This window comes from the organism of the source record quoted next, unplaced genomic scaffold (genome assembly GCF_019419815.1).
Source record: "Pyrus x bretschneideri cultivar Hongxiangsu unplaced genomic scaffold, Pyrus_bretschneideri_v1 Contig5, whole genome shotgun sequence".
Classification (NCBI taxonomy): Eukaryota; Viridiplantae; Streptophyta; class Magnoliopsida; order Rosales; family Rosaceae; genus Pyrus; species Pyrus x bretschneideri.
The window spans coordinates 4,369,634-4,498,757 of record NW_025999787.1 but is presented as its reverse complement, the minus strand read 5'-3'; the positions used below and the strand labels follow the sequence as shown (position 1 = coordinate 4,498,757).

General features: G+C 36.4%; 4 protein-coding genes, 1 long non-coding RNA gene and 1 pseudogene across 6 annotated transcripts; 3 read left to right on the top strand and 3 right to left on the bottom strand.

The window, feature by feature from the left end:
* Positions 1–20,217: 20,217 nt before the first annotated feature.
* Positions 20,218–25,033, top strand: LOC103956742 (phenylalanine ammonia-lyase class 1-like). Its single transcript, XM_048569188.1, has 2 exons — positions 20,218–21,251; positions 22,240–25,033. The coding sequence occupies exons 1-2, from the start codon at positions 20,866–20,868 to the stop codon at positions 23,999–24,001; spliced, it is 2,148 nt and encodes a 715-aa protein (XP_048425145.1). The 5' UTR covers positions 20,218–20,865; the 3' UTR covers positions 24,002–25,033.
* Positions 24,847–50,287, bottom strand: LOC103956743 (helicase protein MOM1). The gene is made up of 20 exons (XM_009368768.3): positions 50,085–50,287; positions 48,233–48,769; positions 47,505–48,096; positions 41,112–41,196; positions 39,053–39,204; positions 38,140–38,333; positions 37,875–38,005; positions 37,313–37,591; positions 36,572–36,721; positions 35,322–35,570; positions 35,046–35,186; positions 34,589–34,939; positions 33,757–33,930; positions 31,501–32,407; positions 31,135–31,364; positions 30,882–30,986; positions 27,720–29,618; positions 26,816–27,367; positions 26,508–26,733; positions 24,847–25,842 (listed from the first exon to the last, which is right to left on the bottom strand). The coding sequence occupies exons 2-20, from the start codon at positions 48,759–48,761 to the stop codon at positions 25,193–25,195; spliced, it is 7,596 nt and encodes a 2,531-aa protein (XP_009367043.2). The 5' UTR covers positions 48,762–48,769; positions 50,085–50,287; the 3' UTR covers positions 24,847–25,192.
* A 6,167-nt stretch (positions 50,288–56,454) lies between these two features.
* Positions 56,455–60,931, top strand: LOC103956786 (annotated as a pseudogene).
* Positions 60,932–61,457: 526 nt separating this feature from the next.
* Positions 61,458–64,065, bottom strand: LOC103956741 (alpha carbonic anhydrase 7-like). The gene is made up of 6 exons (XM_009368765.3): positions 63,792–64,065; positions 62,874–63,091; positions 62,468–62,677; positions 62,115–62,282; positions 61,957–62,010; positions 61,458–61,839 (listed from the first exon to the last, which is right to left on the bottom strand). Exons 1-6 carry the CDS (start codon positions 63,880–63,882, stop codon positions 61,753–61,755), a joined length of 828 nt encoding a protein of 275 aa, XP_009367040.2. The 5' UTR covers positions 63,883–64,065; the 3' UTR covers positions 61,458–61,752.
* A 5,187-nt stretch (positions 64,066–69,252) lies between these two features.
* On the top strand, positions 69,253–73,216 carry LOC103956785 (loricrin-like). Its single transcript, XM_048569308.1, has 3 exons — positions 69,253–69,348; positions 69,392–69,666; positions 73,096–73,216. The coding sequence occupies exons 1-3, from the start codon at positions 69,253–69,255 to the stop codon at positions 73,214–73,216; spliced, it is 492 nt and encodes a 163-aa protein (XP_048425265.1).
* Positions 73,217–80,894: 7,678 nt separating this feature from the next.
* LOC103956740 lies at positions 80,895–82,015 on the bottom strand. Of its 2 annotated transcripts, none has more exons than XR_007252690.1 (4): positions 81,864–82,015; positions 81,722–81,764; positions 81,518–81,597; positions 80,895–81,292 (listed from the first exon to the last, which is right to left on the bottom strand). It is a non-coding gene; the product is annotated as an uncharacterized LOC103956740 (long non-coding RNA). The 2 variants fall into 2 exon arrangements; XR_668576.3 differs by having other exon boundaries at positions 81,722–81,767; positions 81,864–82,007.
* Between the last annotated feature and the right edge of the window lie 47,109 nt (positions 82,016–129,124).

The window sequence follows — 129,124 nt, the reverse complement described above, 5'->3', positions numbered from 1 at the left end:
CAACTCATCAAAATGTGCAGTTATGGTCTCTCAACTAAAAATCAATTACCATTGGTCCCTCAACTTTAATCCAACTGGAGAAATGATCTCTTAACTTTAACCCAATTCGAGCAATGATCCCTCAACTTTAACCCAATTGTAGCAATGGTCCTTCCAACATAACTCGGTTTGACAAAATTTTGACGAAATTGACGAAAATGACCATAGGTACACGTTTTGATGAGTTGAAGGATCCCAATTGTAGCAATAGTCCTTCCAACATAACTCATTTTGATAAAATTTTGACCAAGTTGATGAAAAGGACAATAACTACACATTTTGATGAGTTGAGGGACCAATGGTAATGAATTTTTAGTTGAGGAGTCATTACTCTAATTTGATTAAAGTTGATGGACCATTGCTACAATTTACTCTATTTCTTTGGTACAGTTAACATGAATGATTATTTTTTGACATTTATTTCAAAAATGATCAAATCATTGTTGTGTAGTCAGTATGTTATCATATTATCATTGTGTAGTTTTTATATAATCAATATGTCATCGTTATTAAAAATGATTACTTTTACAACTAAATATAAAAAAGTGATGTAGTTTTTTAGATATCTGAAAATATTGTTACATGATGTTACATTCACTCAAATTATAATACATCCATTTGGTTTTTGCTAATGTACGCTAAATATGAAGCATATCAACTTTAATTTTTTACACACATCACAATACACAACATAACTTATGTTCACAACATCATCAATGTTTCTTGTGGGTTATTTTTTTGGGATTGAATATACTTTTTAAGAGCATCTTCGAAAGAAACGTTAAATATTGAATACCAAATTTCAACTTAATGATCAACTGATGTGTTTAATATATTATTTTGTATTTTAATATATTACTTTTTCAAATCATAGTAAATGCTAAAAAAATATAATAACTTCACTTATACCAAGCATTTAATATAAGGCCAAGGCTAGCCTAAAAAAAAAAAAAACTGAAATAATTATTTGGCATATGAATTTGCACTTTTGACCCCAACTGCCAAGCCTTTAAACTATATTAGCTTTTGGATGATCAGTTGGAACGAAATGAGATGTTATTTTTTACTGTTATACGTTCACTTGACAATCTGAAGCATCGGTTGGTGGGTGGGAAATCCGGCCTTGAAATTTAGGGGCCTTAAAGTTAAACCAAGCCCCCAAAATTCGAACTAACTTCGAGTTTTTGTATTTTTATTTATTTTGTTTAATATATTTACAAATAATGAGTTATAAATTAAAACCAAACGGAAAAATTAAAGTGTACTAAAAATTAGCAAAGCATCTAGTTTGAGGTTTTTTTTTTTTTTTTCCTTCGCAAAATCTGATTTGAGTTTCAATGGACCTTTTTATGTCTTATTTATTTACAAAAATAAATAAATAAAAACACAATAAAAAGAATTGTGAAAATCCTTCTTTAGAGACAGCTGCTACACTACAAGTATATATACTTCTATGGTCTGCATGAAAAAGTATACATCCTTCCAGTGGTGGATCCAAAAACTAATATTAGGGGGGTCAGTAAGAATAGCACGCACAGCGCGCAATTTTTTTTTTACCAGAAATAGCATGCATATCGCCATTTCATCTAGTCTTGGTAGGCCTGAAGTCATTTGGAAAGGTATAATGCTAATGCCTCATTTGTGAGAGTAACTAACATGTTCCAAGGCTGCTTGCATATGAATGCTTAACAAAGAAACACACTTATCTTGAACACACTAACAATGTTTGATATCATTGCATCCCGTTAGTATGTGTTGTCCAAGAATGATGATGCTTTGTTAATTCACTGAGATCACCATTTTATTCACTCTTCTTTCAGACATTTTATCATGTATGAAGCCAACTCTAATCTTTAAAAGGGCAACACCCAAGGTATCCATGGACATTCATCGAAGTTTGAAGGATCAGCACCCAAGGTATCTATGGACATTCACCGAAGTTCAGGTGGTCAACTGACCCCCTGCCCCTCAATGCATCCGCCACTGCATGCTGCTTTAGAGACAGGTTAAAATACAAAATCGGGGACCCCCTTGCGGTTGGAATCGTGTGCGGTGGCACCACCTGCAAACCCTCCGAGCTGGTGGGTAGGTGGAGATGGTAAAGAGATTGGAGTGATCAGAGAGGTTCCACAACAACCCTTTTCTTTTATCAGCTGCCGGAGGATGACAACAAAAGTTTTTGTTTTTTATTTTTTGTTTTTTTTTAAAAGGGGCTAGCTAATGACTTTGTCACGGCAGTCTACCTATTCTTTATAGGACCGAAAAAAACTCAGAAAAGACATTTAAACTTTCATTGACCATCATCGTGTAATTTACCAATACTAGAAATTGAACCTAGAACGACAACAAAAGTTAATTGCCCAGAGATACACACAAAACATTTTCTGCACACATGCATAAAACAATGGGGAATTTGTATTATAATTTGTTAGAAAATTAGGAAGGACTTTTCTCTTTCTTGTAAACTAAATTACAAGGGAGCGTCACACAAGCAACAGCTAATAAATCCAATAACATTTTGGATGGAATATCCAAAACCAAAATAATAAAGAATATGATTCTTTTATTTTTCCTTTCAAATTCTGAAAAATCGACCGCTCCTTGACAAATGTTGTCGACATTATGCCCGACACATCTCACCAAATTGAGCTCTCCGGCAACATTGCTGGACGAAATAGAATCAAAACGAGCCTTCAACCCATGAATGTTGAACATATCAGTCTTAAGCCGACGGAATATCGGGCATCCCCGATTTACAACATTAATTACAAGTTTAGAATCTCCGTCAACATTGATATTCTTTAAATCATAAGAGTGAGGTCACTTAATCCCGTCAATCAAGGTTGAACTTCCGCTACCTGCACAGAGACGGCAGTGACTACAAAATTATGAGCGGAGGAGCATGACCCGTATCTGATCCAACTTTAGCACGTAAAGCTAGGACATATGAGTGAATGATCTATGGAAAAATGCACACAAAATATAGTTGTTGGATGGTGTTAACAGTGTAAGTTTAGGAAATTTGATTTAGCTCAATAAACAATTTCATTTTAATTTTTTTTTTTAATATTTTCACATAGGTTGATAGATTATTCATTTTAAAGCATACGTCACTAGAAAACAATTTTGAGTAGATGTGTTGTCCACGCACCGATTTTTACTTCTTGCACACTCTTTGTTATTTTCTGTCATTCGATTTTTTTCAATTCATTTGATCTGACCGTTGAAAATTGAGAAGATTGTGTAGAAGGTAAAAGAACTTGTGTAGATAGCACCACCAATCCATAAAAGGACGTTTTACAAAACCCTTCACCTGCATCACCGTGACACCCTTCCCCAGGTACTTAAAATCAAAGTCAAATGTAAGAATAAATGCTATATATTACTTGGGTTACAAGATACTTCTGCTTATAATATGGCCGATTTCACGTGGAAAATTTTAGACCAAATTTCAAATACACCTATGAGGAGCAATTATGAACCGCTTCCAAATCTCAACTTAAAATGGAGGCGCATGCAATGTAAGTGAACCAAAGCAGTGTATATCAATGATATCCATTTTTCATTTACTCATCATAATGAATTTCTATCTGTTCCGATATATATATAGGGACGTATATGTGGTATCATATTTTTTACACAAAGTTTGACACAAATTTTGGACCATTAAATTAGTCCACTTTTAGTGGTTGAGATGTCATGGCAATTAATTTTCAGTAACTCTTAGTGTAACATCCCACATCGCTTAGGGGAGTGGATCATGTAAGCCTTATATGTAAATTCTCATATTTACCTAGCACGAGGCCTTTTGGGAGTTCACTGGCTTCGAGTTCCGTAGGAACTCCGAAGTTAAGTGAGTTCGCGCGATCATGGGATTCCGAATTCGAATCCTCTGCTTAGTTCTATCAAATTTTCCTTGACGATGAATCGGTATAATAAAAGTGAAACAATTTGATACAGGGTTTTTATTATAAATGAACTTTGAAATTGACCAAACTTATAATTTTAGTTTATGAATTTGAAAATCAATAAGTTTCGTCCCTTAAATTTACTACCTCACATCAATTTAGCGCCAGAAACTAGCTAAACTTTAAACGTTCATAACTTCTTCAATACTCAACGAAATCAAGTGATTCAAAAATGAAAATCATACTTCTCGATGAGACAATTCACCTCTTAGGCTATTTTACGACCATCTCTAGCAACCATTGGGCTTCCAAATGGTATAATCTTATTCTACACTTTCCTATCTTTATTTTGATATATTATGGGTTGAATTTGGATAAGAAATGATTGAGTTACGAAGCTTTGAAAATTGCCCAAACTTCCAGCTAAGAGCTCCGGGACATTTAATAGAGTTTTAAATAGAAGGACCAAAATAATGGATGGTAGACAATCTCAAGAACCAAAATGATGTGTTATGCAAATCTCATGGACTATTTTAGCTAAAAAGCCTAAAAAAAATAAAAACCCATCCGCTCGAGTCACGACCCCTTTTCATCTTTCTACTCGACCTTTTCTCTCTCCCATGGACCTTTCCTGCAGGGTTTAGGGTATAGGTTTAGGGTGTGTGAGTGCCACATCAACAAATTAGCAGACAATTTGACAGATTTGGACGGCAGGGACTTAATTGATGTTAGATAGTGAATTTCAAGTTCGAAATCGATCGATTCTCGAATTGAGAGACTAATATGATGAGTTTTATCAATTTCAGAGGCCATATAAAAACTCAGCTAAATTGTAATTTAATATTTTCTCAAGTTTTCGGAATGAGATTGAATTATTCACTACTTAAATGAGGTTTAGAAATATAAGTTTCAGCTATACCTAGCACGCAGTTTGGGATGAAATCAGATGAATGGTTGAGTCTCATGTGGAAATCTAGTAATAGGTAGTTAAGTTGGAACAATATCATAATGTTGGTGATAGACTTGTATCTATCTATAAAGTTTATCATATTATTATAATTATATGTACCGGTGTTGGCACTCTATTGACAACGTAGCTTGCTTGCATGGCCTTAAGAATGAAGAAAGTGTCTGTATTAATGGGGGATGTCGCATTATTGCAACTGCCTTCTCACATTGTGGGGTTTGAACCTGTAAACATTGAAAGATCCCACATCATTTCTGTCAAAGCTGGCACACAATGCAGCTTAAGTTTTAACAGGGGTAGAGCCAGCCTCCACAATATGTGACGTGCAAGAAGCTTTGGGGCTCCGGCTACTGCACAATAATATTGCTCCTGAATTTTAAGAAAGGGTAGAGTTAGTCATCAAAGCATACCGCGTTCAATAGAAATATTGAGCAATACTAGCTTTGATTCAAAAAGTTTGATAAGCTTTCAAGAGCTTATGCCAATGCCTTTGGAATTAGTATCTCACAAGAGAAAGTGTTCGAAAATACATGAGATTTTCTGTGTAATCGGGATATATATTATATATTTATCTATGTTTTTTCATTATTTATGCTCTTAATCTCTTATAATGTGATGGGAGATGTAAATACAAAAAGAATATATCTACAATCGTACATAAAAATCTCGAAATGTTGAATCCAAGGAGGCTTCGAATATGGTTAATTGGCCCATATTAATAAACTGAATTTGGATAACTATCGTTGCTTAATTTTTTTTTTTTTTTTTTGGTAAAGCTATCGTTTGCTTAATTTAGTGACACAATAAGAGGGGAAGCTCCCTGAGAAAGCCTTTTTCTTTACGGAAAGTGATCCTTCGGATCATTTCCTTATAATCCATCAAATCAGTGAATCCGTATTATTAAAATTTGATCCAACGGTTGAAGTTATTATAACTTTTAAAGTGGGTTCTTGTTTGTAGCCGTTTGATCAAATTTTAATTGCACGAATTCCCTGATTTGATGGATTAGAATGAATAAATTCAGAGAAGATCCCTTTCCTTTCTTTACCTTTTCTGTTGACTTGAACTAGAAAGTCTAGCAAATTTAAGGGCAGGAGATCAATAAAGATTTAAGTACCCCACGCAAAGGATTCTTTACTTAATGGCTTCTAGTTTCTGTCCAACAACCATGATTAACGGTTAGAGTAGTTCTATACCCACACCATTAATTTTTTCATCTTCCAGACACATTTGTTAATTTTTATTCTTTGATTTTCTACAATTCAATCCTTAAAAATTAAGAAAGACGTGCAAAACATAAAAATAGATGTGTAGATCACACTACCCTCATTTTTCAAAGGGAATCAAATATATATGGAAATATTTGTGGCCTCAAAAGGAGTAAAAGGCTCCACTGTCCCGGGTCCCTATTATGTTCTCTTGTGGGAACAAATTTTGCGTGTGAAAGATAATGAATGCCCCAGGGACCCCCATATATTTACGGGCCGAGGGTGAAATATGAAATGGCTATTAGGGCAAGAATGAGAAATTTTTCAATATGATCGGAACATGTGATAATATATTACTTGTTATTATACAAATAGTGAGATATGTGTATGTGTGTTAAAAAATTAATAATTTAAAAAATAAAATTTCTCACCACTTATATAGAAACACGTGATGTACCATTCGTGTTCCGGTTATAATAAAAAATTTCTCGACAAGAAGAATAGTACTAAATATACATTTTTTTACCTCTAACACATTCTTGTTTAATTTTGTTCGTAAATTATGTTTGATTTATTAAATTTAATGACTAAAGATGAAGAAAAGTGTAAAAAAAAAAAAAAAAAAAAAAAATTAAAAAAATGTGTAAAAATCACTTTCCAAACAAATTTGTAACTGGTATTTTAATTTATAAATGACAGGCCAGAGGGATGGGCTCATTCAACTAATTAATCCCTGGCCCTACCTAACAAGGAGATGTCCCTGAAATAGGGGATTGGTTGATCGGAAAGCTCGGGCAATAGTAGGACATTCCATAAAAAAAGTCCAGTTTAGCAAAGTAGCAGAGAAGAAAGGATAGCTTGTGGGTTTTGTTCAAATGTTCAATCTGAGTAGTTGAGGTGCACGATTAAGCTGGTTTCCTTTAATAGTCATTTTATTTGCCTTTCAAAGTGCTTGGACATCTGCCATTTTAGTGGAGGAGAAGAATGTTTGAATCTCTCATCTACTACGTCGTCACTGTGGAAGTGATGACAGGGTGTCATGCATAAACTATGTAAGGCAACTAAGGTAGCAAAGATCTATTATGATGGAAAATACTTGCATTCTCATCAGGGGACTAGACATATCCCACTCTTTACGGATAATATATCTTCATATGTAAAAATTTCATATTCAGAATCGTTCAAATTATTGATCTTCATTTGCAAATCATCCTATGAAAAAATCATTCGAATCGGAAATATAGTTAATGTACCAAATGACGTATGGAACATTATTGTAAGTACCAAGTAACATATTTATAATAAACCGTTCATTTATTTGATATATTTGGAGAACTAAACAATATCCGATTCGATTGATTAGTTTTTGGATAATCTTCAAATGAAAATAAAAAAATTCAATAGTATTACTATAAGGAAACAACAAACATAACTTTCTTTATTTTTGAATAACAACAATTTTTTTATTTATTATATTGTCATGTTTTTAATACATGATATTATTTACAGTAAGAAAATAAGAGATGGGTCTAAGCCGCGCGATGGGCCAGCCATAAAAGTTTAGTTTGAATACGCTTTTGGCCATAATCAAACTTAAAACATCTCACTTATTAGTCAAAAAGAATACTACTACACTATTGTACTAAGTGACACTATTTTTTCTAAAAATTAATTGTTCACTTTCTAATAAAACGTTATTTTCTCGGGCTGTACTTGGGTTTGTGGTGGTTTTTCTTAAGTTCAAGCCTAAGAAAGTAAAAGAAACACTTTTGGGAGGCCTCTGCTATTGTTTTTCTTTTGGTTACGCTAAGTGACACTATTTTTTCTAAGTGACTATTGTACTAAGTGACACTATTTTTTTTAAAAATTAATTATTCACTTTCTAATAAAACGTTATTTTCTCGGGCTGTACTTGGGTTTGAGGTGGTTTTTCTTAAGTTCAAGCCTAAGAAAGTAAAAGAAACACTTTTGGGAGGCCTCTGCTATTGTTTTTCTTTTGGTTACGCTAAGGGCTGATGAGGTGTGATTCTTTTTGCTTCGATTCAAACCCAACTATTTTTCCAATTCGTCGTGCTAAGTTTATCATCATGAGGCTTTGAAGGTGATGAAATTATTGTTCTTTGTATGGCTTTTGCCCGATGTAGTTTTAGAGAAGTAATTTTCAGACACTTATTGTAGTTTCTCACACACCTTTATTATTTATGGTGATTGGATTTAATAAATCAAACAAAATAAACGGTCAAGATTAAAATATAGATGTGTAAGAAGCTAAAAATAATGTGCGAGAATCACTTCCCTAATTTTTTCGTTTGTTTGATAACTTTAATATAATATTCGAATTTATCTAATGAAAGTTGTTTCTTAATCACTTCATAAAAAAATATTGATGATTGTTTGGTTATTAAGTAGAAGGAAATAAAATCTGGTAAGTGGAGAAGAAATCAAAGAGAAGGAAAAATAAAATTTTCATCTTTGGCAATGGAACATCTGATGGTGTTCCATTTTTTCTATCCTCTCATGCCGTAAATAAGAAAGTGGCATACACATCACATGCTTCAGGAAAGGGAAAAAACAATGGCTCCCGATATGACTTAAGCTATAAAAGGCCAGCATCACCTCCCCACTGAACTTTAATGCAAAGACGTAAATGCATCAGATTTGTCAAAAATAAGAGGCAAAAAAAGAGATAAACATATTAATGGTGATAATTTCTGATTTTTAATGTTATTACAAGCGATATTATTACTCTAATTTGTATTAAAGAGATGAAAGATTTGAATGCAAAATACAGTGGGTTGAAGAAAAAGACCACTCAACCTGGATTCACCCCTTGCTATGTAGTGGTGATAGTGTGGAGGAAGACAAAACACTCGCTGCCCTCTTACGTCCATAATCTTTATTTGGTATTTCAAATGGTTGTTAGTTCATATCCAAGCATCCGTTTAAAGCTGATGTATATTATTATTATTAGTAATACTAATTATTAACTGTATGTTATTCTATCAGTTTTAGTTGTTGTTACACCTTTATTGGTCTATCTTAATTAATTTTGAACCTCCTTTGGTCCAAATAGATGACCTTAATTAAGTTTATGAGGGGCTGTTACATAAGTTGATGTATTTTTTTTTTTTTTTTAAACAGCCGATCGATCAGAACTCCATTTAATTAATATGAGCAGTTTGCGAGAAAATATCTAACTGCAAACCACTCCTAATTTCCTCCACATATACTGGGTTTATTGTATATATGGCTTCACAGATAACTTTATTAATATAAGTGCATGTTTACCAAAGTCTTTAGTTTTTGAATAATGGAAAGTCGACACGCATTAGACCTTTTGCTCCGTGATACGTACTGAGAACGCCAAACGGGCTTTAAGAATAGTTTCCGTCTCAACAAAATCTTTCTGCGATTCTTTGGACTTCATATTCTTGTTAAGTTTTTGTTCCTAACAATCCTCACTCAAATATAGGGTGTACTTATGAAGATTTTATATGGTTTTCGTCGAGTTTTTTAAATGATAGATTTTCACAGATTTCATAGATTTTTACAAGCTATTATAATTTCATAAAATTTCATAATTTAATGATGTACTTCTGTGGTGAGTGTGGTGGCGGGGTAAAGAGTGGAGTAAGGAGAAGGGCGGTGATGATAGTGGTCGAGATGACAGTCATAGTAAGGGTGGCAATGATACTCATAGCAATGACGGTGACGACGATGATGGTGACATTGGTGGTGGTGGGGGGTGGATAAGATGGCCTGTTTGAGAATGAATCTCACATTTATGAGTGGAGAGACCTTGCATGTGTTTATAAGTAGTTAGGTGCTCCCCATATTGACAATTGGTTTTATGGTGGAACCCTAATTTTCTTCATGCCGCACGTGCTCTACGTCACCCAATTCGTGTTGTCCACGTGTTTGGCTTGAAAATTTGCCACATTTGAGGGTTTGTACGAGGATGTGAAATAAAAAGAGTCCCATATTGATGAAAGAAGAAACTTTGCGAGGGCTAATAAGAAGTTGGGCTACTCCCCATATTGCCAATTGGTTTTATGGTGGAACCTCAACATTTTTCATGGTATCAGAGCAGGTTTTCCCACGTGTGAAGCCCAATGGCCATATGTGCTCCATGTCACCCGAGCTATGTTATCCACGTGTTAGGCTTGAAATTCGCGGCACATGAGGGGGCATGTTAAGAATGAATCTCACATTGATGAGAGGAGGGACCTTGCATGTGCTTATAAGTAGTTGGGCTACTCCCCATATTGCCAACTGGTTTGATGGTGGAACCTCAACTTTATGCACAGTATCAAAGTAGGTTGTCTCACATGTGAAGCCCAACAACCACACATACTCCACGTCACTTGAGTTGTGTTGTCCACATGTTAGGCTTGAAAGACATTGCACGTGAGGGGCTTGTTAAGAATGAATCTCCCATTGATGAGAGAATGAACCTTGCATGTACAAATAAGTAGTTAGGCTACTCTCCATAATGTTAATTGGTTTTATGGTGAAACCTCAACTTTTTTCAGTAAGGTAGTGGTGGTGGCGACACAGTATTGAAAGTAGTGAAAGTGATAGTCATTGCATTATAGTGGGTGGTGGATTATATCACAAGAGAATTGAGAAAATGAATTGATCAAAATATTAAGAGGAGATGTGAAAGCAATTAAAGTCTATCAAAATCCATGACTTTTTAAAATTCTTTATAGTCAAATGAATTTTTTTTAACAAACGATATTATCTACAATAAGGGGGAGGGGTGGCCTTAGCCTCACAATGAGCTAGCAATAATGTGGTTCAAATTTGCCTTTCAAATGAAAATTTTAAATAGCATGAACTTTTGATGACTCAAAGAAAGTCATAGTTTGATAAAAAAAAGGCGACTTCAAGCTAACAAGGCTTCCTGCTTTGCGAGGGTCAAGGGAGAAACGTCTATCGTACGCTGATCCTTACTTTGCAAAGCGGCTGCTTCTAGAAAAGTCATAATTGAATACCACTAGATTTTCATAGAATTTTTATATAAAAGTCTTTATTCAATACAGGGTAAGTTTTCTTAACTCTAAAGTCTATAATGAATACACTTGGATTTCAGAGTCAAGCAAGTCCATCAAACTTCATATACATCCCCTTCGTAACTTTGAGTATACGCAATCAATAAAGAGTAATGCTATGTAGACTAAATTTGAAAACTAAATGATGTGTCACCAATAATAAGTAAGATCGTTGATCAACACTTAAATAATAACCTAATCATCAACTTCCATGTTATTTAGTTTTACAGAATTTAATCTACATATTTTAGTGTCCCTCCCTAGTATTACCCATCACTAAAATGTTATCAACAGTGATAACATTAATAAGATCAAGTCTTTGTATATAATTTATTTTTTTTAAGAGGGAGGTAGTCAATTTGGATTTCAAATGATTTAAATGTATTTTTTTTTTATAGTATATGGATTTTGATAGATTTATATGGATTATATTATAGATTTCTATGGATTTGTATGGACTTCTTTCATGGATTTCATAGTATTTTGAAAAAGAAGGAAATCACACATAGAGCTATTAGATCATTTTTAATAAAATCTTATGGCTGAGATTAAACTGCCTTCATGACCTATTGAACACCAAACGATGCACGAAGCAAAAGTACTCGCCTAGGAGAGCATGAGACTGGTGAGGAGTCCTTTGTGGAAATATTAGAACTTGCCAATATAAGGGATTAGGGTTTAGGGTGCGTCACTTCACCTTGGAAAAAATGGTCGCAAAAATGGTGGCTGCTGTTGTAGTGTCCCCAATTCCGTTTTCCACCAACATGCCAATATCAGAACTGGCAAAAGGGATTAGAACTTGCCAAAACCCAATAGTTAATTAGGGATTAGAATGGATTTTTTTTTATTAATTTAGAACTTTATTTGTGAGTTCTTGAATCCTGGAGAACAAGATTTTGTTTAGAATTAGGGATTAGAACTTGCCAAACCCAATAGTTGTTTACGACTAGAATTTGAAAAAAAAAAATCCATGATAGATGAGAATGAAGACGATGAAGTCGAAGAGGACGATGGGGTGTGTTCCGAAGAGGAAGGTATAGATGAAGATGAAGGGGTTGGGAGGTTCTTTTCTGTTTGAGGGCGTGAAAAGAAATAAGATAGGGGATGGTAGCATTCTTAATAGCATTTGGTATATATACCATCCACCTTCAAATCCATCAAAACCCCTTTTTCATTCAAATCCTACCAAATCTTTTGCATTCTCACTAACTTTGGATTTAGATGTATTCTTTAAAATCTTAATTGACTATCCTTGGATTTGGATGTATTCTTTAAAATCCTCTTAAATTCTACTTTGACTACACCATGATTTCTAAATCTTTTAAAGTCCTCTTTTAAAATTGTAATTGACTACACCCAGATTTTAAAGTTTATTAAAATTCTATCAAATCCTATTTTGACTACACCCCCCCTCTAAATGTGTAGAAAAGTTGCAGCAAAACAACGATAATAATGAAAAGGGAGGCAATTATTGGCTCCCCAATTTTTAATTTAAGATGTCAAATTTTAAACATAAAATTTAAATTTGACGGTTTTATGTGGCCACTTTAACATCTTTTACAGTTTAGCTCTTTATTCAATATGTCAAATTTAAACATTAAATAAAAATTCATATTTATTTGCTTTGCATTGGTAATAAAAGAAAATAAATTAAAAAGTATGAAAATAAATTAAAAAGTATAAGAGCACTTCCACCGTGGGCTATTGCCCGGTGGACTGGCTTTGGAACAGGGCCAGATAGCCCGAGGGAGATGGTCCTGCGTGTGCTAGTGAGGGAGCCCGAGCAGGCCCGAGGGACAGGCTCAGCATGAGTTGCTAGCCCGAGAGCCCGAAGGCGACCTGACGCAAAGCTGACGTCAGGGTGACGTCAGCCACGATTTAAAACATGGGTCACTGGAACCCTTGAAGGAGAACACAGGAATCAGGAAGAGGTTGCCGATCACAGTGGTGGTGCAGGGCAGGAACTCGTAGGCCTGCTCGCAGGTCGAGTCCTTCGCCGAGAGGGCGTTCTTGAGAGTGAGGTAGGGTGCGAAGGTGTGGGATCGGTGGTGGTGGTGGACTCCATCAGAGATCAGATCGGATGACATTGATTAGTTAAAGTCAAAAAGGAGCAAGCGGCCTCTGTGGGCTTGGTCGCAGAGGACCAAGAAGAGGAGGAAGAATGACATGTCAACGGGTTTAGACATGGCAGGAAACGGGTGGGTCGATGCTACTCTCTCTGCTTTGAGGAACAAGAAAGACCTGCTGGTCTTTCGATCCAAATCAGGTGCAAAATCGGTAGCTTCCTCTTTTGAGGAAGAAAACATGGAGAAATGGGGGAGAAAAAGAGAGCAGGAGGGAGGTGGTCGGCCGTAGCAAAAAGGGAAAACAATGAGGAAGAGGGGAATGACATAGTGGGAAGGAAGAAGAAAACAAAAATGGTAGAAGTTTCGGGAAGAGATTGGAAAAGATAAATTAATAATATAATATTAATTATAAATAGTAAAAAAGTACTAATACTTTATTGCCTATTGCCAGGGCTATTGAAGCGCAACGGTGGAGATGCAAAAGGCGGTTACTGTTCATTAAGGGCAATTACTGTTCACTGGGTGAATAGCATAGTGTATTGCCTAGGGGGCCTTTCCCACGGTGGAACTGCTCTAAAAATATTTAAGCATTGCATTCATAATGAAAAGATATTAAAAGGCTAGCCTTTAAACCAATAAAAAAATTAGTAAAAAACATTTAATAATTAATGGAAAAAAATTTGAAGCTACTGTCAAATTTGGCAGCAAGAGGGAGATATGTCATTCCATGTCATGCCACATCAGATCTGGCTTCTCGGTTGGAAAACATTGCTTCTGTTTTTTTACCGTTATTGGTTATTTTGACATTTTGACATCTCCTTTGGAGATACTCTAAGTTCACCCAATCTATTCACCCAACCACCCTTTTTGCCACTTAGTACTATGGTCTAGTGGTATTCATCTTCACTTGTAAGTGAAAGGTTTTAGGTTTATTCTTGCCAAAGACGAATTTAAACCACATTATTGTTAATTCATTGTGAAGCTTAGTTCACCCCTTCCCTTAGTATAGGTAATATTGTTTGTTAAAAAAAAAAAAAAAAAAAAAAAAGAACCCCACCCTTTTTAAGACTTATAAAATGCCATAAATGCAGCCCTATGATTCCACAAATAACCTTATTGAAACCCAATGTCATGAAGTTTTAGAATATGCAAGTTCACCCAACCACACCCTACAAGTACTAGGGTCGCCTTTGATAATTTATGAGTTGTGCGAAAATTTTCAATGGGTCCCTACTTAATATAATCTAAAACAATACTAATATATTTTTTTAAACAGTAATTTTTTCAGACATTGTACCAATAAAATGATGAACATACACCTTTTTTAGCCTTAAGCCCTTATGTTTAATCTTGTCTATTGTTTTTGTTTAATTTATTCAATTCAATGACAAAAAAAAAAAAAAAAGTTTCTGAGAAGCTAACAATATTCTGAAAATCACCTGCCAATAAGCAAATCTATTATTAAAACTAACACAAACTTCAAAACTAAAACTCATGATCAATTAAGAAATACTCAAGTCAAATTCATAATAGCAGTACAACACATAAAACACCTAAATTTACTATGCCAATTTAATCAAGAATCATATTATATTATATGTCAAATGCCTTACACGAATGAAATTGTTAGAACCTCAAAGTAATTGAATAATCTCATTTATTTTTGGATTTAATTAAGAGCAGTACTGTAAGATCCCACATCATCCAGGGGAGTGATCTTTATATGTATATTATCATCCTTACCTAGCACGAGGTCTTTTGGGAGCTCACTGGCTTCGGGTTTCATGGGAACTTCGAAGTTAAGCGAGTAACGCACGAGAGCACTCCCAGGATGGGTGACCCATTGGGAAGTTCTAGTCTGAGTTCCCAGAAACAAAACCGTGAGGATGTGGTTGGGGCCCAAAGTGGACAATATTGCCCTACGGTGGTGGAGCGGGCCCAAGAAGTGGTCCCCCCTGAGCTGGGATGTGACAATTTGGTATCAGAGCCTAACCCTGGCCGTGGTGTACCAACGAGGACGTCGGGCCCCTAAGGGGGGTGGATTGTAAGATCCCACATCGTCTAGGGAAGCGATCTTTATATGTCCTATCTCTACCTAGCACGAGGCCTTTTGGGAGCTCACTGGCTTTGGGTTCCATGGGAACTCCAAAGTTAAGCAAGTAGCGCACGAGAGCACTCCTAGGATGGGTGACCCATTGGGAAGTTCTTGTGTGAGTTTCCATAAACAAAACCGTGAGGACGTGGTCGGGGCCCAAAGCGGCCAATATCGTGCTACAGTGGTGGAGCAGGCCCGAGAAGTGGTCCTCCGGGCCAGGATGTGACAAGTACTATGAGTATTGACTTATGTGAGAGAAATAATCCAATTTCCTTTTTCCCTATTAGACTATTTTCTAGTTATTTATTATTGAAGAAATTAAGTATTATATCATATTGGAAAACTTTAGTTCCAGTTTCTAATTGACTAAAATCTTAGATTGAAGCTTTATTAATTTGAATATTTTGATTGAAAGACTAAATGTTAAATTTTAGTATATTAATTAAGAAATTTAATAACAAAAATGATTAAATCCTTCCTAAAAGTATGTAGAGATTAATACGAAATAGGAATTTTCAATTTTTTCTTCAAATAGGAATTGTGTGAAATCTGATCTGATTTTTTTTTTAAATGAAATGTTTTAATTTATTTTTAAATATTGATACATTTTAATTTAAAAAAGGGTACATTTTATTATAAAATATGGGTACATTACAAACAAACAAACAAACCAAAAAAAAAAAAAAAGTGAATAGAGTTTATATTAAGAAAATGGGTACGTTTTACATAAGAAATTTTTGGTACATTTTACATACATATAATAAAGTGGTACATTTTTTAAAGAAAATGAGCAGATTATAAAATAAATAATGGGTTTAAATAAAAGATTAAAAAAATTATAGGTACAAATGAGTTTAAAAATAGGGGCACAGAAAAAAAATTATATATATAGATACAAATTTAAACTAAAAAGATGGTTGGTTGAAAATAAAAAGTGAGTACAAATTAAAAATAGAAACATATGATACAAAATTCATCCATAAATATAAATATATCAAATGTATGTTTCTATTTAAAGTTGGAAACGTAAAGTTTGATATATTTATAAACCAAATGATATATGATGCAAAATTTAGCCATAAATATATATATATACACACACACACACACGCACATAAACTAAATGATATATGATACAAAATTACTTAAACATATGAACGTGCTCATTTACTTGAGCTTTTATAAATGCTAGATTTGAAAATTTGGGTGAGCTAAACTAAAAGTTGGGTGCTCATAAAGGTAAAAGAGTGTTTAAAATTAGATTTATGCCTGAGCGTTTGAAAATTAAGAAAGGGTACTTAGCCTGCTGAGGAGCCTGCCTAGACCGCCTAGGCACCCGCCTAGCCCGTCTAGACCCGCCTAGGTTGCGACTCACTTAGACAGAAAATAGATAACTTTCATTTTGCATTTTAATTTTTTTTCAATAACTTGTAAAAGACTTGTTGAATACTTAAATGAATAGACATTATATGTTTATTCCCCATGTTTTCACAATGTTCCAATACTTCATAATATATATGTCATTCTATTTTGTAGTTTATGATGTAATTTTGTATATTTTAAGTATAAAGAGACACTTATTTACACTAAATATAATAGATTTACTTAAATCCGCCTAGTTCGCCTAGTCGCCCGCTTAGCCACCTAGGCGCTAGGTCCCAACCCGTCGCCCGACTAGTTCCTAACGTCTTTTAGAATCTTGTAAAAAAGTAACTTTCCACTCGTCACCCATGCAATAATTACGTGTCGGTCGTACAACCCGCCTTCTTCCTATATATACTCGACCCTCGCACTTGAGATCTTAGATTTGAAATCTTATCTTACCAAACCCTAGCCCCGTGATATCCTGGTCTTCTTTATATAGATTATCTGATTTAGCCCCGTGATATCCTGGTCTTCTTTATATAGATTATCTGATACTCACACCAGATTTCTCTGATATGAGATCAGATATACCACAGAAGAAACCCAACATAACCCTCTCTCCAGTCGCCGGCCTTTAGCTCCTGTTTGGGGCCGGTGGCAGCCACCCTTTCAACCTTTGTTATCCTCCTCCTTTCTCTCCTCCTCTTCCTTCCCTGTACCTGCGAGGGCCCCGATTTCCATCTGGGAATGGTAGATCAACCCACCTTTTACGGAGGGTGTGAATGGAACTGTGTCTCCAGGCTTTTCATCATTCCCCGCAGCAGCGGTGGCCCCATTTTCCGTCAAGGACCAGTGGAGCAACCCACCATCTATGGGTAGTGTGGTGGGGCACTATCTCCGGGCTGTTTGCCCATGTTTCAAGGTATTTTGATTTTAGGCTTTTAGGCTATGATTTGGGTCTCTGCGCTCATGATCTTTCAAAAATTCAAATCAACCCTCCAACCCCTCAATACCAGTTATAGCCATCCCCTCCAGATTTGACAGATCTCATCTCAACACTTGTTCGCTGCTAATTCCGTGCTTCTCCCACACTTACTCACACACACGCTTGCACGGTTACACATGCACACGCATGCACCCACACAAACACACACAATCGTCAAGAAAACAGACCACATCGAACCGCCTGGACTGTTAGTATTATGATCCTTTAGTTTGAAAAAGAGAAAATTAGTCCAAATTTAGTGTTCTTATCCTTAAATAAATGAACTTTTATTACAAATTTTTACACGCGGTGGCAACATACAATCGAGATGCTGAGACGTAGTTTAGATAAGAGTTGCTGATATTTATCAACTGATAAATTTTTTAGCTTTTATGGGTAGTATACAATAAGAGAAATTGTCCTACAACGCACACCAATTACACTGTAATTAGGGTGAGATCTAACCTATTCTCTTGTCCCTGAATAAATGACAATTTATTACTGGTGGCCATTTATTACAAATAAAGTAATAAAACGGCACAAATATATGACAAAAATGGCATAAATGGTGTGCCGATAGACTGAATGTAAATGGCGTGCCTTTTGTACACCAACAAACCCCTTCTGACGAGCAACAGCCCATGCAAACACCCCTTTAGACCATCTCCAATGGTTGGGCTAAAAACTAAAATTTTTAGCCCGAAAAATTTAGTTTTTAGTCCAGAAACAGTTTTTTTACTCCAACATTTTTGACGTAAAATTTTAGCCTGGAATTATTAAAGAATGAACTTAGGCTAATTTTTTTCTTAAATTAAATTAAAAAAAAAAATATGTAGACTATCGTAAATTAATTTTATGAACATTTTAATCTAAAAAAATTTAAATTCCGATAGATATTGAAAAATCATAAACTTAATACAACTGATAATTCATAAACCACATAATTAATAAACTACATAAACTTAATACAAACGACAATTAATAAAGTACATAATTCATACACTACATAAACTTAATAATCATATCGACTATTTTCACTTGGTGATGGACTTCGTGATTGAATTGGGATATAGGGTTCAGAGGATTCATCATCTTGAAACATACTCCTTGAGGCAGACTTTCGCAAAATTTCCTTTTGCTTACCACGTAAGAACTTCTTCCTCTCTGGAGTGTATTTGCTGAGGTCATCCATCATCAAATTAATTTCAAACCTATCTTGCTCCCTATCTGAGATTTCCTTCATTTGCAAACGCATTCGGGTTGTTTCTTCTTGGCGAGCGCTATAGGTTTCGTTCAATTTTGCAATTCCGGTAACAAAGTGTCCACTCATCGGATCTTGAGACTTCCATTTTCTCTTTGCTTCCTTTTGCTTATCTCTTCCCAGGGGCCTTGCAAAAGAAAGAGATGGGGTCATTTCATCGACACCTTCATCTCCGGCATGTGTTTGTGTGGCTTCATGTTGAAATAATCTTCCCCATTGTTAGTGCGCATCAGTTTCCCACCTCGGACAATCTTTGAGGACGTCCCAAGCATGTTGCAACTTAAAAACTTGATTTTTTGGTGTTACTCTTGTCTTGTAAATTTCCATTGCTTTGGTACCCTATGCAAAAAATACATAAAAATAATTAGTTGCAAACTAATATTATGTACATGACACATAAAATATCAAGAACAAAACTCACAATTTCTATGGCGCTTTTTCCACAATGCATGCCAACCACGACTCTCTCTAAGTTTCCCTTCCATAAAGTGCATGCTTTGTTGATAGCATTCCACCGATCATAAACACCACCACCATCCTGCTCGCCGCCGTTGCAGTTTTCTTGAAACTTTGCAATGATTTTATCTCACAAAATTTTTTTATTTTGATTTATGCCAACTGCACCATTTTTGCTAACAGAAACCCATGCCAAGCATAAAACAACATCTTCCTCACAGCTCCAATTACGACCTCTAATATGCTCTCTTGCCATGTTGAACAATTTGGAAATGGAAAGAAATGGTAGAAATATAAATTGGAAGAATTGTAGAAGAAAGTTGAGTTTTGTGTGGATGTTTGAACAAATACATAGGTATTTATAGAGTTTTTGGGCGAATTTTGAGTTAAATAATTTTTTTTTAATTATTTTAGCCGTTGGATTTAAATTTAGGCCGTTAGATCTTTTTTTTTTTTTTTTTTTTACTGTTAGATTTGATTTTATTCGATCTCAGCCGTTGGATTCAATAATATATAAATATAAAAACAAAAACAAAATTGAATCTAGGCCATTGGATTAACCAACGGCCTGTAGATCATGACCGTTGGATGGAAGTAGCCATTGGAGGCGCTGCGAAATGTGGCCAACAGGCGCAGAGGCCCTCGCTGTTTGAGGCGTCACGCATCGCGCGAGTTGGGCGATTAGGCGGGCTGCATTTGGCGCACAAACACCACTTTTCACTTGGTTCGGTGGAGCCCACATCAATTTTTAGGCTAAATTTTGGGCGGAATCTGGGCTTGGTTTAACATTTAGCATTTATCCCAATATTTCCCCTTGGGTTAGGTTGGGTTTGGGGGGAAATTTTGGAGAGTAATTTGGCTTTTAGCCCACCATTGAAGTTAGTCTTACTGTATGTCGCCTCCATCTGTCGAATTTCTCTGATCACTTTTTACTTTACATGCAGATGATGAGACGAGCACGAGAGATGCATGCCTTGGATCAACACCTCCTCCACATCGATCTTATCATCTCCATGGGCATCAACACCTCCCCCAGATCGATCTGATCATCTCCATTGTTGTGTCCAGGTGTTGCCATTCTCTCGACATCAACTTAATGATCAAATAGGGTTTTAACAAATGTCCAACGCGGTCAGTGCATGGCAGAAGCATTCTTCCTTTTCCTTTTCTCTTTTCTTTCTTTAGTTAATTTTTACTCTCTTTCAGAGAATTGATCCAACCCCAACACTCAAACAAAATCTAGTCCTACTTATTGTGAGTCTCTCTAATTTGAAATTAAATGTCTTCACACACTTTTCCCGGGCTAAAAGCAGCTTTCTTTCTTCTTTTTATATTTACGACCCAGATTCTATATTAAATTCTCACCAGCTATAAAAACCCAATAGGGTTTTCTGAAGTTCATCAATTAGTTCTGATCAATTCTTCTGTCGGATATTGTAATCATCCTATATCGCAGAAGAAATGGCTTCTGAGCTAGCTTCAGCTGAAATGAGTTACAAGATCGAAAATCTGACTCTTAGAAAAGATCCGTTGAACTGGTTCTCAATCGGTGAGGCCGTACAGGGAAGCCATTTGGACGAGGTGAAGCGTATGGTGGAAGAGTACCGGAACCCTACGGTTAACGTCGGAGGGCGGGGCCTGACCGTTGGTCAGGTGGCGTCGGTTTCGGTACGTCATGTGGTTGTTGAGCTGTGTAAGTCGGCAAGGGCGGCGGTGGAGGCAAGCAGCGTTTGGGTTATGGATGGTGTGAACAGCGGCAAGGATTTATATGGGATTACGACTGGGTTCGGTGCGAACTCGGACAGGCGGACGAATCAAGGAGCGAATCTGCAGAAGGAGCTCATTAGGTGACTAATTCTGTGTTTTAAAGAACTCCTTTTTGCATGCATGGCTTAACAATTAGGAATGAAATTACATATGAAAAGTCCTTTAATTTATCTTAAACAGCTAATCTTAATTAATGAAGTTTCGCTTAAACCATATTAATTAGGCTTATTGAGTTACTTTTGATAAAGAAAAGATAATTTTGTTTATCTTTCCGATCCGGCACTTTTCAATCTTGTTCCAGTGGTCATTTACCTTTCTTATTTTCTCATCGACCTTGAGTTGGTTTGTTAATTATATTTTACTTAGGTGAGTAGAAAAATAAGAATGGGTGAAGATAACAACTCTCTACTTTTAAAACATGCACATCATGCAAATCATATCCATGTAATTTACTTTGGTTTGTAATTAAGCTTAAATCCCAAAAAATATCGTACTCTTTCATGTTTTTCATGAAATTCATCTCAACTGAAGCTAGTTCAGAAGCCATTTCTTCTGCGATATAGGATGATTAGAATATCTGACAGAAGAAATGATCAGAACTAATTGATGAGCTTCAGAAAACCCTTTTGGGTTTTTATAGATGGTGAGAATTTAATACAGAATCTGGGTCATAAAGAAAAAGAAGAAAGATGTGTGTTAAGACATTTAATCGCAGATGAGAGACGGTCACAAAAAACACGACGATGATGATGTTTATTTGATTCGTCTGAAAGGGAGTGAAAATTAGTTAACCCATGCATATATATACATGTTATATATATGTGTCTTTCATAGAGAGATGTTTGGTCGAAGAAGAGACACTGACACTGGTCTCGTTTGGAACTGCAGTCGACAAACAGTTAAAACAAGGGCCGGAATGTCCACTTTACTCGTGTTCTTTTGGATAATTTCATGTCCTCGCATATTTTTCTTACATTAATTCACTTTTGTTATTGTTTGATAACTGATGAAAATTTAATTGTTTTATTCTTCCACTGGCTTTGATCCTTTTGATTATATGTTTAACAGATTCTTGAATGCTGGAATATTTGGCAATGGGACAGAAGCTTGTCAGTGTCACACACTGACACTGCCACACTCAGCAACAAGAGCTGCAATGCTGGTGAGGATCAACACCCTCCTCCAAGGCTACTCCGGCATCAGATATGAGATTTTGGAAACCCTCGCAACGCTTCTTAACCGCAATATTACTCCCTGCCTGCCCCTCCGTGGCTCCATCTCTGCATCCGGCGATTTGGTCCCTTTCGCATACATTGCCGGCCTCTTAACTGGCCGTCCTAATTCAAGGGCCATGGGACCCTCATGCGAGCCCCTTGATGCCGAACAGGCATTCCAGCTTGCGGGACTAAACAATGGCTTCTTTGAATTGCAGCCGAAGGAGGGACTTGCATTGGTTAATGGCACAGGAGTTGGTTCTGGCTTGGCTTCCATAGTGCTCTTTGAGGCTAACATCTTGGTTGTTTTGGCGGAAGTTTTAACAGCAATTTTTGCCGAAGTTATGCAAGGGAAGCCGGAGTTTGCGGATCATTTGACGCATAAACTGAAGGGACATCCCGGACAGATTGAAGCTGCTGCTATAATAGAACACATTTTGGATGGAAGTTCTTATGTCAAGGAAGCACAGCAGCTGCATGAAACTAATCTCCTTCGAAAGCCAAAACAAGATCGTTATGCTCTTCGTACCTCGCCACAGTGGTTGGGCCCTCAGATTGAAGTTATTCGACTGTCCACCAAATCCATCGAGCGGGAGATTAACTCGATGAACGATAACCCCTTGATCGATGTTTCAAGGAACAAGGCCTTGCATGGTGGCAATTTCCAGGGTACCCCAGTTGGTGTCTCAATGGACAACACAAGAATAGCTTTGGCGGCCATTGGAAAACTCATGTTTGCACAGCTTTCTGAGCTGGTTAACAACTTCTACAACAACGGGTTGCCTTCGAATCTCTCTGGCGGACGGGACCCAAGCTTGGACTACGGGCTCAAGGGTGTGGACATAGCCATGGCAGCGTACTGCTCGGAGCTTCAGTATCTTGCGAACCCCGTGACCACTCACGTCCAAAGTGCTGAGCAGCACAATCAAGACGTGAACTCGTTGGGTTTGATTTCGGCAAGGAAAACAGCTGAAGCAGTTGAAGTCTTGAAGCTGATGGCCTCAAACTATTTGGTTGCACTTTGCCAGGCTATAGACTTGAGGCATTTGGAGGAGAATCTGGGGAACAGCGTCAAGCTTGCAGTTAGCAATGTTGCGAAAAGGGTTCTAACGGTCGGAGGCGCTGGGGATCTCCATCCATCAAGGTTTTGTGAGAAAGATTTGCTCAAAGTAATCAACGATGAACCTGTTTTTACTTACATCGACGATCCGTGCGGTGAACATTCTGTCCTTGTACAGAAACTGAAGCTAGTCTTGGTCAATCATGCACTGGCAAACAACGATGACATGACGAACCCAAATGCTTCAATCTTTCTGAAGATTGGTGCATTTGAGCGAGAATTGAAGACAGTTTTGCCCAAAGAAGTTGAGGAGACTAGATTTGCTTTTGTGACTGGCTATCCAGCTACTCGAAACCGGATCGAGAACTGCAGGTCCTATCCGTTGTATAAGTTTGTGAGGGAAGAGCTAGGAACTGAATTTTTGACCGGAGAGAAGATCAGGTCTCCGGGAGAGGATTGCGACAAAGTGTTTTCGGCAATTTGCAGTGGAACGATAATCGATCCGCTCCTGCACTGCCTCGATGAATGGGATGGCAGTCCCCTTCCAATATGTTAAGAACTCTACCCTGTCCTAAAACAATAATGTTGAGATATATGGTACTTATGTACCCAATCCAACAACTATAGAACCGCATACATGACATATTTTCATTGCAACAGATTAAGCCCTAAGAAAAATATTATCGAAAGCAATCAGTCCGGATTCTTCGTGCTCTGATAGATGCCCGGCCACATTTATAAGAACGGCGAGAAAAACGAATGAAGAGTATTTACCAAATATAGCCAAATATTCGCACTTGCTTTAAAAAATGTTAGTTTTTATAACAATGCTCAAATATATCCAAAATTTTACTTAAATAGACACAAATACCTTAAAACTTTAAAACCAAAAAAACTAAAAAAATCTAAACCCTATTAGATGAATTTCTAATGCCAAAATCTAAGAAATAGTGGAGACATAGTGAAGGCATCGACTGCAGGTGCAGACTGTGTAGCCCTAAACAACAATGAGTTAAGATGATTATTTTTTGCATTTTTCCTCGCCTACATTTTCTTTTTCTTGTTTCAATTTTTTCCATGTTTCGGTCAGTGCCTGTTTCTAGTTCTTTAGTTTCGCTAAATTTTGGGAGAGAGATAGATAATATTTAAATGTGATTTTGTGATTTTTGGTTCTTTGCTATCTCTGTAATTATGGTGATCAAAATTGTTATCACAAACAATTTTCTTATTTATTCAAAGTTCCAGCATAATCATAATCACTTTTTTTCCTCATTGTTTTGCTTATAAAAGGATTTGTATCTGTTTAAGTGAAATTTTGAATATAATTGAAAGTTTTTATAAAAAATGACATTTTTGAAATTATTGATATATTCCCAAAAAGTGAAAGCAAGTAAGAAAGGATTCAGGAAATAAGCCATACGAATGAAGTTGAGGTGAGATACAGAAAATGTTCTACTTGTGCCGACAGCGTTGTACAAACTAATTTGGCCCTTGACACCGATTTACGCTCGGCTGAAACATAAGAGTACGAACTAACTACATAATTTGAATTTACATTACCATCATTTGAACGCAAGGCATCTCAAAATGTACAGCTACGACCTCCCAGCAGCAAGGACAGCATTACAACACGCCTGCCTCTCCCTAGGGCATGTCAAAAGTCACAACCCCGGCGCATTACCCAGAGAAGGAAGAGACGTGGTAAAATGATTTTCTGAGAAATTAGGAACTGGTATCTTATAACTGGTTAGTCATCGTCTGATAAACAAACTATGTCGGCGGGTCCACCTGAATTTACTGGGCTCGTACGAGCACTTCCTGTAATGGGAGGAGTAGAAAGGTTCGATGTGGCACGGTTTGAGACCAAATTTGGGCGTGAGGGCGAACCACCTGGTGGACTTGCACCAGACCGAGAGTTCATATTCATAAGCAACCCCAAAGCAGATAATCTACGAAGAGCTGACAGATCCCCTGGACTTTCAGGCTGACGGGCACTAGTATTAGGAACAGATTGCTGTGCAGGAGCTGGAGGACGTGGAATATGAGGAAGTGAGGGAGGCGTTGCGGGGGAGTTGCTATTGGACTGCTGATTAGACATGGAAGTTGAAGGTCTAAACGGTTGAAGATGTGGGGCCGGGGCACGAATCTCACCTCCACCTTGGGCGGTTCTTGTGGAGGAGATGGAACTGATATGCGGTGGTCTTGCTGGGATACTTGGAATAGGAGAAGTTGAAAGAGGAATTGTTGCAGGTGCAGGTGGGCTGGGTAAGGGGGCAGTTGAAGTGTGCAGGTTAGCTGCAGGAGTGCTGGCCAAAGATGAACTAGCAACTGGAGAATTTCTCTGTGTATCATGTCTAGATAGCTGAACCAGCTGCTGAACAAAACTGGAATTCCCATCTGGCAGATAAATTGGAATAAGGAGCATAAGTGCAATGACAAAAAAGCACATAATCTGCAAGAATACGGGGACTCAGCCCCTTCCGCCAAAAATATTATATTTAGAGTACATTTAGACCAAATGGGCAGATTCAGTTCGTCATAGCAGGCACAGTTAATGCTAAAGAAGGTTTCGAAACCGATCACATACACCGAACTTGACAGTCAATCAAATATTGAAACTATTTATACAGACAAGTTCAATTTTCCCCCTCGTCTCTCTCGCCACACCACCTTTTTCTTTTTTCTGTTCTCTCGTCTGAGTGGATCCTTTTTTATAAATCCTTTAACCCTACTCCTCATCGATTGTTCATTTAACATGCCATTTTTCTTCTTTTTGTACCCTCCCCCGGTCTAAGTATGTATTAATGATGGACCTAGCTTACGTTCAGAACCAAGCTATCCCTGGGTCAAAAATCTTCATCTACTACAGTTTCGCACTCCCACCAAACAACCTATGGAATCTGAAGCCTTAAGGTTAAAATCTAAAAATCTTACTATCCTCCTTAATCTCGGATGGTCCAAACCTTAAGGTTACTTCTCAAAGAATAAATTTCACAATACATAATTGGTATATGAATAATAAAACTGATATCTCAAAAGTTGCAATTCAGAAGTTTTCATACCTTGCTGCAGTCCAGATGCACCTGATGCCCGAAGATCCATGCATTTAGACCGGAAAGCCTCAGCCAAAATCTTGTTCATCAAAACTTTGTGGTGTATTGAATCCAACTCCTCCTTTTTGAGGAGAAATTCAGCCTCAATCTCTTGAGATCTAACTTCATATTTTCGTCGAATTTCAGCAACAGCCTCCTCTATTTCCTTGTCGCAATCACCCTTCAGTCGTAGCTTCTGTTCAGGACAAAAATGACCTCAGCAGAAATTTTTGCTTTGATAAATAAATAAACAGCAATATATTAACTTCAAAACTCACCGCATCTTCATGAGACTTAAGAATATGATCTGTCTGTTTATTCAATCTTTCCAATTCAAATTGAAGCGGGTCAGTGTATGAAGGCAGAGGCGCTCGAGATCCCCCTTGGGGTGCAGCATTTATAGGACGACTATTAAATGCAGAAGTAACAGGTGTAGCCCTTGTGTCTGAAAATGGCAGTCCAAATTCACTAGTAGAGGATGTGACAGGCCGCAAAACAGTTTGATTTGAAAGATCGGAAATATTCTCAACAAGATCCACCGGAGCATGGGAAATTTGGTTAGAGGTACGGTCTTCACCAGGCTGAATTTCGACTCCACCAGCTGAAGATAACTCAGAAGCACTATTATCAGGTGCATAATAGGATGGCTGTTGCACTACAGGTTCAATGTCTGGCAATTCATGATTAGGCGGCAGATTGGATGCTACGGTTGAAGCAGATTCGGGTGTGATATTTTCATCCGTTTGGGAAGTATTCTGCTGTTCGCTGGATACTGCATCTTCTTGCTCTGCATCAGATGTTTCTATCCGAGTACCTATGTCTTGATATGCCTGGCCAGGTAAGCATTTGTCAGTAGGTGAATGGCTAAATCACTTTCTCTTTCTGATTTTATTGTAGAACAAAATTTACCATGGAATATGAATACCACCTCCTAACATGAAAGAACCAAGTCAAAACAAAATCATATAATAGTGGACCACTTATAAGATGTTGTGAAATGTGAATATAAAAACTTCATCAGAAAATTACAAATCTAAGCGTGTCATAATTCTCAAGATAGTGTAAAACAAAGTAGGGCAGCCTGCTCATCAGACAAAGCACAAAGTCATTTTCATGGAACATAAACAAAGATAAAAACAAGGTGACTACCATATAGATCGACAAATTCCAACAAGCAAATACCTGATCTAGTGTCGCTGAACAACCAGTAACCAAGGCCACAGGCTGCACTCTAGGTGAATTTACCAGGGGCATTTCCTGATCAGAGTTTACATTGGTCACAATATCAACTCCATTCTGCTGGAAAGCCCCTGGTGCACTATCAGATGCCATAAGATCCACTTCACTGGATTCTTTTTCAGTAGCTTTTTCACAGATTTGTTCATCAGGTGGTGGTGGATCCACAGATGCAAGATTCCCTTGCTCATCATCTGAACTGACAGTCTGCAGCACTGACAAATCAACCTCTTTATCTGGCATGGCTACTGTCACTTCATGGATTTGTTCTTCAGAGGCAGGTGACATAGGCGGAACATGGTGGAGACCATGACTTGAAATGACAGGCTCACGTTCTGTTGATTTTTCAGGGATTTCTTCTTCAGATGAAGGTGCATTCAAAGAGACACAACTTTCCAAGCTATCTTTGGAACTGACATTCTCAAGCACGCCCAAATGAACCTCTTTATCTGGTACGGTTACTGTCAATTCATGGGTTTGTCCTTCAGATGGAGGTGGGCTCACAGAAACGTCATGCAAATCATGACTGGAATTGACAGTCTCATGTTCTGTCACTTTTCCAAGCATCTGTCCTTCAGCAAGTGGATCCACTGAGACAAGATTCCCTTGTCCATCATTTGAACTGACAGTCTCAAGCGCTCCTGATTTGATCTCTTTATCTGGCATGGTTTGCTTCGCTACATGGTTTTGTTCTTCTGGTGAAGGTGCCCTCACAGAAACGACGTTTTGCGAGCTATGACTTGAACAAGGATTCACAGATACATCCAGCACCCCACTACATGCAATACCTCCGTCAGTAATTTGCGCTTTGGCACAAGGATTCACAGATACAAAACTCTCTTGAACATCACTAGAACTCTCAGCTTTGTTTTTACCCATGAAACCACTAGATGAAGCCGCCTCAGAAGTAATATCTAATGCACCAAGTGGCCTAGCTGGGGTCTCCTCCTCGGTTCTAATGGGGGCATTATGTGCTACAGCTTCAGCAGGAACACTGTCTGCAGTTGGAGATGGTGCTTTAACTCCCCCCGCCACGCTATGCACAATACTGTCAAAGTCATGGACTCTTAAAGTGGCAAGATCTTCGTGATCTTCACTACTTTGACATTCACTAGTTCTTGAGCATTCCAACCAAGGGTCAAGTGTATCTGAGGGTGATCTATCTAACAATTCAGCACGAGCCCAGGATTGCACTTCCTCTACCCATCGTTTCCCCATCTCCCTCAGTTTACTCCTTGCTTCCAGCTGTGATACCTCAAGATGCTCAAGACGTAGGTCCATCTGGATGTTATTTTCTTCTATTTTCTTTTCCAACATCTTAAGCTTATCCGTTCTCATTGATGTATTATTCTGAAAGCAAGATCGAATAACAATTGTCTCTGCTTTAAGCTCTCTTTCTAGACGCCCCTTTTCTTCCTCATAAGTTCGCAAAACTTCAATTTTGTCTTTGCTTTGCTTATCAATAAGTTTTTTCATCTTCTTCTGGAGCTTTTTCTGAATTTCTTTAATACTTTTTGAGACATCTTCTTGTGCAAAATATTCTTGACTCGGTGGCAAGTCTTTAATGTCTGATTTAATGTGCTGCAAATTAGAAGTTAATGACTGTGAAGCCTTCGCATCAGAATTCTTCAAAACATCTTTACTTGATAAATTAGAAAGCTTTGGAGATTCTGCAGCCTTAAAAGCGCCTATACTGTGCAAAAATGTTCTTCTCAGACACCGCAGCATCGAATAAACATACTCTGCCTCCTCCTTTTTGCAATTGAAGTTAAGATGCTGCTTTGCAAGTGAAAGAGATTCTTTGTGGTCAACTTTCTGCTTCAGAAATGAAGCTGCAATCCAGCACTGGAATATAGATATCAGAAAGTCGGTTAAAAAATGTTAAAAGTAACACTAAGGAACGTGCGCATGCAATTAAGCGATGATGTATATATGCACACAAAATACTAAGGATGTCCCCCAACCTCACACAGAGAAATAGAGAGAGGTAGTACTTAATATGTGGTCCGTTTAAATGTTAGTCACAGTTACAGCTATGGACATAGTGAAGGAAATGCTTAAGAATTGTGGAGTATGGAATTTAATTGGAAGATCACAAGATAATACCATGTGGATTTTGAGTTTAGTTGTAACTAAACTCAATACTTCACTATTCTCCAACCACCCCATTCTCTTTTGATATATCCAAACTTCCCCAAAATAGCTTAAGAATTGTGGAGTATTAAACTTAGTTGAAAGATAAATAAATAAAAGAATTACCACATATATGGATTTTTTTTTTTTTTTTTTTGTCAAATGATAGATTTTGTTAGATTAGTTACCGCCAGGGTTCGAATCCACGCTGTCATGCAAGGGCGCAACTCCTTTCCACCACTGTGGTAAAGGGCCACTTGCACCACATATATGGATTTTAAATACAATTATTTCTTTTAAAAATTAAGCTGTTAGTAATGAAAGCATTTTTCTTGACTCAAAAAATCCTGAATATCACCTAGTGGGACAAAAACATGAATCAGTTGACAATTTAGTGCTATTCAAACTGCATTATCTTCATAGAAGTTTATCCATCCTTGGTTATTTTACTTTTTACAAGAAATATAACTTTTCAACCCGTATAAAAGTGACATTTCATGGTGGTAAGCAAATCAAGTGCAGAGGCAGAAGAATCACCATCACTCAAATATGTTTAGGGTAGAACTTGATCAGGTCAAGCTAGGTAAAGTGCATCATCGTTATACAATGCATCATTCATTTGTAAAACTGAACCAACAATTTATAAAAGTTGTCGTACGCCTAGGCAAATGAAAACAAAATTGATTCTTTGAACACGCAAGACGTGAAGTACCTTCTTGCTATCATTTGTAAGAGATGTTGTAAGCCTAAATCAATGAGTCACTATAACATATTCAGTGACAACCATATGAACATATCAGGGTAAAAGGAAAAGCATGAATACCAAGTCTATACTTTAAAATCATTTCACGACCAGGAAGATATATGATTGTTGAAGGAAAGTAATATTAAAGAACTTTGCAATTCAACATGCCAACAAAAAATAAAAAAAAGGTTAGGCTAAATAAGTGCATGAAAGAGCAAGACAATTCTAACCAGAGATATCTGAAATGCCTGCAATATTGTCGCTGGTTCTCTATTAACACGGTGATTACCCATTACATATTCGAGAAAAAGTTCGACCATAACCTTGACAGCATCCTGCATTACAATGAGTAACCAAGATATCATTAAACGAGAGAACCATGTTTTACTGAGGTATAATAATGGAAATACCAGTTAATAACAGCAGCACATATGAACGAAAACTGAAAGCAAAAGGTTGTTCACATGAAAATCAAATCCATACAGAGACTTGTAAGATTCCACATAGTTTTAATATATCTGGCTTCAGAAGTTGATGGAGACTCTTCTGGGCATCACACAATTTTCTTCTCTCTTCAGACTCAAGCGTGTTACTTTCCGGAGTATTCACATTATCTGAAGTGGAATCACGAATTTCATCAGTTACTTTATTTGCACAAGCAGTTGACTGGTGAGAAGAATGAGGCAAATTATCTGCTGCAGCCACAGAAGTTCCTGCAAAAGTAGAGATATTTTAAAAAACTAGAAATGGGAATCCAACAGATCTACAGGACCATGACATTGCATCAAGACATAATTCTTGGAGAAATGCCATGAAAAAATGAAACAATTCACAGTATCAGTCATTTACCTTCCTTGGATCCAGGAATTGATTTCACCTCTGATCCAGGCTTCAGATAGGGTGCATTATCATTACTATTTACCACCTTCCCTCGTTTTTTTACAATTTCTTGTTTCTTTGGTAACTCATCAAAAGGTTGTACCCGTTTCCGATTCCTCTGAGACAAACCAGAACAATATTTCCACTGAGGATGCTTTCCTTCCAACAGTTTTGTCCAAAAACTAAGAGGCTGCCCTTCACCAGTATATTCATTTTTCATCTCGCTTTGCAACGGAACCTCCGTACTGTAAGCTCCTCCAGTTTGTTGAACTCTTAAAATCGTAGAATAATTACATGAGCCAGTGTTCTTGCCATCCTGAGGAAGTATGGAGAAGAGCTCCTGGACGACATCTTTCAGAAGTGATTCTTCAGACAAGATATTTCTAGTAGAGGCTGGGCTGTTGCAGCCATGGAACTCATCTAGTTTATCTAGTTGATAAGGTGCCCCCCACAGAAGCATACTACTGCTCATATTCTGTATGTTGCTATCAAGAATCTTCCCCTGTTTTGCACACACTAGAACTTTCTCCTCCACCGTACAAGTTGAATATAAGCGAAATACTTTTATGTGTTCAAACCGGGAATCAAGTGATATCTTTTGCAGGGCTTTTATATCATTATGTGGAATCCAGTCACTACCAAATATGATCACAGTATCAACTGATGACAGTTTGATGTTGGGGAGACAAGCACGAGCCTCCAGTAAGAACACAAATCTACCAGACTCCTTATTGTTGAACATGTTCATAGCAGCATCTTTCTTAGACCGAAGGACACCGCATTCGACGCGTTCATAGGAATTTTCACCATATCTTAGGCGCAGGAAATCATCCAAAATATCTCCAAGAGAAAATGCTTTTCCTGAACCACCAATTGACTGGTAAAGACAAAAATAAAAAGGAAGATGAGAACAATAGAATGATTTCTTGTCCATATATCTGTTGTCTATCATTGATTTTTTATGGCCCTGGATAAATCAGAGAAGCTCAGTAAATTCATACTTTATGAACTGCCTGAATACTATAGAGCTGGTCAGGTTCACATCCTCATTCATCTTTAGTACTTTATTTGGAAGAAAAAATTGCATCTTATGGCACATGGCAGAGAGAACACAAGTGATCAAATCCAAAGGCGGAAGCCACATATGTGATTACACCTTAAATGGTGTGAAGCCAGTTGCTGCTAGAGATCATCTACTTACCTTCGTATGGTGGCTTCGGGCTTGTAACTCAAGCTTTGTGAGGAGGGAAATGTTGTTTGCTAGCTGATTTTTTTGGGTGGTTTGGTAAGAGAAGTAAAAATAATTGTTGAAAATTACAGAGAAGTAAGAACTGTAGAGGAGGTTTAGCGATGAGCCTCTGTTTGGGCATAAGTAAGTCAACATTCAGGATGCTTTGTTTTGGGCGATCTTTTCTGATTGGAGTGCTGCAGGCTGCAGCGGTTTCAAGGGAAAAAAATATTGTTTCTTATTTGTATATGTATATATATAATTTAATGTGATAGTCTGTCTGCTTATATATATCATCTGATTTTTATAAGAAACAAACTTTATTAAAGATAAAAACAAGACAAAATTAGTGAACAAGTAGTTCACTTCTGAGAAAAAGCATAAAACACACCATTTTTTTTTCTTTTTTTTTTTTTTAGAAAGCACAAAACACAATTACAAAACAGAGGCTTTCCAATTTGAATAAATAACAGAAAAAGAGATCTCTCAAACTTCCAAAGCTACAGATGCCCACAAAGAATCCCAAAAGCGCACCCTTTGCCATAAGAATTCCACCTCCACACCCACAACATTCTCAAAAGTCTTCTTATTCCGTTCTCCCCATAGCACCCATAAAAATTGCCAACATAACGCACACCCCCCCAGCACTACCCCTCTCTTTTCCACTGACAAACTTATGCTTTTCACATAATAATGCATTACATGACATCGAAATGGATCAACATAAACCTGCCTCCTCATTTAACAGAGCCAACAAAGAAAAAGCCACTGGAAAGTGCAACAACAAATGATCCAACCAAAATGCATTATATACTCAAAAACTAAAAAATAGGAAGCTAATCCTCATTCAACAAATTATCTAAATCCACATGTTTAAAAGGATGGGAACAGCCTCCCAAAGAAGTCAAGATCAAAACTTCTATATTAAATATAAGGTATAACAAATAATACTAAGAACAGCAGTTCTAATAAGAATTATACTACCACTAATCACGTACCTGGAACAGGATAAGTACTCTTAAACTTCGATTCTTTATCTCCTTAAGCATCACGTCAAGAAGCTGAAGCTTGCCACTTGCTTTGATTCCTACATCCAAATACTCAGCTGCTTGGAGGTCTTTAGTAAGCAAGGCTTGTAATGGTGGATGCACAATGTAGGGGTGATCACAGCACTGTCAACAAATGCCATACAAGTGACTTAATTAGAAACAAGTAGGGTGGTGGAGGAGGGAGAATAAAATATGCAAACCATAGGAAAGTCACTTGTTTTCAATACCCATTGCACAAAACACAAGGAAACTCAAACTTAAAACAAATATGCAAATAATATCTTCCTTTGTTTTAAGCCAAGCACAAATTAAAATAGAAAACAACATAATAAAATGAGAAAACAAAATCCAATTAAATTAATAGAAGAGAAAGTTGAAACTAATAAATGAAAACATGTCATTACAGATCTCTTCTAATTCCAATACGTGTATGTGATATACAAACAACTTGAATTATAAATCACTAAATTAAATGAAACTAAAATCCAAGAGATAACTATATTACTAGTAGTAACTTTTTAAAGGTGCAAAAACCACATTTTTAAATTACCCAAACAGAATCAACTATATATATGTGTGTACGTATATATACAATATCCGCGCCAACATACTAAAGAGAGAAAAATCAAAATGAGATGACAGAATGGTGTTATCAAACCAAATAAAAAGTATGCCAACCTATGACACCATGGAAGTCAAAATTTACAGTAGATGACAAAAAGACACATAGATGTCATGCAATCATTAACCACCATACTAGAGAAAAGTGAAACCAGCCAACCTTCCGAGCAGCTAGAGTTACATCATAGACTGCTTTTTTTGATAAATTTTTGTCTGCTAAAGTTATATCTGCTCCAACACGATCTTTCTTTGCCAATGAGAGAATTAATGTGGAGTTTGACAGTAAATTTTCACAGTACTGCTCTAGCTGGACGGTTGATATCTGTACAGGAACCCAATACTCTCTAAACCTGGGAGAGTCATGTTCGCATCCATGAGAAATATACCTTGAAAGCCTGTCCTTTAATTTAACAATAATGTCAGTGCAACTGCTTAGGAAGTGATCACCAGTTTGTGAATCGCTGTCAGAATCAAGGAGACACAACAAACAGAGGTACTCAGGACTGCTCTCCTGCAATATTTAGCCTTTCATAAGCGAGCCAAGTAGAAAGCAATCTCCACCACCACTCAAAATATAAAAAGAAAAATACTAACATAAAGCACAATAAAATACAAACCTTAAGTACTCCACTGACCAGGAGAAGCCACTTACGGGTACGTAGCATCTTAATCTGCACCAACTGTGTAGAGATTGTAGGGTGCTGGCATGCATCAATTATGATAGTTTCCCATCCAATGTGTTCGAATACATTTTTATCCTGCAGAATTAAAAGACAGTTTAACAACTAAGTCACTATTGTCTAAGCGACTATTCAGTTCAAAGAGAAGTAAGCACTTTTACATTCAACTACATTTCTAATGCTAATGGATCCTACAATCAGGGAAAAAGATACCTCAATAATAGCATCTGGTGAGGTAACAAGTACTTGAAAAATGGCACCAGCCTCATCAAACTCTATTGACCTAATACTTCTCCGTAAATCTTTATTTCCACTGTAAACCACAACATTCATAGATGGTGCCAAACGGGAGAACTCATCATCCCAATAACGAAGTGTAGAAGGAGTTGAGATGATCAGAAAAGGTTGATAGGCATCAGACTGCAAAGATTTAATACATGCAATCACCTTCACAATTCGTTCCTGCAAAAACAGAATTTGTTTTCACAAGCACAACTTCACATGAAACATTACTAGATTCAGTCTAAAAACTTGAATTTTTTCTTTTTAGTTCCCCATTAAGCACCAGCTTGTTGCTAATATATAAGATCATAAAGAAGATGGTAAATCGTTCTAAAGTCCCTAATAAAACCTTTTTCAGTCAAAAATACAATAACATATTTCAGAGGAGAAAAATTAAAATGTAAACCTGTTTATTATAATCGTATTTCAGAAAATTATCTGAAAATCCTCCTCTTTCTTTACCCAACCCTTTCCTATAATTTGGAAGGTTAGAGTACCTCCTAATGTAAATACTTGAACAACTGTTCACAGAGCTGATACAAGTGTGTAAAGGAGGGAGTGAATGTGCTGATCATATGTTCCTCCAATGACCAATTGCATAGTTCTTGTTGGTGAGAAACATGAGGCTTTTGGAGGGGGGAAGAAGGAAAAAGCTTTAGGAAGTTGAAGTGTGCTAACAGTGTCGTGGTAATTTGTATGGAAAGAAACAAAAATGAGTTTTAAAAACTATAGTAGGGAGGTGGCTGAGATTTTATGTACCAGAGTGGTTTCACCTGACTTTTGGAATCTCCCCTTATCCTTAGTTTTAGCATGTTATTAAGCCGTTTTAATTAATTAGAGATGTAAAACAAGCCGTGCTAGCACCAGCATAACTAAAACAGGCTTGACACACTTGTTAAAGAGTCTCAGAGAGTTTTAAAATAATTACTCTTTGATCGATAGTATTGTTGTATTTTCATTTGCGAATTGATGAAGCGTACATCTTTTCACCACTATGGCACTCTATTTTGCTTAATGATAAAATTCATTTCTCAAGAATGCAGACAAGTAGAACAGATCAACTGTATGTGAATATATATCTGAACATCGAATCATAAACCCCACAACAAGACAATGTTAATGAGTTAACCAAAATGTTATCTGACAAGCTGTCTAACAGATGAAAAGTAAACCAAGCTCACCTTATCATCAACAACAATAGCATTCTCACCCTTGTGCCAGAGCTTGCGTAGCTTGTTAATGTTCTCTAGACATGTATTATCAAGTCTGGATGAATCTCCGGCTAGCAGTTCTGATAAATTAACTGTTGAACACTTTTTTTTCTCAAGTATCTGCAAGTAATGCTAGCATTAGCAACAGAAGAATCGTATAGTCATAAGCATACTCATACGAATAAACTGTAGACTCAAAAAGTTCCCTTCAGGGATTAATCAATTTTATAAAAGACAAATAATCTATATATACTCAAAATCTTAAATGACAGTGAACAAGCAGAAAATACATGATATCAAGACAGCCCACCCTTAGAACATTGAGAAAAATATAGTATCCCTTAAAGAGCACACAGAGAGGACATATTGTTATCCATTATGATCAATGACAGAGAAGCCTTTGTACTCGTAGAGAAATGATAAAGAAGCCCTCCACCAATCATAGAAGGAAACAAAATATCTTACACGTCAAATTTTGGAGATTCCATTATAGGTTTCAACTGTGCTTAAGACTAGACAACCAGTATGTTCCTTGTCACTTTCCACTTAAAAATTAATTCAAAACAAATAAGATAGGTTTAGATCTCTTTGGTCAACAAGTAAAACGTGGAGGAAACTGATATCTTCAACATATTAATCCAAACAGATATGCATTTAAATCTAGAACTAGATGTTTCATATATTTCATCATATAATTCATGCCTTTGGCACCTTATCCATTTTAGAGGACTTCTTCACTGTCTGCCGGCGGCTTTCGTAATCTCTTATAAGGCCCTGACCCTCAGGTGAATCAAAGAATGCAGCATTCTCTAACTCCCAAGTAGCATCGTCATAATGAAGACCGCGCCATTTCACAAGCCATTCATACTGACAAAATAAGTTATCACCAATATGTTCCCCAAGATAGTTTTCACGCTGCTTGGAAGACATTAACAATCTCCTTTGTAGCAACCGATGTGGAACTGTCCACTCTTTCCTCCACCTTGTGACCTGAAGAACATTTATTAACAGCTGCTTAATATTGAAAGAATTATTTATCTTACAACTCCCCAACTACAGCTGGTGTGCAAAGTTAGCTTTTGACTTAAGGGTATAAAAAAATGATAGAACAAAGCTAAAGAGTGAAGAAAAAGAAATTTGAACCCATGCAAAGGCATCTCAATCCCATGAATGAATGTCAAATTCCCTTTTTGGGGTGTTTCAAATTTTCCATTGATAGACATAACAAGCATAACAGAACATGTCTACCAAAACAAGAGTTGAAAAAACGGACCTGGTTATTTCGGTTGAATATTGCCACAAGAGTAGGAGCTTCAAGAAGAACTCTACTTTCTGGTACCCATTGGTTGTGAATATGAGCAAGACCTTTGTATTTAACAAAAAATTCCTTCCTCTTTTGCAATCCTACAGGTCAACCAGGAAAAAAAAGGACCAGATATTTGTTATTAAGAAGTCATCATACATAAACTCATCACAACAGAAAATAAGAAAATAATCCAAAACAAAGATGAAGCTAAAGTCTTATAATTTCTGCATACCATCAACATTAGATACCTCTACTTCTCTAGCATCCCAGATTGACTCTATTCCCTCTGACACCGAATATATACCAGATTCCAACTTTTTTCTAACACACATGGGACAGTACCAACGTCCAAGAGGAACATCATCCATAGGAGGATCTAGACAAGAAAGATGTAAGCTTGTCCAGCATCCTTTTCCATTACAGCACCTGAAATTGAAAACAAATTCTAAGAACCAAAACACATCATAGAAGCAAATAACATTGAAGTTTAAAGAAAAAAGTTCCATATTGTGAAAATGTTCATTCATGTGCAAGTACAACCACTCATGCGAAATTACTTCTAAAAAGCGCAGCTTCAGCAAACGTGAAGGACTTTATGCCAGCAAGTCCGGTGTCCAGCAAACATAAAAGACTTTAGGCCGGTTAGTCAAGTGTCCAGTTTAATAAAAAATTATTGTAAAAATGTTGGCCTCATGATTATAAAAGGTGCTGACTGATACGATCTCATTCGCTTTAGGCGGGCTTCAGTGAAGGAGAGGCAGATTTTTTGATGTTGTACTAGTAAAATGGTGGAAGAAGTGGGAAAAACGAAGGTAAGGTGCGTCGAAAAGCTCCAACGGAAAGGCCTTCCGCTGCATGTTATAGGGTCATAGACCAATTGGCACAGTAACGTTAGTGGGGTTATTTGGCTTACTAACTTCAATAAATGCACCGTTTATGTGTATATTCTGTGGTTGCTACCTTCTTAGCTCTATTTGTATCTGGATGAAGGTGGATGCCTTCACCCCAGATTCAATACTTTGTAATCTGTTTTCAGATTTAATAAATTTTGTTTCTCCTGAATGAAAGCAAAAAATAAATTTTCCATATCATTTAATAATAAAAACATTTGCAACTATCAAATGTCACAAGAAAGGGTTACCCACAAGAGCTTCCCACCAAGAGAACAGATGAGGCATGTATTTTGGTCGCCATTTGTTTGAAAGTCTACAGAAAACTCTTTTTGCTGCATACCATTAAGCTTTTCAGGAACATCTGTGGTACTATCAGCTGTGAGTTCTCCTCTATCAGGATGCACCTTTCAGAAAAATGAAAAGAAAAAACCACATCAAGATCAACAAACTGATATAACAAACATAAGATAAACCTAAAACCATAAGGTTTTAAGCTAGGTAATGTGCACTACCTAGAAATTTGACAAGCAAAAGTATTGTAGGGTATCAAAATCAAGTAACCTACTAAAAGACACTATTATTCGCTTCCTTGAAAGATTACTAATGATCCAAGCAAATAACATAAATAGTAACAGTGAACAAAAATTTATACGTCAATCTCCACAAAATAACGGACATGATCCCATAAAATGTTCCATTTCAACCATATGAAAATATCTGTGGGAAAAATAAAAATAATGACTTACAAACAAGTCATGAATAGGAACGTCAAAAATTGCTTTTTTTATCTTGTTTATCGATAATCTCCGGTGTTATGCAAACTGATAAGATGATGCTATGCAAATATATGAACAATAAAGTAAACACGCCACACAGAGACACAGAATTCAGTGTGGTTCAGCAAACTTATGCCTACTCCTTGCATGATCTCTCTTGAGAAATCACCTGCACTGTGGAGAATAACAACTCGGTTTCAAGAACTTAATGAAAACCCTTAAGCTAATTGCTAAACCCACAACGTTGATTTAGAACAGCCCCCAACTAGCCTATTTTTAGTACATAGAACCAATGGTTACATTCCTTACAGGTATAGGATTCTTAAATCCTTTTAGAATAGGGATAACTAACTTATTTCCTAATCCTAAGGGATTCCAAAGAAAAACCTCTTTCCCAATTTTTATGGGAAATAACCTGTGGACATTCCTTTTCTTCTTTCCCAACCCCAATTGGAAAACTACACCTGTTTGGCCTTGGTATTTTCACGAGCCAAATCACGACAGGTCAAAACCTTCATTAACTCGATTACTAATTTCCGTAACACTGAAAAACAAATTCCAAGACGGCTTTGTTGTGAATATCGCGTTTAAGAATGAGAAAAACAGAACAAACTCAAGAAATCAAAAAACAAAGTAACCAAGACAAATAACACCAAGAATTAACATGGTTCGGCTATATGTACCTACGTCCACGGGACAGCAACAACAATCTCACTATATAAATGATGAGTACAACCAATAATCTTGCCAAGGTCTCTAGAATTAAGAACTTGACGATAAACTTGAAAGAACAACAAGAAATACACTCTTTTATCTCTTTTCTTTTCTCTCACACACTTTGCCCTTACAATATTCTCTCAGTCTAATCCCCTGAGTGGTATACAAAATATTGTTTTGCTCCAATTCAAAACTAGTACAACAGCCCGTTATAAAGTCATGATAAAGGTCTTCTTCAATAAGGATTATTAATCCTAATTGGAATCTAGTTATGAATCCTTCTCCAATTGGGTAAACAACTCCGATTGGGGACGCAACTCCAATCGGGAAAACAATTTATCCTCTAAGACTATAATTCCTTATAGACTTAGGATAACTCATCATGGGTTGGAAAAACCCAACAGGCTTCATAAATTATTGTCCTCTACTAAATTACAATGTTCGTATAACAAAAAAAACTTATTTGCTATATCCAATATCTGATGTTACTTTTGACATGGTAGCCACATTTAATTAACTATTATAATCAAATCAGCTCTGTATGCAGCTAGAGATTAGAGATCCTCTACAAACCATATCCACAAAATGACACCAATCATGGAAACACCTCCCCATGAAATGAAACGAGACACATCACCAGAAAGAAGAGAGAGAAATTAAAGCGAGCCACAACACCATAATATAAGCACCAGAAAGCAACAAAAAAAGTGGCAGGCCATTTAGAGCAATATATTCCATCCGAGAGAAACAAACTCAAATAAAATGGAACTGAAACAATGGATTTTGAAAGCAGTAAAGAGTGAGAAGGTTGAGCCAACCTCAGTTCCATATGTACCACATAACTCCTGCTTTAATTTTGTGCTGCAAGAGCAACACTCCAGCTTCGTTGGATCATTTTCCATCCTGAAAATATCACATGAGATACATCAACACTTTTAAAATCGGAATGTTATAAGAGTATCACGACTGCCCAAAATTTACAAAATCTAATACAATAGCCAAGTATATATCCTCATAGATGTAAGATTTTCGACTCCCCTATGGAACTTCTTGTTTGATGTATTTGACAATAAACTCAACTTAGCAAATGGAGAATAACTAAAAACACAATACATTGGTTCGGCAGAACTTTTGCCTACGTCTAGTTGTGATTTCACTGGGTAGAGAGATCACGGCTTCTTTGAATTTCTTGGCCGGCACTTTGAACTTCTGCCAACCTCAAGTGCGGAGGTGCTACGCCTTACTCAATCAACTAGATTGATTGAGTTCAAGCAATGCTTGAATTTCTTGGCCAGCACTTTCTTGGTAAGGAAATATGCGGCATTTTCATCCGTGTGAAACTTTTCAACCCAAGTCTCCTTGGACTCCACTCAAACCCGAATTTTGTGATACCTTACTTCAATGAGTACCCCTTTGCCACAAGCCTTGCTTTGAATCTTACGGCATCTTGTTCATATACTTGCATCCAACTAGCTTTCTGTCTTTGGGTTCAGGAACCAACTCCCAAACAGAGCTTTTGCAAAGCGACTACATTTCTTCTGTCATAGCACTTATCCAACTATCTCGCTTATCACTTAATATAGTTCTTGATAAGTAATTGGATCTCGTTGGCTGATGTGAAGAGATTAATTAACTTCGTCTTGGTCAAACCCAAACTTGTCGGGTTCTTCTTGTTTCAAATGGGTTTGTCCAGTGCTATGCATCTCTGGAATACAGGTGATTTGTGGGTTGGAGTTTGAACCCATTGGGATGTCTGGCGGATTGGAGTGCTTGGAATGCCTAACTCTACCTGGTGAATGATGTTGATGCTCTTCTTCCCATAATCATCAGATTCGAATCCTTGCTCAATTGGCTCCACCAGAGCTTCATCTTCCTTTGATCTGATGAATGGAATTCTTGTTGCTTCAATTCAATATCATCCTTCTTTCAGTTGAAGTCCGTATAGTTCATCATTGAGAAACAATTTATTGGAAACGGTTTTGCCCATATAAACCTTCCCCAATTTGTCCCATGCTTGCTTAACAGTCATCATTTCTGTGATGTGGGACCTGACTGATTTTGTGAGATAGATCTCAATCAATGTATTAAAATGCAAAGGCGTAGGCAAGGCGTCCCATGGATAGCCCAGCCTAGGCATGAGGCGAAGTCTCACAGTGCCTAAAATTTAATCTATATCTTGGGAAAACAAATATAATTATAACTAAATCAAAGATAATATCATCTTCTTCATTACTACATCTAGTTGTACTTGGAAACTATGTCATATAGTCTTAAAATGTTGTAATTATTTATTTTATTGTAAGCAATTATAGAGAACTTGTCACATCCTGGCCCGTGGGGGACCACTTCCCGGGCCCGCTCCACCACCGTAGCACGATATTGTCCGCTTTGGGTCCCGACCATGCCCTCACGGTTTTATTTCTGGGAACTCACACGAGAACTTCCCGATGGATCACCCATCCTGGGAATGCTCTCGCGCGCTACTCGCTTAACTTCGGAGTTCCCATGGAACCCGAAGCCAGTGAGCTCCCAAAAGACCTCGTGCTAGATATGGATGAGAATATACATATAAGGATCACTCCCCTGGGCGATGTGGGATGTCACAATCCACCCCCCTTAGGGGCCCGACGTCCTCGTCGGCACACACGCGACCAGGGTTAGGCTCTGATACCAAATTGTCACATCCCGGCCCGGGGGGACCACTTCCCGGGCCCGCTCCACCACCGTAGAACGATATTGTCCGCTTTGGGCCCCGACCATGCCCTCACGATTTTATTTCTGGGAACTCACACGAGAACTTCCTGATGGGTCACCCATCCTGGGAATGCTCTCGCACGCTACTCGCTTAACTTCGGAGTTCCCATGGAACCCAAAGCCAGTGAGCTCCCAAAAGGCCTCGTGCCAGGTATGGATGAGAATATACATATAAGGATCACTCCCCTGGGCAATGTGGGATGTCACAGAACTTCAAGAGATAAGGCCACAATTATAAGGAATTTTCAAGGAAAATAAAGGTTGAATGTCGCAATTATAGGCAATTCAAAAAGAAATAAAGGTTGAGTGGTGCAATTATAGGGAATTTAAAATGAAATGAAGGATGAGTGGAGCAATTATAGGGAATCTAAACTGAAATAAAGGCTCAGTGGACCAATTATTAAGGGGAAGTTAAAGGAAAATAAAAGCTAAGTGGAGCAGTTATAAGGAATTTGAAGAGAAATAAAACTTTGCTAATCAAAATGCTAGGTGGCGAAATCTGAATGGGCAACCTTAAAACAACAACAACAACAACAACAAAGCCTTTTCCCACTAAGTGGGGTCGGCTATATGAATCCTAGAATGTCATTGCGCTCAGTTTTTTAATGGGCAACCATTAAAAAACAAAAACAAAAAGAAAAGAAACGAGTTACTTTGTCACATAGGATCTGAAGAGGTAAACTCTCTCTTTCTTCTTCATTGAAACTAGAACAGTCCCCTGCATTTTAGAAACAGACATGGATTTTAAAGGGAAAAAAGGCCCGAGTTGAACGCCTGGGCGCACCTCAACTGCCTAGCGCACCCTGACGCCAACCCCCACAAGCCAAAGGAAAAACCAAGCCACCCAGCCTCCAAGGCCTCTAGGCGCTCCACGAGGCAAGTTTTTTAAAACACTGATCTCAATGGAACTCTTGGGCTTCTTGAGAGTCTTGGTCCATGTAGCTTCTATCATGGTTGTAGGCTTCTCACCAAGGAGTGCATCATCCAACTCATGTTGCATCAATACGTTCTTCATCATCCTTTGCTAGTCCGTGAAGTCATCCTTGCCATCAAAAGGTTTTAATGCAGGCCTTAGCTTTCTAGGTTCATGAACTCCTTTCCTTTTGACATCGCATCAGACCTTGAACCAAGCTCTTGATACCTATTCTAAGATTTTCGACTCCCCTATGGAACTTGTTCTTTGATGTATCTGACAATGGACTAAACTTAGCAAATAGAGAATAAGTAAAAACACAAAAGATATATACTGGATCGGCAAAACTTTTGCCTACATCCCGTTGTGATTTTTTTGGGTAGAGAGATCATCGCTTCTTTGAATTAAAAATACAGCGTATAGTGCTTTTGTAAACCCCAGAACTAATCCCTCTCACTTCTCTTGGCTGTCTCTGTTTTTTCTCTTTTTTCCTGCCCTTGCCACACCCTATTTATAAGTATAGGGTGCAGTTTACATGCCTGCTTTGGGATTTTAAGTTTCCTATTCTATTTATAAGTAAAGGGTACAATTACATTCCTGTTCCGTTTCTGCTTTTAGAATTCCTAATTTTCTAGCCTCTCCTTTCTTGCTTAGCTCTTGACTTACTAACTCTTCCTCTTTTCAGGTTCTGAGTGTTAAACCGATAGATTTATCATTTGCCAATGAATTGACCAGATTCAAATAATGGGATTCTTGGCTAGAAGAAAGGTTCTGTGATATGGATGCCAACCCAACTCGGGCAGTCGCCCACCTAATCTAATTGTACCAGAAAACTTAATGCTTTCCTAATCCTAGTAGGACAAGAATATGTGCACCTTTAGTTTTCCTAATACAATCTAAAACAAAATTGGACGCTAACATTGACGAGCCAATTCCTAACAATAAAAATATGACACACCAAGTAAAAATGATTTTGTGATCAGCCCATGTTAAGTTGGGATTCCATTTCAGTAGCCCCTTATACCAGTTGCCAACAGCAATACTTTGCAAAGCACCATCAAGTGGGGATAAAGGAAAATGAAGTTACATTTAGCAGAAAAGTATAACCTCGAAACTTCAATCAGCAGTAATATAGGGGACAGCAATAAATCAAGGGGCACACAAAGCTTTTTGTAAGCTGACCATCAGAAAAATACTGATTACATAATTGATCTGAGAATAAACCCAAATAAAACTAAGAAATTGCACTCATTCTCACGTCCAAACACCTCACTTCCCCTTTCAGGCACAAAGAAGGGGAAAAAATAAGTGGAAGAATTTCTTTCATGTCAGCACAGCTCCTGCATATAGTACAAGAATCACCTAGCCCACAACAAATGTATCACCAGGTAAAAGACATTCCAAAGGAAGTCGCATTCAACTCAAGTTTAACCAATGGTTCAAATGGAAGTCACATTCAACTGAAGTTTAACCAATGGTTCAAAGAAATTCCAAAAGGGGAACGTGATTTGTCACTCCTTGCATTAGCTTTATAGTTGATATGTACTCACGAGCCAATTCTTTTCTGCAATTAATTTATATAGAAAACTGAATTTGTTTGTGGTTGGTTTCCATCTGTAATTTGGCCAGTCTAACATGATAATACTTAAGAGTCTATAGTGTAAGTCTGAGTTTTGGATTGAAAAGGACTTTAGTTCCTTTAAAGATTTTGGACAAAGGTTTACAAGCAACACTTACGCTAACATACACACTAGTGTCCAAAATACGCTAGATCTCTGCCTTTATTCTTGTCCTGACTCTCACCAAGTCTCTTCCTGGGTACCTTTTTTCTTAGCTTTCTCAGAAGAAGATCAACTAATGCAATAAAGCCATTATTATCGTCACAGCAACTATTAGTATTGCCACATTTGTGGGTTTACTCCTCTTTACCAATTATTGATATCTAACTTATCTTCCATCCCATTTCAGAAGCACACAAACTATAGGAAGGAATGTAGAGAGAGACAAATAATAGGATTATAGGCAGAGCTAGCTTTCCATGCTTTTATACTTTGAAAAAGGAGAAACTTTTTACAAACAGGGGATAAGGAGTCCACTTCTATAATAAACTAAAGTCAAAATAACACAGTTTTCATCGGTTGTCAGAGCTTTTGGTCTCCTTATCTTCGAATCCATGAATTAAGCAAACCCAGAAACAAAGATTGCAAAAAGAAGACCCGATTCTCTGATCATAAACCATGAATAGAATAAATTTGAGAGGATTCAAGATTACCCAAAATCTCGCAAAGGGAGGAAACAAACCATAAACTTAACCAGTTTTGTAGCAAATATAGAAAGCAAAAAAAGTGTAGCAAGAGAAATTCTCTCTATAAAATGTGTAGCAAATATTGAAAGCAAAAAACAGTGTAGCAAAAAACAGACATATTCCTGCAATATGTTTGTAAGATTTTCGACTCCCCAATGGAACTTGTTCTTTGATGTTTACCCCAGTATACTAAACTTAGCAAATAGAGAATAACTAGAAACACACAAGATTTATACTGGTTCGGCAGAACTTTTGCCTGCGTCCAGTTGTGATTCCTCTACCCAGAGAAATCACGGCTTCTTTAAATTAATAATAGAGCATACAGTGCTTTTTTAAACCCTAGAACTAATCCCTCTAACTTCTCTTGGCTGTCTCTCTGCTCTTTGCTCCTTGCTGCACCCTATTTATAAGTATAGGCTGCGGTTTACAGTCCTATTTCGGATTAAATCTCCTAACCTATTTGGGATAAGAAAGCACACATATTCCTATTCCGTTTCTGCTTTTAGGATTCCTAATCTAATTGTACAAGAAAATTATTCTTTCCTAATCCTTGTATGACAAGAATCTGTGCACTTTTAGCTTTCCTAATACAATACTAAACAAAAAAGGACTCCAACAAACAACGAACAAAATCCAAACTGTGGGAAATTAAGGATGTGATGCCTTTGATAGAGAGGAATGGTGAAGTCTGATGAGCACAAGTGTTAGCTCTTTTTGTCAAAATATTGGGAGTTTTACTCAAACTCCACTTTATTATGTAAGTTATAAATTCAACAGTAGCCAAACAACATTATAACACTGTAAGTTGTTGTAGTATGATTACACTTTATCTGTTGGTTGACTCCTTTCTAGGGGAGGATATGTGCAACCATATGTAAACTTCAAGCAGCTAGGTTGTAAATTCCAGCAATAGGGATTCTAAAGTGGAAAGATGGTTAGTATAATAAATGTGAAAGGGTGTATTCAAACTCTGGACCTCCAAGTAAATCAGTGGACTAACACAAATTAAATTAATTCAATATAAGTTTTTTTGGAAACCACCACCAACAATACGGATTCTAAAGTGGAATGATGGGAAGTATAATAAATGTGAAAGGGTGTATTCAAACTCTGTACCTCCAAGTAAATCAGTAGACTGACACAAACTAAATTAATTTGATGGCCAATAGATATAATTTCTTTTGGGAACCACCACCAACAGATAAGGAGACAATATGATTATTTTGTGCAAAGGAATACCTTCGTCGTTTCAAACATACACCGCAAGTCCCAACAGAAGCATCCGTTGTGGACCCAGATGGCAATGGGGAGATGGCATCTGCAATCAAGGTGCAGATATCTTTACTTGCATTAACTGCAGAAGAATAGGTACCCTCATCCTCCATGTTCCTTTTTCTCTTTGAAGGTGTAACACAATGACCAGTTTCCGAGCTCATGTGGAGATTGTCTACACTTCCATTGACTGTAGAACCTGTCAACTCTGGCATCTTCAATTGTTCCTCACCAGGGCAATCCACATGTACCCTTGCAGGTGCATCACTGATCTCTTTCGTCGTGGCATTATAAGATGATGGCAATGGCTGTTGACCACAAATTTCTAAGCCATCACCATTTCCAAACTCAGAAGCTTCCTCCATGGAGCTAGGCCTTGGGCTTGAGTGGGACAAGTCCCCTCCCTGATTATCTTCCACTGTTTCTTTTGTAAATTTATGTACAGTGGAATCAGATTCCACTGCTTCAGCACCTTTACAGAGCCCATCAACCGTGCCTCCACAATCGTTGCGGCCTCCCTCAGAAACTTTATTCTGCCTGCTCTGCTCCTCGCTATGACCTAATATTCAAGAAGATAAGAATGAGCCAAAAATGTATTGAATAATCAATACCACTGTTTAATACACAAACAAGAACGAAAAAGGAAACATGAACAATAAACTAATGACTATTGAGAGAAAAGCCACAACAACTACCTTGTGCTTTAAACTTCTTTCTTTGTTTCATGAATAGTGCCTTATAAGCTCGAGCATTTCTTATCTTGTTTTTCACACGGCCAGATCCTACACTTTTGCTCACTTCTCTAGCCGCCTCTGTCAATTCTTTCACACTCTTCTCTTTTTGTTCCCCTTTCCGTTTCATAAATGATGAACCTGAGCTTTTCTCAGATTTTTTAGGCCTAGAAGAATCTGATGAGTGATTCTTGACTCTATTAGAAATCCTCAATGGACTTGGAGTCAACTTCTTCTCAAATCTCTCAGATTTCCTCTTGGATGGAGGAGTTTCAGAACTTTTTTTCTCGAGTCTTTCAGACTTCCTAGTACTAGAAGGGCTCAATGTTATGTTCTTCTTCAACGATGTTTCTCTAGCAGACCTCCTTAATCCAGTTGTATCTAATGCTCCAGAACCTGAAGTGCTTGAACCTTTACTATTGATTTGCCTCCCTTTTGAATTACTATCCTCATCATCCTTCATTTTCAGACTAGATCGTGTATCATGTGCCATAATTTTAACTGCACATCAATAGAAGAATGTCAAGATATTTTAGAGTGAGGACATCTGCATAATTTTAACTGTACATCAATAGAAGAATGTCAAGATATTTTAGAGTGAGGACATCTGCAAATCACAATAACCTGACATCAAACAGGAATAACTAACATCTACACCATCAAGCAGTAATTTAGGTCACTGAACATGAAGACACCACTGAAAATTCATCTTATGTATGAGAAACACAATTTAAAAAAAAACAAAAACACAAAACAAAACAAAAAATAATGTGAGAGACTAATTTAGACTTTGAACCTCATTGGATAATTTAGACTACCCGAAAGGCCTACATTTATTACAATTTTAAATTTAGAATTGAAGCCTGTCCCAACAAAATATTCCTTCAACCATGAATACTTGAATAAACACGAATGTCGGAGACTTCTAAAATGCTGATAAAATCTGTACCATAACTGCAAAATTGTGAGCACTTAATCTCTTCTTCCATCTCCTCCTCTCATAAACCCTACCTAACCCGTGATTTCATCAACCCAGCCTCCTACCAGTTTCTATACCAACCATTCATTTTACTATCGCAATTACCTAACAGGCTAACACGCAATGACGGTATCTCTGCTGCAATTTCAATCAGTTCAGACACCAGAGGAGAAGGTAGCAGCTTTTTGCCAGTCCCTTAAGCTACACAATACATAAAGCTATCAATGCGTCTTGAATTGAAATTGAAAGCACTTCAGAAAGGCTGATCACAACTACTTAAGCAAAAGCACGCACTCCTGCACTATGGCAGTCCCTTAAGCTAGGCAATACATAAACTGACAATGTGCCTTGAACCGAAATAGAAAGCACTTCCCAAAGGCTGATCACAGTTACTTATGCAAAAACATGCATTCGCGTGACATGCGACCGTATATTCACACCCAAATCACACCAATCTTATGTGTGAACCAAACACATCAATCCTCAACTTGCTATCGTTTTTAGAAATCGAACAACGGCTAATGTAAGAGGTCAAAATCAAACGCATGCCCCATGCTAAACATAAAATATAGAAAGCAAAAGAAGCTGATTCAGATCCTAATCGTACAATGCCGTAGCTCATGACCCTATAAACCCTAATCACCTGCCAAAAATTACACCAACCCAAAAATTCCCCACCCTTAACACCTTGATTTTCCATACCAAATGATATAATCCAAACCAAAGCCCCAAACACTAACAATAACAATTTCAGGTCCAATTTCACTGAAAAAATTATGAATAAATTAAGCAAAATTTCCACAAAAATTAGAACAATATCGAGAAATTTGGACTAACCCGCATGCAAGTCTTAGTCCTTTAATTTTTTTTTTTTTTTTTTCCAGAATGATCAGAGAATGCTAGGGCTTTTACTTCGGTCCTCGCACGGAAATCATGGGGCTGCAAGAAATTTTCCCAGGAAAATGAGGGACGCAAAGGGCAGGAGAAATGCGAGCCGGTGAAATTTTTGTTGCGTTTTTTGAGATTCTTTTGCTACAGTGTGATAGTGCCTGCTTCCTTGTGGGGGACCAAAACGTCATTTTGATTTCTTTTCGTTTTATGACAAGTTTGCCCTTCCCATGTCCCAACGGGCAGATGCCATTCCTTTTTTAATTACAAGGGTACAATTTGTTTTAGTACAAAGGTTGCAATTTTTTAAAATAAATAAAGAAAATAAAAACAAATTAATAGTTTGGCATTATTATACACATTTTTCTTCAATATTACATATAACTAAATGATATGAAAAATGAATAATTGAGATTGATAAAAGAAAATTTAGACAGTTGTGAAAATCAAATCTAACGGCTAACCCACTCATATGATTAACTGATAGTTTATCTGATACCTAGAGTAGTTGAAGTTTGATAAGATTCTTGAATGCATGGTAAACAATGTATGATCTTTGTGTGAAACACGTTTTAAAAATCATTTGTGAGTGTTCGTGTACAAGTAATTTTTATTTTTTTTATAGAAAATTTCGACGGTACAAATAAATTTGAAATTTTATGATATGAAAAAAAAAAAAAAAAAAAAGTTTCATGAATTGTTATGTTTGGATTAGGATTTTCAAATTTTCATGAAACTTAGCTTCCTGGAACTTTGTAGTTCGGGGCAGTAGTTTTCAAGTGAATATTAAACTTCTTGGAAATTTGAAAGGTTGAATACAAGTTTAGTTACAAGGAATACAAATTAGAATTATTTTGATTCTTCGGTTTTCAGTGTTCATTAAAATATGGGTATGAAACTTATTTCATTGCTTAACTTTCTCATGTTTATGAATCATTTCACTTTTTAACTTTCTTTCTCTATATTTACTAACATGTGATCAAAAAACAAATCAACTAGTTGATACGATTCCATTTCCTTGCCTCTTTCTAATAAGGGAATAAAATCCTCAACATGTTTTCTATAGTACAAGACTATACAAAGAGCTCTGTTTACAGGCATTGACAAAAATTTAATGGCTCAGATTGTGCCATGCATGAGCTTTACGTTTTAGCTATCAAGATGTTCAATTGGTCACCAAATTGAATTTTGACAAACCTACTAGAACCCTCTAACATTGAAATCCACCACTAAGTTAGTCTCGACACCATTTTACGCTTAAGATTCTAATGCGTCGAAGCTTTGGTGAAAGATAAAAGAGTACAAATTACATAATTTATATTTTACCCTACATTCATTAGATCAAAAGGCATTTGATAAGAATATGCATATACAAACTCCTAGCAACTACGTCAACATTAGAACTAAATGTGCTAAACCATGTCACACCCCCGCTCCATATCCCATAGCAACAAGAACACATGATGAAACTACGTTAGATAGATCCCAGAATTCATATTCTGTAACTGGTTATTCATCGTCCGATAAACAAACTACGTCAGTGTGTCCAACAATATATAGCTATACCCTCAACTTAAACTTTTGAGATGGTATTTTAGCAAGTTTGATATATAAGTTAATCAATTTTTGCCCAAAGATTTTCAATTTAAGCCTTAAGTGTAAAAGCCCGTCCCTTATTTTATGGCTTCATTAATTTTAAAAGAGTGAATTGACGAAAATGCCATTAGAGGCAAGATTGTTGACTTTTGTTAACAATCATTTTGTGACGCGTATGAGCTACTATTTTACTGTATTCATATAGTCTTCATTTCTACGAATGCGTGGGCGCAAGCGAAATCGAACTCAAAGTTACGGTTAAAATTTTACAAAGCATCGAATGCCGAGGGCAAATTGGTAATTTCATTTGGAGAGATATTGTGTGTTGTTTTGTGAGCCAACGTGGCCCACGCCCATTCCTCTTCGCCCCCATTTCTTCAAATTCCCACTCATTTTCTACCACGTCACCTTACTCCATTCTCTCTCAAACTCTCCCTCATCTCTTTTCCCTCTCATCTTTCTCACTCTGTTAGCTCTCTTCCCATCTCGGATGCACGCCATGATTGAGCCCAATAACCATCACCTTGCCCACTCCGACAAGTCTCAACCACTAGCCTCGAAGTTGGTCACCACCATCACATCACCTAACATGCTCAGGACATTGGGTTAATGGATTCAAACTGTGCAGTGCCCATTGCCACTAGTCATTGTCTTCTCCAGCGAACTTTTGCCGATGCTGACCTAGGTAAGCTTTGGAAATACTCAAAACCTTATCCTTTTCTCCTCATGATTCGATTCTGAGTGTGTTTGTGTGTTTTTGGACGATGGAGTATCACAGAAACGACGAAAGGAGACTTCCCTAGTTTTCCTGCGAGAACCACGATTTTTGTAGGTTTTTTTGACCAACTCCGGCCACGGCTAAAGCCCAAATGGGTATATTTTGAATCTCTATCTCTTTAGCTTCATTTTGACTTTTTTTTCATTGAAAATGGTTGAGTTTTGAACCTATTATAGACCTTTGAAGTTTTCCGGCCTTCTCCGTGAATTTCCGGCCTTCTTCTTTGTTGGTCCAGCTGGTACATCCCACAAATCCAAACGGGTTGACCCGACCCAATACCCAAAAAAAAAAACCCGAATTTGAACCGGTCGACCCGAACCCATTTAGGAATCTGGCAGGAATATTCCGTTAACTTCCAGTTAACTTTAACAAAATATTCCATCTGAGGAGGAAATATTCCATTAAAGTTTATTGTAGACTGCTAGTTGACTTTTTTGAAATTTTCTCAGAAACCCTCATAGGCTAATGTCAATGCCCCGAGTCCGTTTTAGCATCCATTTAGTGAAATTTTAAAGTTTTAACATAGTTGACCGCCTCAGTGGCTCGGTTAACTTTTTACGGAAATTGCCCAGGACCCTTCTTAAGGTATTTCGATGCATTGAATCTGAATCCACTGTCCGTTTTTCCAAATTGAAATGTTTAAATTGAGTTTTACTAATGGGTCTATATTATGCTTAGGTATGATTAGCATTGACGATCCGTATTTACTAGTTTGAACGGCTACGACTTTGCAAGTATTTATAAGTGGGTCTTTTCTTTTATATAGTATATATATTTATTTAGTTTCCATACATATTAATAATTCATTTTCTATGTGATTCCATAATAAAATTAACGTTTATCAGAAATGTCGTAATGTTGGGAAATCATGAAATAATCTTATGGGATGCACATGTAAGCGTACTATAAGGGGATGCCTTAATTAGACTTACGAATATGAATAGTATTATGTTGATTAGAATTATTGAATTTCTGTGGCATGACCATATTTACATTATCTGCTCATTGTGTGCTACACTGGTGTTTGTACTCACCAAGGCCAGAGCTAGTCTTCACGTGTATGTTCACATCGCACCGTACGCTCACTTTAGATCTATTGTAGGTGCCAGTCCTGTCCTATATTGCTATAGGCAATTAGGACTCGTATGTGATGCACATAGCACCAGTCTTCACGTAATTGTAGTACTAGAGCGTAAATCATTATTATACCCAGTCTTGTTCATGTTAGAATATCTTTGCATGAACTCATGTGTCAGTATATGTCGATGAGCACTCGATATGATATGTTTGTTATGCGAGATATTGTGATTACCAAATGCTACATGTTTTATATGCGGAAATGTTGGGAATTGTTGCATTTTCAAAAATTCTCCTTCTCAACCAAAAGAGAGTAAAAATACGATTTAGTCCTTTATTTATAATCCAATAAGAAAATTAGAAACTAAAATCGGGGACACTAAAGTAGTTTCGCATATAAAAGTTTCTTTTTTTTCTTCCCTCACTTACATATCAACCAAAGCATCCCACCTCAAATCTCTTTTTAAATCCCACGTTTGTTTCTCTCCTCTCCCACATTTCTCTTCACATTTGTTCCCATAACTTTCAAAAAATTTCACACAATGTATGTGGGCATTTTCTATATAATTGAGGCATGCAATATCAAGTGGACCATAACTTGATCAAATATGAGTACAATCGAGAAACACTTGTTAATTTGTGTTTTTACTTTGCAGATTACAAATGGATTATGTTTGCCTTAATGACACGTTTCGACCTAGAATGTTCGTCTAGACTCCAAATTGAGCTGTGTTGACCGACACTAGAAAGGTAATGAAGACATATAGTGTAGTGATGTAAAAAATATGAATAAATTTAAACCTAAAAGCGCCTAAATGCAAAAGTGTGCATGTTGGCGGGATTGAACCCAATTCACACGTGATGTCAAAGTATAAGTAAAGTACAGTAAAAGTAGGATAAGAATTATACCATCAAAGGTACTCTCTTATACCAACATTTGCCAAGAATCCTCGTTGACACAGAAGCTCTGCCACTAAAACTTAGAGGGGCGAAAAACAAGGGTGAGTAGGTTTGAAAATAAAATTTTATAAAACCTTTTCGAAAACGTAATAACCCATTTCCGTAAAACAAGTATAGTTTCCAAACATAATATACTACATATAATAAGAAAACACTTACCATAAACGGTGTTAATAGGTAGTATAAATATGAAGTCACTCGGTATAGAAAGATCGAGTTGGAATGTTGATGTTTATTTTGGAGCTGCTTAAGACTTTGAAGATTTGAGAATGTTTTGAGATGCATTGCTGAAGTAGGGTTTGTTGAATTTTAAAATTTTTAATTTTAATTGTGTCTACTCAATGGTAAATGTATAGTAGGATAGACCAATTCATATTAATATTTCAAATTGGGTGCAAAGATACAAAACATGGGTTTGAATAAAATTGTTCTTTTGTAAACAACATCATTGTGTTTCCCAATTTTAGGTTATAATATCAATAAACACTCACCAATTTATACACATGTGGACATATTATACCACATGATTATTGAGGGTTTAATCTTATATTATACAACAAGTTGGAGAATAAAGTCCCACTTCATAAATATAACAAAATAATATATAGAGTAGATTATTTTTTCGACATGTTATGGGCCTAATTTACTAGGTTTGAATTTGCTTTCTTAAGTTGGTTTTTGAAAAGTTGGGCTAACTCCAACTAAGGGTGTTGAATAAATGATTGAGTCTTCGAAAAATTGCATTAGTTCTAGTGAATGAAGGATGACTGGGCTCTCGAAAAGATGTGTTAGCTTCAACTTAATGAATTGGCTGGTTTCCAATGTAGGAATTGGTTTCTTGTGTGACCCATGTGGGGCCATTCGTGAAGGGACATGTTGGAGAATAGAATCGCACATAAAAAAACATAACAAAGTATTATACATCTTATAGGTGGGAGTTGCATACCTTATATCACGAAATCTTTCGTGATAAAATCCACACCTAGTTATAAGTGATTAGATTGAAACAATATCGATGATATGATGGTGGTTCATGCTTTGCCTGAAAAGTTAATCTCCATGTTCCCAATTTTTCAACATTACTCTCCCTTTTTGCAAATTATTCTCTTGTCATCTCAAATTATAGTCCCCTAAGGATTGTTTTATCAGCTATGAGCCTATGACTACTGAGAATGCCTTTTCTTTCCTTACCTGAATCTTTACTTAAATTGGTCAAATACAACAAAATAAAAATATTAATCAATAAATAAAAACTCACACACTACTTCTAAATTAAAAATGAAGAAAATTGAATTGAAAAATGCAACGACAAGTCTTTAGAGGATCTTTGATTGCAAAAAACACAGAGAAACAAGTCAAAGTGTCCCCTCATGAGTTAGAATCGAGGCATACGATTTCGGCGTCAAGACACTTCTGCATCGACATCTTTGAGTCCTCTCAGTGAGGACCCATTCTTGTATTCATTCAATTTTATATTATTTCTTTTTAGTGTTCTAGTTAGATTATATACTCTGAACACGTTCCTCATTTTCTTATTAATTGCATTTAAATTTATAAGTCTTATTTATATTCGTTAGTCTCATGCATCTTAACATGGTTTCGTCACCCTCAGGTGTCGGTCATTACGTGTCTACCCTAGTGTTTGAGGAATATCAGGGTCAGACGTGTTAGTTTGGTATCAAAGCGTGGTTACTATATTATATCATAATCTGTTCCCATCTGACTATTACTATTATAGCCGGCCATTTGTGGCATTTTGCAACACCCATATTTCATTACTGGCTTTCTCTCATCAGCAATAATCAATTAATTAATTTACTAATCTCATATGAACCAAATCAATTCTTCCTCTCCTTTTCTTAAACCACCTAACAGAATTAAATGTACAATTTCTGATATCAGAAAACCATGATTTACCTTTGCCTTCTAATCTTGATGTGCCTAAGTTCAAGCTATGGTCAGTAGTACTATGACCAGTCTGAATGTGCTGCTGATGCTAGCTATTTAGGTTCAAGATACACTTGCAATATGTTCCAAAATTCTTGCTAAACGTTCTTGGTCTACATAGCCAACCTGAATTTTCGAACTGTTTTGAATAGACACTGATCAACTGCTTGGACGCAACAAACTAACATCTCCATACGAGGAACTCAAACCAGGTAGGGAAGTTGTTATTCCCATAACTTGTTCTTGCTCAGATCAATATTTTTAGGCAAATTTCAGCTACAAAGTTTTGCAAAACATGTCATACTCCGAGGTAGCTTGTGGGGTTTTTGAAGGCTTGCTTAAGTCCTTTACACTTAAAAAGGAGAATATGTCCCAAGAAAACAAGCTTATGGTTGGCACTGAGCTTCATGTGTGTCTAAGATGTGCTTGTCTTGAGAAGTTAGCTAACAATAGTGGTGTGAAGTACCTTGTAACTTACCCTTTCGTAGAAGGCGATGGGCCAGTTACCTTGAGCCAGAAGTTTAGCATCTCTCCTGAAGTTTTATTGTCAGTGAATCACTTAGCGCCGAGCAAAATTATGTTTCCGAATACAACTGTTTTAGTTCCTTTGAGAGCAGAACCGCTCTTGAAGTTCAACATCCAACATTCTCCACCTCCAGCTCCTGCTTTTCTTCCCATAATTTCTGTGGAAAATTCGAATAGAAACGTGAAACTGATCAAGAAATTGTATATAGTCGGCTCTGTTGTTGGGTTTTCTTTGCTACTGGCAGCTTTACCTGCATTTGTAATTTTGTATAAAAGGGCTTTAAGGAAATGGAAGAGAGAGAAGATCATAGGCTTTACTGCTTTAAGCTCTCCAATTTCATGTTCAACTGTCAGAAGCTCGAATAAATCCGGTCAGACGGGCAGAAGCTCTCCGATTTCATCATGTTTATCGTCGGATATTCTTGCAGGATTGAAGTACTCGTTGTTCAATTATAGCATAGAAGAGCTGCGGAGAGCAACAAGGGATTTCAATGAAGAAAACAAGATTGTCTCTCAAGTGCATAGGAGAATTGATGATTCCATATTTTACCATATATTTTAAGGAAAACTAATGAAAAGAGCTTGAAAACTTTGAGTTTTAACAATAAGGACAAAATAAAGGGTAAAGTGAATAGTACTTTGATTGATTTTTTAGGGTAAAAATGTGGTTTTTCGTTAAAGTGAAGAGTATTAGGAGTTTTGCGTTAAAGTTCCCTATATTTTACCCTAATCTTAGTTATAATTTATTGGTTATTTTGGTAGAATTTTGATACTTTGCTTTATATTTTTAATATAGGACATTTGACTTCCTCTAGAGCAAAATGTGATCAAACGGACGAATTTTGGAGTGATTCAAATTGGAAGACGTTCGTGTGTCCCTTGGCGTATTCGTATCAAAATCTCAATAATTTCTACCAAGTGGTTATTTTCTGGCGATTAAATAAATGAGTAGTGTGTGTTGCTAGAAAGTGACGTTTCTGGGCTTAAACTGCGTTTTTGGAGCCTAAGATGACCTTAGATGGGTTCGTGGCATTATGGAGAAGTGTTAGAATAGTCCAAGCTTTAAATCTAGCTATTTTAGTCTAATTTTGGAGCTGATTTGGGTCCAAAATGTGGATGTGCAGATTTTTGGGCGAATTTACCAAGTTAAATTAGGATTATGTTTCCTATTTTATTTCAATTTATTAGGTTTCCTAGTTTTATTCTAAGACCTTTTACTAGGAGGATTTTAATTAGAGTAGTATAAATAAGGCTTTTTAGCCATTAGGGTTTGAGGAAAAGAAAAGGAGGAGAACGCACACAAACCTTTGACAATTCAAGTTATTTTCAAGATGTTTTCTATCCATGATTTTAATAATATTTTGTTTTATGGTTGTTAGTAATTAGTTTCGGTTACTAGGGCGAGGCCACGAGCCTTAGCAAGAATATGTAGTTTCTTTTCAATTCACTTATAATATTATGCATGTAGGTTTTCAATTGTTAATCACTGTGCTTTAAATTATTTATTTGCCTTAATGATTGATCACCATTAGGATATTTAGAAAAGTAATTTGATGCAATTTTGGCGGAGAGCTGTCCCTGAAATTGGCGTTGGCTTCTTGTGGATAATATGTGTAACTTCTTAGGATGGACGACAAGTCTTAAGGGTTATATGGTTTTTCAAAAGGATTTCACAAAATTTAATGAGTCTTGCATGTTCACATTCGATCTAGAGGCCACAGACGGGTTGCATGTTAGATATACGTTCTATGTTGGAGGTTCCAAGTAGGGCATACTTTAGAAAAACTTAACCTTCAAAATATGCATGTGTAATTCATAAGTAATTGGAAGAACTACGTAGGATTGTTAAGGTGATGGCGAAACCCTAGTGCTCAAATTTATTTTCAAAACCAGTGTTCTAAAAATCGGCCTATGCGGTACCTGGGCACTGGACGGTGACCGACCGCTTCAATTAACTGTTACTCAGTCGCAAAATCGAAAAATGTATTAGGTGGACGCTTAGGTGGGATTGGACAGGTCTAGGCGGAGCTATACGGGTCTAGGTGGGGCTGGGCGGAAGCTAGGCGGGCCTAGGCGGACATATGAGAAGACGTCGGGATGTGAAAATGTTTCTGGAAAAATGTTGTTGCAAGTCGAGAGGAACTGAGGAAGAAGATGAAGGGGTGGGTGACTTCTTTATGGTCCTACCATCTCCTCTCTTTTGAATTTTGATTGCACGGGTCCAGGTTCAATTACTCTCTTTACTAATTTTTTATTCTTTTATTTCTAGTCCAATTACTCTCTTTATCTATTTTTTATTCTTTTATTTCTTTTAAGATCATTTACATAAACCGGTAAAGGTCTATTGTTTTATTTTTTTTTTTTAAGACCATTTACATTAGTATGTATTTAAATCCTAACATCATATATATTATTTTAAAAGAAAAGGCATATTATTTATATATTATATAGTAAATTTAATTAATTTATATTAAATTTACATAAATCCGTTTAGGCGCTACGCCCAGCTCGCCGTCCAACTAGCGCCTAGTGTTTTTTAGAACATTGATTTTATCTTTTTTTTTATTATCTTATCTATGGATTTTATACAAGTATAATTTTTTATAAGTGTCAATATGCACTTATTTACAAGATACACAAGAAATTTACCTAAATCTGCCTAGGCCGCCTAGGCACCCGCCTAGACCCCACTTATCTGCCTAGGCGCTAGGTGCCAACTTGCTGCCCGACTCGCGCCTAATGTTTTTTAAATCCTTGTTCAAAACTATTTTCTTTTGTTTTCTTTACTTTGCCAATTTATTTAATTGTTTTTAATTAAATTCGTTTTTAATATTTTAGGTCAAAAAATCAACATCTTTCAAACTTTGTTTTCAAATAATTAATTAAGATTTGGTATTTACATAAATTATTCATTCAATCCCTATGGAGAACGACCTTGCTTGACCTGCTATACTACGACAACCTTGTTCTCTTGTAAGTATTTTTAAATGTTTTTATCCCTACTTTTGCAGGTACTAAAATCTCTATCAGAAATGATAAATAATGTTGAAGTGATGATCAATCAGATGAGATTCGAGGACCGGAGCCATGTTATCGACGTGCATTCGAAGATCAACCACATCAAAATCGTGAACTTAGAGGCAGTTTCTTATGGCGAAAATCACATGTCATGGTCTTATCTAGTTTTTAAATTTCCGAGCAATGGCTGCTTGGGGGGCTGCTTGTCTAGTCCATCTAGTCCTCTAAAGTGGTATCAACGAACGCAAATAGCTTTGGATATTGCAACAGGACTTCACTACTTACACCGTTGTACTTTCCCCTCTTGTGCTCACCTAGACATAAACACTAGAAACATTTTTGTGACAGCAAATTGGAGGGCAAAGCTTTCGAACATTGGAAGCATCTCGGCTTTGGGATCTTCAGAAGGAAATGACAAAGGATGGGTTGCACCAGAGTACCTTCTGCACGATCAGCTTCTGAGAAGGTGGATATTTTTGCATTTGGAGTTGTTTTGCTTGAGCTCATCTCGGCAAGAGAGGACATTGATGGAAAGTTGTTTAAGGAGTCCTTCAAGTTTTTGGGAGGGGGTGCTAGCGAAGGTGGTTTCCTCGATCAACTTAGGAGCTTCATAGATCCACAGTTGGAGGATTATCCTCTTGCAGAGGTCTCATGCTTAGCTGTTTTAGCGAAAGCCTGTGTGGAGCACGATCCTCTCCATCGGCCATCCATCGATGACATCATGAAAGTGCTTGCCAGAATGTATGATCGGAACTTCATCGAGTTTATGGAAAATTTTCTGCATCATTTTCTGTTCATGTTTTAGTTTATTCCATCAGTTCTAGAAAGGAGGCAAATTAATTAACATGTATAGAAGGCTATGTAATTGGAGGACATGACTGGTTCGATTCCATTTGGTCTCAGCTCACATCACATATTTACTTATTGTCTTAAGAAACTTATTATTTAATATATTTTAGACGCATTATCAGTTTCTGGTGGCTGATAACTTGTTGCTTTCACTTGTTTGATACTCTACTTAATTCTAAATGTTTGCTGGACCAACTGGACTACTAGAAGCTTTTCAGCTTCACATGTTCTTTCTGTTTAGGGGATATTGTTTTAAAAATGAATAGTTTATATATATGTGAGACAGTATATGAATGAGGAACTAAAGTCTTATGTAAGACTTTATAAAATTTTGGAAGAGCATGTTATTCACTTGGTCGAGACCCAGTTGACACTTATTTTCACATTACTCAACATCAGTTGCGGATGTGTTAATAAGCTAAATTGTTAACATATGTGACTAACTTGTTTTCACATTACTCAATTTGTTTTCATGAAGGCTATTGTAGGTTTGATTACAGATTAAAGATGTTGATACTAAATATGTATATGTAATTTCTTTCGTTCCATGAAAGAAATATCGTACTTTATGTAGTTATGTTCTAAAATTAATATGAAATATTTATGTAAAAAACATTAATCTAACAGGGTCCGATCGAGCCCCCAACTAGAAAAATGGGGGGAAACCCTTTATTTAGAGCGGAAATGGGAAACTGGTGTACAAAATAAACACATATAATAACATAGAGGAATCCTAGTGATCACAATTCCTTTATGGGTACCCTTCCTTTATTTAGACCAGACCCTGCAGATCTCGTCCTCCGGGTTTCAAGACCTGCAGTAAATGATAGATGGTGATACTTTAGAGCCATAATATTCTAGCTAGGTTCAGTCCTCTTCCTCTTCTTTGGGTCTATAAACTTGCACTACCCGCCCGTTTCTCTGTTGTACTGGTCTTGCATTAGTTTTTGAGTCCTGCAAGATTTTCAACAAAAGTCGTCTTATCAAAACAACATCAAATTTTTCTATGTTTATGCATAAATGTTTTACAAGAAATAATTTATTTCAAAATAGTTTCGTGATTGAACTTACATCATGAACGGCTACGCGGAGGAATTCCACTTGTTCTTTTGAGACAGTCCTAACCTGATGAGTTAGAAAATAAGTGAGATATAAAAAGAACAGAAAACTATGTAGACACCAGAACATATTATCAAATTTTAGGGTTTATGAAATAAGAGAAAAAGAACCTCTTGATCAATGGTCCACGTAACATTTTGTGTGCATGGAGGAATTGTAAGTGAGCCAATATATCTGTAATACTTTGTGCTCCTTGTTTTTATTTTCTTTGGATCTACCGTACCAACCACTTCTTCTTCTTCACTGGTACCAGAAACTTCTGCCAAAGAATCCATCATCTAAACACAAAAGACACGGTCAGTATAATTTCCACTATATTTTTTACCGACCATATCCCTCACATAGGTGGATCCACTTGAGACCTTACTTATATGCAACTGAGTTTTATTTATGTGAGAGATGCGGTCGGAAAAGTAGTCAGTAAATGTAGTGTTGCTCCAAGTTACGGTTTGAAGTATTTTACTGATGACAAAAATGGATCAGGAGCTCCAATCTTATAAAGGATTCCCGTTACAGCGATCTTTCCAGTAGAGCTCTCATGAACCAAATGCGCCTCTAAATCAAACCTCTTGCCATTGATGGTGTGTTCAGAAGACGAGTGCCAGTGGCATTGTTTCAGTTTATATAAAGTTCCGTTTAATTGTATAAATCCTGCGTCAGCTTCCCACTTCAACTGCATTGACAAATAATCAAACAAGCGATTAATATTTCGTAAAAATACTTTTTCCTCCTAGGCTTAATGGAAAATTAAACCTCAACAACTCCAACTTTACATGCACCCTTCTTGGTATTTTAAAGTGTAAGTAACACTAATTGTGTTGGGAGAATTTTTCAAATTTGATCTCTGGTTTTTTCCTTCTTTATCTTACCATCATATCATGGCCCCTATTCTTAAGAGTGGCATTGCAAGGCCTGTAGCTACCCTGAAGTATCCCAAAATTTGACACTACTTCAACCCTGTCATCTAACAGATCGATCGGTGACTGCATCGATCCCTTGCTGCACATGCTCCATTCTTGGCGTATCTCGCCCCATCGAGCCGGCCCCTTTTCACTGTCTTCCTTGTAATTAAACTCCCTCTCATCTTCTGCGCCATCAAGAATATTAACAAAAATGATAAGTAATCGCTACTAACAAAATCCCATAACGGCACTATCCATGGCCGGAAACTAGACTAAAATTGTGGGAGGGACGTATGATATCATCTAAAAGGCCTTTTAACCAAAATAGTCAATGAGATTATCATAACTTCTTATTTTGATCATTGAGATTTAAAATCGATAGAAGTGATCATTTTGGTCATTCCGTAACAAGTTTCCGTTAAATAAAAAAAACCACTAGTTCAAGTGGAGGGGTTGATTTGACAAAAAATATTCTCAATTTAATTAGATTTTTCATGGAATCAATTTTAAATCTTAAAAACCAAAGTAAGGAGTTATGTTAATCTCCTGAACTATTTTAACTAAAAAGCCCATCTAAAAAGAATAAGAGTGCATAACATTGATGCGCATGGACTACCTTATACAACAAATTTACAAGGTAACCAAAAATTCAATTGGAACCATTGTCATCCTTAACCATGCCTAGTATGCAAGTTGATATACATAAACTAGAAAAACTTTATAAAAATGGCTGAAAGAAAATTATGTTTTGATTTAGAATATGCATTACGTTAACCACCCAATTTAAAGAGAGTTTAATGAAACTCTAATGAGAACAATATTCTCTATTTTGATTCTAACAGTGAAAATATTGACCATAATAAAGTTATTACAAATAATTTGTACCAACTTCATCAGATGATGCTTGGCATGAATTCAGCAATACCAGGACAATGAGGAAACTGCAAAATAAGATTAGGGTGGGAAACTTCTCCATTTTTTAGCTTCGAGCTGCACTGGGATTCTGAGAGCATGGTGAATAGGTCCAGTTGCTTCCATATTTATAGGCAGCAGCCTGTAGTATGAATACAGAAAAACAAGTCTTCCGCTATCAAGATTTTCAAATAAAATTCCTTCTGGGGCAAAAGTTTCTCAGGTAGTTATATATGTTGCAGTTTGAAAGGAAGCAGCCAGACCGCAATGGGGATTTGCCAGTCAATAGAGAAATTCACCACATTAAATATAATTTAGAAGAAGACTGTAAATAATGGTGTTGTTTTTAATGCTTCATTTCCAAAATTTTCTACAAAGTAGACTATCTGATTTACGTCGTTGATACGATTCTTTGATACAATTATTAATTTATATATATAGAAAGTGATGGGTTGATCTATGCGTCATGAAATTGAACACTTAACGTTTCCTGGATGTTGAGTTAATAATGATGAGTTCGTTTAATATTTGTGTGGCGGTTGGTGGTTTTGAAGGCTATTTTGGAGGTTCTATCAATTTTTGTTTTTGGGTCTCCCGAAAGGGCCTAAATCACTTGTTGATTTTACATGTGGCCTAATATTTTAGTAGAATGTTGAGTTTCCATTTATACGTTATGGATTCGAAATTTCTCTTTTATATTATGTAATAATTTCGAACTATTCTCCCTCCTCTTAATAATAATAATAATAATAATAATAATAATAATAATAATAATAATAATAATAATAATAATAACTTTCTTTTAAAAAATGAGTTGATTTTCACACACCCTTTCTCACTTTTCCTTTTTTTATTAGTGGTCATCAAATTAAATAAATCAAGCAAAAACAATGGACAAGATTAGACACGGATGCGTGAGAGACTAAAAAATCTGTGTTTAGCATTTTCCTTGAGAAAAAATATGTAGCAAGAAGAATTAAACGATAATTTAAATAAAAATCATAGTCACAACCCGCATAAAGATTTTTCTTTCTCTCTCATCGTTTCTAATTTTCATATTAGCGAATAACAAGTCTTTTGATAGCAAGTCTGTTGTGGTAGTACCCAATCCAACAGGATCCTCTCCGGATCCTTTAAGTGAGGATCCTGAAAATGCATGAATCGTATCCGTTCATCGTACATTATGCAGTCAGTTTTTATCAGGTATTGTTTGTGTTTAATTTTGAATAAAAATATTTAAAATAATTTCTGACTACACGATGTATGATGAACGGACATGATTCACAGATCTCTGGGATCCTCACAAAGAGGATCCGGATTCATACCCATTCACTTGTTTCGCCTGGCATTCCTCATTCCAATTCTTCCTGCAAACACTTTCTCTAAATTTAATTGAACCCCCGATTTGAAGAATGTTGTTGTGATTTTCTCATATTCTTTTAGACTTTTTTTCAGATGACAACTTTTAATCGCTAATATGTGACTATTATACGTCATTATACATATATAGATCAATGGAAACTGATTCTTCTCCAAATCCGCCCATAAAGTGAACGGTTCTATGGCGGCGAAACTTCAATTTGTGGTAGTAATTATAATTTAGAGTTATGGTTCAGTTTAGGGTTTTGGTGATTTTGGCCTATAAGGGCTCAAATACCGGTAATGCTAGATTTTGGTGTTATGAGTTTTTTTAGCTGATTGTGCAGATTTCAACCACTTAAATTTAGTTCTTCTGAGTTGTTTTATGTAAGATTTGTGTATTTCACTCATTTTTACGTATTGTTGATTTTTTTAATGAATGTCATTGTTGCTTCAAAGAAGAAAAAAAGAACTTCTCAACCACATATTTCTCCTTCTAACGCTCAAAGAGGTTGGAATTTTTGTTCCCCGACTCCTATTAATAAAGAAAAACTACATTTTCTAAAAAGATGTCTAACGAATGTAAAATCATTATTGTAGATCTATACGTAATTTGTGTGGTTGTTTGTGAAGTGGATTTTGTGTATATATGATCTTGTGCCTATAAACTGTGTTCGTGTTGAACTTTATAACAATTTTGATCAAGACTTTTAAATTAATAGCCATGTCGACTGGTTTCTAAATTAACTAGTTGAATTATAGCGTCAGATTTTGAACTATATACGCAGGCCGCCCAAAAGGTCAAAGAGAACTTCAACCCCAATTCGCCAATGTTTTCTGTTGCATTGAAAAAAAAAAAATCCTTAATGGAATGGTTGAGAAGTCCTACCGTCCAGGACATTTGAAAGGGAAAGAAAATGTCAAATTTGGGGACAAAAATTTAAACTCATGATGTATATAAAGTATGTTAATAGAAGTCTTGTTCCGCCACTACATGTATAGTGTATGTTGAAATTATCGAAGATGATTAAGAGGAACTTAATGCCAGAGAAGGCTAATGTTTCATTTAGGAAAAAAAAAAATATTATGAGCAGGCAAAACATTATTTATACTACTAATAAATAAAATCCTTCCTAAAAATACGTCTTATAAAAACTAGGAAACAAAATAATAAAGGGATAACTTCAAATTACAATCCAAATCTAATTGGGAAATCGGCCTAGCTAACAATTAAACACGTTTCTGGACCTTTAGGGCTCCAAATCAGGCCCAAAATGATTTGAATTAAAGCTTAAGATGTCATCTCCAAGTTTGTAGAAGATCCCAACTCCAAAACCATCATATTCCAGCCCAAGAAACCGCAACTAAGCCATGCAACTCAGGGCCAGTTTGGGATTAAAGTGCTTTTTAAAAAACTGCTTCGACTGTTGACATACCCCGACCCAAAATGTCCACTAGGACTCCGAATCGAGCTATGTTGACCGACATTTGGAAGATGACGAAGCCATAAAGTGTAGTGATGTGAAAAATGTGAATAAATTTTAAACCTGAAAGTGCCTAAATATAAGAGTGCGTTGGTGAGCGGGAATGAACCCATTTCACACGTGATATTAGAGCATAAGTAAAGTATAGTAGAGTGGATTGAGAATTATACCCTTAGAGATAATCACTTATACTGAGATTAGTCAAGAGTCCTCGTCGATACGAAAGCTCAGCTACTAAAACTTGGAAGGGCCAAAAACAAGGGTGAGTAGGCCTAAAAATAAAGTTTTATAAAAACCTTTATGAAAACATTGTAACCCTTCGCTGTAAAACATATATAGTTTCCAAGATATACATACTATGTATCGTATGGAAATACTCACCCTAGCCTGCAAAATACCAAGATATCAATTCGGCACAATAGTTTATATATAAGTGCATGACGTCAGTAATTGTATATTTTCGCATAAGCAAACATATCAAATCAAGTGCTCATTGACACATGCTGACGCACGAGTTCATGCAGAGTTATTTTGACATGAACATGACTAGGTGTAATAATGATATACACTCTAGTGCTCACATACGAGTCAGAGTTACCTATTGCAACCTATACGACAAGACTGGCACCTGCTTGGATCCAAGGCGAGCGTACGGTGCGGATGTGAACATACACGTGAAAGACTAGCCTTGGTCTCAGTCGAGCACTAACACCAAATGCAGTAAACGATGAGTAAAACATAAATATAGTCATGCTATAGTGGTTCAATAGTTCTAATCAACATAATATCATTCATAGCGGTAGGTATAATCATAGCATCAATTAAATATGCATACCTGTGCATCCCGAATGATGTAGCATATTTAGTAATTTCCATCAACATGCTAAAACTTATAAGCATTCTGCTAAACTAGGCGTATTGTAGGGAACTCTTTATGACATGCATAAATGGAAGCTAACAGTTATACATATATATATATATATATATATATGTATATATATATATACATATACGGTAAAAAGGAAAAGACCTACTCATCTGAAGTCCGCGTTACAACTTCCTAGCATGAATATCGAGGCGTCACGAACGATCGTCGCCTAGAACAAATATCAAATCACGTCTCAGAATTCTTATCGATAGAATACATAACTTACATAAAACACATCCCTAAGGACATTCTAGAATGATTTGAAACCCATTGACCAAAAGTCAACCGTTGGTCGAATGTCGACTGTAGGGTCCACAACCCTATGTAACTCAATCCGGAAGATCCACACCTTAGATTTTCGATCTGTAACTTCCCAAGAGTTTCAATAAGCTTCTAAAATAACATCCTAAAGTTTCGGAATGATCCAACGGTCGGATCTCCACCAATCGCTAAAATTAAGTGGCGGCCTACAAACTTAGAAAACCCATCCGGGAAGATCCATATGTCAGATTCCTGATCCATTAGTTCCTAATATCCTTAAATATTATGTACTATTACATATTAAAGTTTGGTGACGATACAATGGTCGGATCATTGAATCATATAATAATAAAGTCGCGGCCCTTAACGGAAATATTACCAAACAACGGAATTTCGTCAATCAGATGTCTAATATGGAATTGGGGCACCCATTTTAGCCTAGAGAGGTCAAGTGGTGTTTCTGCCCACGTGCCACCGCACGCGGTGGCCGGCCGCCTCGACTCGCAAAAAAAAATCAACTATTTCCAAAAATTACCAAATTTCATAGAAATGAAGATCTCGATGAGTAGAGCAAGTTTTATACCTGTAGCCAAGTCCAATTTGGCCGGGAAAAGCTCTAATTTCCCTTGAACTCCCGGGAAACCCTAGAAATGGGTGGCTTTGATCTGTCACCTCCAGTGCTCCATCGCCCCTACAATTGTTTGGGCTTTGTTCCAGGCCTCAAGATGAGTGTTTTGGTGGTGGTAATTGAATGAAATCGTTTCACAAAAGGTGGATCTTGGGCAAGGTTTGCCCAGGCACCCACGATGGGTTTTTCACCATACTACAACTAAATTTCTTTTGATTTTGGGTGGAAATGGTAGAGGGGAGGTTAGGTAGGTGTTTGGTAGGGGTGGTAGGCCTTGAATCGCCGGAAAAATGGTGAAAGTTAGCCAGAATTACACCGGTCGAAACCTGGTCGGGTGTGTAGGTGTACGGGTCTGGTTTGGGTGCTCTGCACCTCCCTCATTTCCTTCTTTTCCGATTCATTCCTCACTTCCCTCTCTCGTCCTCATTGGCCGCCCATTTCCCCTCTTTTCTCTCCTGATTGGGCAAACCGTCCACCCTCATCTCTCTTTTCCTTCTTCATCTCACTCGCCCCTCACCCTCATTTTTAATATTAAAATAATAATATAATAACAAAATAATGTTAAAATAATAATATAATAATTATGAGAAATATGTAAAATAATAAATAGTAATCTTTACAAAAGTACTTTTCGGATTTGTTGTTTGGTAAAATTTTAACCGTAATATAAAGTTGGCGAGCGTTTGGTTAACTGAATTTTAAATGTTGTGACTATGAAAAGCAGCGTAAAAGTGTTTGGTAAAATTTCATATAAAAGTGACATATTTGTATACAATGACAAATGGACATAGTAGTAGGATTGAGGGCATTGACATCAGTGGTGGTAATGCTGGTGGTGGTTACAGTGGAGGTGTGGTGGTGGTGCTAATAGTGAGATGTGTTGATTGGGGTGGAGAGGTAACAATGGTGGTAGAGGAGTGGTAGCATCGGCAGTGGCAGTTGTGGTTGCGATGGCAGTGGCAACAATGATGGTGGCATTGGTAGTTGTGGTTGTGGTGATGGTGGTGGTGGTGGTTGTGGTAATGGTGGTGGGGATGGCATCGATAGTGGTAACAATGGTGGTAGTGGTGGTGGTGGTGGCAGTAACGATGATGGTGACACTAGTGGTAGTGATGACAGTGGTGGAGGTTGTGGTTATGGCGGTGGTGGTAGCAAATATGGTGGTTGTGTTGGCGGTGATGGTGTAAGGTTAGTATTTATAGTGATAGGTTGTAGCATTTACTTTATTCTCTAAGGGATAAAATGTGTGGAAGGCTAAATAATGTCATTTAAAAAAATTAATGAAGGTATTACAACAATCGAAAATATTTATTAAAGTCCCAACTCTGCTTTTTATTAAAGCAACTTTTAAAAGCAACCTACATGCTACTTTTAAAAGTTGTTGTCTGGAGCCCATTGCTTTTAAAATAAGCAGGATATTTTAGTTTTACCAAACACTTTTTTTACTACTTAACTTTAATGTGAAGCAATACCACATGGGGCCTTAATCTGCCAGCACCACGCTGGTCCCTTATTTATTTGCCATAAATCAACGGCTTGTCATAAAAACCTAAAATTTTGACACGAACAAGTTGAAAGACTTGCAAACACTCTTCAATTGGAATCATTCTAAAATTAATCCGTTTGATCACTTTTTACTCAAGACGAAGCCACAAATCCTACATTGGAAATATAAATTAAAGTATCAAAATCTCACAAAAATATACTAAGAATAGAGTAAAATATACAATATAAAATGGACTCATCACATGTAACTAATTTTTTTTGTGCTACCTTGATAGGAAATCGAACACTTACATCTATCTTAATCTCAATTCATTATCTCACAGCTTGAATTGCACGAGCTAGGTGCGATACTTTGAGTTGTGAGAAGATATATGCAAGCTTATGTTTTAACACTTTAACACGCTTGAAATAATTTCATGTTTTTTAGGACTGTGAAATTAATAAGTTTGTCATATTTATTTCGTATAATTTTCCTTACTAGCAAATAGATATTGGTAATACTTTTCTTCCCCATGTTAACAAGAAGTCCACAGTTTGAAATGCCCCAACATTCCATTGGTAAAAAATAAATTTCTTTTCCCTTGCTGAAATAGTGCTCTAATTAATCAGACGAGTTGGTTTACAAACGTCATAGCCGGCTGACCATTGACCCACAAAAGAGATGCGTTTTCAATTTTGGTACCCCAACAATAGCTGCGTTTTCAAATTTGTCTGTTGTTTGGGGTTAGACTTAGAGCCCTTGTAGTTGGAACTTTTGTAGTTTCAATTTCGGTTTTCTTCATCCACTCCTCCTTTTGACGGCAAATGGCAATGAGTTCACACACGTTTCATGTCTCATTTTGTGTGTTATATTTGGCTTTCACGTGCACATAGTCACTAGAGAGGAAATAAAGAAACATGTGAACAAGAAATTGGTCTGTGATATCAATATCCAAAGCATTCAATTTGTTTGACATATTGACGAGGTTGAGTAGGTGCACCCTTATACTGCTAGTACCATCGTGATTTTTATTTGAATCTTCCGTACCAATACTCCGAATGTATCAATGCCATGCTGCTCAATAGTCCACCTACTAAGTAGGATTCCGCTTTCTAGTTGTATATGCGGCTAGAATTCTCTGTATCCACCCGGAAAATGGTGATTTCTCTATTCAAAACCAATTTTTTCAAGCGGGAGGACCCCCTTTTGCTTATTCCAGCTGAGGATCTGGATTTGCTACTTCATGTAGCTCTCGAGAGCATGGAATTCGACTAGAAAGTGCTTTCCGAGATTTAGTACTAACGGAGGTTGAGAGATAAGAACCAGTTTTAGCTAGCCTTTGATACAGTTTGGTTTGGTACTTTATTAAACTGGAATTGAAATTGAAACCAAAAAATTTTTTGGTACGGTTCGATTTGGTATCATAGGGTGTACAAAATTTATAACGACCCTTATGGGTTAGTTTTGGTTCGGTATAAAAGGGTCGTATTTCAGTTTTGGGCTTCAGTTATAAGCCCCCTTTATATGTTTTTTTGTGTGATTAAAATAGGTCCTTTTCGATTTTGGGTTAAACAGGTTTTGATTGAACCGAAATCCCATGTTGCTAATGATTAAAATACGGCCAACCATGGTCAAATGAAATGTCTTATGGGTTCCGCATTAGTAAAAACCCAAATGAAAAAGCAGAGTTCAAGTTACCGTGAGATTTTTGTTCTTTTTCCATTGCAACCACATCCACCACACACAGTACACAGCAAGTTGGGAACCAGTACCATACACGCAAATAATCCGCAAACTGAAAATACTCACTGCCCATGTAATCTCCAAATTGAAACCACAATTCTTATTGAATCACACACGCTGCCCAATTTTATATAAAGGGAAAATTTGAAATAAGTCTAATTTTATAGACTACCTTTTGAAATATATCCAATTTTTAGTGATTTTTGACTTTTGAAATAGGTCCAATTTTTAATTACTTTGGACCTATTTCAAAAAACCCCTTTTATAAAACCACACACACACTGCCCAACTTGCATAAAAATCCTAATCCAATCAGCCATTACAAAATAATTCACAGAAGAAAGCAAAAGTTATTGGGCAATTTTATAAATCATTAACAGAATAAAAATCCTAATTGCATAAAAATTCCCAATTTTATAAATCACACACACTGCCCAATTTTATAAACCATAGAAGCCATTCACAAGCCAAATTCTGGGCTAAATTCCTCAAATCAACTTGTGTATATATTAAAGTTTGTCGAATGCCCAATTTCTAGGGTTCGAAAACGAGACAAACAAAGCAATTGAAGAGAAAGACCATAAATTGAGAGAGATAAAATGCAAAAAAACTTGAAGAGATTGAAAAGAGCGACTACCATTATGATTAAAGTGGCAGCGAGTTCAACTGAAGTGGAATCTGATGAGGTGAGCAGCACTGAAGCCAATGTTCTAAAAGGGGTTAGGCATTAGTCAGGATGCGGTCAGAGGATTAGGGCCTAGGAGGTTTTATTTATTTAATTTTTAAATTAGTTGAATTTATTATAAAACATAAATAAATGTCTACTTATACTTAAAAATTACATAATTATATTGGGTTACATAAATTGCAAATTAGAACGACATATAAATTATAAAGTATTAGAACATATTGAAAATATTGGGAACAAACATATAATTAGTGTTCATCCAAGTATCCAACAAGTCTATAAAAATTTATTGAAAAAATAAAATGTAAAATGGAAGTTGTCTTTCTCTGCCTATGTGAAAGTCATGGCCTAGGTTGGTGCCTAGGTAGGTATAGGAAATCTTTCTTATTTTTAAAACACCTAGGGATTAGTCGTGTCAGTGGCGAATAGTCTAGTGCTTGGGCTAGGATAGGGCTTTTTAGAACACTGGCTATAGCAGACGACGAGGTTGAGATTGGATCGGGGTTGAGAATGGACGAACAACGTTGGAGAAGAATGTCGGGGTTGAGAATGGAGGAATAAGGTTGGAGAAGAAGATGGTGGGGTTGAGATTGGAGGGAGGTTGTTTGTCTGCTTAAGGAGGAGAATGAGGGATGAAAGCCTCGATCGAGACTCAAGAAACGAAGAGTGAGACTAGAGAAAATGATGGTTGATGGTGAAGGAATGACGGTTGGTGGAGATTGGGAGACGATGGAGGAATGAGGTTGGAGGAGGAGGAGGTGGATGGCAAGTTCGAGGTGAGAGGCTGGGGTTTGAGTTTGAAGTTGGGATCAGATGAGTGAGATCAAGCTGAAACTCGAGAGTGAGAGAAAGAGAATAGATCGATGATCAGGTGTGGCAGCTAGAGCCCATGACAATTGTATGGACTTAGCTACCACCTAACTAAACCCAGTCACGTGGTAAAAGGATTTTTTTTTTTAAAAAAAAAAACTCTGTTTGGTTCAATTCAGATATATAAAGAACTGGTACTGAACCAAGATTTTTTATACCGGTTTTGTTTTGTACCAAAACCGAAAAAAGTAAAATAAAATCAATCCAACCGGTTTTTTTTCTTTCAATTTAGTTAGGGTTTGGTTTTGATTCTTGATCCATTATGCCCATGCCTAGTTTCAGCCTTGTCAGACTTTTTGAATTTCTCCTATATCTTGGCCATATACTTTTTTGCCAAATCACATGTTGGAATACCTCCCTTATATGTTCTTCTATGACATTTTGCATAATGAGAAGTGACATTTGGTTTGCCTTTTCCCATTTAGAAAAATTCTCTTCATGTAGAATGGTGCTTGCTTCAGTTAGAGTAGTTAGTGGAGTAACTTGAAAGCAATGTCAAACACCAACATCTCCAAATGCATCTTGATCTTCAACTTTCAAGTTTTGAAGTTGTTTCCATTCAATTTCTTAATGTTGATGAGTCTCAACCTATTGAAATCTACATAATTATTTCAAAATGATTTAATGTTGATCGAGTTTTGAGCTCCCATTGTCCCACATCGGGAAACAACCATTTGTCAAAGGCCTTTATATAGGTCAAGTCATTTCTATTAGTGATTAGGTGTTGGACCATTTGGAATGAGGATTGAGGTTTGGGCCACTAATTGTGTGGATTAGGCTTAATGATTATACCATAATATTAATATAAATTAATATTAATTAATCAAGACAAGGGCCTTGGGGCCAAGGAATTAAAATTAATCTGATCAATTAGTTTTAATTTCGAATTAAGTTTTTAATTAAATTAATTAAAAACGTTTTGATTAATAGATACAACTCTTTCCAAAGAGTTGTATAGCTTCAGATATATCCAAAAGGTATTTGAAGAGGTATGAAACAGCCTATATAACTGGAGTCCTCAGTTCCATCGAAAATCATCTTTTTTCCTTTCCTTCTCTTCCGTACAAACATTCAAGAGAGTAAACACACAAAGTAATTCACTAGAATTCTAGAATTCACTACGGGTTGTAGAATTAGGTAGTTTAATCCTAGTCGAGCAGACATTGTAGAACCACAAGCACAAAAGTGTGACGGAAATACTCTTCGAAGGACATAGCTTTTACGCTAGCCTCTACCTTCTGTAATCAAGTTAGTATCATTGATATTCTTATATTAATTTTTGTATTTATTGTGTAATTTCATTTTGCACAACAAGTATTTTTGGTAAATAAAATATTAGAATTTCAAGTTCTGTTTATTTCTGAATTATTCTCCAACAATCTTCGAACAATATGGAACAATCAGGAACTAAACCTCATTCTGAGAAACATGAGAAATTTAAGGGCGAAGACTTCAAAAGGTGGCAGCAGAAGATGCTGTTTTATTTGACAACACTGAATTTGGTTAATGTTCTGCGCTCAATGCATTAGATGACTCTTTGTATGATGTCTATGTGGTGTGCAAAATAGCCAAGGAACTTTGGGAATCACAAATATAAAACAAAGGATGCTGGTTCAAAAAAATTTGTCGTGGGCAAATTTTTGGACTACAAAATGATGGATTCCAAGTCCGTTGTCTCTTAAACTAAAGATCTCTAGAAAATCATGCATGACATTCATGTTGAAGGGATGGTAATCAATGAGTCTTTCCAAGTGGCGTCCTTTATAGAAAAACTGCCACCTTCTTGGAAAGAGTTCAAGAATTATCTCAAGCACAAACGTAAAGAGATGACCCTTGAAGATCTCATTGTTAGGCTGAGAATTGAGGAAGATAACAGAAAGAATGAGAAGGGCTTGGTTTCGAGTATGGAAGCTAAGGCGAATGTTGTTGAAGGAAGTTCATCAAAGCAAAGGCTGAAATTCCAGAAAACCAAGAAGAAGGAAAAGAACCATGCCCCTGGAGTGAAAGGTAAAGACTTCAAGAAAATCAAGGGAAGTTGCTAGGTTTGTGGAAACCAAGGCCATAGGGCTCAAGAATGTCGTCATCGAAGGGATCAAGGACCTGGAGGTCAAGGCAACAACAAATGCGCAAACCTGATTGAAAACAATGTGGATACCCTGGCTGCTATGATTTCTGAAATCAATCTAGTATCTGACCACGTTGATTGGTGGATAGATAATGGTGCAACTCGCCATGTATGTGGTGATAGAAATATGTTCTCTTCGTACCAGAAAATCGAGGGAAATGAGCAGCTGTTTATGGGAAATGCATCTGCATCTGTTGTGGCTGGAATAGGGAAATGTGTTCTTAAATTCACTTCTCGAAAAGAATTAACCCTCCTTAATGTGCTACATGTCCCCGATATAAGGAATAATCTTGTTACTGGTCCTATCCTTAGTAATAAGGAATTCAAACTAGTTTTTAGTCTAATAAATTTGTATTAACTAAAGGGGGAATGTTTGTAGGGAAGGGTTACCTTGCTGATGGATTATTCAAACTAAATGTACTTGTTAATGCTATGAATGAAATAAATAATGCTTCCGCTTATATTGTTGATTCGTCTAATTTATGGCACTCTAGGTTAGGACATGTAATGTCACATCCCGACATGTGATAAGCTTATATTTATATATATTTTATATCAAATTCACTTGTCTTTTCTTAGTTAGTTCCTTATATTTTTGAGTTATTTACTTTATTTTTGTGTTTTTTAGGATTTGTCAAGTAAAGAAAAGAAAAATAACACAAGTGAGATTTTAAGTAACAAATTCGTCAAAACTGCTTTGCAGATCAGCTGACTTTGGAAGCAAGTTGCGGACAGCTCAGAATGAATTAGAGAATGAACCTTATATGCTTGGAAAGCTACAGATGTCTATTTTTTGGAGTATTTCGCAGATTGTTAATATCATTTTTCTAGAAGAAGTTATGGCTATTTTAACACTGAAAGGTTCTCAAGAGGCTGAGCAGTTTGTAACTGACAAGAAAGCATTGAAAGCAATAAATCCAATAAATCTAGCAGCCAAAATTGATGTAGTCAAGAATAAACCAGCTGACACCTATTCAAATATCAGAGTAAATGAAATTAAAGATGAGGATTAAGAGGGAGTAATTGACATAAAGGCTACCTAAGGAGTTACAATTGTTTTACCATTTCCTCTCAATTATTGTCATCACTAAATGGCTATTAGTGAGTGAGTTAAGGAGAAGAAAATGATGTAGCAAGAATTGGTTTAAAAGTAATGTTGGGGAAGGAAGGAAAGGAGAGTCTTAGTCGATTTCTTTCGGTTCTATTTTCTCAAACTCATGTCTATCTTTTGTTTTAACTTAAGGATTGTGTAACTAAATTTTTAGTAGTTAGGGGCTGTTTGAAGCCCCGAATATGATTGCAAGTTTGTCATGACATTTCGTTTGAATTACTTTTATGATTGGATGAAAATTGGTTCACTACTTGTCTCATTGATGAATTCTTTATGTGTTTTCTACGGATGCATACTTAGTAAGCATATCTAGGATTCTAATGCTATGAATATATGTGTGCCTACCCTTGTCGAATGAGGACCTACATATGTTCTAGAGTAGTACTTGTTAATTGCGATTAACATGTGAATCAATTTCTAGGATAAGTAAGACAACGCCAGTACTTACGATGGCTTGTGATGACTCAAACTCTTTTCGTTCTTAATGATTTCTACTTGTTAAATCTATGAACATGCCATTCTAGATTGCATGCTAGGGACTAAGTTAAGTTGAAAACGCCATTCTCTTAACATACTACATAAGAAAGAGTAATAGGTTGAGTTTTAACATTGAGCCAACTTGAGCATCTTCATCCGGAAATAAAAGGAATTTGAATGAAACATAACATGTTTGCATGATTATTTGGTGGTAGATAACAATTCCCCTAACTCGTTTTTCTTAATTTGTGAACTACTTAAAAATCTGTTTTTGTCCTGTTTTTGTTTGATTTAATTTAAATAGAAAATCAACTCCAAAAATCCCAAAAATTTGTGTGAGTGTAGCTCTGTATGTCTAGTATCTGCATATAAAATTTCATAGACTTTAGATAAGTGTAAGTCGGTCTAATAATTATTTTTCGGTGGCTGGTCAGTAGGGACAGTAACCCAGTTCTTGTGACATTTTAAGTAGTTGGATAAAACAATCTTCTGCGGGAAAGACCTTTACTTTCATATGCTACAATTGACAAATCTTAGTGTTAATAAGGAAAATCAATAGGACATTTGTGTACTACTTTGTGGTGTGCTTTTAATCTGATCAACCTGGGCCCCCACCACATCCCGAACTCGACTTCACCGTAGCACGATATTGTCCGCTTTGGGCCTCAACCACGCCTTCACAGTTTTGTTTTTGGGAACGCACACGAGAACTTCCCAATGGATCACCCATCATGGGATTGCTCTTGGGTGAACTCGCTTAACTTTGAAGTTCCTACGGAACCCGAAGCCAGTGAACTCCCAAAAGGCCTCGTGCTAGGTAGAGATGAGAATATACATATAAGGTTTACAGGATTCATTCCCCTGGGCGATGTGGGATGTTACAATCCACCCCCCCTTAAGGGCCCGATGTCCTCGTTGGCACACTTCCGGCCAGGAATTGGCTCTGATACCAAATTGTCACATCCCGGGCTTGACTCCGCCATAGCACGATATTGTTCGCTTTAGACCCCGACCACGCCCTCACGGTTTTGTTTTTAGGAACTCACACGAGAACTTCCTAGTGGGTCACCCATCATGGGATTGCTCTCTCGCGAATTCGCTTAACTTTGGAGTTCTTACGGAACCTGAAGCCAGTGAGCTCTCAAAAGGCCTTGTGCTAGGTAGAGATGAGAATATACATATAAGGCTTACAAGATCCTCCTCCCCTGGGCGATGTGGGATGTTACATGTAAATTTTCGTTCCTTTTTTAGAATGCATAATGTAGGTTTGCTACACAAACTTGATTATTTAGATAATATTAAATGTGAGACTTGTACAGAATCGAAATTTGCTAATTAAAGTTTTAAATCGGTGCATGAAAAATCCAATGATTTATTAGATTTAATTCATAGTGACTTATGTGATTTTAGATCATATCCAACTCGTGGTGGAAAAAACTATTATGTAACATTTATAAATGATTTCAGTAAGTATTGTTATGTTTATTTACTTCATAGTAAAGATGAGACCTTGGATATGTTTAAGACATATAAGGCAGAAGTTGAGAATCAACTTAACAAGAAGATTAAAATCTTAAGGTCCGATAGGGGAGGAGAATATGAGTCTTATGCCTTTGCTAAATTTTGTGCCACACATGGCATAATTCATCAAACAACAGCCCCTTATACACCGCAACAAAACGGTATTGCCGAACGGAAGAATAGGACTTTTAAAGACATGATCAATTCTATGTTGAATAGCTCTGGGCTTCCACACAATTTGTGGGGTGAAGCTTTACTTACTGCAAATAAAATTTTGAATCGAATTCCACCTAAAACGAGAAAAGAGTCACCATATGAATTATGGAAGGGAAGAACCCCAACGTTTAAATTGTTTAAAGTGTGGGGTTGCATGGCAAAAGTACAAATCCCATTACCAAAGAGAACAAAATTAGGGCCTCAAACTATAGATTGTGTTTTTATTGGTTTTGCATCTAATAATTTAGCTTATAGAATCTTAGTTTTCCATTCTGAAGTAAGTGATATACATGTCAATACTATTATAGAATCTATAAATGCAATATTTTTTGAGGATATATTTCCATACAAAATGGGCAAGTCTAACTTTTTGAGAAAGAGATTACATGATGATGTATATGAGGTTAATAATGAACCTAGAGAACATGATGGTGGTTCATCCTCATCTAGAGTTCAAGAAGAAGAAGAAGAACTTGAACCTAGAAGGAGTAAAAGGACAAAAATTCAAAAGCATTTTGGGCCTGATTTTGTGACCTTATTAGCTGAAACCGAACCTCAATCATTCAAGGAGGCCATTTCCACTCTTGAAGCTCCATTTTGGAAGGATGCAGTTAACAGTGAGATAGATTGCATTATGCAAAATCATACATAGGAATTAGTCAATTTGCCCCTTGGCAATAAGCCAATTGGGTACAAATGGATCTTTAAGAAGAAATTGAAACATGATGGTACGATTGATAAATATAAGGCTCGTTTGGTAGCTAAAGGATACCGTAAAAAACATGGTTTGAATTTCTTTGATATATACTTACCTGTAATGAGAATTACGTCAATAAAACTGTTGATTGCTATGGTTGCACTCCATAACATGGAAATACATCAAATGGATGTAAAGACTGCGTTCTTAAATGGAGACTTAGATGAGGAAATATATATGGAACAACCCGAGGGGTTTGTAGTTAAAGGTCAAGAACACAAAGTTTGTAAACTTGTGAAATCGCTATATGGGCTTAAACAAGCTCCAAAATAATGGCATGAAAAATTTGACCATATCATGATCACTTATGGTTTTAAGATAAATGAGTGTGATAAGTGTGTCTACACAAAAACTCAAAATAATGTTTGTGTTATGTTGTGTTTATATGTAGATGATATGCTTATAATAGGAACTAACATAGAGATAATAAATTGGACCAAGAAGATATTGAAATCAAGTTTTGATATGAAAGATCTTGGACTAGGTGATGTGATTCTTGGTGTAAAAATAAAAAGAAACTAAGAAGAATATATTCTTACACAGTCCGATTATATAGAAGCTACACTTAGAAAATATGGTCATTTGGAAAGTAAAGATGCAATTACTCCTTTTGATGCTAATAGCAAACTTCAGAAAAATATAGGAGATGTTGTATCTCAACGTGAATACTCACAAGTTATTGGAAGCCTTATGTACATTATGAACTGTACAAGGCCTGATATAGCATACTCAGTGAGTAGACTGAGTAGATATACATACAATCCTGGGCATGATCATTGGGAAGCTTTAATTCGAGTATTAAAATACCTAAAGCATACAATGAATTATGGATTGCATTATATCAGGTATCCTTTTGTGCTTGAAGAATTTACTGATGCGAATTGGATATCAGATAGTAATGATACAAAATCCACAAGTGGATATATATTTACTTTGGGAGGAGCAGCAATATCTTAGAAATCTTCCAAACAAACATGCATAGCCCAATCAACTATGGAATCGGAATTTATGGCTCTTAATATGGCTGGAGGAGAAGCTAAGTGGCTAAGAGATTTTTTTGGAAGATGTTCCCATATGGCCTAAACCTGTAATGGCAATATGTATACATCGTGATAATTTAGCTGTCAATATTGAGCTAAAAATAGTCTATACAATTGGAAGTCTAGACAAATTAGACGAAGGCATAATACAATAAAGTAATGACTCTCTAGTGGTGTAATTACTATCACTACTACAAAATTATCTATTTCTGGCAGTCTAAAAACCGACAAGAAACATATATTACTGTCGGATATTATGCAAAATCACACAGAAAATGGATGCAGTGGCGGATATAATAAGCGATAGATTTGCCAGCGTCAAGAAATAAGTTTTCTGACAGAAAATATTCTAATACCGACAGAACTTGTGTCGGATATAACCGATAGAAAATATATTAATAATGAATAAATAAAAGCATTTTCTATCGGATAAAACCGATAGAAAATACTCTAAAACCGACAGAAAATACATATAACCGACAGAAATTGTGTCGGCTATAACCAACCGAAAATATTAATAATGAATAAGTAAAGTATTCTTTGTCGGATAAAACCGACAGAAAATATATTAATAATAAAAAAAATAAAAAGGATATGAGAGCATTCTCCCTTTTTCTCGTTGAGCATTCTTCTTCCCATCTGGCAATTACCTATATTACTCGCTGGCGGGTCACATCACGATTACTTTCTAAATAAGCCAGGATGACAACAGCAGCTGCAACAGTTGAAGGCCAGTAACGAAGTTGGCCGTGGTCCTGCATCTGCAGCACTGCCAGGTACCTGGCAGGGAAACGGAAAACACATAAATATAACAAAATTCAATACCAGGACTGAGACTTATCACACCAAAGAAAATATCAACCAAACCCACATAAATAGAAAACATCGAATTTTTGCCCCCACCTTCACAAAACCCTCAAAAGGCACCACTCAAAAAATAAAAAATTCATGATGATTTCTAGAATCAGACCTCAAACAATCAGTACAACAATCAAACGATCTTACCTCCAAATACTTTTCAAGTCCTCCTTGGTTAAGATTCATCTCGAAAAGCTTCAGGCCTTACATCTAAACCAAACACGGGACTATCTCAAACAAAATTAGAACGCAAAGTACAATCAAAATCCTTAAAATTAGTTTACCCAACCCTAAATCTAATAATTTTAAGAAATACTATAGCACCAATTGAGAGAGGAATTGCGATAATACCTAAAGATCGGAGAGAGAGAGAGATGAAAGTAAGAGCGTTTCTCTGCTGGGGGTTCCGAAAGAGAATTACAGGAAAAACTGATGAATTTATGCTTCAGAAACATGAATTAAAGATGACAATTAGAAGGGGAAGAAAAAAAACCTGAGGTCTGGCTGTCGCTGTGGCTGTGCCTCTGCTTGTTGATGCTTCGAACTGGAAGTAAACGAGGAGAGAAGAGAAGGAGAAGGAAATGAGGAGAGGAGAAAAGGGGGAAGGGAGAATCACTGGCGCAATGAATGGAGGGTATTATTTTGGAAAATTTTTATTACTGTCGGTTAAAACTTACAGAAACATTTTTTTAAATAAAAATCGATTCATTATTGTCGGTTATAATCGACAGAAACAAAATGGTGGCAAAAATCCCCCAAAATTTTGTTACAATTTTAAAAAATAAAATATTAATTGTTTGGTTTAATAGATAATAATTCATGTAATATATGCGATAAAGAAACAAAAAGAGAATTGTACAATGAAAATGTCATCACACAAACTAAATATTGTCTAATCAATACTTGAAAAACATAAATAAAAATTTATCACAAATTACTTTTCCCACTTCAAAATTTAGGCAAATTTAACGGAGATATGCATTCTACGAAACTAGTTTCCATGATCTAACCGTCAAACTTGTTTGTAGATACTACAAAATCGCATACGTAAAAAATCGTAAAAAACAAACATTCAGAGATGACGTAACAGAACAAAAGTTTTCGATGGTTATAAATGAAAATTCACAATTTAACGGTTATTTTAGCTCTGACTTTAATGAATTTTTACAGCTACACTCCTCAACCTTATAAGAATGTAATGAATAAATTGATCTTCAATTTAAAATATTTACACTAGTGGATACCACAAAATCTTATTTTATATTTAATGGAAGTATAACATTAACTCTAAGTGTTTGTTTAATCTACTGTTTTGATACGATACGCATTCTACGAAGCGTTTTTCAACGATCCAACCGTCAAACTTGTTTGTACACACTCCGAGATCGCATATGTAAAAAATCACAAAAAACAAATATTAAGAGATTAGGTAACAAAACAAAAGTTTTCGACGGTTATAAATGAAAATTCACAATTTAACGGTTACTTTAGCTCCGATTTTGATGATTTTTTATAGCTACACTCCTCGACCCTATAAGAATGCATTGAACAAATTCGATCTTCAATTTAAAATATTTACACTAATGGATAAATCTTATTTTATACTTAATGGAAGTATAACATTAACTCTAAGTGTTTGTTTAATCTACCATTTGATGTGATACGCATTCTACGAAGCGTTTTTCAAAGATCCAACCGTCAAACTTGTTTGTACACACTCTGAGATCGCATACGTAAAAAATCACAAAAAACAAACATTAAGAGATTAGGTAACAAAACAAAAGTTTTCGATGGTTATAAACGAAAAATCACAATTTAACGGTTATTTTTGCTTCGATTTTGATGATTTTTTGCAGCTACACTCCTCGATCCTATAAGAATGCAATGAATGAATTCGATCTTCGATTTAAAATATTTACACTAGTGGATAAATCTTATTTTGTACTTAATGGAAGTATAACATTAACTCTTAAGTGTTTGTTAAATCTATCAATTTGATAGGATATGCATTCTATGAAACTAGTTTCAATGATCCAACCGTCAAATATGTTTATATACTCCGAGATAGCATGTGTACAAAATCGCAAAAAAAAGAAAAAAAAAATTTAAAACATGTGTTTATTTATTTATTTATAATCAATATAACATTTTAAAATAATAAAATCGTACATGATAGAGTATACTAGATGTTCATATGTGTTTATGTGCCAGACAATGTGCTTTGTGAAACATTGAAAAGAAATTGTTTGAATTTCTTTGTATCTTGTTGCTTGCCTGTGAGGGAGTATAATCCTTATTACAAAAATGATAGAGCTTCATATTGTAGTCTGTTGTTATTTTTCTCTTAGAAAATTTATGGCTTGTGAGAATTGGGTTTATTAGACTTTAGGGTCATGAGTGAAAAAAACAATATTTAAAATATGAGTTTATTTATTTATTTTTAATTAATATAACATTTTAAAATAATAAAATTTTCATTTGTGTCAGTTATAACCGCCAGAATACTAAAATAATAACCGTCAAAAAATAAAATAATAAAATAGTCAATTTCTGTCGGTTATAACCGCCACCATTAACTTAAAAACTGCCAGAATTTGTCAAAAATATTAAAAACAAAAGATTCAAAAATACTGTCGGATATAACCGACAATATTTTTTTGATATCCGTCACTAAATATCTGCCAGGAATTTATGTCGGATATAACTGACATGATTTTTCTAATATCCGCCATTAATTAAATGATGTGTCGGATATAATTTATCCGACAATATTTTTCTAATATTCGCCACCATCATCCGCCACCTAAAGCTAATATTGTAGTAGTGTATTGACTATGTCAAGTCAAAAGATAATATTGCGGACCCACTTACTAAAGGTTTATCTAGAGAGCAAGTCAAGCATACATTGAGGGGAATAGGTTTAAAGCCAATAGAGTAAAATGAAACTGCCAAATGGAAACCTAACCTAGTTGCTTGGAGATTTCATGGTATAGGTTCAATAGGCAAACTGGTTTGGTTAGTTTCAAAGAAGAAACACACTTACATACCCATTCCTATGATAAAATAAGTGTGGTGACTACTGATAGGTGTAGGATACATTAGTTTAATGATATTGATACTTGTAAATCAAGTGAAATAGTAGCAACCTATTCTTAATCAATATCACCTATATGAGAGTAAATGTGGGGTCGCATTTATGAGAATTACATGGCTATATTCTCTAAAGCTCTCATGAATCCAGGATTTGTTCAGGACCAAAATGAACACAAACATATGAATTTGCAATGTGTTGGTGTGACATATATTTTGCTTATTGTCTTGGTTTACTGCGAAGATGAACTGTTCAAGATTTTATAGTCACTACGTCATCTATTAAATCCGATAAGTATATACTAAGATAGGTTCAAGTCCAAAAGACACCTCTCCTGATGTGTGTCACATCTATTGTTTACTCTTATTTTCACCTTACCCTAGGACCTAATAGTCGGCTCAAAATGTGGGGTATTGATGGAGTTTTGAGCTCCCATTGTCCCACATCGGGAAACAACCATTTGTCAAGGGCCTTTATACAGGTCAAGTCATTTCTATTAGTGATTAGGTGTTAGACCATTTGGAATGAGGATTGAGGTTTGAGCCACTAATTATGTGGATTAGGCTTAATGATTATACCATAATATTAATATAAATTAATATTAATTAATCAAGACAAGGGCCTTGGGCCTTGGGGCATTTGGGGACAAGGAATTAAAATTAATCTGATCAATTAGTTTGAATTTCGAATTAAGTTCTTAATTAAATTAATTAAAAACGTTTTGATTAATAGATACAACTCTTTGGAAAGAGTTGTATAGCTTCAGATACATCCAAAAGGTATTTGAAGAGGTATGAAATAGCCTATATAACTGGAGTCCTTAGTTCCATCGAAAATCATCTTTTTTCCTTTCCTTCTCTTCTATACAAACATTCAAGAAAGTACACTCACAAAGCAATTCGCTAGAATTCTAGAATCCACTGCAGGTCGTATAATTAGGTAGTTGAATCCTGGTCGAGCAGACATTGTAGAACCACAAGCACAAGAGTGGGACGGAAATACTGTTCGAAGGACATAGTTTTTACGCTAACCTCTACCTTCTGTAATCAAGTTAGTATCATTGATATTCTTATATTAATTTATGTATTTATTGTGTAATTTCATTCTGCACAACAAGTATTTTTGAAATTTTGATAAATAAAATATTAGAATTTCAAGTTATATTTATTTCTGTTATTTTTGTTTATTTTTGAATTGTTCTCCAACCTAACCTATTGAAATTTACATAATTATTTCAAAATGATTTAAAAGTTCATAAGTCATGGGTGACATTTTGTCCCACTAAATTGTCTATATACAAAAGATATTTCAAATCTTGCGTAGTCAAATACAAAACATAATAATTTATGTAAATACGACTGTCATCTCAGGTAGGGGGAACGAGCCGAGGTCTGTCAAGAACCCTATGGCTTCCACGACGGTGTAGAAATCAATGTCTACGAGTCACGAGAAAGGGATGAGGTATGCAACTGCTGGTGCAGCGTCATAGAAGGGGGAAGATGACTCGTGACTAAGAAACACATCGAACGTCGATGATGACATAGATTAGGCGTCAGACAGTCGATGAAATCACGATAGGTGTCCAAAGAAACCTATAAGAGTCGATAGGGATTTCTTAATATCATCGATTCAATTGGAATCTCGTTATGCAGTCGTCGAGGGCGACCGATTCCGTTCCTGGAAGACTTCAGGTCGCTGGAGAATAATGGATCTGGCGGGGAAGTCACACAGAGGTGATGAGTGGACAGAGAGATCGAGGTTGGAGAATCGACATAAAAGAAATGTAGTTTTCGATCTCTGCTGGGTTTGGACAATGGCTCTGCTCGGCTTAGTCGGTGCAATGCGGCTCAGCGGTTTTAGGCCGCGGCTCACGCGCATCTAGGGTTTTATAATATGACTGTAACAATTGAAAACAATAATTCAAGCCGAATTTATAATTCAAAAACATAACGTTAGAGTTCATGCTTTATGGTGAATGTTTCATGCAATCAAGGTCAATAAATGTGCTTTAAAAGGTACTTAGGTTGCTTGATGAATATTGTGAACGGATTTATAGAAGTTTATCCTCCAATGCCGAATTTCCATCTGCAATGCGTTGTATCATGTTCAATATAAAATAAAAAGGAGAATTGAATCAATAGAAAGGAGATTATTTCCATAAAGTAAAAAGTTAATCATTAAAGGGTTTTACTACAAATGGTCCCTAAAATTGACCCATCCTATCAAGATGGTCATTGAAATTGAAAATTGAATCAATGTAGTCCTTGAAAATGGGTGTTGCAAACCAATGTTGTCTTTTCATCACAATTTGGTCAAAAATTTTGTTATGTGCTGATGTGGCATATAATTGAGTCTCACAAATCAAATTAAATATTGCCATGTTGAGTAAAATAATTGTTTTACAAAAATATTTAAAAAATAGAAAAAACAATTTTTTTTCGTATAATTAAAATCTTAAATAAAAAAGAAAAAAAGAAGTGTAGACATCGAAATTTCAGTGAAATAAATGTTAACCAATGTATTAAAATTACAACATTTATTTATTTCACCTACATCACACACTCATTTTACCTACAACTTCCACTTATTTCACCTACATCACACACTCATTTCACCTACAACTTCCACTTACTTCACCAACCTCACACACTTACTTCACCTACCAACTCCATTTACTTCACCTACAACATCCACTCACTTCACCAAAAAAATGAATGGTGGTGATTCACTCTCAAAGCCTATAAATAGGCTTCTCCATCAAGAGGAAAGGAGACACACCAAAACCTTGAAGCCTTAAAGTTCTAAAGCTCTCAAGAAAATCCCGAAGGATCAAGAAAGCACTCTTTGTTCTTCGTCAAATCCTCCTTCAAGATCAAGCCCCAACGGCCCTTGAAGAACTTCCACCAACTTAAGATCAAGCCCCGACGGCCCTTGAAGAAAGTGTTCATTGTTCATCATCCGTTCATCCTAAGATCAAGCCCCAACGACCCTTTGGATCAACAACATCAACAAATCCACACATCCAACCGTTCTTCAAGATCAAGCCCAAAAGCTCTTGAAGATCCGCTCATCCATCAACCTTCAAGATCAAGCCCCGACGGCCCCTTGAAGAAAGTGTTCATCATTCATCATCCGTTCATCCTAAGATCAAGCCCCAACGGCCCTTTGGATCAACAACCTCAACAAACCCATACACCCATTCTTCAAGATCAAGCCCAACGCCCCTTGAAGATCCATTCATCAACTATTCATCCTTAGATCAAGCCCTGATGGCCTTTTGGATCAACAACTCATCCACAAACCTACACCCTACGAAGATAGAATCAGAGGATCAAATTACAAAGAGATCGTAACCCCAAAATCATTAAACACAAAAATATTATTTTGTACACGTATTCTTGTTTCTTGTTTCAGGAATTTTTCGTGTTTACAAGAAGATGATGATTTGTGATAATGATCTGTTCATCTCTTACTTCCCTCCCACTAGACCATAACAACGTCTGCGCAACCACACCCAAACCCCTTTTCACGAGGGGAAAGAGTTGAGGCTCACTCGTTATTGAGGCTCACTTGTTGGACCAGTTATGTGCCAAATCAGTATATAATAGAATTTTTGGCAGAATTATAACGGAATGACCACATTGATTTGCGACACCCATTTTCGGAGACTACATTGATCGATTTTTAATTTCAGGGATTATCTTGATGGGGTGAGCCAATTTCAAAGACCATTTGTGATAAAAACCCATCATAAAAAGAATGATTTAAATGTAATACTTCCTTGATTGAAGATGGTCAAACTCTCTTTAGCGTAGCATCAGGAGCGTGTTGTGGCATAAATTTAGAGAGAGAAGAGAGGAAAATCGACAAGAGAGGAGAGAGAGAAAAGGGCTTGAGGAATTCTATGTGTGATAATTCTCACGTCTTGTGCCTTTATTTATACTTGTAAAAGAGAGAGAAACTTGTTCTTCAAGTAATACAAATATTGGAAAGATCTTCTAGATCTTAGAATTCCTATAAATAATCGACTAGGATTTACACAATTACACATGTGATATAATTCCAACTACAACAATTTCTATTTATTAAGAGGTACAAACAATATGTACAAAGGATGTGGTGTAATAAGGTGATTTCGTTAAAACCTTGGTTCAGCTGTCCACTAAGAAAGTGTCTACTATTACGTGGTTCTTTCAACCAAATTAGTTCTTGCTCAATTATTAGCATACTAGCCAATCGATGTGCAGCTCCCTTAGCAAATAGGGCGGGTTTATAAATTAATAGCATAATTTTATCCAAGAAGAATCAAATAATATACCCATTGATAGTCAAAATTAATAAATAAATAAACAACAAAGAATGATGCAGGAAAAAGTAAAGGGTCTCAGGAAGACGGAGGATAGATAACTTGAGAATCACTCAACGAGGAGCAACGGAGCTTGCTCAATTCGTTCAACATGACACAGACTAAACGCTTGATTTAAGAGGGAGAAAACTCCCAGTCTCTTTTGGATTAAGTTTTAATTCACTAATTGACCACTTCTCTTACTTATGGTACACTTTAAATAGGGAGTGTGGTTAGATTGATGTGATGAATACTTAATACTTTGACAATATCAACTAGGCAACCTAATTAAGAGACAACATAAAACCATGATTATTACAAATAAGAACCCAAATTTATTGTTAACCTTCCAAATTTGTCCACAACAGCCACAACAGGAAAATGAAGTTCAAAGCCTACCATGCTCATAGATCCCAAATGTTTTTAGAGACAAATAACAATCAAATACAATAGTAATTCCTTTCCTTAGAAACTTTCTCCTAAGCAGAGAAGACATCCCAAATATAATCATAAAAAATTAATACAACAAAATTAGTGGCGATTAATAGATAAAGGCATTCTGATAAGCATACACCTTACATGTCCCTTGCAAGTGTGATCACCAAAACTGAATTATGATGGACAACTTAGTGGAAGCCGAATTTCAAATCGAAATGAATTGAAGTTAGAATAACAACAATACCGATGAAAAAATCGACAAAAATTAATAAAAAAAAAAAGGTGTCATTTTTAATTAGGGCAATAGTGACAATAAAGCATCACTACACTAATACACAAAAGTGAAACTTTTTTTCTTTTTTTTTTTTTTTTTTTCATTTTATACATTTGTTTTTAGGGGGACAGTATTCTTACGACAATAGCTATGATTTGTGAAAGCGCAAGCTCTTTTAGTTGGTTAATTTTCTAAATTGTATATGATACATGTCTGTTGAGAAGTCAATGATATCAAGATGCCTGATATCTTGGCTTAGAATAGGAAACAAAGTCTGTAATTGATATGTACAAAATCTTCCTTTTTTGTATAGCTAGATTGTAGGCTAGGTTAATTCTCTTCCAAGAGAATGAGTCTGTATATAAAGCCTTTTGTATCTTTTTTGGATTAATTCAAGATAGTCGAATATATTTTTACATGGTATCAAGAGCTAGGCCAAAACCCTAGTTCTTTTTTTTCTGCTGTTGTTTCTCTTTGCCGCTGTTCATCACAAGCAGCGTGTTTTTTTTTTTCCATTGATCATTAGCCATGGCCGATGATCGAACTTCGAGCGAAAGCTAGCCTGATGCTTCCAATCCACTGTTCATTCATCATTCAAACCACCCAGCTATGGTGCTGGTCTCGAAACCCCTTAATGGAGACAACTATTCCACCTGGTCCCGAGCCATGAAGATTTCCTTGAGTGCTAAAAACAAGATTGGTTTTGTTGATGGCACTGTTCCACAACCATCAGCAAAAACCCAGCCGAACGATCATGCTGCATGGAAGAGATGCAACGACATGATTGTTGCCTGGATCATCAACTCAATCGATTAAGATATTTCAGACAGCATCCTCTACATGACTAGCGCTCATGAGATTTGGGACGAATTGGAAGAACGCTACTCCCAAAGTAATGCCCCTCGGATTTTTCAATTGCAGCGGGATATTTCGTGTCTTTCTCAAGATCAACTCTCTATTGCAGCCTACTATACCAAGTTGAAGAGTCTGTGGGATGAGTTGTCTTCCTACAGTGATTCATCCTCATGCACATGCGGTGCTCAAAATGAAAGGAACAGGTTGATGCAGTTCCTTATGGGACTCAATGATTCATATAGTGCTGTTCGAGGACAAATCCTCTTGATGAATCCCTTGCCTACTGTACGTCAAGCTTACTCCTCAATCTCACAGGAGGAGAAACAGCGCTCTTTGAGCCTTTCTCGCACCACCACTGCAACAGCAGCCATGGCAGTTCGCCAGGGCCACCATTCCAAGTCCTCAGGTTCTTCCACTCGCAAACCCATGCATTGTACGCACTGCGATCAAGATTACCACACTATTGATACTTGCTACCAGTTGCATGGATACCCACCTGGGCATCGTCTTCATAAGACCAACAAATCTAATCCCCGTGGTGGGAATCGCTCCAAGCGAGACACCGGCTCTACGTCAGCTAACATAGTTTCCTCTGAAGGACCTTCTGTGCAAGAAATGCAGTTCGTGATGTCAGGTTTATCAGATTCTCAATTTCAACAAATTCTCAGTATTATGAATGGCAAAGATGCATCTGCATCTGCTGCCCCTCAAGCCAATGCTGTCACCACTACCAAAGGTTTGTCAAAAAATCCTTCGCATCTCCATCGATGGATTATCGATAGTGGTGCGACGGACCATATCACCTCCTCACCGAAACTGATCACTAATAGTGTGAAACATACTAATATGCTGCCAATTTTATTACCAAGTGGAGAACAAGCATCTATTGTAGCAACTGGAGATTTACCTTTGAGTTCTACTTTTTTACTACGAGATGTGTTGTGTGTGCCTACTTTTAATGTAGATTTGATGTCAGTGAGTCGAATTACTGGAGGATTAAATTGTTCCATCACTTTTTTTCCCACTTGGTGTATTTTGCAGGACCTAACCACGAAGAGGACGATTGGTTTGGGTAAGCAATGAGGAGGACTCTACTATTTGGTGGCGTTGGCTCCTGTCCAAGATGGCACCTCAAGGCGTTTCTGCAACATGGTTCTATCCCCTACAGAGTTGTGGCATCGACGTTTAGGTCATTTGTCATCATCTAGATTAGATTTTATGTCCAAAAACATGTTACATTTTCCTTTTCAGTCTAATAATGCTTGCGATGTTTGTCCATTAGCCAAGCAAAGTCGTTTACCTTTTGGTGTTAGTACCATTTCAACCAAGAAACCTTTTGATTTAATTCATTGTGATATTTGGGGTCCTTATAAAATTGCCTTTACTTGTGGAGCCAAATATTTTTTGACCATAGTAGATGATTATTCTCGTTTCACATGGATCTTTCTTATGCATCACAAAAATGAGACCCAACACCTCCTTAAGAATTTTTTCTCTTATGTTCGTACTCAATTTAATACACTTGTTTGTCAAATCCGTGTGGACAATGGAGGTGAATTTTTCTCCCTTCGTGATTTTTTCCACGAACACGGTGTCATATACCAACACTCTTGCGTTTATACACCCCAACAAAATGGGGTTGTAGAACGCAAGCATCGTCACATCCTTGAAACAGCCCGTAGTTTGCGTTTCCAAGCCAACCTACCACTTCGTTTTTGGGGTGAATGTGTGCTCACAGCAATTCACCTTATTAATCGTCTCCCTACCAAAATTCTTTCCAACACTACACCTTTTGAACATCTCTATTCCAAATCCCCTACCTATTCCCACTTACAAGTCTTTGGATGTCTTGCCTATGCCACAAATACTCACATTTCTCATAAGTTTGCTCCTCGTGCTCATAAGTGTGTTTTTCTAGGGTATCCTGTTGGCCAAAAAGCCTATAAACTCTACGACCTCACCACCCATAAGTTTTTTACCAGCCGTGATGTCATTTTCCACGAGCATATTTTCCCTTCCCAACATCACTCCATCTCTGATGACCAGCTTCCCGGACCTGTCTTACCTCAACCCCTTCTTGACTACACTGATCCATCCGCATCCCCTTCCGCACCCATTTTTTCTCCCGTGTCACCTGTTGAGTCTTTTCCTCCCGCATCTGATGCTACATCTCTCTCTGTCCCTGCTCCTGCCATATCAGCGCTCCCAGCGCCCGTGCCTCCAGAACCTTCCGTGCCCTCTGCACCCGTGCTTCGCCGCTCTGATCGTCGCTCCGCTCCTCCAGCTCGCTTCAGTGATTATGTTTGCCCTACTTTGCCTTCTACCCAACCACTCGATTCATCCTCTTCGTCGACAGGTTCTACCACCGGTACAAGGTATCCTCTTGCTAATTTTCTCACTTATCATCGTTTCTCACCTCAACAACAATCTTTCCTTGCTTCTATCAGTCAGCAGGTAGAACCTCACACTTATGCTCAGGCTGCCCTTCATTCCCATTGGCAAGCTGCCATGGACTCTGAACTGCGTGCTTTGGAAGCCACTAATACTTGGACACTCACTCCTCTCCCTGCCGGCAAAACTCCCATTGGTTGTCGTTGGGTGTATAAGATCAAACATCGTTCTGATGGTTCTATTGAACGTTATAAGGCTCGCCTTGTCGCCAAGGGTTACACTCAACTTGAAGGTGTTGATTATCACGATACCTTTTCCCCTACTGCTAAGATGGTCACTGTTTATTGTTTATTAGCCCTTGCTGCTGCCTGAGACTGGTCTCTCCACCAACTCGATGTCCATAACGCTTTTCTTCATGGTGATCTTCATGAAGAAATCTATATGACCCTTCCTCCTGGTCTTCGGCGACAGGGGGAGAATATCGTATGTTGCCTTAATAAATCCCTCTATGGCTTGAAGCAAGCTTCCCGGCAATGGTTTGCAAAGTTTTCAGAAGCAATCAAATCCGCTGGTTATATTCAATCAAGGGCAGATTATTCCTTATTTACGAGGCAGCAAGGGCAATCCTTTACAGCCCTCCTGATCTATGTTGACGATATTTTGATCACTGGCAATGATCCTGAAGGAATTAATGCTCTTAAAAAATTTCTTCATGGTCACTTCAAAATCAAGGATCTTGGTAACTTGAAGTACTTTCTGGGAATAGAGGTTTCACAGTCAAAGAAAGGGATCTTTATTTCTCAGCGAAAATACGCTTTAGAAATTTTGAAAGATAGTGGTCTTTTGGGAGCTCGCCCAGTGGAGTTTCCTATGGAGCAGAATGTTAAACTTTCTAACACTGGTGTGTTGCTTAAAGATCCGGCAAAGTATAGAAGGTTGGTTGGTCGATTGATCTATTTAACTATTACAAGGCCGGACATCACTTATCCCGTGCATGTGTTAAGTCGATTCATGCATGAACCACGACAACCGCACATGGAAGCAGCCCTCCGAATTCTGAAATACTTGAAGAGTACGCCTGGACAAGGTTTGTTTTTCTCTTCTCAAAACAACTTAAACTTAAGCGCATATTGTGATTCAGACTGGGCGGGATGTCCTACGACACGAAGGTCAACTACAGGTTATTGCGTTTTTTTGGGCTCTTCGTTGATCTCTTGGAGGTCAAAGAGACAAAAGACCGTTTCTTTATCATCAGCAGAGGCCGAATATAGAGCCATGACTGGAACTTGTTGTGAACTATCATGGCTTCGATATCTTCTGAGGGATTCAGGTTTGCTTCACCCAAAACCAGCCTTGCTACATTGTGACAACAAAGCGGCGCTCCATATAGCTGCTAATCCAGTTTTTCATGAACGAACTAGACATATAGAGATTGATTGTCACTTTATTCGAGACAAGATACAAGATGGATCAGTTGTCACAAGATACATTCCCTCTTCAAACCAGCTTGCAGATGTATTCACAAAGGCATTAGGAAAGGAGGCTTTCTCATCCATCATACGCAAGTTGGGAGTTCTCGACGTACACTCTCCAACTTGAGGGTGAGTGTTGAGAAGTCAATGATATCAAGATGCCTGATATCTTGGCTTAGAATAGGAAACAAAGTCTGTAATTGATATGTACAAAATCTTCCTTTTTTGTATAGCTAGATTGTAGGCTAGGTTAATTCTCTTCCAAGAGAATGAGTATGTATATAAAGCCTTTTGTATCTTTTTTGGATTAATTCAAGATAGTCGAATATATTTTTACAATGTCTGTAGTAAATGGTTTTAGCTTTGTTTAGTCCTAAGTTTTAGGTCTAAGTGAAGGAAAGCTTGATCAACACGGCAACATCATTGAAGCTGAGATTTCGTGGACTCTTTGAGGTATTTTCATGTGCATTCATTTAGGAAATCACTTAAATGAATCACTTTTGAGTGATTGAATCATATTAGGAATGTGAAAATCAAAATTATTTTATTCTTAAGAAAATGTTATTAGCATTACAGAAATTTAGTTGTGCACTCCAAAATTTAAATATTTTTTTTGAGAAAGAGTACGATATTCATATTAGACAAGATAGGAGGATAGGTTGCTTATTTAATGGGCCTCGATAAAAACCTTGTTGGAGATTTCAACCCGGTCGAAGGGAAAAAGAGCTTCCCGCACCGATAAAATTACATAGCTTCACTATTCTCTATCAGAAAGTCTACGATTACATCAGGGGTTTCCTTGAACCAAACTAGCTGATTATCTAAAGCAATACCCACTTGCACTAGTTTGTGAGCGGCCTTGTTTGCTTCTCTATGAATATGGATGATTCTGATGTGTGGAATGGATGGTAAATAATGTCTTGCTTCATTGACTAAGTTCCCTCACAAAGACATATCCTCGTCATCATTTAGGTGTAGCGCTGCCAGAACTAAAGTTGCGTCTCCCTCGAATTCCAGCTGCACCGTATGCAATTCATTCGCCAGTCCAATTGTTGCGCGTGTTGTTTCCATTTCTACCAACCATAGTGAAGATATCCCGCTCAGTTTCATAGCCAATGCTTCCGCAAAATGCCCCGCGTCGTCTCTGATTACCACTCCAACCCCCCTATGTTGTCCAGCTCTCTCCCAGACCCATCAAAATTGCATTTGAACCACCCCGTTGCTGGTTTCTTCCACCTATCTGCAACTCTACTAACCACCCCATTGCTGGTTTCTTCCACCTATCTGCAACTCTACTCTATCTGCCATTTTTCGTGTGATGTCCATACCATTTTTTATATTCTACCAGCCAAGCCTGAGCTTTACAATGGATATCCATTGGATGTCTCACTGTGCCTTGCCGTACAAACGCATTCCGTTCCTTCCATTTAGTCCATAGAGTAATCAAGACAATATCAAAATTATCCCTTGGCAATGATTGGGCCAAATTGATCAACCAATCCACCTGCACAACATTTTTGACCTCTTGTACTCTGAGTCCCAATGGGCTAGCAAACCATATTCTTGCCGCCATCGTACAATCCCGCAACGCGTGTTCAATTGTTTCTACTTCTCCCCCACAAAAATTACACGAAGCATCCTGTACGATTTTCCTCTTATATAAGTTGTGCTTTGTTGGCAATGCATTCATACAACTCCTCCATACACATATCTTGACTTTGCCAGGTACACATGCTCTCCACAATACTTTCCACAAGAATTTAACATCATCCCACTGACGATCCACCCGCTTCGCTTGCACATGCCTCCCCACAGGAACGCGCTAAATGATATGCACTTTTGGTGGAGAAAATTCCGTTCTTATCCGTATGCCAAATTTGGACATCGGGGGTTTAAGTGAGCTTAAAGGGATGCTAAGAATAAGCTGCACCTCTTCATCACAGAAAATGTTATATATGAGCCCCCTGTTCCATGAAGTACCATTCCCCATAATTAAGTTTCTGACCGGATATGAATGATCTAACCCCGATGGAATAGGACTAGTAACCTTGAAAAAAAAAACATTTGCGGTAATCAACTATCACCCCACACTCTTATGTTTTCTCCGTCCCCTACACGCTATATCACACCCTTTCTGAGAACCGTCCGAGCATCCGCAATGCTCCTCCAACAAGCAGATGCATTCATTTTGATAGGGGCATTCATGAAGTCCATGGTTGGATAGTACTTAGCTTTGAATAATTGTGCCATAAGTGAATTTGGCTGTTTGAGTAGTCGCCATCCTTGTTTTGCCAGTAAAGCCAAATTAAATGCATACAAATCCTTGAAACCCAGCCCTCCCTCACTTTTGGGCTTACACAATTTTTTCTAGCTAATCCAATGTATCTTCCTTCATCTCTGATTTAGTCCCCACCAAAATTGAGCTACCATTTGGTTTAACTCATTACATAACGTTTTATGTGATAACTCATATATTTCATACATTTATACCATCCATTCCTAGTCTCTTTGTGATATTTTTGAGTTAAACTAGTTGCATTTTACCTTCTTTTTTTTGTGTTACTGTGCAGCTAATCGTATTTTGGAGCTTAGTTGAGGACAAATAAGGCAAAATGGTGCTAAAAGTGGAGAATTGAATAAGGATGCTGATGTAGACAAAGAATTAAAAGTGGAACCTGAATATGGTGATGAATATGGCTCTTTATAAGACCAATAACAACAAAAAAAACGTGGGAATTAAATGTCCAATTATTGGGATGTATTGGCAATCTGTAACAGCCTCTTTACAACCTTATAAAACTGAGAGTTTCAGCCACTTTTACATAAGCTTCCCCTTGGGGACGCCCATAGCTCTCTCTCTTCTCTTTCGTTGGCCTTTCTTCCAGAAACAAAATCTTTTCTCTATTCACCATCCGCAGCCACCAAAGAAACCACGCGGTTGCGCTGTTCTTGAAGGATTTCCACATCAGAATTGCTTCAAGGGGGTTTCTTCTATGAACTTTAATTTCACTCATGTTGTTCTTGATATTTATATATTCTGTAATCATGTTGTGTAATTAAGTTCATAGCTGGGGAATTCTATGTAGCCTTGCAAAACTACTCTATGTTATTAAGTTAAAGTATTCAAACTACCAATCTGTGTTCTTGTTTCATTCACTGATTTTATAGTATAATTTGTTTGTTAATCTTAATGTTTGATCACCATTAGGACTGCTTATGAATTATTTGATCAAGGTTATAGTACACATTATGCTTAATCTTAGTGGACATGTGAATGAATGAAGAAACTGCTATGCATACATCCTCTCTTGTTCTTAATGGATTCTTACTTGCTAATCTAAGTTGAACATCACAACTAGATTGTAGATTAGGAGTACTTGATCACAACCACACATCAAATGGGTGAACATAAATGAGTAAAACAAACCCTAGTTGCAGATTGGAGAGTTGAATGCGTTTTGACTTTATTTTCATGGAATTGACTTGTAATGGTGAAATTGGTATCCGTAGTTCCATTTCCATTATTTCTGAATCGACCTATTATTTATTTTTATCTTTCTTGCATTTTTAAGTTATTTTAGTTTTCAATTGAAAAATCAAAATTCAATGTGCAATATCATTGTTTAGTTAGGGTTCACATAAAACTAGCAATTTGTAGAGGTCTAATTAGTCCCTATGGTTCGATACTCTTACTTGTGCCACTGTACTATCCTTATTTTTGCACTTGAAAGGAACACAACAAAATTTTAGCGCCGTTTCCGGGGACTAATTTCAATTTCCTATAATTGCTTGCTTTATAAACCCTATCTATTTTCCTTTTCTTAGTTTAGAATTTTAATTTAAATTTTAGGTTGTTTGATTTCAGGTGGTATAGAGAGATGTACGGCGAATGTCCGTTATGTGCAAAAACTGGCCATCCTCTTTAATTCTGCCCAAGGAGAGATGAGTTTCCTACATTTGTCTAAGAGCACTCACACCGCATGTGTTTATTTAACCAAGGGCCACTGCAACCATTGCCAATACAACCCCACTTGGAGAAACTCTCATCATGACCCTTGGAACAACATACAAGCTCGAAACCAAACATTTGCACCCCCCCCAACAGTAGACCCCATTTGACATTTCATTGGAGGACACTTTGGATCTACTTGCTCAAAGCACTTCACAATTTCAACAATCAACAAGTGGCATGATTCAAGAACACTCCATTGCACTTACCAAGTTGGAAATTCAATTGGGGCAGATTATCCAAGCATTATATGAACAACCAGGTAGTGATGGTCAAGATGTGAACGGTGAACAATCATTGGAATCTAGCTGTGCCGATATACATAGAGAAGTTCTTGAATTTGAAGCTCTTTCTCAATCTTCTAATTCGCTTGATTTTTTTTTCGAAAGTTATGTTGGATTCTCCCTGTTGTTTTACATCTTTACAGGTGCCATCTTTGGAGTCTTTTGGAGATGATTTGTTGCCTTATCAAGAGAAAAACAAATTGAAGTTGGATGATGAATCATTGTTGCCCATTCACCATAAGAAAGAAGATTCGGAGCTAGACAATGAGATTGCTGCCTTGAATGAATTTCATTCATCCATTGAAATAATTGCTCCAGCCACATCTTCAACAATTTTTGAGGATATGCTTCTTCACAAGGAGAGATAAAAACGCCATCACAATCAAGTCCTTGTGGAAATTCAATGCACCATGTTCAAAGTCCCTCGAAAGAAACCACTTATTCCAACCAAGGTTCAAAGGTACCTTGACTTCCTACCACCCTAGGCGTTCATCCATCATACCCACCATGTCTTGCCTAGACGTTAAATAAAGCGCTTGCTAGGAGGCAACCTAGTTAGGTTTGTGTTCTTTCCTTTTATTTGTGTCTTTTAGTTTTATTTTATCTCCATTCCACACACTCTGCCTATTTGCACTGCATGCATTCCATTCATTTTTAAGCATCGAGGACAATGCTTAGTTTAGGTTTGGGGGTGTGGGATTGAAAATTTTCATTTGCTTTTAGTTTTGGTTAAGTTTACTTTTGCTTACTAATGTGACTGTATATGAGGGCTATGTTTACAAACAAAACTACAGTGTTGTCATGAAAAAGTTTCGTATCTTATTTTTCTTTTACAAAGTTGTTAGTCTTGGAATTATGATGGTAAAAGTACCATGCTCAAATTCTAGAAGAAGTATAGTGGAGACTACCCTAGTGAGCTATTTTGAGCTTATTTGCTTCTTTGAGAGGATTTAAAGTGCTTCTATTCCTATCTTTTTCTTTCAGACTTACTTCAAATGATCTCATTATTTCTCTTTGAATGAATGCTAAGAATAATCCTATGTTGCAGATACCATGTGCTTGTTATCACTTATGAATGAACTCATTGAGATGATGTTAGGCTATGCATGTTTTAACCACTAAAAGGCCTAATTCCCATCCCTTTGTATGCTCCTTTCACCCTTGTTGCAGCCAAACACTTTTAGCCTAGTTCTTTCATCACCTACACCAAACTCTACCCATTTTAGCCCATTACAGCCATACCTTATACTTTGGGGAATACCAAAGTGATGAAGACAAAGATAGATTGAGCTCTAGATCAAGAATGTGGCGTGTACCAAGGTAACATGTGTTGGAATTGCAAAACAAGAAGAAAAAAAAAATAAAGTTTTAAAAAGAAAAGAAAAGAAAAGAAAAGAAAAATGAATAAAGAAGATGCAATTTCCAAATCCTTCACTATCGCATGTGTGTCCTCGATGCCAAGAACAAACAACAAAGATCAATTCAAGAGGAGAGCTTGCTAGTTTCACAACAAAGACACTTTGGTATGTCTCAATCTCTAGTATTTCCTATCCATTCTTTCGTAGCCCCTAGCCTAAGCCTTACATTACAACCTTGTGAAAGACCTAGCTGATCTTTAGGGATATATTCATGGGTGCTGGTAAGTATGTGTGTTATCCATATTCTTAGTATTTGATTCATTTCATGAGATCTATTCAGAAATTGTGCTTTTATTGCATATTTCATATGTGAGAATTTTGGTTTCCCTTTTACATAATTTCACTCACATATGTTTGATGAGAGACTAAACCTTAGGATCTAAGTGAAAATTCGAGTGACAATCTGAGAGAATTAGAGTTGAAGTGAATTCTATCTTTGGCATTTAAGTATGGTGTTTTTGAAGTCATGAGTCATGGAGCAATACTTTTACACTACATACATGATATGATTCTTTAAAGTGGCAGTGTTTTGTTTGATGGTATGACTAAGCATTCATTGGTTCTTATTAGTTTGTTTCAAGTATGCTTTAACCAATTTATTTCTCAAGTCTGTTGATGTTTGTAGGCGTCATCGCGGTAAACCCTCAGGAGACACAACTCCTCCTACTAGGGACACCTAAAGGTTTAAAGGCTTATTGCACATGCTCAGTGTAATCATTTAGCCAGCTAAAGTGGTCTAGTTAGATTTTTCTTTGTTTTGTTTGTTTTCAGTTTTAGTTTTGCTCGAGGACCAGCAAAAACCAGGTTTGGGGGTATTTGATAACTCATATATTTCATACATTTATACCATCCATTCTTAGTCTCTTTGTGATATTTTTGAGTTAAACTAGTTGCATTTTACCCTTTTTTGTGTTAGTGTGCAGGTAATCGTATTTTGGAGCTTAGTTGAGGACAAATAAGGCAAAATGGTGCTAAAAGTGGAGAATTGAATAAGGATGCTGATGTAGACAAAGAATTAAAAGTGGAAACTGATTATGGTGATGAATATGGCTCTTTATAAGACCAATAACAACAAAAAAACGTGGGAATTAAATGCCCAATTACTGGGATGTATTGGCAATCTATAATAGCCTATTTAACCTTATAAAACTGAGAGTTTCAGCCACTTTTACATAAGCTTCCCCTTGGGGACGCCCATAGCTCTCTCTCTTCTCTTTCTTTGGCCTTTCTTCCAGAAACAAAATCCTTTCTCGATTCACCATCCGCAACCACCAAAGAAACCACACAGTTGCATTGTTCTTGAAGGAATTCCACATCAGAATTGCTTCAATGGGGTTTCTTCTATGAACTTTAATTTCACTCATGTTGTTCTTGATATTTATATATTCTGTAATCATGCTGTGTAATTAAGTTCATAGTTGGGGAATTCAATGTAGCCTTGCAAAACTACTTTATGTTATTAAGTTAAAGTATTTAAACTACCAATCTGTGTTCTTGTTTCATTCACTAATTTTACAGTATAATTTGTTTGTTAATCTTAATGTTTGATCACCATTAGGACTGCTTATGAATTATTTGATCAAGGTTATAGTACACATCACGCTTAATCTTGGTGGACATGTGAATGAATGAAGAAACTGCTATGCATACATCCTGCCATGTGATTTCTTTGGTTCTTTGAAGTTTTCTTGTTCTTAATGGATTCTTACTTGCTAATCTAAGTTGAACTTCACAACTAGATTGTAGATTAGGGGTACTTGATCAAAACCACACATCAAATGGACGATCATAAATGAGTGAAACGAACCCTAGTTGCAGATTGGAAAGTTGAATGCGTTTTGACTTTATTTTCATGGAATTGACTTGTAATGGTGAAATCGGTATCCCTAGTTCCATTTCCATTATTTAGGAATCGACCTATCATTTATTTTTATCTTTCTTGCATTTTTAAGTTATTTTAGTTTTCAATTGAAAATCAAAATTCAATTTGCATTTTCATTGTTTAGTTAGGGTTCACATAAGACTAGTAATTTGTAGAGGTCTAATCAGTCCCTGTGGTTCGACACCCTTACTTGTGCCACTATACTATCCTTATTTTTGCACTTGAAAGGATCACAACAAAATTTTGGCACCATTGCCGGGGACTGATTTCAGTCCCCTATAATTGCTTGCTTTATAAACCCTATATGTTTTCCTTTTCTTAGTTTAGAATTTTAATTTACATTTTAGGTCATTTGATTTCAGGTGGTATAGAGAGATGTACGGCGAATGTCTGTTATATGCTAAAACTGGCCATCCTCTTCAATTCTGCCCAAGGAAAGATGAGTTTTCTACGTTTGTCCAAGAGCACTCACACCGCATGTGTTTCTTTAACCAAGGGTCACTGCAACCATTGCCAAATACATACAACCCCGCTTGGAGAAACTCTCATCATGACTCTTGGAACAACATACAAGCTCAAAATCAAACATTTGCACTTCCCCCACAGCATACCCCATTTGACACTTCATTTCAACAATCAACAAGTGGCATGATTCAAGAACACTCCATTGCACGTACCAAGTTGGAAATTCAATTGGGGCAGATTGTCCAAGCGTTAAATGAACAACCATGTAGTGATGGTCAAGATGTGAACGGTGAACAATCGTTGGAATCTAGCTGTGCCGATATACATAGAGAAGTTCATGAATTTAAAGCTTTTTCTCAATCTTCTAATTCATTTTTTTTTTTCGAAAGTTATGTTGGATTCTCCCTATTGTTTTACATCGTTATGTTGGATTCTCTCGCCCTACTCAATAGGTTTCCATGCCATCCATTTAATTTATAAGCAAATGTAGCCTTCTTTGCCTTCCTTACAAACGCCGATTGTCCCAAATATCGGTCATGGTATTGCACTCGTGAAACGCCCAGACAATCCGCAGTAAGTTGTCCATCAAACCCAGTGAGGTTTTTGGTAAAAACCACACAACTCTTCTCATAATTTATTGCTTGGCCCGATGCTTTTTCATAAATCTTTAGCAATGTCTTTACATTTTGTCATTCCTGGAATGAACTTTCAGTGACAATAAAGCTGTCATCGGCAAATAAAAGATGGTTCACACTTGGGGCACCCTTATAGATGGTGACCCCCTTAATTTTCCATTTTCTCTCCCACTCTGCAAACAAAACCTACAATCCTTCTGCACAAATCACAAATAACTAGGGGGCTAATGGATCTCCTTGCTATATACCTCGTCTTGGCTAGACGTAGCCCACCAGATCACCATTTAATTTAAATGAATAAGTAACTATAGTGACACACATCATAATCAAATAAATCCACTCCTTGTTGAAACCCATTCTCCACATAATTTGCTCTAAGAAATTTCATTTGATTCGATCATATGCTTTGCTAATATCAAGCTTCAATGCCATACATCCATTCCACCCTATTTTTTCTTGTGCTTATAATGTGCGATCTCCAAAGCTAGCAAGTTGTTGTCCGAAATTAAACGTCTAGGATGAAGGCACTTTGTGTAGGCGATATGATTTTTGGCAACACATACTTCTATCTATTGGTGAGGACCTTCGAGCATATCTTGTAGATAACATTGCATAAACTAATTAGTCGCAATTGGGTCATAATCGTTGGATCTTTACTCTTGGATATCAATGTCACATGAGTGTAATTAATTTTTCGGAGCATGATTCCAAAAGAAAGTAGTGCCCTTACTTCATTGTATACGTCTTGTCCCACTATAGCCCAATGTTTTTGGTAGAAACCCAGTGACATGCCATCCAGACTCGGTAATTTCGAAGAATGCATCTGAAAGAAAGCCATCTTTATCTCTTCATCCATGAATGGCATAGTAAGTGCTGCATTCAAATCCAGCCCCACTCTTGGGGTTATGGCCTCCAGAACTTCATCGAATTTCGTCGTACCCTGCGAATAAAAAATCTTTGTAAAATATTCATAATAATATTCTCCATACCGGGTTTGTCATCATGCCAATCTCCATTTTCATCAAATAGGCCATGTAACCCATTTCTTTGTTGCCTTCGATTCACCTTTTGGTGAAAATATTTAGTGTTTTGATCACCTAAACGTAACCAATTCTCTCAGTATCACTGCCTCCAAAAGGTTTCCTCTTGAGCAAGTAAAGAGTGGAGTTGCATATATAATTCTTTTCGTTGAGCAATGGTGGTATCATTGAAAGGCTATCCAAAGAGACTGTTCAACTTATCCTCAGTTGCTGCAATATCGCCAGGAAGTCTTCGATGTCCACGGTTCACCCAATTGATCAATTGAATTTGAGTGGCCTTTATTTTTTCTGCAACTTGAAACATCGGTGAGCCTTTAAATTCAGTAGCCCACCCTAATTTTACAGCCTCTGTACATCCTTCCTTTGCCGTCCAAGCTTCCTTATAACGGAAAGATTTTTTGTACTTTAATATGCACTTTGCCTCCTAATCAAGTAACAGCGGGATATGATATAAGGAGCTTGGCTTGAGATGAAAAATTGAAGCATTTGGAAATAAATTTATCCACTCCTGATTGACAAGAACTCAATCAAGTTGAACCCTTATGCCTTATCCACATGTTGTTTCCCATGTAAACTTGTTTCCTTTATACCTTAAATTAATCAATTGACACACATTCACTGCATTGTGGAAACCCCGCATTTGTCACTCACTGCACAAGTCTTCCCCTTCTTGCTCGTCGGCTTTTAGAATTTCATTAAAATCCCCCAACCAACACCACATCAAGTTTACATTTGCCTTGAGTTGTTCGAGAAAAGTCCATGACTTGTGTCTGTCCGCTTCCTTAGGATATCCATAAAAACAAGTAATCCTCCAATGTCTTGCATCCCCCAAACCACCAACCTCCAAATCGATATGGTTAGAAGAATAGGTTCGTAAGGACTTGTTAACCTCAATTTTTCACATCACACAGAGTCCTTCGAACCTTTCACTACTCGGGGTCGTAAAACCAAAATCGTATTGCAGCTATATTTTCAACCTCTCCATGTATTGAATTGAGCTTTTCGTTTCACATAGGAAAAGCACAGTGGGAACTTTAGTGAGAATAAGTCTCTTTAGAGAACGAATTTCCTAGAGGTTCCCAAGCCCTTGGCAATTCCAACTAATGTAACTCATTGTTGTCCGCGGGGCTGATACTCGTCAGCCTCCGCCATTGTTGAATTTTCTACAGCATGAAAACATGTCTGCCTCTTCGGCTCTGGTCTATCCCAACCTCCTTCATTGTCGCGAAGCCTTCTCTTCCCCAATTCCAGTCCCAAACTATGTCGTTTGACGGTCATCTTTCTTTGATTTCCTCGTGGTTTTCCACCTAGGTATTTTCTGTTATTTGTATATTTGTTTTCGTAAACGAAGGGCACAAGATTAACAAGATTTGAATCCATCAAGAGAGTCCCCACTTCCTGCCTAATTGAATTTTTTGGACCATACCCCTCAACCCGTGCGTTTGGGCACGACCCAATAGCAATAGTTTTGTACACCCTTCCCCGCGTTTCAATTCCAAAATTTCTCGACAGCTCATCCCACAAATTGTGGCTCAGCATTCACCATAAAACAAGATGCTCCAAATAGTTTAATAGCCTATTTTTTCTCCTTCACACTCTGTATAAAAAATTCCTTTTGCTAGGTGTTTTCAACTTGTTAACTATCCTGTATATCTCGAATCTCCCCATAAGGAATGACTAATAAATGATTAATTTCAATACCCTCAGATGGGGCCTCTTTATTAAGATTTGGCAAATCAATCCTTGACAAATTGTTGCCATTCATCTCCGGATTCTGCTCGAACTTGCCATTCTCAGCCACTGAACCTTCCTCGGAATCCCTCAATTGCCTGTAGTCATCTGGTCTCCGCCGTTTGTCGTCCATGTTGGCCTCCTCTATATCCTCATCCCCATGTTCAACCTCTGAGGCCTGCATAGACCACCCCCTTTCGGCTCCTAATCCAAATCTATGCCCCGGAGGTTTTCTGTAGTTTGAACTCAAAGTATCCTCTTGGAACCAACGACCATAGGGTTTGGAAAGATCATCGTCATTCTTCCGTTTGTATCTTCCACACTGCTCCTCTAAATGGTCCATCATTCCACACAAAAAGCATGTGAATGGGAGATTTTCATAACTAACAGGCACGTCTAATACTTGTCCCTCCAATTATAGTGCCAAGTTTCTTCAAAATGGTTTGGTCACATCAATACGCGTTCGAATTTGTAGTATACTTCCAAATTGTTCATCTTTCCTACTTTGGTCCGTCAAAACACCATGTTCTGAGTCATGTAACAGAGCGGTAGTCTTTTAATTTGCACCCATAACTCTTGGTACATCAGTGGGATCCGAGTAGGATGAGTGATGTCGTCAGCCTCTGCTAACAATATGAGCGCTTGTTTATTGTACAACCATGGGCCACCCATATGAATCATTGTTTTGACATGCTTTGTGTTGAAACCAAATGCAAATAAGTCTCCCTCAAGTTCCACAATAAGCACGTTTGCCTTTGGCCTCCAGAGACTTCGCATTTGTCTTTTAAAATTCTCTTTATTGATTAGCTTTTGGAAAGGTACAAGTCCCACCAAAAACACTCTGGATGATCACAACAATAACTCTTCTTGTTTGTCAATCACAATAACTTGGCTTTCTTCCTTCGTAATCGCAAATTGAGAATAGAATGGCGAAACCATGTCGTCCATCAACGCAAGTCCTGTCGCTGTACCCAGTCCACACAGCTTGTAGAATCTTTCACACCAACTTAATAGTCGGTATTGTTTCCACCAAACCATCAACTTGTGTGTAGTATCGATTCCAAATCCCTGAACCTGATAAACTGATCGCCTCTACCAGGCCCTGCAGTAAGGCTTCAATCCAAGCCAAACTAATAACAGTGCTCTCCTATGCAGAAAAAACCTAAAGAGTCTTGTATCATTTAGATCAAAATCTATTTTTCCACGTATTGTTGAATAAACCCCACATACTTAATACACACCCACATTTGCTTTTTCAATAAAAAATTATCTTAATACACCCCACATACTTCCCCATAATACCCTCACACCTCATATTCTCAATATACACCTTACATTTCCTACATGCACCCCATGTTTTCTATACACCCCACATTTCTCAAATCTTATAAAGCTTTTAATTTGGACAAGCAATGCCGACTAGAATTTTGCCAAAAGATGCCGCGTGGGATTTAAAGCATGTGTGGGTTGTTTTCAATTCCACCAGTAAAACCCATGTTGTCTGTTTTTAATATTTGGTGGTAATTTTAGGTGTTTAATTCTTCATGTAATCCTTATGATCCCTAAAAAATGAATACGAACATAGAGGCTTGAATAACGCAGCAAAAGCAAGATTAAATAATTATCGTTGTCGTCAAAATCACTAAAACAATAAAGAATATGAAGTCTTACCTTATGTGAAGCTTTCGAAACATCGATTTCGTGTTTCATTCCCTATTGTGTGTGAAGTTTTACCACATAAAAAAACTTTTCTGTGTGATATGTTCTTTGTATCTGCATATTTCTTGTTGTTATTTACTGTTACATAATAGGATTGAAACATACTTCAAACGTACCACGTCTAAGATTTTATTGGGGTTGTTTTTCTATTGGATTTGGGTTCTAAGATCCATCCACGTTTTCAGTTTTGTTACCCCAACAATAGCCATGATTTTTGTTACCCCTAACAATATCTCTTCCCAAACCAACGGGTTTTATATGACATTGCTAAAAAAGGTACATAATTATAAGAAGGGAAGTGAGATTTCACCATAAAAGTAATGGGAAATGAAAAACATGCACATTTGTTTTTGTTCTAGGCACCTATCTTTGATCATGTTTGCTGTTTTTGTTTAATTTATTGAACTGATAATTAGTAATAAAAACGGATGTGCGAGAGGTTAAGAAGGGTGTGTGAACTTAGCTCCTAAAACCAATTGATAATATAGAAAGTGACCCAACACCTTATAAGCACACGTAAGATTTGGTTAACTTCCCATGTGAGATATTTCTTCACATCTTCATGTATCTCATGTGTGACGAATTTTCGTAATACTTGAACAATACAATTTGGGTGACGAGAAACACGTGTGACCATTGTTTTTTGTTTTTTGTTTTTTTCATTCAAACAATTATTATGTTAATCTTGTAGAAATTGAAAAATGCCCTATAAAATTCTAAAGTGCACCGTCTTCTTTTTTTGTCTCCTGTCATTCTCATGCCTAAAGCTTGAATTTTTTGTGGCGACACTTCTTACTTTAATTTTGGGCTTCACCCCTAATAGGCCTGGTAAATGGGTCGTGTCGTGTCACACCCGTTAAGAAAAAAATATTTTTTTCTTAAATTTTCACATACCACACATTGCCACATAAATATTACTTCAAAACATTAAAACACATTTGTCGTTTAAGTACTAGATCTACACTCGAAAATAAGAGCCTAATAAATAAACATCCATACACTACTAGTCTATTACAAAATATTAAATGTGCAAGGATATGCAAAATGAAAGAGTTTTTGTTTTCAAGGTTGTGAAGCTTTTCTCAAAAGTTTAAACATTGCCAATGGAACTCAAAGCTTGTATGTTATTCCTTTTACAAAATCCTCAATTTTCATCTATCATCATGACATAAGATTTTATGGTATCCACTAGTGTAAATATTTTAAATTGAAGATCAAATTCATTGATTGTATTCATATAGGGTCAAGGAGTGTAGCTGTAAAAAAAATCATCAAAATCGGAGTTAAAATAACCATTCAATCATGATTTTTCATTGATAACCATCGAAAAGTTTTGTCCCGTTACTTGATCTCTGAATCTTTATTTTTTATTTTTTATTTTATTTTTTTTGCGATTTTTGGCATATGCGATCTTGAAGCATAGACAAACAAGTTTGACGGTTGGATCTTTGAAATTAGTTTCATAGAATGTGTATCCCATCAAAATGATAGATTCACTAACACTTCGAGTTTATTTATACTTTCATTATGTATAACATAAGATTTTGTGGTATCCACTAGTGTAAATATTTTAAATTGAAGATCAAATTCATTCATTGTATTTATATAAGGTCAAGGAGTGTAACTGTAAAAAATCATCAAATCGGAGTTAAAATGACCGTTATATCGTGATTTTTCGTTGATAACCGTCAAAAAGTTTTGTCCTATTACTTGATCTCTGAATGTTTATTTTTTGCAATTTTTGGCGTATGCGATCTCGAAGTATATACAAATATGTTTGACAGTTGGATCATTGAAACTAGTTTCGTAGAATGTGTATCCCTCAAAACAATAGATTCACTAACACTTAAGAGTTTATTCATATTTTCATTAAGTATAACACAAGATTTTGTGGTATCCACTAGTGTATATATTTTAAATTGAAGATCGAGTTCATTCATTTTATTCATATAGAGTCAAGGAGTGTAACTGTAAAAAATCATCAAAATCGGAGTTAAAATAACCGTTAAATCGTGATTTTTTGTTGATAACCGTCGAAAAGTTTTATCCCGTTACTTGATCTCTGAATGTTTGTTTTTTGTGATTTTTAGCTTATGTGATCTTGAAGCATATAAAAACAAGTTTGACGGTTTGATTGTTGAAATTAGTTTTTAAGAATGTGTATCCCATCAAAAGGATAGATTCACTAACACTTAAGAGTTTATTCATACTTTCTTTAAGTATAACGTAAGATTTTGTGGTATCCACTAGTGCAAACATTTTAAATTGAAAATCGAGTTCATCCATTATAATCATATAGGGTCAAGGAGTGTAGTTGTAAAAAAATCATCAAAATTGGAGTTAAAATAATCGTTAAATCGTGATTTTTCGTTGATAACCGTCGAAAAGTTTTGTCCTGTTACTTGGTATATGAATGTTTGTTTTTTACAATTTTTGGCGTATACGATCTTGAAGTATACACCAACATGTTTGATGGTTGGATCGTTGAAACTAGTTTCGTAGAATGCGTATCCCATCAAAACAATAGATTCACTAACACTTAAGAGTTTATTCATACTGTTATTAAGTATAACATAAGATTTTGTGGTATCCACTAGTGTAAATATTTTAAATTGAAGATCGAGTTCATTCATTGTATTCATATAGGGTCAAGGAGTGTAGCTGTAAAAAATCATCAAAATCGGAGTTAAAATAACTGTTAAATCGTGATTTTTCGTTGATAACCGTCGAAAAGTTTTTGCCCCGTTACTTGATCTCTGAATGTTTGTTTTTTTTCAATTTTTGGCATATGAGATCTCGAAGTATATACAAATATGTTTGACGGTTGGATCGTTGAAACTAGTTTTGTAGAATGCATATCCCATCAAAACAATAGATTCACTAACACTTAAGAGTTTATTCATACTTTCATTAAGTATAACATAAGATTTTGTAGAATCCACTAGTGTAAAAATTTTAAATTAAAGATCGAGTTCATTCATTGTATTCATATAGGGTCAAGAAGTGTAGCTGTAAAAAATCATCAAAATTGGAGTCAAAATAACCGTTAAATCGTGATTTTTTGTTGATAACCGTCTAAAAGTTTTGTCCCGTTACGTAATCTATGAATGTTTGTTTTTTGCAATTTTTTGCTGATGCGAGCTTGAAACATATACAAACAAGTTTGACGATTGGATCGTTGAAATTAGTTTCGTAGAATTCATATCCCATCAAGTTCAATGGTATATATATATATATACCTACAGTATTTGCCCATGTGATCGTGTCAGCCAAATAACATCATCAGCAGTAGCTGCTATCATCTCTTCCGTAAAAGACAAGGCATTATTCTCCAATAGTGAAAAACAAAAAGGTCACTATTCATCCAGCTTTTGTAAAAGAATCAAAGCATCTTCACTATTCATTTAACTTTTGTAAAAGAATCAAAGCATCTTCAATATTCACTCAACTTTTGGAAGAGAAAGAACGTGACTCCACAGTAAGGATTCTTCAGTCAGCCAGCTTTGCCAGCTTTCTCCTCTTGCCAGCGGAATTCCCGGATTAAATTTGCAGTCCTCAATCATTCTCCTCCTTCTATAAAAGAGGAATTCATCTTCAGAAGAAAAACACGGGTTTTTTAACTCAAGTTCTCCAGTTCAAGAATACATCTCTCTGAGATTATATTCCAAACACTTGTAATACATATATTATTCAGGATGCCTACGAGCTCCACCTTGTTTACTTGTTTCATCTGCCATTAGGAAGAGTCTAGACATACGAGGAAGGTGAATCTTTTAAGTCTTGCATATAGCATATTTGTTTTTGTGTGCATCATGAGTAGATTATTTAGATCTAATTCAATGGCCAACACTAGCTCTAGACCCAACTTAGGAACTATACCTGACATTGTCAATGAAGAACAAAAATTGGATTTTCAAACAGACGAAAGTATTGATTTTTCTGAGTGGAATATTCCAAAGGTTTCAACCCAAAATATTTACAAGAAAAAATGGTCTTTGACTTCTTTTAAATCAGAACATCACGTCAAAACAGTTGAGAAGGCTTATGCTCTTAGCAAAGAACATGAGACTTGTCAATTATTTTCTCCAGAACAAATCAAAGCGCATCGTAAAAATGGTCATAACTATCTTCATATTGGTTTAGTTCAAATTGCAGTTAAACCCTTAACACGAAAAGGTCTTAATACTTCTATCCTTTTATGTCTACGCGACGCTAGATTTACTGATTTTAACGATAGCATACTCGGAATGATCGAATCTAGTCTTTACAACGGACCTATCCATTTTGATTCTTTTCCTGATCTCACAATAAGTCTTTCAGATCCACATGTTTTAAAAGCTCTTACTCTTAATATCAAAACCTCCGGGTACCAAGTCCTGGAAGGAACACAACCTTTGGCACTTATTTTTAGAATTTATTACAAAGTCACTGGCACAAACATGAATTTTCAAGCTTTGAACAAAAGTCCTCGTGACCACACTCTTTTGATCCAAACAACCCAAGAAGGCGCAAACATAAGAGTACCAAGAACCATTAAGTGGTCAGACATCAATCTCCCTTCAGATTGGTGTTTAGTCAACGAAAGTAAACCGGTTTCCGTCCAAAACAGTCTTGTTAATCTTGACAACATTGAACAATATTTTGACGGCACTGTAAAAATCAATTTTGATAGACCAGCAAGAAAATCTTGTGAATCAATACATTCACATAAATCTTTTACTCCAAGCAGACAATCTTTTTCTGGATCCACGTCAACCGATAGACTGGGTCGAGATCAAGATTTAATCAAATCTTTAGTAAACAAAAAGTTAAAAGAGCAGGAAGCTGCACAACAAGATTTAATCAATGATTTGCTCAAATTAAAGTCTGTCGACACTTCTTCACAAGTTGCACGTCCTGTTTATCATCCTCCAAACCAAGAAGAACCCACTTCTCCAACTGCTTCTGATTTTGAAACAACATCGGTGAATCACCAATTACTTGTTTTAAACAAACCACATAAAATCCGATGGAGGAAGCTTAAAGCAGACATCGCTTCTAAGGAAAATATTCCCAGAAGAAATATTTTTAGAAAAAAGTATTGTGATGAAGAAAAGCTAGTCATATATGCCGAATGGAAAGCTTTTGTGGAACAATACCAATTTGAAATATCTTTCTTTGATTTTATTGAAAAACATTATGAAACCAAAAATAAAGTTACGGTTGTTACCAAAGAAAATTGGGTTAAGGAAGACAAAACTTTGGTTTCCTCTAGTCATCCTCCCAAAGAAACTATTTTAATTTCTACTGGTAATACCAACATTCCCGCAACCCCTTTCAAAATTCCAAAAGAGGATTCTGGTTTTAAACCTGTCATCGAGCAGAATAATTTTACAAACCAAAGTCTTCACACTATTGGAAAACAGTTAGATAAAATTGAAACAAAAATTGACAAATTATCTCAACCAAAATCTTCTCAAAAAGAAAAACCTTTAGTAAATTTTACTGATACTGCTTCAAGTTTCACTGTTTTAAAATCTATGACTACTTTACAAAAAATTGATCATATGCTCACTGAGCTCAAAAAAGAGAAAGTTGTTAATGTTTTGCAAAACAATGATGTTTCCATTGAAGAAGACAACACATCTGATCCAGATTCTTCTCAGGACACGAAAACTAGTTCTGCTATTCAAAATATTGAAAATGCTTTTCGAAACATTGATCTTCAGCCAACTTTTGATTTAAAACGCATTCGTACTCATCCTGTCAACCCTACTTCTCTTACAAAAAACTGGTATCCCAGGCCAACTCCCCCTGATCTTCAATTTGAAGAAAGAAATATCCAAAATCAATTTTCAGTCTCTGCTGACAAACTCTATGAATGGAATATAGATGGATTGTCGGAACAAGAACTTTTGAACAAACTTCAACATATGTCCATGGTTGCTAATAGCTACATTTCAAATCACAATTTTACACAAACACAAATCGTTGATCTTCTCGTCACTGGTTTCACTGGAATGCTTCATTCTTGGTGGGAGAAGCACTTAACTTCTCAGTCCAGAGATGAAATACGTTTTGCGGTCAAAAAAGATGAGGAAGGACTTCCCATCTTTGATGAAACGATAGGACAAGGAATACCCGACGGAGTAAATACTTTACTTTATACGATTATAGAACACTTTATAGGAACACCCAGCAACGTCACTACTCATATTCACGACCAACTGAGTAATTTAAGGTGTCCAACCTTAAGTGATTTCAGATGGTATAAAGATGTTTTCATATCCAGAGTTATGCTTAGAGAAGATAGTAATCAACCTTTTTGGAAAGAAAAATTTATCAATGGTTTACCAAATCTTTTTGCTCACAAAATCCGAAATGTTTTAGTTAACGAAGAAGGTGTCATACCTTATCATACCCTTACTTATGGTAGCATAGTTAATGTTATACAAAAAGAAGGATTGAAAATGTGTATTGACATGAAGATTTCAAAACAAGTTAATAAGGATAAATCTATTGCTAAATACGAACTTGGAACGTTTTGTGAACAATATGGTTTACCTCCAATAGCTCCTTCAAGTAAAAAGAAAAAAGCCCAACAAACAAGCAGGTTTTCTAAATATCAATCCAGATTTTATAAAAACAAAAGATCTTCCAACAAACCTTTTCAAACAAATAAATTTTATGAAAAACCATCTCCAAACAAAAAACCTTTTCGAAAGCCTAAAAAGGATTTTCAAAATAAAAAGGGAAAATGCTACAAATGTGACAAATTTGGTCATTATGCAAATGAATGTAGAGTTAAAAATGTTATTAACCAACTAAAAATCTCTGAAGAGGAGAAGGTTCAACTTATTCAGGCTTTAGAAATTAGAAATACCGACTCTAGTCAATCTGATAAAAATCCTGATTTTTCTGACTCTAGCAGTTCTAGCGACGTCTCCTCGCCAAACATTAAGTTTGGGTGCACGGACACTTGTTGTAATAAAATTTCAGTGCTTAATAAGCAAGAAGAACAAGAAGAACAAGAAGAGTTTTTAATGGAATTAATTAGTAAAGTCGATGACCCTGATTTAAAATCTTTTTATTTGAAAAAACTCAAAAATTTGATTTCTTCTCATGAACCTGGCACTAGTCAAATTTCTTCTCAAAAGATTTCTCTCAGCACCACTTTGGAACGGTTTAATAAACCAAAAAAGGATTTAACCATTAAGGATTTACAAAAAGAAATTAATCAAATTAAATCAGAAATTAAGTTTTTAAAAACCGAAAATACCGAAATTCGTTCGCAACTCAGTAGAGCACGCACACAAGCACTTGCAGAAGAACAGGGCGATTCTTCTTCACATTCCGATTCCGATGCCCGATCAAGCAAATCCTCTTCTTCAAAAGATCTTGTTTTAAGTCTTTTAGACAAAATTAGAATTAGAAAATGGTATTCTAAAATCAAAATAATAATTGACGATTTTTCTTTAGAAACCATCGCTTTAATTGATTCAGGCGCAGATTTAAATTGCATTCAAGAAGGGTTAATACCTACAAAGTATTATCACAAATCAACTGAGGTACTTAGCGCTGCTAATCAATCCCCAATGAATTTAAAATATGAGATCCCCAAAGCCCATGTTTGTCAACAAAATGTTTGTTTTAAAACTCCATTCGTTTTAATTAAAAATATTTCTGATCCAGTTATTTTGGGACTTCCTTTCATTGCATTAATTTATCCTTTTAAAGTTCATCACAACTGTATTTCAACAAAGGTTTTTGGCCAAAAAATTACTTTTGAATTTTGCATAGAAACAGATCTTAAAAAGTTAAAACAACTACAAAAGGATAATGTTTCAAAAACTCTCAACCAGATTACTGCAAAATCCCAACAAATTGCTTTTTTACAGGAAGAAATTCTTCACAAAAGAATTGAAGAACAGTCAACAAACAAATCTTTATTAGATTCTATTCGCCACTTTTCTGATAAGCTTACTAAAGAAATTTGTTCAGATCTTCCAAATGCTTTTTGGCATAGAAAACAGCATATTGTCAAACTCCCTTATATTAAAGATTTTGTTGAATCAAAAATCCCCACCAAGGCACGACCGATTCAAATGAACCAGGAAGTTTTAGAGTTTTGTAAAACCGAAATTAATCAACTTTTAGAAAAAGGAATTATCCGTAAAAGCAAATCTCCATGGTCTTGCCCTGCTTTTTATGTCCAGAAAAATGCAGAATTAGAACGCGGCGTTCCACGATTGGTTATTAACTACAAACCTTTGAATGATGTTTTAGAATGGATCCGATATCCAATCCCCAACAAAAGAGATTTGATAAAAAGACTTTCTCAAGCAACTGTTTTTTCCAAATTTGACATGAAATCAGGCTTTTGGCAAATTCAAATTCATGAATCTGATAAGTACAAAACTGCTTTTGTGACTCCTTTCAGACATTATGAATGGAATGTAATGCCTTTCGGCTTGAAAAACGCACCAAGTGAATTTCAAAATATCATGAATGAGATTTTTAATCAATACAGCCATTTTTCGATTGTTTATATTGATGATGTATTAATTTTCTCAAAATCAATAGATGAGCATTGGAAGCATTTGCATGCATTTGCTAGGATCATTAAGTCTAATGGGTTAGTAGTCTCGGCATCTAAGATTAAGTTATTTCAAACCAAAGTTAGATTTTTAGGATACCATATTTACAGGTCTACCATTCAACTAATTGATCGAGTCATCCAGTTTGCTGATAAATTTCCAGATCAAATTATTGATAAAACCCAGCTTCAGAGATTCCTTGGTTCTCTCAATTATGTTTCAGAATTTTATCATCATCTTCGTCAACAATGTAAACCTTTGTTTGATCGTCTCAAGGAGAATCCTCCATCATGGTCTCAAAATCATACTTCCATTGTTAAACAGATAAAAAATCATGTCAAGACTTTACCTTGCCTTGGCATTCCAACTCCCGACTCTCTCAAAATAGTCGAGACCGATGCTTCTGATATCGGTTATGGAGGTATCCTCAAACAAAAAACTTCTTCCGAATCTCCTGAACAAATTGTTCGTTTCCATTCAGGAATTTGGAATCCGGCTCAAAGTAACTATAGTACTATTAAAAAAGAGATTTTATCAATTGTATTATGCATTAGCAAATTCCAAGATGATTTATTAAATCAAAAATTTTTAGTTCGTGTTGATTGCAAATCTGCAAAACATGTTTTACAAAAGGATGTTCAAAATATTGCATCAAAACAAATTTTTGCACGCTAGCAAGCCATATTAAGTATTTTTGATTTTGAAATTGAATACATTAAAGGCAGCCAGAATTGCATACCAGATTTTCTGACCAGAGAATTTTTGCAGGGGAAGAATGGGTTCCAATCCTAATCAAAGAAGGCTTCTAGCCACTCTCACCCAAACCCCAGCACCAGTAAAGCAAAAGTCTATTCCCAACTCTTCATCGGCCCTCGCCATTACAAACAGATTCACTCCATTAAGATCCACACTAGGAAATATCCGACCAAATTACCAAACAGCTTTAGCTACTCCTTTTAATCCTTACTCTTCAGTACGCTCTCCAACACCTTCACAACCCAAAACACCTAGCTATGCTAAAACCTCTCCATATATCCAAAACTCCACTACTGAAAAGCTTTTTTGCATACCTCTTGACATTGATAAAAATCAACCTCTAGAACGCATTGCTAAACTGCTTTTGCCCCCAAATTCTCACTATCTCCCAGCAGCACCATACAAAAGCCTCAAATACTACCAAACCATTCTCTCTGAGACCGAAAGCATTGCTATTAAACCAATCTACAGTACCACTCACCAAAATAAAATTTTATACCATTCACTTCACATTGGAAAATTTCTCATTGAACAAGATTGGGGTCTCCCACTTTATCATACCAAACCCCTTCACACCCAGCATGTTCTCATACCGAACAACAATTATAATTATTATGATTACATTCAAGCTTGGACTAATATTTTTCTTCATCAGACGGAAGATTTTAGTCATTCATGGTTCGTGACCTTTGATAAAAGTTTCAGATTGAGATTCCCAGCATGGTTTCCAGATTGGTGGGCTACTCATGGCCTAAATATTTCCCTTGTCCCTGATGATCTTCGTCAAGCACTAAACAATAGTTTCAAGACTGGTTTTGACCGAAGCCGTTTTGACAGTAGGGTTTCTTTATTCTCTTTATTCATGGCCAAGTACAAAGTTCCATGGATCTTAAAATGGAATTTCCAGTTAGACAACGGAGGAATTTTCAGGGCCCGGTGGGTGAAATGGTGGGACAAATTCAACTACCAAAAGATTATTGATCTAGTTCGTGCAGATTTTCCCCAGAGTTCGTCCCCAGCAATTGCTGCATCTTCTTCGCAGGCCTTGCCAGACACTCAGCAATTCCCTGAACTCCCGAAAGCTCAAGAACCAGTTCAATCTCTATCAGACATTAGTCCATCCTCCTCCCTCAAAGGAAAGTCCAAGTCAGCCAAATCCTCTAGCTCGAAGAAAGAAAAATCTGCAAAGACTACCCAGCTTCTGGATATGGCCCAACTGCTCATGGCTGAAGCAGCAATGCTACAAAAAAGAAAAGGTTCAGATTCGGACTCTGACGCATCTGATGCCTCATCTCAACTTCCCTCCAAATGGGCAGATCAAGCAGATCTTCAAGATGCCCAGGACTCATTTGATTATTAACCTACAGTATTTGCCTATGTGATCGTGTCAGCCAAACAACATCATCAGCAGTAGCTGCTATCATCTCTTCCGTAAAAGACAAGGCATTATTCTCCAATAGTGAAAAACAAAAAGGTCACTATTCATCCAGCTTTTGTAAAAGAATCAAAGCATCTTCACTATTCATTTAACTTTTGTAAAAGAATCAAAGCATCTTCACTATTCACTCAACTTTTGGAAGAGAAAGAACGTGACTCCACAGTAAGGATTCTTCAGTCAGCCAGCTTTGCCAGCTTTCTCCTCTTGCCAGCGGAATTCCCGGATTAAATTTGCAGTCCTCAATCATTCTCCTCCTTCTATAAAAGAGGAATTCATCTTCAGAAGAAAAACACGGGTTTTTTAACTCAAGTTCTCCAGTTCAAGAATACATCTCTCTGAGATTATATTCCAAACACTTGTAATACATATATTATTCAGGATGCCTACGAGCTCCACCTTGTTTACTTGTTTCATCTGCCATTAGGCAATACCTGTTTGTAATCTGCATTGCAGTAAGTTTTCAATAAAACTTATTTTCAAGATATATTTGCATCATTACATTCAATTCATTATATGCTACTCTGTTTTTATATATATATATTTATTTATTTATTAAGTAGATTTAAATTTATTTATTTTGTACGTATAACACTTAAGAAATTGAATGATATGTATATTTAAGCCGATCCAATGGTCACCAATTTTTAATATTTAATTTAGTATATATATATATATACACACACACATATAATTATTATAGTTTTTAGGGGTATAAAATTGTTAAATTAATATATATAATTATTATAGTATTGTTTTTTTAGGGTTATAAAATTATAAAATTAATATTTTGCTTATCGTGTATTGTGTTACCCATGTGTATACCCAAACCAACCCATTATCTTAATAGGTGCTTATTGGGTTACCCGATAATGACCTGATTCATTATCGTGTCGAGCCGAACACCTGCTAATTTCGTGTTGTATCGTGTCGGGTTATCGGGTCGTGTCAGGAATTGCCAAGCCTAACCCCTAGGAGGAAGGAATTGATGTTTCACCATATAATCCAATTGGCATATGAAGCTTAACGGCTATATGTTCTCCACATAACCCATATTTGTATTGTCCACGTGCCATGTTAGAACTAAAATTGCGCACATCTGTAGACAGAGGCGGGATTTAGCTTGAATGACACATGATCTCTAATACAAGGGAGAATGGGGTTAATTGGAAGGTGAGAGTGAATCCATATTGGACTTTCTACATATCCTCAGAAAAGAGAATCAAACCAATGATGTGATGTGCAATACATCGTGAACCATCCTTGACGAATAGCCTATGGCAGGACGTTAAGGAACCGAGTTCTCCATGAACTCATCTACACATAGACGACAACGTGGTGAGAGGAGGATATGTGTATTGCAAAGCATGTCCATCGTTGAGTTTGGTGGGAGATGAGCCTCTATTAGGCTTTGAGAGAATATGAAAGAGATGTATAGTTAGTTGTGATTGATTAATTGATCGATGTCCCAGAGAAATTGCCAAGTTAGGGTCTCTATAGAGATCTCAGAGTCCTTGTAAGGAGAATGATCCCAATTAAATCAGGAGAATCTAAGAGTGAGTATACGATAAAATATCCAATCTTCCTAGGACTATGATTCCGTTGACCATTTTTTTAAAAAAAATGTGGATAAATAAGAAGATAAAAGTAAAATTCAAGGAGGAAATTAGTAAAACACTCTTTAATAATTGAGGTAGTGACATCTCTCAAATATCTCTTACGAAGCTGCTGGAAATATGTATAGTGGCAAAGAGGCTGAAATCCAATTGGATTTTGAGTGCTAATAATACAAATAATAAATTAAGCAATTGGAAATCATTGAACGCAAAAACATTTGCAAATGTCTTTGAAAATAAGCCACTTCACAGATTTATTTTTCCATAGGTGGAGAAATCTTGAAGACAAATCGCTTTGGTTCACTTTTCGTTAGTATAGTTCTCTCTGTGATGCTGAGTAGATGGAGTTTCCTATTTCTAGCACCAAAAAGACAAAGGAATTATTTCACTTTTGATGAATGAGGCAAGATTTGACATAACTATCTTTAAAAAACTCTATATAGATCAGATTGTGTGGGCATGCCACTTAAGTCTCTGCCTCATTAATTAGGTGGAGACTCCATCACCAAATATATATATTAGAAATCTGTCAATCAGATACCTTAGAATTCCTCTATATAAATGACCTAAAAAACTTCTTCTGCCTCATCCATCTACATATCAATTTAACTCGGGTAAGTATATCTTATAGAGTTTTAACATGATCTTTGTGTTAGACAATATACGTGTTATACATGAAATTGATCTGATATTAATTTTTTGAATAACAGAGGAATCTGAAAGCTGCTCAACAATGAAGTTCGTGGCTGCTGCCCTAATTTTGATGATGGTGAGCTCTTCCTTTGCCGCAGTGAAGACTTCAAATGAACATGATGGATATCGACGTGACCGACAGCTGGATGAGGATGGGAAGGAAGTAGCGTATCCGGGAAGTAGTGTGAACAACCACCATTTCATCGACAGGCCAGATTTCGACAGCAAGGGTGGCGGTGACAACAATGGTGGTCATTAAAATGAGTCATACTTCAGTTGTTCGATGGTGTGGGTACATTGTAAGTGCTGTTAAGCAAATAGGTCTTGCCAATGTTAGTTTATGCTTTGGGTTTATATAAAGTATACTATATATAAAATATACATAACTCTGAATAAGTGTGTAGTTTGGTATATATGGTTATGTAATTAAGCCATAAACCCAATAATATTCGGAATAATCAAGCTTGGTTTTTAAGTCAGCCAAAAATACTGACAGATAATGACACGTATGTATATATTGCATGTTTATTGCAAAGGATATCACGTATTGATGATATGTTTCTCTTACCGCAATTAGAAAAGAGACCTAGGATCATAAGATGGCTCCTTCAATTTCTTAATTACCATACAATATATATATATATATATATATATACATACATGCATGCAATATGATGATGGTGTATAAAGTTTAAACTGAATGATTTATTGATGTGTGAAGAGTACAATATATACAAGTTAATTATAGACTTGAAACATAAGCAATATTCCTTGTCATACAAGAATTACAATTACAAAATCAATCCCTAAAGGGAAGGAGAATCCTTACTGGATTCACCTTCACTTACATCCCCTCAAACTTGACGGTCTTAGGAAGACAAGTTTGGACCAAAGAAGAAAGACGCGAGCCTTGGAAAGACCTATGGTGAGTACATCAGCAGGTTGATCAACAGATGAGATAAACTAAACCTTTTGAGTACCCAACTGAACTCGCTCATGAACAAAATGATAATCCAACTCAATAGGCTTAGTGCGAGCATGAAAAATCGGATTAGCAGCCATATAAGTAGTGCTCAAATTAACACAAAAAAGAAGAATATATAGGACTAGGGGCCGTTTGTAGATAAGATAACTAGATGAATTCCACACAAGGATGAGCCAGAGTAAGATATTCAGATTCGGCACTGGAACGAGAAACCGTAGACTGCTTAGAAGAGCTTCAAGAAATAAGATTAGGACCAAGAAAAAATAAATACCCAGACACTGAACATCGCGTGTCAGGATAGCATGGGAGAACCCCACGTAACAGTAGGAGACCAGAGGAGGGTCGAAACTGAATCCCAAGCTCTAGGGTGCCCTTAACATGATGTAAAATACGCTGAGCAGCAATGAGATGTACTGTACAAGGATGAACCATGAACGAAATAACATAATTAACAACGAAGGCAATATCAGGGCGTGTCAAGGTTAGATACTCAAAAGAACCAACAAGTTAACGAAACTCTGTGTGATCAGTGAGTGGAGAATCGTCCAAAGTTGATGGCTCAACCAAAGAAGTACGTTGGATGCTGCTGATCAGTTATATTGGCTATTGATTTGTGCACTTTGAAACTTTATCCAAATAAAGAACAAATAAACATTTGGCAATGAGCAGAAATACCGAAACATTTTTGCTCAACTTCCATAATTCGATATGATATTCTCAACAACCGTCGCCATACGAAATTTTCTCTCCCTACAATGAGTTGTATAAAACTAATGGTATGAAAAGAATGATTAGGGATCTGTTGTCTTCAATTTGATGTCTCTTTTATGTCTATCTTTTAATTTTTTTGACGCCTATCCATCAATTTAACACCAAACGAACACTTCTAAATTTTAATAACCTATTTAAAAAAAGTAAAAATTAAAGAACATAAAAATCAGCATCGATAACCACCTACTGTAATTACACCACCCATCGTTGTCGATGCTCCTTACAGTCGAAAAAGCTTTCCGTCCTTTCATTTTCTCTCTTCAAATTCCCTTACTAGGTTGTGATCGATTCATCTCGTCAAACAGCAAACAGAGTGTGAAATTTGAAATTTGGGGATAGCTAATTGATCGATACGTGAAGATGACAAAAAACGTCGATATGGCTTCCCCGGCAAGAGAGAAAGGAAGAAAAAGATATAAAAAGAGAGGAAAAGAAGCCTTGCCCCAGTGAGGAAGAGCCTTGCGGCCAAACTGCATGGTGGGAAGATGGGGTTGGTGGTTGCGTGCTAGATTGGGGAAGGTTGCTATTAGATTTTTGCAGTGGCCTTTGCTTTTCTTTAATTTTCCGTTTTTAATCAACTTTTATGCAAAATAATGGTGTTAAATTTAAAGTTAAGTGGAGGAATACCTACAGTGGTGAAGTCAGGAATTGTAGCAAATTTAAAAGAGTGCAAGGTCCAAATGTCAACAACCAAATTCTTTTATATAGTAATGTCTTCCATAATTTATCAATACAAACAAATTGCAATTGTTGTCGGCGAGATTTCATGTCATGAAAACGTCGCATAATAGACTTATTATCAATAAAAGCAAATACATCTCTCTCAATGTAAACAAGCATGCTATCACTCAACCATTGATCTCCCATTTTGTTACGCAATGGTGTTTTCACAATGTTCATAGTAAAAAAAGCTCTCTCCACCGAAGCAGTTGCAACCAATAACACTAAAACCAACATAAGAAGCTTATACACTAATATAAAGCTTGCACACCTCCCAGTCTTCACCAACTCCTTTGCAAGATCACTAATTCCTCTTAATGATGAAAACTCACTATGCATCTTCATATCATGAATGTAATTGTCAAGTTGAATTGGAAGATTCATGAGGTCCATACGATCAAAATCTTGAGGATAAAGTTGGGATAAACGAACAATTTTTGCTTTGTCAAAAGATGCAAAATTATTCACCGGACTCCAACATGCCATATAAAGAAGCAACTTGGTGTTTACCTCATTGAAGCGATCATTCAATTCCTTTAGTTACATATCAAAAACTTGAAAATAGAGGTCCACACGATAGTAATGGAAGTTTGTGAGTCTTGGAGCTTTACGCCTTGATTTTACGAGTACGAAATGCAAATCATCCATGTTAGGAACGATAATCTCATGCTCCTCACAAAACTTTTGTACATCATCAAGCAAGTCCCCAAAGTCATCATCTCTCAAGGATTGTAGTCTTTGCTTGCATACTTCCACTAATGCCATTGCATTCACAATATCTTGATATTTCTTTTGTAATGCGTGTGATAACTCATTTATAATTCTCAATATAAGCCTCTTGAAAAAAAGGTGAAACACAAAATCAAAAGTTTGTATGTTGTGGAATAACTTACTTGCTTCACCTAAATTGTCTTGGTTGCCATCATCTTTAATCCATCCAAGCACCTGCACCACGGCTTCAAACATAACAATAATACTAACTTAGTACCATAATGTGAGTTCCATCGTGTATCACAAAGGTGCATGAGACTAATCACTTGATTTAACCCTGTACCAATTTCAAGATCACCAATATCATGAGCTTTCTTAATTTGTTCTTGTCTCTTCTATCTAAATGCACCACAACGCTTACACGATGATCCAACAGTATTGACCAGACTACTAGCATTGTTGAAGAAAATGGCAACACCCTCACTTCCCTTTGCAACAACTATAAGAGCTAGTTGAAGTTGGGGTGCAAAATAATGAACATAAAATGCTTGAGGATACTTGTTCAAAGATCTTTGTTTTAAGGCCATTTAGCTCACGTTTCATATTACTAGCTCCATCATAGTTTTGTCCTCGTAAAAACCTTTCAATTGTTTCTCCTTTTTTGTTCACATAATGCAATACCACGACCATTTCCTCTTTAGTTGAAACATGACGTGATCCATCAACCAAAAGAGAAAAAAATGCACCTTCCATACCTTTAGTGATTGCATCAATAGTTTCAATGGCACAAGTATGGACAAGATCCATTTGAATATTGGAAGAAGTATACTTAAGATTCTTGGGAGCATTCTCCAACACAACCTTCCTAACTTTCTCATTATGATTATGAAATTGCATAAGCTCCAAATAATTACCCCTATTGCTTGATTTCAACGATTTATCATGGCCACAAAAGGCAAACCTTGTCCCAACAACCATCTTGTGCACTCAAGTGAGGCACTCAATAAAGTCTGATAATTAATGCGAGTTTCATCGGTTTGCTTAATCACAAATGTTTCAACGTGCTGCTTTTGTGTCATCAAATCTCTAGCTAGCTTGTCATACAACTTTATTATATGAAGACTTCCCAACACCTCCCTCAAGGACTCGAAGATTTTCAGGTCCTTTCTTCCAATTTGTAAACCCTTTCTCAGTGAAGACATCATTTCCAGTACTACCCATTTGATTGAAACCACAATTGAAAAGATAGCAATAATGGCAAAAATCAGCATCTTTTAATATACTATACTCCAACCACTTAAACTTATCAAACCAACCGGTAATAAAACATCGACTGTTGCTAGCTTTTCTTGGCATGATTTGGTCTTTAGGTTAACAAGGATCATTTTGTAGATGGTGTTTACGAATTGCTTCGCAATAATTAGGTGGATAATCAAGCATTCGACGTCTATATCTAAGGTTTGTAGGAAGATTAGCCAATATTTCATCTAACTCAGTGACCTCACTTTGTTGTGAACTACCCAGAATATTCGAATGAGGACTTCTTGGAATATTTGAAGGAGGAGGACTACCTGAAATATTTGAAGGGGGATTTAAGCATTATTTTTTATAGTATCGTTCTGTTACGTAACTGTAAAATGGAAAGAAAAAAATTCTTAGACCCTTAATCCTAGAGTAGACTATACTTATATGACTAATAACTAATCCAACCAACAATTCAATTAATCAATACCAATAATCATACAAATTATTCAATAAACAAAAATTCAATTCAACAACTACTCATATGAATAATTGTATACATTATTTAATAATTCAATTAATTAATCAATAATCAATAATTCAAATATTACCCTAAGCAATAATTTCATAATTTCATTCATCAATAATTATAGAATTCATATCAATAGTCAATAACCAATAACCATATTAGTTTATTACCATATGATTCTATACCAATTAAATAAAAATTCGTATTAAATAATTAATTAGGGTTAGGGATTATAGATTTAGAAATTAAAAAATTTACCTAAAAATTGGGAGTGGCTTTGAAGGCTAGAAACTGGCTGCTGGCAGCAGCAAAGGGGCCAAATAGGGTTGAGTGGGTCTTCCGTTCCGTTGCTGGGAATTGGGGGGGCTTCAGAGTTCTTTGATTGGAAAATGGCAACAAGAAAGGATTTGAGAGAGACACAGGTAACAGGGGACAAGCAGTTCCCCCTATATATATATATATTTTAAACAAATACAAAACGACATCGTTTCGTTAGGATTTATTTTTTTTTTTTTTATCAAGACCAAAACGACGTTGTTTTGGCTTAGGTTAAAAAAAAAAAAAAAAAAAAAAGGGCCAAACTAGCCGAATCAACAGAACCAGATCACCAGAGTGGCCTGGGCAAGAGTTCTTAGTTCCGACAACAACAGAGGAGCTGAACTAGTGCTCCTAGGCATGTTTTCCAGCGAGGAGAGGGGCGACCGCCACTTCTCGCCCTCACATAACTTCGCCACTAAATACCTGTTATAAAACTAGAGAAGAGATGTAGAGGATACACATAATTGAGAACAACAAAACCGCAGCCGAAAAGAATTAGTAGGTACTTTTTTTCATGTTCATTCATATTTTTTTTCAAAATTGAAAAACTAAATAATATCTTAAAGCAGAAAAACGCCTTACACAATTTTCCCTGTTCCCATGTTCTCTTACAATGAAGCTTTCTCCCGAGTCCCAACCACCTCGTTCCTTCCTCTTCAGTTTCTCATACATGTATATGTATATAGTGAGCGAGTCCACTAGTCATATATCATAAATTCTTAATACATTGGTGTCAACCCTTATCCAATTTGACTCATCTTAGTAAAATACAAAATGAATATAAAACGTGAAAAATATATATTTGTATTATTTGATTTGCTAAAAATTACTTTATTTTTAATAAAATTTAATATTTATTAATTTAAATTAATTAATTAGTTTTATTTATTTTAAAATATGTATAATAATATGATTGAACGTCAAAAGTACGTACGTGTTTTGTACGTTGGAGTTTTAAAAAATACACAATTAATGAATTATTAAAACATTTACAAAACACGAAAATATTTTTTAAAAATACATAAGTACGTATATAATACGCATATTATATGCAAATTTACTAACATTTTAGTGACATGCATGCGACTTTTTGGGAAAAAAAAATTGAAAATGTGGGTAAAAATGATGAAAGGTAAAATTGGTCATTTTTAAAAGTTTAAAATTGGGCAAAAGAAAAACTGACGAGACAACTGTAGGGTACAGGTTCAAGGAGGAATTAGTAAGAAACTCTTTAATAATTGAGGTAGTGACACCTCTCACATATCTCTTAGGCTTATTTTTAGCTACGTCTCTTTGAATTCCATTTTGATCACACTTTGCTCCTTATAACTCAAAAGTCACAACTTTCTCGAAACTCAAAATTCGTTCCAGTCTGACTTGTTAACTCTCTTTTCTCCCTGAAACTTACGAGTCGCCTACTCAAACATATGTGGGACTCAACACCCAATATGACTATGCCGCATGCAATAAATTTGATTATAGATATCCAATATGCGTTAAAATTCAACAGTAAGAGAATATTAAGTTTAAAAGAAATTGAAGAGATTAAAAAAGAAAAAAGAAAATTGATTAGTCTGGCGCACCCAACATAAAAAATTAACAGATCTAAGGCAATGTAGAGTGAATTTTGAGTTTTATAGAGATGACTTTCAAGTTTCATGGGACAAAATATAATTAAAATCAAGTTAACTTTGAGCTTCAAGGAGAGTAAAGTAGCGACTTTTGAGTTAGATGAAGCAAAGTAAAATTAAAATCGAGTTCCAAGGGGCCTAGCTAAAATTAAGTCTATCTCTTACGAGAAATTTTTAGTTATGACGGGAACAGAGATGGTACACCATATATTTTTATGCAAGTGGTGGAAAATTTGAATTTTTAAGTTATTAACCTTTTAAATACTGGTTTGGTACTGAGGTGTTTTATAAAAAGTGGGTATAAAAAAAAGCTAAGCTCAAAATGGTGTTTGGTAAACACTTAAAAACAGCTTATTTTCACAGTTTTGGGTTAAAAAAAGCTGAAAACGTGAAACAGCAATAATGAGATTATTCTCATAGCACAGCAGAATTCAAAGCACAGCAATACCAAACCAGCCCTAACACACATAACTCACCATTTATATAAAGACACGTAGTATACCACCTAATGTGACGGTCACATTGAAAAATCTCTCATCCCTTATGAAGCTGCTGGAAAGATGTAAGCTGCAAAGAGGGCTGAGATCCAATTGGATTTTGAGTGCTTATAGTGCAAATAATAAATTAAGCAATTGGAAATCATTGAACGCAAATACATCACCAAATGTCATTGGAAATAAGCCACATCACAGATTTATTTTTTCATAGGTGGAGAAATCTCGAAGACAAATCGCTTGGTTAACTTCCGTTAGTATGGGTCTCTCTGCTGCTGAGCAGGTGGAGTTTTCCTATTTCTAGCACCAAAAGACAAAAGAATTATTTCACCTTTGATGAATGAGGCAAGATTTGACATAACAATTTAAAAATAAAAAAATCTTTATATAGATCAGATTGCGTGGCCATGCCACTTAGTCTTAGCTTCATTAGGTGGAGACCCCATCGCCAAATATATATATTAGGAATCTGTCAATCAGAAACCCAAGAATTCCTCTATATACATGACCTAAAAAACTTCTTCTGCCTCATCCATCTACATATCAATTTAACTGGGGTAAGTAATCTTATAGAGTTTTAACATGATCTTTGTGTTAGATAATATATGTCTTGCATGAAATAGATTTGACATAAATTTTTTTTTAGTAACTGAGGAATCTGAAGGCTGCTCAACAATGAAGTTCGTGGCTGCTGCCCTTATTTTGATGATGGTGAGCACTTCCTTTGCCGCAGTTAAGACTTCAAATGAACATGGTGGATATCGACTTGACCGACACCTGGATGAGGATGGGAAGCAAGTAGTGTATCCGGGAAGCACGGTGAACAACCACCATTACATCCCCAGGCCGGACTTCAACAGCAAGGGTGGTGGTGACAACGACAATGGCGGTCGCTAAAGTGATAGTCATACTTTAGTTGTTCATAGTGTGGGTTCGTTATAAGTGCTGTTTGTAATATATAAGCAAATAGCTCTTGCCTATATTAGTTTATGCTTTGGGTTTATGTAAAGTATGTTATATATATGATATGTAACTCTAAATAAGGCAGTGTGTAGTTTTGTATATGGTTATGTAATTAAGCCATAAAAGTAATAACATTCGCAATAATCAATCTTGGTTTTTAATCAACCAAAAATACTGACAGGTGATATTGTTCGAGGCAAAGGTGGATGGCCCCTCACACAACTCCCCAAGGGTTGATGGCACTTGGCATGTTATTTGGTCGGGC

Excerpts from the sequence above, each read along its gene's own strand:
- LOC103956742 (XM_048569188.1), top strand. The coding sequence starts at position 20,866 with ATGGCTTCTGAGCTAGCTTCAGCTGAAATGAGTTACAAGATCGAAAAT. Across the intron at positions 21,252-22,239 it reads CTGCAGAAGGAGCTCATTAG|ATTCTTGAATGCTGGAATAT; the intron begins GTGACTAATTCT and ends TATGTTTAACAG.
- LOC103956743 (XM_009368768.3), bottom strand. The coding sequence starts at position 48,761 with ATGGCACATGATACACGATCTAGTCTGAAAATGAAGGATGATGAGGAT. Across the intron at positions 41,197-47,504 it reads GTATGTTTGAAACGACGAAG|GATGGAAAATGATCCAACGA; the intron begins GTATTCCTTTGC and ends TGATATTTTCAG. Across the intron at positions 35,571-36,571 it reads CTATTGTTGTTGATGATAAG|GAACGAATTGTGAAGGTGAT; the intron begins GTGAGCTTGGTT and ends CTGTTTTTGCAG.
- LOC103956741 (XM_009368765.3), bottom strand. The coding sequence starts at position 63,882 with ATGGAGAAGTTTCCCACCCTAATCTTATTTTGCAGTTTCCTCATTGTC. Across the intron at positions 62,678-62,873 it reads ATAGGGGCCATGATATGATG|TTGAAGTGGGAAGCTGACGC; the intron begins GTAAGATAAAGA and ends TTGTCAATGCAG. Across the intron at positions 61,840-61,956 it reads TCCGCGTAGCCGTTCATGAT|GACTCAAAAACTAATGCAAG; the intron begins GTAAGTTCAATC and ends AAAATCTTGCAG.
- LOC103956785 (XM_048569308.1), top strand. The coding sequence starts at position 69,253 with ATGACAAATGGACATAGTAGTAGGATTGAGGGCATTGACATCAGTGGT. Across the intron at positions 69,349-69,391 it reads GTGTGGTGGTGGTGCTAATA|AGGAGTGGTAGCATCGGCAG; the intron begins GTGAGATGTGTT and ends CAATGGTGGTAG. Across the intron at positions 69,667-73,095 it reads GTTGGCGGTGATGGTGTAAG|GAATGACGGTTGGTGGAGAT; the intron begins GTTAGTATTTAT and ends TTGATGGTGAAG.